This window comes from Babylonia areolata, chromosome 1 (genome assembly GCF_041734735.1).
Source record: "Babylonia areolata isolate BAREFJ2019XMU chromosome 1, ASM4173473v1, whole genome shotgun sequence".
Taxonomy (NCBI): Eukaryota; Metazoa; Mollusca; class Gastropoda; order Neogastropoda; family Buccinidae; genus Babylonia; species Babylonia areolata.
The window spans coordinates 37870057-38009318 of NC_134876.1; the positions used below are offsets into that span (position 1 = coordinate 37870057).

Genomic DNA, 139262 nt, shown 5'->3' on the forward strand with positions numbered 1-139262 from the left:
TATTGCAGCTGGTTGCTACAAGGTATAATCAGGAAAACCACGCCCCCTCATGGAACTGAACCACTGTACATTACTAAACACAGCCAAGGATACATAAACAAAATCAGCTGAGTACAACCATCCATTCACAGTCAACACAGGCGTTGATTTAATTGTCCACAATACCCACTCTCAGAGTCTTTCTGCAATGCCCACTACTAACACAGGTCATTCCCTTCTAACATTCTGAATGATCATCTCAACAACTCCCAAGAATTGCTATCACCACCACTGTTAAATGAAGTTATCACAATCAACGTCCCAGTTAAATCTATTCTAAACAAATGCCAGAATTGCACCAAAGTCTAACTTTGCAGTGCCAGTCATCAACTTACAGTTTGCTCAAATACTTCTGTAACACAACACCATGGTCCCACCATAGCATGGGGCTAGTCACACAGCTGAATCTAAGGAGTACCAATTTTAGCAAAGTATAGAAAATACTTGTACTTACAGCCCTGTATCCCCGCAAATCTGCTCTCCATGTCGTCTCTGGCCTTTCCAAACTTCCCGAATCTCTTCAGAGGGATGAAGGGGAATGGGAGAACTAGGTGTGTACTTCACTTTTTAACCCTTCCTTCCAACATTATCAATGTACAACACTCCCCAATTGGATGAACCAAAGTAACCAATCTTGGCTGGTCTTGGAGTTGAGAGACTGATTGACATATCCGCTATTCCTATGTTGGTTTCCTCTTTCAACGCGGTTTGATCTGATTCGCTACAATTCAACCCACTTGTCTATACACATTCTATGATGACAAGTTTACCCGTTTACGTCACAAAGAGATTGGGGAGACAGGACAATACAGCTCTCGGCCTGTTAGCCGGCTTGATCAAAGTTTGCATTAGCATAAATTCTCCCTAGCTTTCGTTCCGAAGTCCCGCCATCTACGTCAGTTGCGTTCGTGGAGGGGAGGTGGGGAATGACTTGAAAGACGGGCCGCCACACGGGACATTCTGCTCAGCACGGGAATTGCGGCAGACGTCGCACAACCGCACGTATTCCTACAACTGGGACTGGTGACGCGGTGTCGCTGACCAAAGAGGGCCGACTAGGGAGTGGGGTGAGGAGGGGGGTGGAAAGAGGGAGTGTGGCGCGGTGTCGGTGCGACCTCAAAGACTGGACTTTGGATGGAGCGGGTAGGGAGATAAGAAGGAGAAGAGGGTGGCGGGGGTTGGAAGGAGGGAGGATGGCGTGGTGTCAGCGCAACCTCAAAGACTGGACTTTGGATGGAGCGGGAAGGGAGATAAGAAGGAGAAGGGGAGGGGTGGCGAAGGGATGGGGAGGGAAAGGGGGAAGGGGGGGGGGGACAGAGTGCAGGTGGGGGGGGGGGGGGGGTGACACTGCTGGCACACTGTAACATCCACCCCCGGCTTTTGAAGGCAATGTCCTCATTGCAGCCGGACCTCAAGCAATTCCTTCATGCCAATGGGGAGAATAGTTCTCCAGAGAACATTAGCAATGAAACAGTGACTAGCATAGAGAGGGGACCTATTGATAAGAATCTCACCACTCCAAGCATTCCCAATTTGATTGAATGAGGATAGGCCCGGGTGTAGTACCCAAAATTTTACCAGGAACCAAATTGAGAGGGGGGGGGGGGGGAAGATCCAACCATCCTTCCAACAAAAGTGAACCTAACTGTGACCATGGAATATCTGAACTCTGGGCTGTGACCCGTTACTTCCTAACTGCACTGCAAGGTTTGTTCGTGGGGTTTGGGTTCATACCTTTGTTTACTCGCGTGCTCCTACGGACTGGGACTTGGGATGGGGTTGACCGACTTGGCACACCATTGTCAGGAACTCTGTGGCTTGGGGGTGGAGAATCTGTGGGTTGCAAATCAGGAAAGGGTCCCTGGATGGGAATCAGAACCCACCCATCATCATCTTCATTGCTGTCGTCCTTCCTACTCTGTTGGACTTCCGCTTCAGACTTATCTTCCAACAAGGTAGACTGGGGCTGCACCATCACTGGGAGGAGATCCGCACGGTTCAAAGTGAACTCACGCCCACCCTTGGAGGGACGTACCACATACACAGGGGTATCACCAAAAGGACGAGCAGTCACCACATGCAAGTCCGAAAGCCACCTGTCTTGGATCTTCCTCCTCCCAACTCCCCTGTTCTTTATGTACACCAAATCGCCCACAGCCAATGACGTGTCTCTGCAAGGCTGTTGCTTTGCAGCATGTTCCCTTGCCACGTTGTGGAGGCGGGTTTGAACCTTTGAATGGGCCTCCAGAAGCCTGGCCCGATGTTGGCGAACCCAGTCTGCGGCATTTGTGGCAGAGGCTGGTTCCCGCCCCAAGAGAACATCAACTGGCAGTTGGGGATCCTGCCCAAAGAGAAGGTAGTGTGGGGAGAATCCTGTTGTGGAGTGGGGCGTGTTGTTGTAAGCCTGTACCACCTCCTGCAAATAGACTGGCCACCGTTTCTTTTGTTCGACTGACAGTGTTCTGAGAAGATCATGGAGGGTGCGATTGAAACGCTCACACTGCCCATTTCCCTGAGGATGATATGGGGTTGTTCTGGTTTTATGAATTCCATACATGTCACAAAGGGACCGAACGAGGGCCGACTCAAAATCTCTTCCCTGATCGCTATGTATCCTCTCTGGGACCCCATAGCGGCTGAACCACTCTTTCACAAGAACCTGGACAACTGTCTTAGCCTCTTGATTTCTGGTGGGAACGGCTACTGTGAACTTAGTAAAGACATCAGTCATTACAAGTACGTTCTCCCGACCATCACTTGCCATCTCCAGCATTGTGAAATCTATGGCCAGAATCTGAAGGGGATGACTGGCATGAATATGCCCCATGGAAGATTTTGCAGTGGCTCTCCTGTTGACAAGACAGCGAGGACAGCGATCAATGTATTGCTGCACTTCTGCTGTCATCCCTGGCCAATAGACTCGCTGTCGCAACAGACCCAGGGTTCTATCTAACCCTTGGTGGCCCATCTTGTCATGCAGCTCATACAAGACTGTAGGTCGGAGCGTGGTGGGAAGTACCAGTTGTTCAACCTTCCCCCAGTTGGGATCTGTGACATGTCTAACCAACACTCCATCCTTCACCTCAAGTCTGTGGTGCTGCCTCAAAAGAGACCGATTTGCAGCTGTTTCTGCCTTCTCACTGGGCTTGCTCGGCCACACCTTCAACATCGGGTTCAGCTGGGGATCATCCTTCTGTGCCAAGGCCAGATCTTGGTGTGACAAGGTTGGCAGTACTGGTGTCCCCAAATGAAAGGCTGAAGCCTTCTGCCCCTTGTCCTCTGAACCTGTGATCTCTGCACTCTGGCACCAAACCTCTTCTGCAGTGGCAACTTCAGGGGGAACCTGTGTGCCATTTGGAGCAAGGGCCAAGTAAGATGGAAGTCGGGAAAGGGCATCAGCCCTGTTTTCCCTGCCAGGCCTGTACTTGACCTCAAAGTCAAACTGAGCTAACTGAGCAGCCCACCTCTGTTCTAGTGCCCCAAGCTTTGAAGATCTGAAATGGGCCAAAGGATTATTGTTGGTGTACACCTCAAACTTTGAACCTAGGAGATAGCCCCTGAACTTCTCCATCACTGCCCATTTCAGCGCTAGCATCTCTAATTTGAAGCTGCTGTAATTAGCCTCATTTCGCTCTGTGGGACGCAACCTGTGACTTGCATAGGTGATGACCCTGGTAGTCCCATCTGATTGCTTCTGACCAAGAATCGCGCCAAGGCCCTCGAAACTTGCGTCTGTCTCCAGGATAAAAGGCTTTGAAAAATCTGCGAAGGCTAGAACCTCAGACCCTGTCAATGCTTGCTTCAGCTGATCAAAAGCTGCCTGGTGTTCTTCTTGCCATGCCTGATGGATGGAAGCCAGTTTCCCCTTTTTGCCACTGGAATGCTGGTTTACAAGGGTGTGTAGGGGTCCTGCAATCCTAGCATAGTTCTTCACGAACCGCCGATAGTACCCAGCAAACCCCAGAAAGGAACGCAACTCCCTGACGTTGGATGGTACGGGCCAGTTCCGCACTACCTCAGTCTTTTCACTCTGACAACTGATCCCCTGGGCAGAGATAGTATGTCCCAGATAGTCAACTTCATGTCTCAACAACTGGCATTTCTCAAGTTTGATCTTCAGACCAGTCTCTTCAATTCTACTCAAAACCCTCTCGAGATGTTGCAGATGCTCCTCAAATGTTTTGGAAAACACCAGTAAGTCATCCAGATAAACAAGCAGAAAACTGAAAAGAAAATCAGACATGACTGAATTCATGAGGCGCTGAAAGGTGGCTGGCGCGCCAGACAACCCAAACGGCATTCGGGTGTACTCAAACAACCCAAATGGGGTCATAAAGGCTGTCTTTTGCTGGTCTTCCGGGTCCATGGCTATCTGGTGATACCCACTTGCGAGATCCAGAGTGGAAAAGAACTGTGCACCTGTAAGTGCATCAAAACTCTCTTGGATTCTCGGCAAGGGGTATGCGTCCTTTACCATTTTGCCATTTAACCGCCTGTAGTCAACACAGAGACGCATCGACCCATCTTTCTTGTGGACAACTATGATTGGGGCGGCATAAGGACTGTGGCTTTCTTTCACGACCCCTTTCTCTATGAGGTCCCTGATGTGTTCCCGGACCTCTTGAAAGTCCCGCGGGGGAATGGGTCGGTATGCCTGAGCAACAGGGATGTCGTCAGTTGTGGGAATCTTGTGTGGTTCCCTGTCCGTAAAGCCTATGTCAGTTTCTTCAGATGAAATGACATGCTTGTATCTAGCCAAAAGATCCAAAACCCTACGCTTCTGTTCTTCTGTCCCTGCAAAATCATGCAATTGTGAGCAAAACGACTCACCTCTTTCCTCTGCTTCACTGGAGGAACACCTCTCAATGATGATCTCTTCCGAGTTCACCTGCAAATGGGGTACATGCCCCGACTCCACTGACTCAACTGTGTGCAGGACTGCAACGGGTGTCCTGGACTGTAAGACAACATCATCATCAGACAGATTTGCAATCCTTACATATCTGGAAGAGTTGTCGGCAGCAACCAAAGTAGGGACAACAAACAAACCTGGGGGAAGGGGATGGCTAGAGGGTTCAGCTAACAATTTCCTAAAGGGTCTCTCTATGCCACTGATCCTGACACACACCAAACTACAACTAGGAATCTGGGTCCTACAAACCACTCTTGCTACCCCCCGAACAGAAGCATTGTGAGCACGCACTTCATTGATGACTGGCTGCAAACATGGTGGAAACTTTTCACAAGGATTTTGATCCTGACTAAGGGGAGAGAGGATTTGTTGCAACACATTCATGCCTACGATAGCCGGGGTTTGTTGCTTGTGCATATAGGTGGAGGGGTCAGCTGAATCTTTCACAACTAACAGGGATGCCCGACACATTTTCCCAAACACTTCTATCTCACCCTCCAACAGACCAACATATGGTATGTCTAAACCATTGGCCGCCTTGACAGTCAGCCAATTTGTCTGCTGAAGTGATACATTTCCCAATTGCTGATGATACCAGGACTCTGACACAGTGCTAATCTAACTACCTGTATCAACCAGTGCTTTGACTTCCCTCCCCTCTATCATCATCATTGTTTGAGGGCATCGACCAGTTAAATTGCTAAAGTTAGCCTTGTTGCCCGCCTCCACTGCTTGGCTACGCACAGCAGAGGCAGCTAGTTTCCCCCCTGCCCCGGGCGCTTCTGCATCTGCTCATCCCTCTTTCTCTTTTTGCAGTCACACTGGAAGTGACCCAATTTCTGACAGTAAAAGCACCGCTTATCAGTTGGTGGCGGCATGATTGCCCTGGGGTGGATAACATCTGTCGGGGTTGTCTGCTTCATCATGGAAGCCATGGCAGCTTGCATGGCCTGGACTGAATCTGCGAGGGCGGCCACTTGTCTGCTCAGCTCTGTCACCTCTGGGGCCGGTGATGGTACCAGCTGGTGTTGGTAAACTGCTGGTGGGGCATCCTCTGGTTCATCTTCTTCCCGGGTCCATCTGAGGGCTTCCTCTTTTATGCTGTAGAAACTGGTGTTGTCCCGCTCTCGGACTAGACGTCTCAGCTCTCTCTTGAGGGGGGCAGAGGATAGGCCCTCAATGAATCGGTCACGCAGCATCTCCGCCGAGATGCTGTCTGGTTCCCTTTCGTTGATCCGGGCCTCCTTATTCTTGAGACCCTGTGCAAATTCCAAGACAGACTGTCCTGGTAACTGTTGTCGGCCGTGGAAAGCTGACATCAGCCCTGTCAGTGGTCGGCTATCCCCAAACGTTCTCTTCAGGATCTGCAAGACCTTCTGTGTAGTGTCAATCTCATTCCCCTTATATGCAAGAACCTCCCGCCTGGCCTTACCCTGCAGATGACGGATGATAAAGTCTACCCCAATTGGTTCTGCCATCCTGTACGCTCCCAGAACCCTGGTGACCTCTGATATAAAGTCTTCTGCTGGTCCATCCGCAGACTCCCCTGAGAAGTGGGTCAGCTTGGGGGGTGCCCACCACTGTGTCGCAGCCACTTGTTGGTTCCTCTCTGCCATCCTGCTACGGTCTGCTGTGTGGCTGCTCCCAATGAGGACTGTGTGCTGTTCAGTTTAAACACCTCACCTGTTGATCCTGTTGGCGACGCCAAGTTGTACAAAGGTGGTAGGGGGTTGGATAGGTTCACACTCTCATCACACCAAAACAGGACCACATGGAGTGGCTTTTATGAAGTGTTTTACTAAGAACAGCACACCTGGAACACATATGCAATCAAAAATCCAGGTCAAAAACAGTAACCACACATGCTGGACATCACTGCTCTGAAGGCAGATACACCATACAAACACCAATATGCCATCAGCCTAAGCATTTCCACACTTATCTAGGCACCATCGATCAGCAATACACTTTCTCAAGGAGATCTATGTAAAAACAACATCCAAGTTCCAGATAGCTTATCCAGCGCTAACAATTGGTAACGTAAAATACCATGCAAACATACGACTGACCACTTTCAGTCCTATCATCATGAAGCATCTTCATTGTCACAGTTACATAGAAATCATGGCTACCAAGTTCAGTCTGTCTCTGGTGAACAGCAAACCATGTGCCCCAACATAGGACTGATTCTCCGTGCTCACAGGTTTTTCTAACCGTTAACCACATTACCATGTGTCTTCTCGCTTTGTCTGAACAAAGTAACCAGTGGCACATGACGCAAGTCCTACACAAGTAATCACAACTACTAACAAATCAAACATGTGTCCCATAGCATTCGCCGTTACCCCAGTGGGCACACACCAAACAATCCTTAACACACACTGAGAGTTTAAGCCTATAAGTATTCACTTCACATTTATCCATCACCACCTTACAAAACAAGCAAGTAATGCATCAAAACGAGTAGCAAAACCAAATTGCTCCACAGACCTGCTACATGCATAATCATGACCCCTTTGGCTTCTCAAAACTCAATGCTTACATTATTGATTTATTCCAACAGTTGACAAACCACTGCCATACCCCCTGAGCAACATCAGTATGATATACTATCATTGATATGACCAAGACACCAACACCATTTATATTAAGCCAGACATAATATCCACAGTCACACATCGTAACAACAAATGTAAAATACTATGGGGTTGGGGGGGTGGGGGTGGGGGGTGGGGGTGGGGGTACTCAAAGAAAGACACCCACTTATCCCATGAAAAGTGAATTACACAAACTAACACAAACCATGGCTTCAGAATTACACATTTGTCACATTTACTTTTGACCTGTGTTACCGATATTGCAGCTGGTTGCTACAAGGTATAATCAGGAAAACCACGCCCCCTCATGGAACTGAACCACTGTACATTACTAAACACAGCCAAGGATACATAAACAAAATCAGCTGAGTACAACCATCCATTCACAGTCAACACAGGCGTTGATTTAATTGTCCACAATACCCACTCTCAGAGTCTTTCTGCAATGCCCACTACTAACACAGGTCATTCCCTTCTAACATTCTGAATGATCATCTCAACAACTCCCAAGAATTGCTATCACCACCACTGTTAAATGAAGTTATCACAATCAACGTCCCAGTTAAATCTATTCTAAACAAATGCCAGAATTGCACCAAAGTCTAACTTTGCAGTGCCAGTCATCAACTTACAGTTTGCTCAAATACTTCTGTAACACAACACCATGGTCCCACCATAGCATGGGGCTAGTCACACAGCTGAATCTAAGGAGTACCAATTTTAGCAAAGTATAGAAAATACTTGTACTTACAGCCCTGTATCCCCGCAAATCTGCTCTCCATGTCGTCTCTGGCCTTTCCAAACTTCCCGAATCTCTTCAGAGGGATGAAGGGGAATGGGAGAACTAGGTGTGTACTTCACTTTTTAACCCTTCCTTCCAACATTATCAATGTACAACACTCCCCAATTGGATGAACCAAAGTAACCAATCTTGGCTGGTCTTGGAGTTGAGAGACTGATTGACATATCCGCTATTCCTATGTTGGTTTCCTCTTTCAACGCGGTTTGATCTGATTCGCTACAATTCAACCCACTTGTCTATACACATTCTATGATGACAAGTTTACCCGTTTACGTCACAAAGAGATTGGGGAGACAGGACAATACAGCTCTCGGCCTGTTAGCCGGCTTGATCAAAGTTTGCATTAGCATAAATTCTCCCTAGCTTTCGTTCCGAAGTCCCGCCATCTACGTCAGTTGCGTTCGTGGAGGGGAGGTGGGGAATGACTTGAAAGACGGGCCGCCACACGGGACATTCTGCTCAGCACGGGAATTGCGGCAGACGTCGCACAACCGCACGTATTCCTACAACTGGGACTGGTGACGCGGTGTCGCTGACCAAAGAGGGCCGACTAGGGAGTGGGGTGAGGAGGGGGGTGGAAAGAGGGAGTGTGGCGCGGTGTCGGTGCGACCTCAAAGACTGGACTTTGGATGGAGCGGGTAGGGAGATAAGAAGGAGAAGAGGGTGGCGGGGGTTGGAAGGAGGGAGGATGGCGTGGTGTCGGCGCAACCTCAAAGACTGGACTTTGGATGGAGCGGGAAGGGAGATAAGAAGGAGAAGGGGAGGGGTGGCGAAGGGATGGGGAGGGAAAGGGGGAAGGGGGGGGGGGACAGAGTGCAGGTGGGGGGGGGGGGGGGGTGACACTGCTGGCACACTGTAACATCCACCCCCGGCTTTTGAAGGCAATGTCCTCATTGCAGCCGGACCTCAAGCAATTCCTTCATGCCAATGGGGAGAATAGTTCTCCAGAGAACATTAGCAATGAAACAGTGACTAGCATAGAGAGGGGACCTATTGATAAGAATCTCACCACTCCAAGCATTCCCAATTTGATTGAATGAGGATAGGCCCGGGTGTAGTACCCAAAATTTTACCAGGAACCAAATTGAGAGGGGGGGGGGGGAAGATCCAACCATCCTTCCAACAAAAGTGAACCTAACTGTGACCATGGAATATCTGAACTCTGGGCTGTGACCCGTTACTTCCTAACTGCACTGCAAGGTTTGTTCGTGGGGTTTGGGTTCATACCTTTGTTTACTCGCGTGCTCCTACGGACTGGGACTTGGGATGGGGTTGACCGACTTGGCACACCATTGTCAGGAACTCTGTGGCTTGGGGGTGGAGAATCTGTGGGTTGCAAATCAGGAAAGGGTCCCTGGATGGGAATCAGAACCCACCCATCATCATCTTCATTGCTGTCGTCCTTCCTACTCTGTTGGACTTCCGCTTCAGACTTATCTTCCAACAAGGTAGACTGGGGCTTGCACCATCACTGGGAGGAGATCCGCACGGTTCAAAGTGAACTCACGCCCACCCTTGGAGGGACGTACCACATACACAGGGGTATCACCAAAAGGACGAGCAGTCACCACATGCAAGTCCGAAAGCCACCTGTCTTGGATCTTCCTCCTCCCAACTCCCCTGTTCTTTATGTACACCAAATCGCCCACAGCCAATGACGTGTCTCTGCAAGGCTGTTGCTTTGCAGCATGTTCCCTTGCCACGTTGTGGAGGCGGGTTTGAACCTTTGAATGGGCCTCCAGAAGCCTGGCCCGATGTTGGCGAACCCAGTCTGCGGCATTTGTGGCAGAGGCTGGTTCCCGCCCCAAGAGAACATCAACTGGCAGTTGGGGATCCTGCCCAAAGAGAAGGTAGTGTGGGGAGAATCCTGTTGTGGAGTGGGGCGTGTTGTTGTAAGCCTGTACCACCTCCTGCAAATAGACTGGCCACCGTTTCTTTTGTTCGACTGACAGTGTTCTGAGAAGATCATGGAGGGTGCGATTGAAACGCTCACACTGCCCATTTCCCTGAGGATGATATGGGGTTGTTCTGGTTTTATGAATTCCATACATGTCACAAAGGGACCGAACGAGGGCCGACTCAAAATCTCTTCCCTGATCGCTATGTATCCTCTCTGGGACCCCATAGCGGCTGAACCACTCTTTCACAAGAACCTGGACAACTGTCTTAGCCTCTTGATTTCTGGTGGGAACGGCTACTGTGAACTTAGTAAAGACATCAGTCATTACAAGTACGTTCTCCCGACCATCACTTGCCATCTCCAGCATTGTGAAATCTATGGCCAGAATCTGAAGGGGATGACTGGCATGAATATGCCCCATGGAAGATTTTGCAGTGGCTCTCCTGTTGACAAGACAGCGAGGACAGCGATCAATGTATTGCTGCACTTCTGCTGTCATCCCTGGCCAATAGACTCGCTGTCGCAACAGACCCAGGGTTCTATCTAACCCTTGGTGGCCCATCTTGTCATGCAGCTCATACAAGACTGTAGGTCGGAGCGTGGTGGGAAGTACCAGTTGTTCAACCTTCCCCCAGTTGGGATCTGTGACATGTCTAACCAACACTCCATCCTTCACCTCAAGTCTGTGGTGCTGCCTCAAAAGAGACCGATTTGCAGCTGTTTCTGCCTTCTCACTGGGCTTGCTCGGCCACACCTTCAACATCGGGTTCAGCTGGGGATCATCCTTCTGTGCCAAGGCCAGATCTTGGTGTGACAAGGTTGGCAGTACTGGTGTCCCCAAATGAAAGGCTGAAGCCTTCTGCCCCTTGTCCTCTGAACCTGTGATCTCTGCACTCTGGCACCAAACCTCTTCTGCAGTGGCAACTTCAGGGGGAACCTGTGTGCCATTTGGAGCAAGGGCCAAGTAAGATGGAAGTCGGGAAAGGGCATCAGCCCTGTTTTCCCTGCCAGGCCTGTACTTGACCTCAAAGTCAAACTGAGCTAACTGAGCAGCCCACCTCTGTTCTAGTGCCCCAAGCTTTGAAGATCTGAAATGGGCCAAAGGATTATTGTTGGTGTACACCTCAAACTTTGAACCTAGGAGATAGCCCCTGAACTTCTCCATCACTGCCCATTTCAGCGCTAGCATCTCTAATTTGAAGCTGCTGTAATTAGCCTCATTTCGCTCTGTGGGACGCAACCTGTGACTTGCATAGGTGATGACCCTGGTAGTCCCATCTGATTGCTTCTGACCAAGAATCGCGCCAAGGCCCTCGAAACTTGCGTCTGTCTCCAGGATAAAAGGCTTTGAAAAATCTGCGAAGGCTAGAACCTCAGACCCTGTCAATGCTTGCTTCAGCTGATCAAAAGCTGCCTGGTGTTCTTCTTGCCATGCCTGATGGATGGAAGCCAGTTTCCCCTTTTTGCCACTGGAATGCTGGTTTACAAGGGTGTGTAGGGGTCCTGCAATCCTAGCATAGTTCTTCACGAACCGCCGATAGTACCCAGCAAACCCCAGAAAGGAACGCAACTCCCTGACGTTGGATGGTACGGGCCAGTTCCGCACTACCTCAGTCTTTTCACTCTGACAACTGATCCCCTGGGCAGAGATAGTATGTCCCAGATAGTCAACTTCATGTCTCAACAACTGGCATTTCTCAAGTTTGATCTTCAGACCAGTCTCTTCAATTCTACTCAAAACCCTCTCGAGATGTTGCAGATGCTCCTCAAATGTTTTGGAAAACACCAGTAAGTCATCCAGATAAACAAGCAGAAAACTGAAAAGAAAATCAGACATGACTGAATTCATGAGGCGCTGAAAGGTGGCTGGCGCGCCAGACAACCCAAACGGCATTCGGGTGTACTCAAACAACCCAAATGGGGTCATAAAGGCTGTCTTTTGCTGGTCTTCCGGGTCCATGGCTATCTGGTGATACCCACTTGCGAGATCCAGAGTGGAAAAGAACTGTGCACCTGTAAGTGCATCAAAACTCTCTTGGATTCTCGGCAAGGGGTATGCGTCCTTTACCATTTTGCCATTTAACCGCCTGTAGTCAACACAGAGACGCATCGACCCATCTTTCTTGTGGACAACTATGATTGGGGCGGCATAAGGACTGTGGCTTTCTTTCACGACCCCTTTCTCTATGAGGTCCCTGATGTGTTCCCGGACCTCTTGAAAGTCCCGCGGGGGAATGGGTCGGTATGCCTGAGCAACAGGGATGTCGTCAGTTGTGGGAATCTTGTGTGGTTCCCTGTCCGTAAAGCCTATGTCAGTTTCTTCAGATGAAATGACATGCTTGTATCTAGCCAAAAGATCCAAAACCCTACGCTTCTGTTCTTCTGTCCCTGCAAAATCATGCAATTGTGAGCAAAACGACTCACCTCTTTCCTCTGCTTCACTGGAGGAACACCTCTCAATGATGATCTCTTCCGAGTTCACCTGCAAATGGGGTACATGCCCCGACTCCACTGACTCAACTGTGTGCAGGACTGCAACGGGTGTCCTGGACTGTAAGACAACATCATCATCAGACAGATTTGCAATCCTTACATATCTGGAAGAGTTGTCGGCAGCAACCAAAGTAGGGACAACAAACAAACCTGGGGGAAGGGGATGGCTAGAGGGTTCAGCTAACAATTTCCTAAAGGGTCTCTCTATGCCACTGATCCTGACACACACCAAACTACAACTAGGAATCTGGGTCCTACAAACCACTCTTGCTACCCCCCGAACAGAAGCATTGTGAGCACGCACTTCATTGATGACTGGCTGCAAACATGGTGGAAACTTTTCACAAGGATTTTGATCCTGACTAAGGGGAGAGAGGATTTGTTGCAACACATTCATGCCTACGATAGCCGGGGTTTGTTGCTTGTGCATATAGGTGGAGGGGTCAGCTGAATCTTTCACAACTAACAGGGATGCCCGACACATTTTCCCAAACACTTCTATCTCACCCTCCAACAGACCAACATATGGTATGTCTAAACCATTGGCCGCCTTGACAGTCAGCCAATTTGTCTGCTGAAGTGATACATTTCCCAATTGCTGATGATACCAGGACTCTGACACAGTGCTAATCTAACTACCTGTATCAACCAGTGCTTTGACTTCCCTCCCCTCTATCATCATCATTGTTTGAGGGCATCGACCAGTTAAATTGCTAAAGTTAGCCTTGTTGCCCGCCTCCACTGCTTGGCTACGCACAGCAGAGGCAGCTAGTTTCCCCCCTGCCCCGGGCGCTTCTGCATCTGCTCATCCCTCTTTCTCTTTTTGCAGTCACACTGGAAGTGACCCAATTTCTGACAGTAAAAGCACCGCTTATCAGTTGGTGGCGGCATGATTGCCCTGGGGTGGATAACATCTGTCGGGGTTGTCTGCTTCATCATGGAAGCCATGGCAGCTTGCATGGCCTGGACTGAATCTGCGAGGGCGGCCACTTGTCTGCTCAGCTCTGTCACCTCTGGGGCCGGTGATGGTACCAGCTGGTGTTGGTAAACTGCTGGTGGGGCATCCTCTGGTTCATCTTCTTCCCGGGTCCATCTGAGGGCTTCCTCTTTTATGCTGTAGAAACTGGTGTTGTCCCGCTCTCGGACTAGACGTCTCAGCTCTCTCTTGAGGGGGGCAGAGGATAGGCCCTCAATGAATCGGTCACGCAGCATCTCCGCCGAGATGCTGTCTGGTTCCCTTTCGTTGATCCGGGCCTCCTTATTCTTGAGACCCTGTGCAAATTCCAAGACAGACTGTCCTGGTAACTGTTGTCGGCCGTGGAAAGCTGACATCAGCCCTGTCAGTGGTCGGCTATCCCCAAACGTTCTCTTCAGGATCTGCAAGACCTTCTGTGTAGTGTCAATCTCATTCCCCTTATATGCAAGAACCTCCCGCCTGGCCTTACCCTGCAGATGACGGATGATAAAGTCTACCCCAATTGGTTCTGCCATCCTGTACGCTCCCAGAACCCTGGTGACCTCTGATATAAAGTCTTCTGCTGGTCCATCCGCAGACTCCCCTGAGAAGTGGGTCAGCTTGGGGGGTGCCCACCACTGTGTCGCAGCCACTTGTTGGTTCCTCTCTGCCATCCTGCTACGGTCTGCTGTGTGGCTGCTCCCAATGAGGACTGTGTGCTGTTCAGTTTAAACACCTCACCTGTTGATCCTGTTGGCGACGCCAAGTTGTACAAAGGTGGTAGGGGGTTGGATAGGTTCACACTCTCATCACACCAAAACAGGACCACATGGAGTGGCTTTTATGAAGTGTTTTACTAAGAACAGCACACCTGGAACACATATGCAATCAAAAATCCAGGTCAAAAACAGTAACCACACATGCTGGACATCACTGCTCTGAAGGCAGATACACCATACAAACACCAATATGCCATCAGCCTAAGCATTTCCACACTTATCTAGGCACCATCGATCAGCAATACACTTTCTCAAGGAGATCTATGTAAAAACAACATCCAAGTTCCAGATAGCTTATCCAGCGCTAACAATTGGTAACGTAAAATACCATGCAAACATACGACTGACCACTTTCAGTCCTATCATCATGAAGCATCTTCATTGTCACAGTTACATAGAAATCATGGCTACCAAGTTCAGTCTGTCTCTGGTGAACAGCAAACCATGTGCCCCAACATAGGACTGATTCTCCGTGCTCACAGGTTTTTCTAACCGTTAACCACATTACCATGTGTCTTCTCGCTTTGTCTGAACAAAGTAACCAGTGGCACATGACGCAAGTCCTACACAAGTAATCACAACTACTAACAAATCAAACATGTGTCCCATAGCATTCGCCGTTACCCCAGTGGGCACACACCAAACAATCCTTAACACACACTGAGAGTTTAAGCCTATAAGTATTCACTTCACATTTATCCATCACCACCTTACAAAACAAGCAAGTAATGCATCAAAACGAGTAGCAAAACCAAATTGCTCCACAGACCTGCTACATGCATAATCATGACCCCTTTGGCTTCTCAAAACTCAATGCTTACATTATTGATTTATTCCAACAGTTGACAAACCACTGCCATACCCCCTGAGCAACATCAGTATGATATACTATCATTGATATGACCAAGACACCAACACCATTTATATTAAGCCAGACATAATATCCACAGTCACACATCGTAACAACAAATGTAAAATACTATGGGGTTGGGGGGGTGGGGGTGGGGGGTGGGGGTGGGGGTACTCAAAGAAAGACACCCACTTATCCCATGAAAAGTGAATTACACAAACTAACACAAACCATGGCTTCAGAATTACACATTTGTCACATTTACTTTTGACCTGTGTTACCGATATTGCAGCTGGTTGCTACAAGGTATAATCAGGAAAACCACGCCCCCTCATGGAACTGAACCACTGTACATTACTAAACACAGCCAAGGATACATAAACAAAATCAGCTGAGTACAACCATCCATTCACAGTCAACACAGGCGTTGATTTAATTGTCCACAATACCCACTCTCAGAGTCTTTCTGCAATGCCCACTACTAACACAGGTCATTCCCTTCTAACATTCTGAATGATCATCTCAACAACTCCCAAGAATTGCTATCACCACCACTGTTAAATGAAGTTATCACAATCAACGTCCCAGTTAAATCTATTCTAAACAAATGCCAGAATTGCACCAAAGTCTAACTTTGCAGTGCCAGTCATCAACTTACAGTTTGCTCAAATACTTCTGTAACACAACACCATGGTCCCACCATAGCATGGGGCTAGTCACACAGCTGAATCTAAGGAGTACCAATTTTAGCAAAGTATAGAAAATACTTGTACTTACAGCCCTGTATCCCCGCAAATCTGCTCTCCATGTCGTCTCTGGCCTTTCCAAACTTCCCGAATCTCTTCAGAGGGATGAAGGGGAATGGGAGAACTAGGTGTGTACTTCACTTTTTAACCCTTCCTTCCAACATTATCAATGTACAACACTCCCCAATTGGATGAACCAAAGTAACCAATCTTGGCTGGTCTTGGAGTTGAGAGACTGATTGACATATCCGCTATTCCTATGTTGGTTTCCTCTTTCAACGCGGTTTGATCTGATTCGCTACAATTCAACCCACTTGTCTATACACATTCTATGATGACAAGTTTACCCGTTTACGTCACAAAGAGATTGGGGAGACAGGACAATACAGCTCTCGGCCTGTTAGCCGGCTTGATCAAAGTTTGCATTAGCATAAATTCTCCCTAGCTTTCGTTCCGAAGTCCCGCCATCTACGTCAGTTGCGTTCGTGGAGGGGAGGTGGGGAATGACTTGAAAGACGGGCCGCCACACGGGACATTCTGCTCAGCACGGGAATTGCGGCAGACGTCGCACAACCGCACGTATTCCTACAACTGGGACTGGTGACGCGGTGTCGCTGACCAAAGAGGGCCGACTAGGGAGTGGGGTGAGGAGGGGGGTGGAAAGAGGGAGTGTGGCGCGGTGTCGGTGCGACCTCAAAGACTGGACTTTGGATGGAGCGGGAAGGGAGATAAGAAGGAGAAGAGGGTGGCGGGGGTTGGAAGGAGGGAGGATGGCGTGGTGTCGGCGCAACCTCAAAGACTGGACTTTGGATGGAGCGGGAAGGGAGATAAGAAGGAGAAGGGGAGGGGTGGCGAAGGGATGGGGAGGGAAAGGGGGAAGGGGGGGGGGGACAGAGTGCAGGTGGGGGGGGGGGGGGGTGACACTGCTGGCACACTGTAACATCCACCCCCGGCTTTTGAAGGCAATGTCCTCATTGCAGCCGGACCTCAAGCAATTCCTTCATGCCAATGGGGAGAATAGTTCTCCAGAGAACATTAGCAATGAAACAGTGACTAGCATAGAGAGGGGACCTATTGATAAGAATCTCACCACTCCAAGCATTCCCAATTTGATTGAATGAGGATAGGCCCGGGTTGTAGTACCCAAAATTTTACCAGGAACCAAATTGAGAGGGGGGGGGGGGGAAGATCCAACCATCCTTCCAACAAAAGTGAACCTAACTGTGACCATGGAATATCTGAACTCTGGGCTGTGACCCGTTACTTCCTAACTGCACTGCAAGGTTTGTTCGTGGGGTTTGGGTTCATACCTTTGTTTACTCGCGTGCTCCTACGGACTGGGACTTGGGATGGGGTTGACCGACTTGGCACACCATTGTCAGGAACTCTGTGGCTTGGGGGTGGAGAATCTGTGGGTTGCAAATCAGGAAAGGGTCCCTGGATGGGAATCAGAACCCACCCATCATCATCTTCATTGCTGTCGTCCTTCCTACTCTGTTGGACTTCCGCTTCAGACTTATCTTCCAACAAGGTAGACTGGGGCTGCACCATCACTGGGAGGAGATCCGCACGGTTCAAAGTGAACTCACGCCCACCCTTGAAGGGACGTACCACATACACAGGGGTATCACCAAAAGGACAAGCAGTCACCACATGCAAGTCCGAAAGCCACCTGTCTTGGATCTTCCTCCTCCCAACTCCCCTGTTCTTTATGTACACCAAATCGCCCACAGCCAATGACGTGTCTCTGCAAGGCTGTTGCTTTGCAGCATGTTCCCTTGCCACGTTGTGGAGGCGGGTTTGAACCTTTGAATGGGCCTCCAGAAGCCTGGCCCGATGTTGGCGAACCCAGTCTGCGGCATTTGTGGCAGAGGCTGGTTCCCGCCCCAAGAGAACATCAACTGGCAGTTGGGGATCCTGCCCAAAGAGAAGGTAGTGTGGGGAGAATCCTGTTGTGGAGTGGGGCGTGTTGTTGTAAGCCTGTACCACCTCCTGCAAATAGACTGGCCACCGTTTCTTTTGTTCGACTGACAGTGTTCTGAGAAGATCATGGAGGGTGCGATTGAAACGCTCACACTGCCCATTTCCCTGAGGATGATATGGGGTTGTTCTGGTTTTATGAATTCCATACATGTCACAAAGGGACCGAACGAGGGCCGACTCAAAATCTCTTCCCTGATCGCTATGTATCCTCTCTGGGACCCCATAGCGGCTGAACCACTCTTTCACAAGAACCTGGACAACTGTCTTAGCCTCTTGATTTCTGGTGGGAACGGCTACTGTGAACTTAGTAAAGACATCAGTCATTACAAGTACGTTCTCCCGACCATCACTTGCCATCTCCAGCATTGTGAAATCTATGGCCAGAATCTGAAGGGGATGACTGGCATGAATATGCCCCATGGAAGATTTTGCAGTGGCTCTCCTGTTGACAAGACAGCGAGGACAGCGATCAATGTATTGCTGCACTTCTGCTGTCATCCCTGGCCAATAGACTCGCTGTCGCAACAGACCCAGGGTTCTATCTAACCCTTGGTGGCCCATCTTGTCATGCAGCTCATACAAGACTGTAGGTCGGAGCGTGGTGGGAAGTACCAGTTGTTCAACCTTCCCCCAGTTGGGATCTGTGACATGTCTAACCAACACTCCATCCTTCACCTCAAGTCTGTGGTGCTGCCTCAAAAGAGACCGATTTGCAGCTGTTTCTGCCTTCTCACTGGGCTTGCTCGGCCACACCTTCAACATCGGGTTCAGCTGGGGATCATCCTTCTGTGCCAAGGCCAGATCTTGGTGTGACAAGGTTGGCAGTACTGGTGTCCCCAAATGAAAGGCTGAAGCCTTCTGCCCCTTGTCCTCTGAACCTGTGATCTCTGCACTCTGGCACCAAACCTCTTCTGCAGTGGCAACTTCAGGGGGAACCTGTGTGCCATTTGGAGCAAGGGCCAAGTAAGATGGAAGTCGGGAAAGGGCATCAGCCCTGTTTTCCCTGCCAGGCCTGTACTTGACCTCAAAGTCAAACTGAGCTAACTGAGCAGCCCACCTCTGTTCTAGTGCCCCAAGCTTTGAAGATCTGAAATGGGCCAAAGGATTATTGTTGGTGTACACCTCAAACTTTGAACCTAGGAGATAGCCCCTGAACTTCTCCATCACTGCCCATTTCAGCGCTAGCATCTCTAATTTGAAGCTGCTGTAATTAGCCTCATTTCGCTCTGTGGGACGCAACCTGTGACTTGCATAGGTGATGACCCTGGTAGTCCCATCTGATTGCTTCTGACCAAGAATCGCGCCAAGGCCCTCGAAACTTGCGTCTGTCTCCAGGATAAAAGGCTTTGAAAAATCTGCGAAGGCTAGAACCTCAGACCCTGTCAATGCTTGCTTCAGCTGATCAAAAGCTGCCTGGTGTTCTTCTTGCCATGCCTGATGGATGGAAGCCAGTTTCCCCTTTTTGCCACTGGAATGCTGGTTTACAAGGGTGTGTAGGGGTCCTGCAATCCTAGCATAGTTCTTCACGAACCGCCGATAGTACCCAGCAAACCCCAGAAAGGAACGCAACTCCCTGACGTTGGATGGTACGGGCCAGTTCCGCACTACCTCAGTCTTTTCACTCTGACAACTGATCCCCTGGGCAGAGATAGTATGTCCCAGATAGTCAACTTCATGTCTCAACAACTGGCATTTCTCAAGTTTGATCTTCAGACCAGTCTCTTCAATTCTACTCAAAACCCTCTCGAGATGTTGCAGATGCTCCTCAAATGTTTTGGAAAACACCAGTAAGTCATCCAGATAAACAAGCAGAAAACTGAAAAGAAAATCAGACATGACTGAATTCATGAGGCGCTGAAAGGTGGCTGGCGCGCCAGACAACCCAAACGGCATTCGGGTGTACTCAAACAACCCAAATGGGGTCATAAAGGCTGTCTTTTGCTGGTCTTCCGGGTCCATGGCTATCTGGTGATACCCACTTGCGAGATCCAGAGTGGAAAAGAACTGTGCACCTGTAAGTGCATCAAAACTCTCTTGGATTCTCGGCAAGGGGTATGCGTCCTTTACCATTTTGCCATTTAACCGCCTGTAGTCAACACAGAGACGCATCGACCCATCTTTCTTGTGGACAACTATGATTGGGGCGGCATAAGGACTGTGGCTTTCTTTCACGACCCCTTTCTCTATGAGGTCCCTGATGTGTTCCCGGACCTCTTGAAAGTCCCGCGGGGGAATGGGTCGGTATGCCTGAGCAACAGGGATGTCGTCAGTTGTGGGAATCTTGTGTGGTTCCCTGTCCGTAAAGCCTATGTCAGTTTCTTCAGATGAAATGACATGCTTGTATCTAGCCAAAAGATCCAAAACCCTACGCTTCTGTTCTTCTGTCCCTGCAAAATCATGCAATTGTGAGCAAAACGACTCACCTCTTTCCTCTGCTTCACTGGAGGAACACCTCTCAATGATGATCTCTTCCGAGTTCACCTGCAAATGGGGTACATGCCCCGACTCCACTGACTCAACTGTGTGCAGGACTGCAACGGGTGTCCTGGACTGTAAGACAACATCATCATCAGACAGATTTGCAATCCTTACATATCTGGAAGAGTTGTCGGCAGCAACCAAAGTAGGGACAACAAACAAACCTGGGGGAAGGGGATGGCTAGAGGGTTCAGCTAACAATTTCCTAAAGGGTCTCTCTATGCCACTGATCCTGACACACACCAAACTACAACTAGGAATCTGGGTCCTACAAACCACTCTTGCTACCCCCCGAACAGAAGCATTGTGAGCACGCACTTCATTGATGACTGGCTGCAAACATGGTGGAAACTTTTCACAAGGATTTTGATCCTGACTAAGGGGAGAGAGGATTTGTTGCAACACATTCATGCCTACGATAGCCGGGGTTTGTTGCTTGTGCATATAGGTGGAGGGGTCAGCTGAATCTTTCACAACTAACAGGGATGCCCGACACATTTTCCCAAACACTTCTATCTCACCCTCCAACAGACCAACATATGGTATGTCTAAACCATTGGCCGCCTTGACAGTCAGCCAATTTGTCTGCTGAAGTGATACATTTCCCAATTGCTGATGATACCAGGACTCTGACACAGTGCTAATCTAACTACCTGTATCAACCAGTGCTTTGACTTCCCTCCCCTCTATCATCATCATTGTTTGAGGGCATCGACCAGTTAAATTGCTAAAGTTAGCCTTGTTGCCCGCCTCCACTGCTTGGCTACGCACAGCAGAGGCAGCTAGTTTCCCCCCTGCCCCGGGCGCTTCTGCATCTGCTCATCCCTCTTTCTCTTTTTGCAGTCACACTGGAAGTGACCCAATTTCTGACAGTAAAAGCACCGCTTATCAGTTGGTGGCGGCATGATTGCCCTGGGGTGGATAACATCTGTCGGGGTTGTCTGCTTCATCATGGAAGCCATGGCAGCTTGCATGGCCTGGACTGAATCTGCGAGGGCGGCCACTTGTCTGCTCAGCTCTGTCACCTCTGGGGCCGGTGATGGTACCAGCTGGTGTTGGTAAACTGCTGGTGGGGCATCCTCTGGTTCATCTTCTTCCCGGGTCCATCTGAGGGCTTCCTCTTTTATGCTGTAGAAACTGGTGTTGTCCCGCTCTCGGACTAGGCGTCTCAGCTCTCTCTTGAGGGGGGCAGAGGATAGGCCCTCAATGAATCGGTCACGCAGCATCTCCGCCGAGATGCTGTCTGGTTCCCTTTCGTTGATCCGGGCCTCCTTATTCTTGAGACCCTGTGCAAATTCCAAGACAGACTGTCCTGGTAACTGTTGTCGGCCGTGGAAAGCTGACATCAGCCCTGTCAGTGGTCGGCTATCCCCAAACGTTCTCTTCAGGATCTGCAAGACCTTCTGTGTAGTGTCAATCTCATTCCCCTTATATGCAAGAACCTCCCGCCTGGCCTTACCCTGCAGATGACGGATGATAAAGTCTACCCCAATTGGTTCTGCCATCCTGTACGCTCCCAGAACCCTGGTGACCTCTGATATAAAGTCTTCTGCTGGTCCATCCGCAGACTCCCCTGAGAAGTGGGTCAGCTTGGGGGGTGCCCACCACTGTGTCGCAGCCACTTGTTGGTTCCTCTCTGCCATCCTGCTACGGTCTGCTGTGTGGCTGCTCCCAATGAGGACTGTGTGCTGTTCAGTTTAAACACCTCACCTGTTGATCCTGTTGGCGACGCCAAGTTGTACAAAGGTGGTAGGGGGTTGGATAGGTTCACACTCTCATCACACCAAAACAGGACCACATGGAGTGGCTTTTATGAAGTGTTTTACTAAGAACAGCACACCTGGAACACATATGCAATCAAAAATCCAGGTCAAAAACAGTAACCACACATGCTGGACATCACTGCTCTGAAGGCAGATACACCATACAAACACCAATATGCCATCAGCCTAAGCATTTCCACACTTATCTAGGCACCATCGATCAGCAATACACTTTCTCAAGGAGATCTATGTAAAAACAACATCCAAGTTCCAGATAGCTTATCCAGCGCTAACAATTGGTAACGTAAAATACCATGCAAACATACGACTGACCACTTTCAGTCCTATCATCATGAAGCATCTTCATTGTCACAGTTACATAGAAATCATGGCTACCAAGTTCAGTCTGTCTCTGGTGAACAGCAAACCATGTGCCCCAACATAGGACTGATTCTCCGTGCTCACAGGTTTTTCTAACCGTTAACCACATTACCATGTGTCTTCTCGCTTTGTCTGAACAAAGTAACCAGTGGCACATGACGCAAGTCCTACACAAGTAATCACAACTACTAACAAATCAAACATGTGTCCCATAGCATTCGCCGTTACCCCAGTGGGCACACACCAAACAATCCTTAACACACACTGAGAGTTTAAGCCTATAAGTATTCACTTCACATTTATCCATCACCACCTTACAAAACAAGCAAGTAATGCATCAAAACGAGTAGCAAAACCAAATTGCTCCACAGACCTGCTACATGCATAATCATGACCCCTTTGGCTTCTCAAAACTCAATGCTTACATTATTGATTTATTCCAACAGTTGACAAACCACTGCCATACCCCCTGAGCAACATCAGTATGATATACTATCATTGATATGACCAAGACACCAACACCATTTATATTAAGCCAGACATAATATCCACAGTCACACATCGTAACAACAAATGTAAAATACTATGGGGTTGGGGGGGGTGGGGGTGGGGGGTGGGGGTGGGGGTACTCAAAGAAAGACACCCACTTATCCCATGAAAAGTGAATTACACAAACTAACACAAACCATGGCTTCAGAATTACACATTTGTCACATTTACTTTTGACCTGTGTTACCGATATTGCAGCTGGTTGCTACAAGGTATAATCAGGAAAACCACGCCCCCTCATGGAACTGAACCACTGTACATTACTAAACACAGCCAAGGATACATAAACAAAATCAGCTGAGTACAACCATCCATTCACAGTCAACACAGGCGTTGATTTAATTGTCCACAATACCCACTCTCAGAGTCTTTCTGCAATGCCCACTACTAACACAGGTCATTCCCTTCTAACATTCTGAATGATCATCTCAACAACTCCCAAGAATTGCTATCACCACCACTGTTAAATGAAGTTATCACAATCAACGTCCCAGTTAAATCTATTCTAAACAAATGCCAGAATTGCACCAAAGTCTAACTTTGCAGTGCCAGTCATCAACTTACAGTTTGCTCAAATACTTCTGTAACACAACACCATGGTCCCACCATAGCATGGGGCTAGTCACACAGCTGAATCTAAGGAGTACCAATTTTAGCAAAGTATAGAAAATACTTGTACTTACAGCCCTGTATCCCCGCAAATCTGCTCTCCATGTCGTCTCTGGCCTTTCCAAACTTCCCGAATCTCTTCAGAGGGATGAAGGGGAATGGGAGAACTAGGTGTGTACTTCACTTTTTAACCCTTCCTTCCAACATTATCAATGTACAACACTCCCCAATTGGATGAACCAAAGTAACCAATCTTGGCTGGTCTTGGAGTTGAGAGACTGATTGACATATCCGCTATTCCTATGTTGGTTTCCTCTTTCAACGCGGTTTGATCTGATTCGCTACAATTCAACCCACTTGTCTATACACATTCTATGATGACAAGTTTACCCGTTTACGTCACAAAGAGATTGGGGAGACAGGACAATACAGCTCTCGGCCTGTTAGCCGGCTTGATCAAAGTTTGCATTAGCATAAATTCTCCCTAGCTTTCGTTCCGAAGTCCCGCCATCTACGTCAGTTGCGTTCGTGGAGGGGAGGTGGGGAATGACTTGAAAGACGGGCCGCCACACGGGACATTCTGCTCAGCACGGGAATTGCGGCAGACGTCGCACAACCGCACGTATTCCTACAACTGGGACTGGTGACGCGGTGTCGCTGACCAAAGAGGGCCGACTAGGGAGTGGGGTGAGGAGGGGGGTGGAAAGAGGGAGTGTGGCGCGGTGTCGGTGCGACCTCAAAGACTGGACTTTGGATGGAGCGGGAAGGGAGATAAGAAGGAGAAGAGGGTGGCGGGGGTTGGAAGGAGGGAGGATGGCGTGGTGTCGGCGCAACCTCAAAGACTGGACTTTGGATGGAGCGGGAAGGGAGATAAGAAGGAGAAGGGGAGGGGTGGCGAAGGGATGGGGAGGGAAAGGGGGAAGGGGGGGGGGGACAGAGTGCAGGTGGGGGGGGGGGGGGGTGACACTGCTGGCACACTGTAACATCCACCCCCGGCTTTTGAAGGCAATGTCCTCATTGCAGCCGGACCTCAAGCAATTCCTTCATGCCAATGGGGAGAATAGTTCTCCAGAGAACATTAGCAATGAAACAGTGACTAGCATAGAGAGGGGACCTATTGATAAGAATCTCACCACTCCAAGCATTCCCAATTTGATTGAATGAGGATAGGCCCGGGTGTAGTACCCAAAATTTTACCAGGAACCAAATTGAGAGGGGGGGGGGGGGAAGATCCAACCATCCTTCCAACAAAAGTGAACCTAACTGTGACCATGGAATATCTGAACTCTGGGCTGTGACCCGTTACTTCCTAACTGCACTGCAAGGTTTGTTCGTGGGGTTTGGGTTCATACCTTTGTTTACTCGCGTGCTCCTACGGACTGGGACTTGGGATGGGGTTGACCGACTTGGCACACCATTGTCAGGAACTCTGTGGCTTGGGGGTGGAGAATCTGTGGGTTGCAAATCAGGAAAGGGTCCCTGGATGGGAATCAGAACCCACCCATCATCATCTTCATTGCTGTCGTCCTTCCTACTCTGTTGGACTTCCGCTTCAGACTTATCTTCCAACAAGGTAGACTGGGGCTGCACCATCACTGGGAGGAGATCCGCACGGTTCAAAGTGAACTCACGCCCACCCTTGAAGGGACGTACCACATACACAGGGGTATCACCAAAAGGACGAGCAGTCACCACATGCAAGTCCGAAAGCCACCTGTCTTGGATCTTCCTCCTCCCAACTCCCCTGTTCTTTATGTACACCAAATCGCCCACAGCCAATGACGTGTCTCTGCAAGGCTGTTGCTTTGCAGCATGTTCCCTTGCCACGTTGTGGAGGCGGGTTTGAACCTTTGAATGGGCCTCCAGAAGCCTGGCCCGATGTTGGCGAACCCAGTCTGCGGCATTTGTGGCAGAGGCTGGTTCCCGCCCCAAGAGAACATCAACTGGCAGTTGGGGATCCTGCCCAAAGAGAAGGTAGTGTGGGGAGAATCCTGTTGTGGAGTGGGGCGTGTTGTTGTAAGCCTGTACCACCTCCTGCAAATAGACTGGCCACCGTTTCTTTTGTTCGACTGACAGTGTTCTGAGAAGATCATGGAGGGTGCGATTGAAACGCTCACACTGCCCATTTCCCTGAGGATGATATGGGGTTGTTCTGGTTTTATGAATTCCATACATGTCACAAAGGGACCGAACGAGGGCCGACTCAAAATCTCTTCCCTGATCGCTATGTATCCTCTCTGGGACCCCATAGCGGCTGAACCACTCTTTCACAAGAACCTGGACAACTGTCTTAGCCTCTTGATTTCTGGTGGGAACGGCTACTGTGAACTTAGTAAAGACATCAGTCATTACAAGTACGTTCTCCCGACCATCACTTGCCATCTCCAGCATTGTGAAATCTATGGCCAGAATCTGAAGGGGATGACTGGCATGAATATGCCCCATGGAAGATTTTGCAGTGGCTCTCCTGTTGACAAGACAGCGAGGACAGCGATCAATGTATTGCTGCACTTCTGCTGTCATCCCTGGCCAATAGACTCGCTGTCGCAACAGACCCAGGGTTCTATCTAACCCTTGGTGGCCCATCTTGTCATGCAGCTCATACAAGACTGTAGGTCGGAGCGTGGTGGGAAGTACCAGTTGTTCAACCTTCCCCCAGTTGGGATCTGTGACATGTCTAACCAACACTCCATCCTTCACCTCAAGTCTGTGGTGCTGCCTCAAAAGAGACCGATTTGCAGCTGTTTCTGCCTTCTCACTGGGCTTGCTCGGCCACACCTTCAACATCGGGTTCAGCTGGGGATCATCCTTCTGTGCCAAGGCCAGATCTTGGTGTGACAAGGTTGGCAGTACTGGTGTCCCCAAATGAAAGGCTGAAGCCTTCTGCCCCTTGTCCTCTGAACCTGTGATCTCTGCACTCTGGCACCAAACCTCTTCTGCAGTGGCAACTTCAGGGGGAACCTGTGTGCCATTTGGAGCAAGGGCCAAGTAAGATGGAAGTCGGGAAAGGGCATCAGCCCTGTTTTCCCTGCCAGGCCTGTACTTGACCTCAAAGTCAAACTGAGCTAACTGAGCAGCCCACCTCTGTTCTAGTGCCCCAAGCTTTGAAGATCTGAAATGGGCCAAAGGATTATTGTTGGTGTACACCTCAAACTTTGAACCTAGGAGATAGCCCCTGAACTTCTCCATCACTGCCCATTTCAGCGCTAGCATCTCTAATTTGAAGCTGCTGTAATTAGCCTCATTTCGCTCTGTGGGACGCAACCTGTGACTTGCATAGGTGATGACCCTGGTAGTCCCATCTGATTGCTTCTGACCAAGAATCGCGCCAAGGCCCTCGAAACTTGCGTCTGTCTCCAGGATAAAAGGCTTTGAAAAATCTGCGAAGGCTAGAACCTCAGACCCTGTCAATGCTTGCTTCAGCTGATCAAAAGCTGCCTGGTGTTCTTCTTGCCATGCCTGATGGATGGAAGCCAGTTTCCCCTTTTTGCCACTGGAATGCTGGTTTACAAGGGTGTGTAGGGGTCCTGCAATCCTAGCATAGTTCTTCACGAACCGCCGATAGTACCCAGCAAACCCCAGAAAGGAACGCAACTCCCTGACGTTGGATGGTACGGGCCAGTTCCGCACTACCTCAGTCTTTTCACTCTGACAACTGATCCCCTGGGCAGAGATAGTATGTCCCAGATAGTCAACTTCATGTCTCAACAACTGGCATTTCTCAAGTTTGATCTTCAGACCAGTCTCTTCAATTCTACTCAAAACCCTCTCGAGATGTTGCAGATGCTCCTCAAATGTTTTGGAAAACACCAGTAAGTCATCCAGATAAACAAGCAGAAAACTGAAAAGAAAATCAGACATGACTGAATTCATGAGGCGCTGAAAGGTGGCTGGCGCGCCAGACAACCCAAACGGCATTCGGGTGTACTCAAACAACCCAAATGGGGTCATAAAGGCTGTCTTTTGCTGGTCTTCCGGGTCCATGGCTATCTGGTGATACCCACTTGCGAGATCCAGAGTGGAAAAGAACTGTGCACCTGTAAGTGCATCAAAACTCTCTTGGATTCTCGGCAAGGGGTATGCGTCCTTTACCATTTTGCCATTTAACCGCCTGTAGTCAACACAGAGACGCATCGACCCATCTTTCTTGTGGACAACTATGATTGGGGCGGCATAAGGACTGTGGCTTTCTTTCACGACCCCTTTCTCTATGAGGTCCCTGATGTGTTCCCGGACCTCTTGAAAGTCCCGCGGGGGAATGGGTCGGTATGCCTGAGCAACAGGGATGTCGTCAGTTGTGGGAATCTTGTGTGGTTCCCTGTCCGTAAAGCCTATGTCAGTTTCTTCAGATGAAATGACATGCTTGTATCTAGCCAAAAGATCCAAAACCCTACGCTTCTGTTCTTCTGTCCCTGCAAAATCATGCAATTGTGAGCAAAACGACTCACCTCTTTCCTCTGCTTCACTGGAGGAACACCTCTCAATGATGATCTCTTCCGAGTTCACCTGCAAATGGGGTACATGCCCCGACTCCACTGACTCAACTGTGTGCAGGACTGCAACGGGTGTCCTGGACTGTAAGACAACATCATCATCAGACAGATTTGCAATCCTTACATATCTGGAAGAGTTGTCGGCAGCAACCAAAGTAGGGACAACAAACAAACCTGGGGGAAGGGGATGGCTAGAGGGTTCAGCTAACAATTTCCTAAAGGGTCTCTCTATGCCACTGATCCTGACACACACCAAACTACAACTAGGAATCTGGGTCCTACAAACCACTCTTGCTACCCCCCGAACAGAAGCATTGTGAGCACGCACTTCATTGATGACTGGCTGCAAACATGGTGGAAACTTTTCACAAGGATTTTGATCCTGACTAAGGGGAGAGAGGATTTGTTGCAACACATTCATGCCTACGATAGCCGGGGTTTGTTGCTTGTGCATATAGGTGGAGGGGTCAGCTGAATCTTTCACAACTAACAGGGATGCCCGACACATTTTCCCAAACACTTCTATCTCACCCTCCAACAGACCAACATATGGTATGTCTAAACCATTGGCCGCCTTGACAGTCAGCCAATTTGTCTGCTGAAGTGATACATTTCCCAATTGCTGATGATACCAGGACTCTGACACAGTGCTAATCTAACTACCTGTATCAACCAGTGCTTTGACTTCCCTCCCCTCTATCATCATCATTGTTTGAGGGCATCGACCAGTTAAATTGCTAAAGTTAGCCTTGTTGCCCGCCTCCACTGCTTGGCTACGCACAGCAGAGGCAGCTAGTTTCCCCCCTGCCCCGGGCGCTTCTGCATCTGCTCATCCCTCTTTCTCTTTTTGCAGTCACACTGGAAGTGACCCAATTTCTGACAGTAAAAGCACCGCTTATCAGTTGGTGGCGGCATGATTGCCCTGGGGTGGATAACATCTGTCGGGGTTGTCTGCTTCATCATGGAAGCCATGGCAGCTTGCATGGCCTGGACTGAATCTGCGAGGGCGGCCACTTGTCTGCTCAGCTCTGTCACCTCTGGGGCCGGTGATGGTACCAGCTGGTGTTGGTAAACTGCTGGTGGGGCATCCTCTGGTTCATCTTCTTCCCGGGTCCATCTGAGGGCTTCCTCTTTTATGCTGTAGAAACTGGTGTTGTCCCGCTCTCGGACTAGGCGTCTCAGCTCTCTCTTGAGGGGGGCAGAGGATAGGCCCTCAATGAATCGGTCACGCAGCATCTCCGCCGAGATGCTGTCTGGTTCCCTTTCGTTGATCCGGGCCTCCTTATTCTTGAGACCCTGTGCAAATTCCAAGACAGACTGTCCTGGTAACTGTTGTCGGCCGTGGAAAGCTGACATCAGCCCTGTCAGTGGTCGGCTATCCCCAAACGTTCTCTTCAGGATCTGCAAGACCTTCTGTGTAGTGTCAATCTCATTCCCCTTATATGCAAGAACCTCCCGCCTGGCCTTACCCTGCAGATGACGGATGATAAAGTCTACCCCAATTGGTTCTGCCATCCTGTACGCTCCCAGAACCCTGGTGACCTCTGATATAAAGTCTTCTGCTGGTCCATCCGCAGACTCCCCTGAGAAGTGGGTCAGCTTGGGGGGTGCCCACCACTGTGTCGCAGCCACTTGTTGGTTCCTCTCTGCCATCCTGCTACGGTCTGCTGTGTGGCTGCTCCCAATGAGGACTGTGTGCTGTTCAGTTTAAACACCTCACCTGTTGATCCTGTTGGCGACGCCAAGTTGTACAAAGGTGGTAGGGGGTTGGATAGGTTCACACTCTCATCACACCAAAACAGGACCACATGGAGTGGCTTTTATGAAGTGTTTTACTAAGAACAGCACACCTGGAACACATATGCAATCAAAAATCCAGGTCAAAAACAGTAACCACACATGCTGGACATCACTGCTCTGAAGGCAGATACACCATACAAACACCAATATGCCATCAGCCTAAGCATTTCCACACTTATCTAGGCACCATCGATCAGCAATACACTTTCTCAAGGAGATCTATGTAAAAACAACATCCAAGTTCCAGATAGCTTATCCAGCGCTAACAATTGGTAACGTAAAATACCATGCAAACATACGACTGACCACTTTCAGTCCTATCATCATGAAGCATCTTCATTGTCACAGTTACATAGAAATCATGGCTACCAAGTTCAGTCTGTCTCTGGTGAACAGCAAACCATGTGCCCCAACATAGGACTGATTCTCCGTGCTCACAGGTTTTTCTAACCGTTAACCACATTACCATGTGTCTTCTCGCTTTGTCTGAACAAAGTAACCAGTGGCACATGACGCAAGTCCTACACAAGTAATCACAACTACTAACAAATCAAACATGTGTCCCATAGCATTCGCCGTTACCCCAGTGGGCACACACCAAACAATCCTTAACACACACTGAGAGTTTAAGCCTATAAGTATTCACTTCACATTTATCCATCACCACCTTACAAAACAAGCAAGTAATGCATCAAAACGAGTAGCAAAACCAAATTGCTCCACAGACCTGCTACATGCATAATCATGACCCCTTTGGCTTCTCAAAACTCAATGCTTACATTATTGATTTATTCCAACAGTTGACAAACCACTGCCATACCCCCTGAGCAACATCAGTATGATATACTATCATTGATATGACCAAGACACCAACACCATTTATATTAAGCCAGACATAATATCCACAGTCACACATCGTAACAACAAATGTAAAATACTATGGGGTTGGGGGGGTGGGGGTGGGGGGTGGGGGTGGGGGTACTCAAGAAAGACACCCACTTATCCCATGAAAAGTGAATTACACAAACTAACACAAACCATGGCTTCAGAATTACACATTTGTCACATTTACTTTTGACCCTGTGTTACCGATATTGCAGCTGGTTGCTACAAGGTATAATCAGGAAAACCACGCCCCCCTCATGGAAACTGAACCACTGTACATTACTAAACACAGCCAAGGATACATAAACAAAATCAGCTGAGTACAACCATCCATTCACAGTCAACACAGGCGTTGATTTAATTGTCCACAATACCCACTCTCAGAGTCTTTCTGCAATGCCCACTACTAACACAGGTCATTCCCTTCTAACATTCTGAATGATCATCTCAACAACTCCCAAGAATTGCTATCACCACCACTGTTAAATGAAGTTATCACAATCAACGTCCCAGTTAAATCTATTCTAAACAAATGCCAGAATTGCACCAAAGTCTAACTTTGCAGTGCAGTCATCAACTTACAGTTTGCTCAAATACTTCTGTAACACAACACCATGGTCCCACCATAGCATGGGGCTAGTCACACAGCTGAATCTAAGGAGTACCAATTTTAGCAAAGTATAGAAAATACTTGTACTTACAGCCCTGTATCCCCGCAAATCTGCTCTCCATGTCGTCTCTGGCCTTTCCAAACTTCCCGAATCTCTTCAGAGGGATGAAGGGGAATGGGAGAACTAGGTGTGTACTTCACTTTTTAACCCTTCCTTCCAACATTATCAATGTACAACACTCCCCAATTGGATGAACCAAAGTAACCAATCTTGGCTGGTCTTGGAGTTGAGAGACTGATTGACATATCCGCTATTCCTATGTTGGTTTCCTCTTTCAACGCGGTTTGATCTGATTCGCTACAATTCAACCCACTTGTCTATACACATTCTATGATGACAAGTTTACCCGTTTACGTCACAAAGAGATTGGGGAGACAGGACAATACAGCTCTCGGCCTGTTAGCCGGCTTGATCAAAGTTTGCATTAGCATAAATTCTCCCTAGCTTTCGTTCCGAAGTCCCGCCATCTACGTCAGTTGCGTTCGTGGAGGGGAGGTGGGGAATGACTTGAAAGACGGGCCGCCACACGGGACATTCTGCTCAGCACGGGAATTGCGGCAGACGTCGCACAACCGCACGTATTCCTACAACTGGGACTGGTGACGCGGTGTCGCTGACCAAAGAGGGCCGACTAGGGAGTGGGGTGAGGAGGGGGGTGGAAAGAGGGAGTGTGGCGCGGTGTCGGTGCGACCTCAAAGACTGGACTTTGGATGGAGCGGGAAGGGAGATAAGAAGGAGAAGAGGGTGGCGGGGGTTGGAAGGAGGGAGGATGGCGTGGTGTCGGCGCAACCTCAAAGACTGGACTTTGGATGGAGCGGGAAGGGAGATAAGAAGGAGAAGGGGAGGGGTGGCGAAGGGATGGGGAGGGAAAGGGGGAACGGGGGGGGGGGACAGAGTGCAGGTGGGGGGGGGGGGGGGGGTGACACTGCTGGCACACTGTAACATCCACCCCCGGCTTTTGAAGGCAATGTCCTCATTGCAGCCGGACCTCAAGCAATTCCTTCATGCCAATGGGGAGAATAGTTCTCCAGAGAACATTAGCAATGAAACAGTGACTAGCATAGAGAGGGGACCTATTGATAAGAATCTCACCACTCCAAGCATTCCCAATTTGATTGAATGAGGATAGGCCCGGGTGTAGTACCCAAAATTTTACCAGGAACCAAATTGAGAGGGGGGGGGGGGGAAGATCCAACCATCCTTCCAACAAAAGTGAACCTAACTGTGACCATGGAATATCTGAACTCTGGGCTGTGACCCGTTACTTCCTAACTGCACTGCAAGGTTTGTTCGTGGGGTTTGGGTTCATACCTTTGTTTACTCGCGTGCTCCTACGGACTGGGACTTGGGATGGGGTTTGACCGACTTGGCACACCATTGTCAGGAACTCTGTGGCTTGGGGGTGGAGAATCTGTGGGTTGCAAATCAGGAAAGGGTCCCAGGATGGGAATCAGAACCCACCCATCATCATCTTCATTGCTGTCGTCCTTCCTACTCTGTTGGACTTCCGCTTCAGACTTATCTTCCAACAAGGTAGACTGGGGCTTGCACCATCACTGGGAGGAGATCCGCACGGTTCAAAGTGAACTCACGCCCACCCTTGAAGGGACGTACCACATACACAGGGGTATCACCAAAAGGACGAGCAGTCACCACATGCAAGTCCGAAAGCCACCTGTCTTGGATCTTCCTCTCCCAACTCCCCTGTTCTTTATGTACACCAAATCGCCACAGGCCAATGACGTGTCTCTGCAAGGCTGTTGCTTTGCAGCATGTTCCCTTGCCACGTTGTGGAGGCGGGTTTGAACCTTTGAATGGGCCTCCAGAAGCCTGGCCCGATGTTGGCGAACCCAGTCTGCGGCATTTGTGGCAGAGGCTGGTTTCCCGCCCCAAGAGAACATCAACTGGCAGTTGGGGATCCTGCCCAAAGAGACGGTAGTGTTGGGGAGAATCCTGTTGTGGAGTGGGGCAGTGTTGTTGTAAGCCTGTACACCTCTGCAATAGACTGGCCACCGTTTCTTTTGTTCGACCTGACAGTGTTCTGAGAAGATCATGGAGGGTTGCGATTGAAACGCTCACACTGCCCATTTCCCTGAGGATGATATGGGGTTGTTCTGGTTTTATGAATTCCATACATGTCACAAAGGGACGCGAACGAGGGCCCGACTCAAAATCTCTTCCCTGATCGCTATGTATCCTCTCTGGGACCCCATAGCGGCTGAACCACTCTTCACAAGAACCCTGGACAACTGTCTTAGCCTCTTGATTTATGGTGGGAACGGCTACTGTGAACTTAGTAAAGACATTCGATTACAAGTACGTTCTCCCCGACCATCACTTGCCATCTCCAGCATTGTGAAATCTATGGCCAGAATCTGAAGGGGATGACTGGCATGTATATGCCCCTTGGATGATTTTGCAGTGGCTCTCCTGTTGACAAGACAGCGAGGACAGCGATCAATGTATTGCTGCACTTCTGCTGTATCCCTGGCCAATAGACTCGCTGTCGCAACAGGACCCAGGGTTCTATCTAACCCTTGGTGGCCCATCTTGTCATGCAGCTCATACAAGACTGTAGGTCGGAGCGTGGTGGGAAGTACCTGTTGTTCAACCTTCCCCCAGTTGGGATCTGTGACATGTCTAACCAACACTCCATCCTTCACCTCAAGTCTGTGGTGCTGCTGCCTCAAAAGAGACCGATTTGCAGCTGTTTCTAGCCTTCTCACTGGGCTTGCTCGGCCACACCTTCAACATCGGGTTCAGCTGGGGATCATCCTTCTGTGCCAAGGCCAGATCTTGGTTGTGACAAGGTTGGCAGTAACTGGTGTCCCCAAATGAAAGGCTGAAGCCTTCTGCCCCTTGTCCTCTGAACCTGTGATCTCTGCACTTGGCACCTAAACCTCTTCTGCAGTGGCAACTTCAGGGGGAACCTGTGTGCCATTTGGAGCAAGGGCCAAGTAAGATGGAAGTCGGGAAAGGGCATCAGCCCTGTTTTCCCTGCCAGGCCTGTACTTGACCTCAAAGTCAAACTGAGCTAACTGAGCAGCCCACCTCTGTTCTAGTGCCCCAAGCTTTGAAGATCTGAAATGGGCCAAAGGATTATTGTTGGTGTACACCTCAAACTTTGAACCTAGGAGATAGCCCCTGAACTTTCTCCATCACTGCCCATTTCAGCGCTAGCATCTCTAATTTGAAGCTGCTGTAATTAGCCTCATTTCGCTCTGTGGGACGCAACCTGTGACTTGCATAGGTGATGACCCTGGTAGTCCCATCTGATTGCTTCTGACCAAGAAATCGCGCCAAGGGCCCTCGAAACTTGCGTCTGTCTCCAGGATAAAAGGCTTTGAAAAATCTGCGAAGGCTAGAACCTCAGACCCTGTCAATGCTTGCTTCAGCTGATCAAAGCTGCCTGGTGTTCTTCTTGCCATGGCCTGATGGATGGAAGCCAGTTTCCCCTTTTTGCCACTGGAATGCTGGTTTACAAGGGTGTGTAGGGGTCCTGCAATCCTAGCATAGTTCTTCACGAACCGCCGATAGTACCCAGCAAACCCCAGAAAGGAACGCAACTCCCTGACGTTGGATGGTACGGGCCAGTTCCGCACTACCTCAGTCTTTTCACTCTGACAACTGATCCCCTGGGCAGAGATAGTATGTCCCAGATAGTCAACTTCATGTCTCAACAACTGGCATTTCTCAAGTTTTGATCTTCAGACCAGTCTCTTCAATTCTACTCAAACCCTCTCGAATGTTGCAGATGCTCCCGCCTGGATTATTGTAATTCCCTACTTGTTGGTTCACCCAGTTACCTCATCGCTAGGCTTCAGAAAGTCCAGAACTATGCTGCTCGTCTTGTCTTTCGTTCCTGTAAATTTGATCACGTCTGTCCTCTCCTTCATACTTTACAGTACAAGAAAGAATTATTTACAAAGTCGTCTCTCTTTGTTTCAAGTCCATTGAGGCTTCTGGTCCACAGTATCTTTCTCATCTCATTCATCCTTACATACCCTCACGCCAACTCCGCTTTTCTTCTGACACCCGTATGCTTAGGATCCCCCCTGCTCGAACAAAAACGTATGGCCAACGCAGTTTTTCATACCAAGTCCCCATTCTTTGGAATCAACTACCTCAGCCTCTCCGTCACTCATCATCGCTGCAATCTTTCAAATCCAGTCTGAAGACCCACCTTTCCCCCTCCAGATTAATTTTCAACAGCTCATCCGTTTCCAGTATGAACTAAAATGACTATTTGTGAGTGTGAGCTTTGATAGTTTCAGGATTTGTTGGTGTTATTTTTGATTGTGTACTATTTACGATTGTGTGCTGTGACTTGTGTGTGTGTGCGTGCGCGTGTGCTCGTGTGTATTGTGTGGGGTGGGTGTGTGTGTGTGGGGGGGGGGGAGGGGTAGATGAAAAGTTTTCAATGATGCTTGGTATCTTGTGTTCATTTTTTCCTTTCTGATATTTACGTGTGCGTTCTATTTGTAAACGGCTAGGGCTTATTTTCAAGATTAGGCGTAAATGCTAATGCTAATAATAATACTAATAACAATAATTTACAACTGTAACAAGCTTTGATCTAAATCAGGGGCATGATATAGCCAAACAATGTGTTATATCCCTTATTCCTCTTAGGGAACTCAAGAGAGCCCCAATTTGATATTGATTATACGAATGTGACAAAGACTGAAAACATGAATTTATTGTCATCCTATGCTCGAATCCACTTATATGATAAACATCAAAACCACTTGATGGTCTATACAGATGGTTCTGTATTAAACAATAATGCAGGTGCCGCATATATCATACCTGGCCTAAACGCAGAAAAGTTTTATAACGTGGGAAAAAATAAGTCAGTCTTTACCGCAGAACAAGTTGCAGTACTTATGGCATTGAATGTTTTACTCGATTTTCCAAAAGATATATTCCAAATTGCTTTTTGCGTTGACTCCAAGTCAGTTATTAATGCTATCAAATCTATACACTTGAAAGTTAGATATGAAATTACTATTGAAATTAGACATCTAATTCATTTACCCTCAGTGAGGGGCACTAGCATAACGTTTATCTGGATTCCTTCGCATTGTGGCATTTTTATAATGAGAAGGTTGATTTATTAGCAAAAAAAAGGAGCAAATGGATCAGCTGAGTCAACATGTTTATCTCTTCCATTTTCATTGCAAGAATGTTATAGTGTAGTGGAACAGATCCAACGATCAGACTTTCAGATAAAAGAAACGAATATAGGCTGTTCAAATTTACACGAAGCAATAAATAAAATTTATGGAATTGTTGGCAACCATGAACAACACAATAAAAGGCAGATTGCATCATTGATCTGTAGATGGAAACTGAACTGTTTCAAGACAAAGTATATAAAAAGTGTTTCCTGTATATGTGGTAATTCTACAACAAGTGATCATATATTTACATGCGATATGCTAAAATGTCATATACCTGTACTAGCATCTTTCCCAATGAAAGAAATCTTGGACTCTTCACTTTTATTGTTCATTTTTTCAGCTCACTGTCAAAATAGTCCAACTGGATTGTTATATATCCAGGCAGCACGAGATGCCATCAGTTCCATATGCTAGCAAACATTGCAGAATCCCCTTGGTCGCCCAGTAGTGTAGGGGGTAAACGGACCAACCGAACACCTGTCAAAGTTAGTTGACCATTGGTTTCAGCCATATAACTGCCAACTCCCAAGCTACATCAAGGACAGCACCGACATACTCCGCCAAATTCAACGGTGGAACTATGAGTACGGACCATTTACAGAAAGCACTCGTCTTGTAATCATTGATGTGGTAGGTTTGTACAGCAATATCCCACATATTGAAATGCAGGAAGCAGTGGGATACTACTTACGGAACCAGCCAAAAGGAGACATACCACCAACGGAACTGCTTCTGAAGATAATGTCACATTTCTCAGAAAACAACGCCTTCTACTTTGACGGCCAGTACTTTCTTTAAACATTCGGAACAGCCATGGGCACCCCCATCGCCCCCACTGTGGCATGTTTATGGAATGGTGGGAGCGATGTTTGCTTGCAGACAGCCCTGTGCCCGTTTCGGAGATGTGGAGACGGTTTGTGTTGTGGACCGGCACTGAGGAAGATCTGTCTTGGAATGAAAACTCAACTGCATTCATTAAAAAGAGCAACAGTCGCATGTACTGTCTTAGAAAAATGAAATCTTTTAATGTATGCAAGCAGATGCTCCAAATGTTTTACACATCTGTTGTCTGTAGTGTTTTAACATACGGAACCGTGTGCTGGGGGGAAACCTGACCAAACATGACAAAGACAGGTTGGAAAAAGTCATTAGGAAAGCGGGTGGGGTGGTGGGTATAAGACAAGACACCTTTAGCGACATGCACAATAGAAAACTGACTGACAGACTAATAACAATTTTGACCGACGAAAGACACCCACTACATGATGACATTAATAGCAGTAGGTTTAGAGCTCCACGCGCAAGAACATCTCGATACATTAATTCATTTATTCCTACAGCCATTCGCGCACACAATCAAAACATCCAATACACTAAGTGAACCCTCCCACCCCTCAAGCCCCCTCGCCACAGCAACACCTGAACTTCACCAGCAGACGAGTGTATGGGAGCAGACATTATGCGTGCATGTGGGACTGAGCGGGTGAGCACGGGCAAGCAAGCATTTCTCTGTGTGTGTGATCGGAAGTGATTTTTAAATATTTTCTTATTTTACTTGGATTTCATGTATCTTAATGTCAATGTTCTAATCTTATTGGCGTGACATATGTTATGTGCATGCATACGTTGTTTTTGTGTGTGTGAGTGTGTTTGTGAATGAGTGTGTGTGTGTGTGTGTGTGTGTGTGTGTGTGTGTGTGTGTGCATTTTACTTATATATACGATTTATTCCCTTGATGTTTTTATTTATGTATTGTTGTACAATACCTTATGGTCTTAACGTGTGTGTGCGTGTGCGTGTGTGTGTGCATGTGTGTGTGTGCGTGCGTGCGTGCGTGCGCGCATGTAATTTTTAGTAATCTTATACCCTTTTTTTGTTGGATGTTTTCATTTGTTAATATTGTTGTGCAATACCCTATTGTCTTAACATGAGTATGTGTGTGTGTGTGTGGGGGTGGGGGGTGGGGTTAGTATATCGTCAACTATTGGGAATTCTTATTTGACTAGTTTTAATCTCTTCTTATGTTGCGCATGCTTTTATGCCAGTGTTTACAATGAGCCTGCGATTGCACAACTTAATTTCCATGTGGATTAATAAAGTGTTTTTGATCTGCAGAAGTTCACAGATCACTTGAACAGCTACCACAACACCATGAAGTTCACTGTCAACAGCTCCTTGGACAGCACCTCCTTTCTGGATATTATTATCCGTCTTGAGAATGGCTACCTGCAAACAGACCTCTTCACCAAACTAATAGATGCACATGCGTATCTTCATAAGTCATTCTGCCACCCACTCCACATCACCAAGAACATTCCATATGCACAGTTCCTTCGTCTCCGCCGCCTATGTTCCGACAACTCTACCTTCCAAACCAGGTGTGATTAGATGGAGGGTTAGTTCTTACAGAGAGGTTACAAGCCAGACAACATCAATGAAGCAAGAGCTAAGGCCAGCAAGACACCAAGGCAACAGACACTGACCCACCACAACAGACCAAAACACAACAGGACACCCATGGTCGTAACATACAATCCAGCGAACCCACCACTGCGGCATGGTTTCATGAGCTACACACCTCCTGTTCTGGCGGAAAGAGCCTGCCGGTCGATAAGAACGCTATTGATGCTCTCAACACTACCTGGCACTGAACCTGAGGCTGACCCTGGCTGCTTAAGGTGCAACAGAGGCACAGCGCGATGTGCTGCTTGTAGACACCACCTGGTGGAATCCCGCACCTTCAGAAGCTCACAAACAGAAGAGTCATTTAAAATCAGGCAGAGACTCACCTGTGACAGCAGGAACATAATATATGTTCTGTTCTGTGATATCTGTGCACACAAGCAATACGTGGGTCAGACCCAGAATTCTCTCCGGGAAAGAATAGACCAGCACAGGTTTGACATAGGTTTGAACAATTCGGCAAAGCGAACGTGGGTCACCATGCACTTCCACGAGCCTGGCCACACGCAGGACAACATAAAGGTCATGGCCATTGAAGAAGTACATCTGAAGAATAAACAAGCAAGGCTTAAGAGGGGACAGTTCTGGATGGCGAAACTGAGGACAATCCACCCTTTTGGTCTCAACACGCTAAACTGGATATCTTAATTTATTTCGACCTGAAAGCTGTGTTTGACAATGACGATGGATCAGTTCCAGAGACAGAATGGTGTGAATGCTAACTTGTGTGAAAACAACAACTACTACTACAACGACGACGACAATGACTACGACTACCACAACTACTACCACTTCCATGACTATTACAGCAACAACAACCACTACTACTAAAGCTCAGTGAAGACAAAACCGAACTCTTAGCCATTGGAGACCTAACTCGTCTTAAGGCAGCAGAAAAAAGGACCCAGTTACGTGTGGCCCTGCTTCAGTAGCATATTAAACATCAGCCAAATACCTGGGTGTATATATCGATCAAACCTTGACTATGAACGACCAAATTTCATTCTTGTGTCGCTCATGTAATTTTCATCTCCGAAGGCTAGCCTCAGTCAGACCCTACATAACAGAGAAAAATATGGCTCAGTTGGTTTCCTCTTTTGTCCTGTCCAGAATGGATTACTGCAATTCCACTCTCGCAGGTTTACCATCTTCCTCCATCAACAGATTACAGAAAATTCAGAACAATGCTGCACGACTGGTTCTAGCCAAAAAGAAATCTGATCATGTTATACCTCTGCTGAATCAGTTACACTGGCTTCCAACTGAGTCCCGCATTCAGTTAGCAATACTCGCCTTCAAACATTTTCATTGTATCTCTCCTCTGTATTGGAAACATATGAACCGCACAGAACATTAAGATCCAGTTCTGGAAAGCTGCTTAAAGTTCCAAGGACTAATCTGAAATGCGCTGGAAATAGGTCTTTCAGAGCTCAGGTTCCCCAAGTGTGGAACTCTCTACCTTCATCTCTTAGGAATGCCTCTGATCTACCTACATTCCTTTAAGTCAGATTTGAAAACTTACCTTTTCCGAAAGCATTTTTGTTCTGGGAGAAACGGTTAAACCAAGGTATGCCTGTTAACAAGTATCTTTGTACTAGTATCTTTGTAGTCCTGTTTTAATGCAGTGTGCATTTTATGTAGTTTTGGTCTTAGATGTGATGGCAATTTTTCTATGTGATTATTTTTTAGTGTGTGTGTGTGTGCGCGCGCGCGCGTGTGTACGTGCGTGCGTACATGTGTTTGCGAGGGTACAGTGCTCTGGTACGCGTGTGTAAGTGTGTAGGCATGTCAGTATATCCGAACAGAATTCTATGTCAGAAAATAAGAAATATCTTAATGCCTAAGCAATTTTGTTTTTAGTGCAGTTGATATTTAACGTCAGCGTGTGTGTGTCTGTGTGTCTGTAAGGGAGGGACACTGATCTACATATATATATATACATATATATATATATGTGTGTGTGTGTGTGTGTGTGTGTGTGTGTGTGTGTGTGTGTGTGTGTAATCTAAGCCTTATTTACTTCATAGCTTTTATAATCTGATTCATCTCCTTAGTGTGCTTTTTCATTCATATGAACACACTGGATGTTTTCCATTGTCAGATAGCGGTTGATGTGTTTTTTAAGGCATGTTTATAGTCTGCTGGATGATGTAAGGCGCTTTGAGCAGCATTGGTGCTGGATATCGCGCCATAGAAAAAACTATGTATTATAATAATTATTATTATTATTACGACGACGACGATGACGACGACAACTGACGACAACAATGACCGCTACAAATACTTCTGATTGTAGGTGTGGAGGTGACGCTGGTGCTGATTATGGTGATGGATGTCCTACTATTCTATTTCATTCAATTGTTTATTTTCTTTTCTTTTATCTTATTTATTTATGTATTTATTTATTTTTACTTCTTTTTTTTCCATCAATTAATCATAGATGTAAAATTCAACCCTTTCCCTTTCTTTCCCCTCATCAGTACTTTTCTTAGATGCCTCTCTTTTTGTAATACAGCCCATTGTTCTCAACAATTTGATTGTTTATAATTGTAACCCCCCCCCCCCCCCTTTTTGTTTTTAAATGTTATTATTATTTTTTTTAATATTCATTCTTATTTATTTATCTATTTGTTTATTTCTTATTTTATTTATTTATTTATTTATTATTATTATTTTTTTTTTAAATCTATTTATTTTATAAATTCTCTTATTATTATGTGATGGGGTGGTAAGGTGGTATTAGAGAAGGTGAAGACAGGTAGAAGGTGTTTGCAGAAGAGAGCCGCAGCCAGGCAAGGCGGTGCGCCGGTTTTTCTTCTTTTCTTCTTTCATTCTTCCAGACCAGGAGAGTTCTCCCCTTTGTCTGGCACTCGCTCACTCCTTATATTCTGTTCCGCCGAATCGCAAAGCCAGCGCCGCAAAGCGACTCCGCGAGCCTTGATGGGCCATACTTGTGTTTGTTTGACCAAATTTAGCGGCGTCTAACTTTCGGCTCGGGGAACTAACATAGACATATCATATATCACACAAAACTGCAAGAGACGAGCATTTTCTTAAGCTAAACCATTTTCTACAAAAATAATGTAATTAAACTGTAAACAAAAAGAGTCACTGAATGAACGAGCTTTTAACGAGTTCATGTATCATTTCTGTTTATTACAACAATTAATATGTCGCGATATGTAATATAACTATAACAGTTAAGTAACTGAAAATCCTACATTTCCAACTATATAAAAATCATCTATAGAATCTGCTTCTATAGTAAAGATTTTTTATGTCAAAGTTCAAGAGAAAACTCAACGGACAGCTCCGGTGTCGGCACTGCTTGGCGGTGCCGTAGTTTTGGCACTTGTGATCGACAATGAAATACTTCGTTTAGACCAACTACAACACAACTATACATGTATGATACGAATCAGTTTGATAACAGAAATGCAAACATCTGCAAGACACGCTATAAAAATGTCTAGGTATTGTAAAAACATATTTTGCTTAAATCGGCACTGACGAATTCCAATAGCTTGAAGAAGAGATAGTTTTGTGGGGCCGAAATGCTGTCAGACATTTCTTAGGTGTACACGGAAAGCGATACACGAGAAGAAAGCTTAATCATTTACATCTTAATGCACAATCTAAATTCCACAGCAACTATACTGATTTATAGAAAACGAAGGTAGTTTGTATGTTTCAACTGAGTGGATTTCGAAGATCGCGCCAAAATTCATTCACATGAATATTAGTTTAAAAGAGTTATAGGCTATCTGGCCTAATGATATCTTTACAGCTAAGAAGTATGATCTTTCTGAAGTCCAATAACATAAAAACTATAATGTCATCTATTAGGAAGTGTTTATAATTCAACAAATTGATGAAAAATCATACGGTTCCCTGTAAAGGGAGATAACTTGTGACCGATTTACCGACTTCCTTAGTAACCTTTGGCGAGTCACAAAAATCGTCTGCTTAGCTGGCCCAACGTAGATTGTAGCCAATCCGGCTACAATTATTATTATTATTATTATTATTAATCTTCTTTTGCTTATCTCACCCCCTCCATCCCCTTTTATTCTCTTTCTTTCTTTATTTCTTTATTTATTTCAAATATCTATTTATTTTCTTTATTTATCATTCAGTGATTTTTATTTCAATTTTCTTATTATTGTTATTATTTATCTTTTTATTTCTGTACTATTGACTGAGTTATTCAGTAAGTTAAATTTTAAGGAACTTATTTTTTTGACAGCAGAAGAAAATAGACAATTGCAATTCATTAGGCTCTGGGCGAAACCAGGCATAGTGAAATTACGGCATCACAACATGTACGTCATGGCGTGCTTGCGTCATAATAGCTGCGTAAGAGTGACCCTGGTAACATGTAGGCTAACCAACTTATCCCTTGTGGAAGGAACGTGATCGTTCCGAAAATTTGGAATATTTGACAGACTGATGTGTTTGTTTTTCCGCCTTTTATATATATCATATATAATTTATATATATATATATATAATTTTTTTTTTAATAAATATTTTTTTAAGGCCGGGGGCGGGAGGGGCGGGCGTGTCAAGAAAGCTTGGACTCATCACTGTCTGGTTCACTCCCTCTCCCGCTCCAAATGTTTGTAAAATAGTCTAATTGGGTTGTTGTTATATCCTTTGATTTTTTTTCTTCTTCTTCTTATACGCCTATATGTTTTAAAGTTGGAAAGTTATTATCTTAGATTGTTGTTAAGTCAATGTTGTGAACAGTATCGTTTTCATCCCTTTCCCTTCCCCTTCCTTTTTTCCACCCCCTCCTTTTTTTCTTCTTTTTTTCTTTTTCTTTTTTTGTCATGTCTAATATCACTTAATGTGGATAGACATTAAATGAAATTGAACGCACACGCATGCACACATACATACACAAACATGCACACGAACACGCAATCGCGCATGTGTACCTCAGTGTATGCCTACTATATAAAAGTACATATGATATTCATAAGCAGAAACCCAAGGTACAACATGCGACTGGTTGTACACACTGGCTTACTGAATGATATATGCTGGCTTCAAACAAGAAAACAGACACACAGCCTCGGGCAGAGCCCCACACAGAGACATAAACAGACAGACAGACACAGACAAACTCAGAGAGAGGGAGAGAGAGAGAGAGCAAACAGAGCAGACACGCCAAGGCACAGGCAAAGAGAGATATGGCATATGTGTGTCGCCGGCGACAATATGTGCAAACCCTCAATGCATATATTGTCGCTCTCCTGCACATAATATTGTCGCTGCAGTGTCACCTCCTCAGTAAACTGCTGAATTTTTTGTTGCCGGTGTAACGTGCTGAAACTGCCCCCCTTCCCAGTTTAACTCCCGGGAGTCAGTCTGGCACTGTCCCAGATTAACTCCCGGGAGTTAATCTGGGTTTGCACCAAATCATCCCCCCCCCCCCCAACAGGACTAGAAAAGCCCCCCGGGGAGTTAATTTGGCACTGGCCCAAAACAGCACATCCCCTTGGGGAGTTAAACTGGACCTGGCCCAGAACAGGCCCCCTAAGACATCTGGGGAGTTAATCTGGCATCGGACTGGAACAGCCACACACTGGAGAGTTAAATCAAACCTGGCCCAGAACAGCCCCCTCCCCCTCCCGGAGAGTTAAACTGGCCCTGGCCCAAAACAGCCCCCCCTAGAGAGTTAAACTGGACCTGGCCCAAAACAGCCCCCCCCCCTCCTCCTGGGGGGTTAATCTGGCTCCAGCCTGGAACAGCCCCCTGGAGAGTTAAACTGGTCATGTACTACAACAGCCCCCCCCCGCCCCCCCCCCCCCCCCCCCGCCCCCTGGGAAGTTAATGTGGAACCAGCCTAGAACAGCCCCTCTGGAGAGTCAAACTGGACCTGTCCCAGAACAGCCCCTCCCTCCCACCTCCTGGGGAGTTAATCTGGAACCAGCCTAGAACAGCCCCCCCTGGAGAATTAAACTGGACCTGTCCCAGAACAGCCCCCCACCCCCCTCCTCCTGGGGAGTTAATCTGGAACCAGCCTAGAACAGCCCCTCTGGAGTAAACTGGACATGTCCCAGAACAACCCTCCCTCCTCCTGGGAAGTCATTCTGGGACCAGCCTAGAACAGCCCCTCTGGAAAGTTAAACTGGACCTGTCCCAGAACAGTCCCCCCCCCCCCCCAACCCCCCTTCCTCCTGGGGAGTTAATGTGGAACCAGCCTAGAACAGCCCCTCTGGAGAGTTAAACTGGACCTGTCCCAGAACAGCCCCCCCCTCCCCCCTCCTCCTGGGGAGTTAATCTGGAACCAGCCCAGAGCAACCCCTTATCTTTGGGAGTTAATCTGGCACCGGACCAGAACAGCCTCACTGAAGCGTTAAACTGGACCTAACCTAGAACATCCCACCCGCCATCCTGGAAAGTTAATCTGGCACCAGCCCAGATTAACGCCCCTGCTGAGTTAAACTGGACCTAGCCCAGAACAGCTCCCCTACTGGGGAGTTTATCTGGCACCGGGCCCAGGAGAGTAAAACTGGACCTCCCCCAGAACAAACCCCCTCCCGGGGAGTTAAGCACCGGCCCAAAACTGCCCCCCTGGAGAGTTAAACTGGACGTGGCCCAAAACAGAGCCCCTCCGGGTGAGTTCATCTGGCACTGGCCCAGAACAGCCCTCCTAGAGAGTTAAACTGGACATGCCCCAAAACAGCCCCCCTAGAGAGTTAAACTGGACCTGGCTAAAAACAGCCTCCCTTCTGGGGAGTTAATCTAGTACTAGCCCAGAACAGCCCCCCTTGAGAGTGATAGAGAGCCCTTTTTGTACATACAATTAAAGATTGTTTTTTTGTGTCTAAAATCAGGCAGATTTATTCCCCAGAGGGGGGGGGGGGTGCTGTTCTGGACCAGGTCCAGCTTAACTCTCCAGGGGGACTGTTCTGGGCCAGGTCCAGTTTAACTCTTTAGGGGGACTGTTTATGGCTAGTACCAGATAACCTCACCAGGAGGAGGGCTGTTTTGGGCTAGTACCAGATTAACTTCCCAGGAGAGGGTCTGTTCTGGTGCAAGTCCAGTTTCACTCGCCGGGGGAGGAAGGGGAAGGGGGAGAGGGGGGGGGGCTGTTCTGGGCCAGGTCCAGTTTAACTCTTCAACGCGGGTGTGTGTGTGTGGGCGGGGGGGGGGGGGGAGGGGTAGTTCTGGACCAGGTCTAATTTAACTCTCCAAGGGGGGATGGGGGCTGTTCTGGGCCAGGTCCAGTTTAACTCTCCAAGAGGGAGGGGGGGGGCTGTTCTGGACGAGGTCCAGTTTAACTCTCCAAGGGGGCGTGGGGGGGGGGGGGATGAACGGGAAGGGGCTGTTCTAGACCAGGTCCAGTTTAACTCTCCAAGTGTGTGTGCGCCAGTTTAACTCCCAGGGAGTCATTTTGATGTGAAAATTTTGGGCCTAGAAGAACTCCCGGGAGTCAGTTTGGAACAGCACCAGTTTAACTCTCCAAGGGGTTGGGTGACTGATCTGGCACTGCCCCAAATGAACTCCTGGTAATTAGTTTAGAGTAAAAAATTTTAGGTTCAAAACAACTCACCGGGAGTAATTCTGAGACTGGTAGGGGTTCATTTTGGAACAGGCCTTGGACAGTGCCAGACTGACTCCAGGGAGTTAAACTGGGAGGGTGACGGCTTCAGCACGTTACACCGGCTATTCAGCATGTCAGAGAACCGTCAAAATGTCGCCGGTCGATGACAATCAGTGGACTTGCGATATTTCAGTTGATTTGGCGACATTTCAGCGTTTACTTGGTAAACTTTGATTTGTCGTCGTTCCTTCACTGACCGTTCATGACTCTAGTCAACACTTTGTTTTGCTTTGTGGGGCGCATGGGAGGAGGGGAGGTTATTTTATGCATTTGCATGGTAACAAAGCTCGAAAGCATGTCTATGTTCCCCAAGGTCTATATTCCTCCAGTGTCTGGGTTTGTTCCAGTGTACCTTTTAATGACCTGTGTGCTGGCTGAATCGGTAGCGTAAGCATCATTGACTTGAAGTTGCGAACCTTGTAGATGGAGAGAGTTACCACCCTTTACTGTTTGTTAATCATTTTCTCTCTTGGACCAATGTTTGTTAATTTCAAGTCGATAAAAACGCCACCGGAAGCTTTACTAAATCTTACAGCGGCAAAACGCTGTGTGTGTGTGTGTGTGTGTGTGCGCGCGCGCGCGCGTGAAAACAATCTGAATCAGTAGAAGAAGCGAAAACTTGGAAAGTTCCTCAGTCGAATGGATCCTTCAGGAAACTAGTTCCTTGCCGACAGGACACAGAAGGGCATCGTAAACGGCGTAAGATCAGAACAAGTGAGGGTGACGAGCGGCATTCCGGAAGGCAGCGTCTTAGGGCCTATCCTCTTCGTCAGTCATTTACATCAATGACTTGCCTCGCCATGTCCACCTGAGTCATGTTGAGCTTTTTCCGGATGACACTAAGGTCTTCACACGCAGCGGCGACGACAGCTAGTCGAGGGCTACTGTTCAATAGGATCTAGACTGGCTACAGCAGTGGTCCACAGACTGGCAACTACGCTTTCATCCAGCAGAAAAGTGCAGCGTCTCGAGACTGGGCAATCCAAAGGAAGCAGTCCACTCAGTCAGTACTGCATGAAGCCAGGGACGGGACCCCGGGCCAGGGAGTGGAGTGCACTCCGGCATTGGCTGGAGGAGAGTGACGTCGAGAGAGACCTCAGTGGGTGTGTTGGTGAACAAACGGACCTGAGCTTCAACAACCACGTGTCACACGCAACAGTAAAAGCCAATAGAACCGTAGGCATCATAAGACAAGTTAGAACCTTCGACCATCTTACGCCAGAAACCTTCGTTTCACGTACCCTACAAGTCCCTGGTGAGACCAGCCCTGGGGTATGGCCCTCAATTTGGCAGTCAAGACACAAGACACTCTGCACTGACCTAGAAGATGTCCAAAGGCGAGCAACCCGCCTGATAGGTTCCCTGAAGGAGCTCCCCTACCCAGAACGTCTTGCTAGCCTTAAACTACGGCTTCAGTGGAGCATCGTCGTACCTGAGGCCGGTGACATGATCGACGTACACAATACGTCCACACCCAATCTGTGAAACCCGGGGGAACAGCCTTAAGCTGGCCAAGGGACCGTGACTGCTGGCTACTCAAGTTCTCCCAACGTATCGTCACAGTCTGACAGTGTTGTAACCGCCCCATCCGTCAACACGTTCAAAAACAGGCTGGATGCACACTGGAGGAGTGTACCCACTCTCGACCACTAGTCTGTGCCACGCATACCACACACAGTCTAATGTGTAGTGATTTCTTTTTTCTGGAACGGTGAACAGGCCAGTTAGGCCTTCTACACCGCAAGAATCAAGTATCAAGTGTCGAAGAAGTGATGAACAATCCATGCAATCAGTCACGCATAACCCCACCCTCCAAAACCACATACCTTTGATAAATCATACAATAATTAGTTATTATTTCCCATGTTTAAATGTTGATAATCACATCACATCATATTGATTATCAATGGATGCAAATCAGTCTTTGTTGACTGAGTCAGTCAAGTTCGCTTACTGTTAATATTTCGTTGTAAGGATGTTACATTGTAATCTCATTTTGAAAACAAAATTTCACTATTACAATCATCTAACACACACACAAACTCGCATGCGTGAACAGTTACTTTTCCCTCACCAGTAGCCGTCTTTTCTCCAAATCTTTGTCATAACACAAAAGACGCTAAACTGAAGAACCACACACACACACGAACGGGCGAGTATCGACACGGGGAGTATCCGTCCTTCCGTGGTGAACAGTAAGTACATGAATGCAGTGAGGGTAGGAGAACTGGTATAAAAATATAAATAAATAGATAAATAAATAAATGAATAAATAAATGACAAATAAAATAAACAAATAAAGAAAAGCAAAACAAAACGAATGTGGCCGTTTAGAATAATAGGAGGTAACCATTGCAAAATGGAAACCAGATTGAATTTATGCTATTGTCTCCCGTGTCTGTTCAAAATGGCGTCAGTAAGCGGCTTCTCTTGACGACCGAAGATAAAATGCACCAACGTATCTGCGCAAAGAAGAAGTTTGCACTTTTATTTTAACAAGGTTGTTGTATCATCAGTGTACGCAAAATGTAAGTCTGTTTGCTTTGTATTTGACAGTATCTGGTTTAATTGCAGAATGATCTTGTAGTCGTGCCCTAACCTGTTCGTCAGTGTTCCTCACAAACCGATTTGTTCGAAGTTTCCGCGCGAAGAGATAGTTTACCAATAAGCTTAGTATTTAACAACATGGGAAACATTTCGGACACCCGCAATCGCCTTTTTGCATGGCTTTAATTTCTTAATACATATAGGTACATACATAGGTTGTATTCTTTAACCACTAGCCTGTAGAAACAGCCAAGAATAATCAACATGCTGGTTCGCCTCATTGATTTTTTTTTTTTCAGTATGTGTCAGACTCACAGCACACACACACACACACACACACACACACACACATATATATATATATATATATATATATATATATATATATATATATATATATATATATGTAATCAAAAATGTAAGTCTGTCCATAGAGAGGTCAGATGGCCAAAGTATCTGTCTACTCAGAAAAGGTGTTTTGGAATATACAGACATTGGTTTGTGTCGTGTTGTGTGCTGAAGTGCTGTTTGGTTGTTTGTTAGGTTTTAACAGTAAATCTCAAGCACAATAATAAACATACGAGGACGCCATTCCAGCTTCCAAGCTCAAGTGATTATTACCGGAATCTCTCAAATACATCATGAACATGCATTATGCCACATCTCCCTTTCTTTGTAGATGATAGACATTTTCAGAAAGCCTTCCCTTTCTTTGTTGATGATGGACATTTTCAGAAAGCATTACAGCTTAAAACATGAAGAACATGTACTAAAATAAAAATGACTATCTTCAGTTGTTGTTTTTTGGTTTGTTTTTTTTTCTTTACAAAAAAACAAACAAACAAAAAAACAACACTTTCTTTCCAGAAAGAACTTCAATGTTCATTGTTGTCGTTGTTTTTCAACTAATTACAAACTCAAAACGAAAAGTTTTTAACTTCAACCTCCAATTTACTAATTTAAACCAACTTAAATTTAACTTCAGCCTGAAAAGATTAAAAATTTAAACACAAACATTTTAATTTTAACTTTGTTGTTTGGTTGAGTTAGGCAACTGTGCCATTGAATTTAAACTTTGAAATTGTTTAAGTATTTAAATCAAACTTGGCAGCCGTGCCTTTACATTTTGACTTTAACTTTATTTTAGTTCAATTTGGCAACAGTCTTCCTTTTACAAATTCAGTTTTTGTGGGGTCTTGATCGGTCGTCCACTTCGAGACCTCTTCACATCAGGGCTGGCAGGTGCAGACTGTGGCTGACGGAGATACTGGCTGGTTCTGGGTGACCGGGAAGGGACTTCTGGACTGAGGTGATGGGAAAGACTGGGGTCAGGAACAGGGTCAGGGACAGGATCGGCTCCCAGGGATTTGGGGAAGAGTGTGGACAATTTCCTGGGGACAGGTTTGGGGCGTTCAGGGTTGGGATCATGGGGAATCAGATGAATTCTGTTCCTCCTCTGGTGTCCACTCGGCGTGTCCACCTGGTATGACCTATTCGGCAAAGTGTTGATGACTCTTCCTGGTGTCTTTGCTGGCTTGACCCAGACTGGTTGGCCTGATGCCAGCTCACTTGAAGGTCTGGTGCGATGAGCGTGGTCGTAGTCCTTTTTTTGTTTCTTCTTCAGTTCCGCATCTTTTGCTCTGAATTCTTCCCTGCCTTCTCCTTCAGCGAAGCACGAAGGCAGTGTGGGAATTCAGGTCCGCAGTTTTCTACCCATGAGCAGTTCTGCGGGGCTGAGACTGTGTTGCAGTGGTGATGCTCGGTAGGTTAGCAGAGCCAGGTAGGGATCTTCAGTCTTCTTCATTAGATTTTTTTACTGTCTGAACAGCTCTTTCTGCAGCACCATTTGCTTTTGGGTAGTAGGGGCTGCTGGTGACATGACTGAAATCATACTTCATGGTAAATTCCAGAAATTGTTTGCCGGAAAATTGTGGCCCATTGTCTGAGACGACGATCTGAGAAATTCCATGTCGTGAGAAAATGCTTTTTGCATGATTGATGACTGTTTCTGCTGTAGTGGTCTTCAGATGCGCTAATTCTATGTAGCGAGAGTAGTAGTCCACAACCAACAAGTAGTTCTCCTTTTTGAGTTCAAAGATGTCCATGCTGACTTTCTGCCAAGGGTAGGCTGGTGTGTCGGAAGGAATGAGGGGTTCTGGGGGAGTTGGTCATTCTTTGATGCACACAGAACAGTTCCGTACCATTGTCTCGATTTGCACGGACAATTTGGGCCACCAGACACTTTCTCTTGCTAATGCTCGACATTTCACGATCCCCTGGTGGCCCGTGTGAAGCTTCTCCAGAATGTCCTTCCTCAGCGTCTCTGGGATGATCAGCCTGGTTCTAAACAGAAGTAGACCATCTTCAGCAGCAATTTCGGACCGGACTGTCCAATATGCTTTCAGTTCAGGATTTTGTGGACATGAACTCGGCCATCCCTCTTGAACGAAGTGTAGTAGTTTCTGGCAGATCTCATCTTTGGCTTGTTCGTTTCTGATCTGCTCAATGCGATTCTCTGTTCCTGGCAGATTTTGTATGATTTGTCTCACATACAGTGTATCTTCTTCTTCTGCTTTTTTGTATTTGTTCTTGTTCGAGTCCTCTGGTGTATTGGATGTCGAATTGGAAGCGCATCAACCTCATTCGGAATCTCTGGATTCTTTGGGTCAAGTCTTCAAGATGCCTGGTTTTCAGCAGAGACAGCAGAGGTTTGTGGTCCGTTTCAATGGTGAGATCACGTAGACCCACAAGGTAGCCAGCAAACTTCTCACATGCCCAAGTCACTGCCAGAGCCTCCTTTTCAATTTCGGCATATCTTTGTTCAGTTGGAGACATGCTTCTGGAAGTGTAGAACACTGGTTTGAGGTGTCCATCTGACTGTTTCTGCATCAGTACTGCCCCCAGGCCAAATGAAGATGCGTCAGCTGAAACAACAGTCTTTTTGTCTGGGCTGTAGTGGGCAAGTATAGGAGCTTTCATCAGTAGTTTCTTTATTTTCTGAAACGCTTCCTCTTGAATGCTGCTCCAACACCACTTATGTCCTTCTTGAGTAGGTCCCTCAGTGGTTTGCTGTCTTCCGCTAGTGTAGGGCCCGCAAACTTTGAGACATGGTTGAGGATACCTAACAATCTCCTGAGGTCTGAGATATTTTCCGGCCTTGGAAAATCCTTGATTGCCTTCAGTTTCTCTGGGTCGATGGCAATTCCATCTTTTGAGACAATGTGTCCCAGGAAAGTGACTTTGTCTTTGGAGAACTGGCATTTCTCTGCATTCAGCGTGACACCTGCACTGTCCAGTGTTGACAACACTTTCTCCAGATGACGATCATGGTCTTGCTGGTTTTCCCCATAGACAAGCAAGTCATCAATGTCACTGATGACCCCCTCATGGTCTGAGAGGAGCTGACTCATTCTCCTTTGGAAAACTTCCAGTCCCGAACTGATCCCAAAAGGAAGTCTGGTGTAGCAAAACCTCCCAAATGGAGTGATAAACATTGTCAAGTCTTGACTTTGTTCATCCAAGGGCACTTGGTGAAATCCGCTATTACAGTCTAACTTGGTAAAGACTGTGGCTCCCGACAGCTGTGCCAGTAACTGATCCATGGATGGCAGTGGATAGTTTTCTCTGCAGACAGACTCATTCAGTTTGCTCAGATCCACACAGACTCTGATTTTGCCATTCTGCTTTGGTACCACAACAATTGGTGCACACCAATCTGTTGGCTTGGGGATGGTTCGAATCACCCCTTTTTCTTCGAGTTGGTCCAGTTCCGCTTTGACTTTAGTTCGCAATGGCAGTGCTAAGCGGCGAGGTGCTGCCACTGAGTATGGAATACAGTTCTCTTTAAGATGGATCTTGTAAGTGGAATGCATCTTTCCCAGACCGGTAAACAGCTTAGGAAATTTTTCTTGGTACGACTTTTCCAGATAGTTCGAAACAAGACAAAGACTTCTTGTCTTGTGGTTCTATCTTTGTACACAATTTGTGCCGAAAATCTTCCTTCAACAATGATCTCTGTATGTCCTGGACCAAACAGTTTCTTTCCAGCTCTCTGTAGAGGTCTTTTGTTCCTTGGAACCATGCTCTCTGGGATCACTGTAACATCAGCACCGGTGTCAAGCTTGAACTCGTTCTTGATCCCCTCCATTTCCAGCGTGACCCTCCAAGGGTTTGTAGTCACACTCCCCACGATCATGCCTCAATACAGCTCATCTTCTTCTTCCTCTTCTTCCTCCACGATGTGGACAGCAAGGGAACGACAAACGGTGGCGTAGTGGCCAATCTTGGAACACTTTCTGCATCTAGCATTCCTAGCTGGGCAGACTTCTCTTCCATGTGGGCTTCTTCCGCATCGTGTGCAGATTATTCTGTCATGGGGTGCATATTGTTTTTGACCAGACCACCCCTGTTGTCTTAATGGTTTTGGCTTCCTGTACTGCTGTTGGTTCACTTTGTCCACTGTGGCCTCTTCTTGGATTCCACCACCTGATATTGACTGACTCTGATTCCGTGAGGTTTCATGTGCCCTGCAAATTTCTATGGCTGCCTGCAGCGTCAAAGTTTTGTTCTGAAGGAGTTTTTCTCTCATGGCGTCGTCATGGATTCCAATCACAACTCTGTCACGAATCATTCTCTCTGAATCAGGAAAATTGCAGGATTTTGACATCTTGCGGAGAACTGCAACATAGGTATCGATGGACTCATGAGTTTCCTGTTTTCTGGCATGAAATTTATAGCTTTCATACACCTCATGGGTTGTGCCGAGACAAAACTCAGAGAATTTTTCGATCACTGTCTTGATGTCCTTGTCTTCTCCTGGCTGAAACTTCAACCCTTCATAAACTTCCTGTCCTTCGTCACCAATGCAAGTGAGAAAGACTGCACACTGGTAGGCTGGATCTTCTTTATCCAACCTTGTGGCGATCTGGTAGTTTTCCCACTGTCTCTTGAACTTTCTCCAGTTCACCTCTACGTTTGATGAGAGATCCAACTTCGAAGAAACAGGTATGTTTGCTGTGAAGAATTTCTGTGCTTGAGCCATTTCGTATTAACAACCATCCAAATGGTTAAAGATTCTTAGTTACAGCAAAGAAAACTTTCCTAGACTAGAAATATTTTGGATGTCCTCTTCTTCTGTTCACTAAGCTATTTTAGTAACCCAGCCAGCTGGTTCACCCTGTGGTTCCCCAACGTGATGCTGCGCCAGACAGGAACACCTAAAATACACGCATAAAAATGATGTACTCCTTAGAATTCAGACGATACTAAGAGAATGATACCGTTCGTGATGTCATCGAAAAACGTCATTCCATCCTAAGGAAAGTTCACAAGGAAAATTTGCCCTACCTTGTTAGCGCTGAATTTCTCACTGTTTGCCTTGGATGGTAATCACTTCTGACACCATGTCGTGTTGTGTGCTGTAGTGCTGTTTGGTTGTTTGTTAGGTTTTAACAGTAAATCTCAAGCACAATAATAAACATACGAGGACGCCATTCCAGATTCCAAGCTCAAGTGATTATTACCGGAATCTCTCAAATACATCATGAACATGCATTATGCCACAGTTTGTAACTACAACGCCTGTTTGAAAATGAAGGAGTGATTGGCATTTCTTTGATAAGACTGGATACATAGTTTTACACAATTCACCATTATTTGTTTATAGGATCTATACTGTTAAAAAAAAGTGTTGTTTATGAGCTGAGAACAAAGAGATCAGCTGAAAAGCAAATGAGACAGACAAAAATTATTTGACAACTACCATTACAATAATCCAGAGTGATCTGATAAGATACTGCATGCCATCTACAATGTGTTAAACAGTGTCCAGGATGCTTAAAAATACTGTTTATGATAAATGTTCTTATGAACATTTCTACTTGAAGTTACATCCATAATTTTTTCATGTCAAGAAATTTGTGTTTTATTTCAAATTTGATTTATCGAGTACCTAGATACAGAGGTATGAACTGCACACACTGATGTACCAAGACACATTATAATTATATGATGTAATTAGTTTGTGTTTTGTTATGTGTATGTCTGTGTGTGTATGTGGTAAAAATGTATCTTCTTCTTGTTGTAGCATGGAGGACTGTCGGTTATCTTACATGCGTCTCTGCAAAGATCATTACATTGATCCACAGGAATGTATTGTGGAAAAGTTGAAGAGGTAGGTTTTAGGTCCTCTCTGGACCTTTCTTAGTCTTTGCGTGTCTTCTGTTTGATCAGGTGTCTTTGTTCCTCTCTAATTCTCTCTCTCTCTTTCTATCTCTCCCTCTCTCTCAACTTCTGCTGTTCTCCCTCAGTCTGTCTCTTTCTCTTTCTGTCTTTCTCCCCGTTTTCTCCTCTTGGGATGATTTTCAACATCAGTGTGTTCTTGTTTCTTGTGCATAAATAGGTTTTGTACTTGCTTTCATATATATGTTTCTATCTGTATTTTTGTGAGAGGTGTTTTTGTGCTTTGAGGGCTGGATGTAAAAAAATAAAAAAAAAGAAAAAAAAAAAGCTGTTGCACTTACTCCACTGCCCTCATGAAAACAAAAATTTGTTTTGTTTCATTTGTCTTGGACAGTCTCTCTCTCTGAAACAAATAGATACCCAATATTTATTGATTCAGCTGTGCAGTGTATACATTATTGGCTTGAGCTGTTACAAATGGAAGATTACAGAACATCTTATAGTTATACAGTTTACAAAATGTTGTCTGAGTTACTGAGTTAGATATTAGTTAAAAGAGAATCTCCCATCTGTTGTAGCATCATACTACTTTATTTTCATGCACAGTGTCAGGCTCACACAGTGTAGATGGGGGTGGTGGGTTGGAAGGGATTGGAGAAGAGGGAAACTAGTGATAGAGATGAAGTAATCACACCATCCCACCCACATCACTCAGCAGTCACACACACGCCGGAAGGGAAGAAAGGAGAATGGCGTAAACTTTATAGATATTTTTATTTCACTAATCCATGTTCCCTCCTTCTCCCCATACAATTTGAATTTGATTCAACTGTAAATTTAAGACTTGGATGATCCACCATTCCCATAGGATTTCTCTTTCTCTCTCTCTCTCTCTCACGCACACACCCGCGCGCGCACCCATGCATACACATACACACACACCACACAACATAGCAGATCTATTCATAACAGTTGTCTGCAGAGAGTGATTGGAATTGGATCCAGTGTTCTTACTGCAAAACATGACAGTTGCCAGTCACTAAGTCCAGCTGATATACCAGCACCAGCAGCATCCTTACGGATAACAGCAGACGATGAAGACCACCTTCACAAGTCAGAACCTGTTCCAGAGGTGCCTGGGCTTTCTTCCTGGATCAGTGACGCACTGTCAGTGTCATCCCGGCCGGGTTCAGCATGTAGCAGCATCACAGAAACACATGACCAGTAACTGCTGGCATGTCCAGCCTGTCACCAGGTAGAAAGGTTTCCCACAGGAGAGGGATTCCTGCAGCAAAAGGCAGTTAAATTGAGCTTCTCTATGACAAATATCTTGGTTGTTTCTATTGAAGTAAAGGAATATATGAAAAGAAAGCTTGAATGTGATGTTTCTGATGCTGAACTGAAATAGCAAGAAAGAGAAAGGAAGAACTTAAAAAAGCAGTATGCCAGAACTGCCCTAGAAGTGAAAGAAATGGAAAAAGAAAAACTTGTCAGTGTCTGTGTATACTCTTTGAAGCAAACACCACTTCACTGGTTTAGATGGAAAAAAAAAAGAAAAAGAAAAACTGCAGGAAGAGATAAAACAAGCAGCTGAAATCAGAAGTAGGAAAAGAAAAGCTGACACTGAAAACTCAGCTGCTGGGGAGGCTTCAAAGTAGACATGTTTGTGCACACCAACACTATAAATAAGGCGACAACTGCCTGATAGTAGTGAGAATAATGGATATGCACATAAATGCATTGAACACACAGACACAGACACACACACACACACACACCACAAATAGGTTGTCAAATGTCAGCAGTTAGTGAGAATGATGTACATACACAAGTGCATAGTACACACAGACATAAACACACATTCACACACACTGATTCAACCAGTTTACTGCCAGGTACACACACACACACACACACACACACACACACACACACACACACACACAGTGACTACTGACTGACTGACTGACTTACTGAGACCATTTATTGTCAGATTAACCTTTGTTTAACAACACACACACACACTTACACACAGACACAGACACACACACACACACACAGACACACACACACACACACACACACACACACACACACACACACTCACTGACTGACTGGAACTGTCGTCAGATTAACCTAAATTTAGCTGTTCCACACACACACTCTCTCTTTCTCTCGATTTAATGTGTCCGTTGTGCAGAAGTGGAAATGAAGATGAGCTGCATTTTATTTTATGTTGTCCAGCTTTAACCAGTTTGAGAGTACGATATATCCCACCTGCTTTTTATATCTATATATCCCAGTCAATTTCATTTAAGCCTACTTTTAACATCTGAAAAAGAAAGCATCATAAGGAATTTGTCAATATACTTGTACAAGGCATTGCATTTCAGATCTGTTGCAACTTCATGATTTTCTTCAGTGACTGCTTGTTTATGTATTGTACCCCTTCATGAGGGGCAATGGACTTTGTATGAATAAAACATCCGCATCTCTCTCTCTCTCTCTCTCTCTCTCTCTCTCTCTCCCTCCCTCTCTTCAACCTTCTGTTTGTGAGTAAAGTTGGTGATGGTTTATTTGTTAATTCAAAATTAAATGAAAAAGGTGTTGAGTTAATACCTTTCATTTTTTGTTCTTTCAATATTGAATCTTCTACTTTCCCCTTGTGCTGTTTTTTTTTTATTTTTTATTTTTTATTTTATTTTTTTTAAAGTAAATTTGAAGGCTGTCAAGTCACAAATTAGAAACAGAAGAAAAAAGTGTTTATGCCTTTGACTGCTTTATTTCAATATTCAGAATACATAAACACAAATATTTCTTTTGCTTTTTCAACCCTGTGTTGGTTATTAGTGAATTTGGTGATACAAAAGGAAACATGTTATTACACTTGATTTTAATATGTATATATGTATTCAATTTAATTTATTTCAATCATTAATTTCTCACAGATAACTTTGGGGTGTGGCATGTATATAAATAATTGCACAGTACACATACAAAACATACGACACCCAGAGCATAAAAAAGTGCCAGACATATAAAACTACCCCCCACACTCGGTAGTTTCATAAAATCATACAGTAAATTGCACATCATCATTCATAGAATGTTCAATCAAAAATATACATATGACAGACATCACATATATGATATAGTTATCTTCTCGTAAAGTCGGTGTTGTTTGTTAATAAATTTGGTCATGGTTTTGTCACAAATTAAAAGGGAAGTAAGTGTTAATGTTTTGTTTCAATATATGGAGTATATTTTTATCTTCCACTTTCTTGATTTTTTTTTTTTAATGAGTTAGTTTGGTGATGATGTGATGGTTTAGTCATTAATTATAGATAGCCGGAATGAGTATTAATGATGGCAGTTTCTTCGTATCCGAAGATCACTGGGAAGAAGGTCTAGTCCGGGTGAGGCAAGCCTTCTGGTGGCTGTACAGGCCAATCCTGGACTTATTGTCGGGAACAGCTGGCGCACATGAAAGTTGGCTGGTCGCTGGAGGGGTAAACTTGAGATGATGCCTCCTTTCTCCGCTCGCGTTTTTCCCTGGCTGTCTGTGTCCTTTCCTTTTCAAATTTCCTGACAGCTTTCCTGGTGGAAGTTTTCCAGGCAGATCTGTTTGCTGCCAGTGTCTCCCAGCTGTGGTGGTCAATTTCGCTACGTGACATCAGCTGCTTCAGTTGGTCCTTGTAGCGTCTGCGTGGAGCTCCAACGCTGCGTTTACCTTCACGCAGTTCGCCATAGAAGACAGCCTTTGGCATTCTGGAGTTGTCCATACGTGCTACATGACCTGCCCAGCGCAGCTGTCAAAGCATCAGCATTGACTTGATGCTTGGGAGATCAGCTTTCTCCAGGACTTCGATGTTGGTGGTATAGTCCTGCCAATTGATGCCCATGATGAAACGTAGGCATCTCTGGTGGAAACGCTCAAGCAGCTTGATGTGTCTCCTGTAGAGGAATCCAAGCTTCAGATCCATACAGCAGGGTACTGATGATGACTGCCCTGTAGACCTGGATTTTGGTCGAGAGTCTTAGGGAGTGATTTTGCCAAACGCGTTTCTGGAGACGTCCAAATGAGCTGATGGATTTGGACAGACGATGGTCCACATCCTTGGAGATTTTGTGACATCGTTGGAGATGATGCTTCCAAGGTAAGTGAAATGTTCCACAGCATTCAGTTGGTGCCCGTCAATGTACATCTTGGGTGGCGCATAGGTGCCATGAAGGGGTGCCTGGTACATGACTTCAGTCTTCTTCAGACTAATGGTGAGGCCAAAAGCCTGGGCTGCATCAGCAAAGTGGTTGATGACTAACTGCAGAGATTCCTCAGTATGAGCGAGGAGAGCACAGTCGTCTGCAAACAGCAGCTCCAAGATCAGTTCCTCAGTGGTCTTGGTACGCGCAAGGAGATGATGGAGGTTGAAGATGCTGCCATCAGTTCTGAATCTGATGTAGATGCCTTCAATCAGATCTTCCTTGGCTTCCCTCAGCATCAGGCTAAAGAAGATTGCGAAGAGTGTGGGGGCCAGGACACAGCCTTGCTTGACGCCGTTTCCAATGGGGAACGGCTCTGAAAGTTCACCTCCACACTTCACTTGGCCACGCTGATCTTCATGGAGTTGCTTGAGGACTGCAAGAAACTTTGGTGGGCATCCAAGCTTTGTCAGGACCTTCCAGAGCCCATCTCGGCTAACCGTATCGAAGGCCTTGGTCAGGTCGATGAAGGCTGCGTAAAGGCCCATGTTCTGCTCCCTGCACTTCTCCTGCAACTGGCGTAGCACAAAAATCATGTCTGTGGTTCCTCTGTTTGCTCGAAACCCGCACTGGCTCTCGGGGAGATTTTCCTCGGCGATGGTGGGAATCAGCCTGTCCAGTAGAACTCTTGCCAGAATCTTTCCTGCAATTGACAGAAGGGTGTTCCCGACAATGCAAGTCCAGGAAGGCCTCTGTAGTTGGAGCAGTCAGATTTCTCGCCCCTGTTTTTGTAGAGGGAGACGATCACTGCATCTCTGAGGTCACCTGGCACTACTCCTTTGTCCCAGCACAGAGTGAAGAGGGATGTCAGCTGTTCTGCGACAATGTTGTCTCCTGCAACATACACTTCCGCTGGGAGCCCGTCGATGCCAGGGGCTTTGCCACCTTTGAGCTTGTTGATGGCGGACTTCACTTCTTCGAACAGCAGGGGGTTGTCCAGGTCATGCTTGACTGTCAGCTGAGGCATCTTCTCAATTGAAGAGTCCTGAACTGTACGTTGGTCTCCGAAGAGGTCTTGGTAGTGCTCTGTCCAGCGATGCAAAATGGAGTCTCGATCTGTCAAGAGAGTAGAACCATCTGATGAGTGCAGAGGGGCCTGCACTTGCAGTGACGGGCCATATGCTGCTCGCAAGGCTTCGTAAAAGGCTTTTGTGTTGCCCAAGTCAGCATATAACTGAGTCTTCTCAGCCAGTTTAAGCCACCAGTTGTTCTGAATCTCCCTGAGTTTAGTTTATAGAGTGCTGCAAACTGTTCTGTGGGCTGCCTTGGCTGTATTGTCATCTTTACTGGCAAGGAGTCTGGCATGCAAAGCACGCTTTTCTTGTATGAGATTCTGGATTTCCACATCATTCTCGTCAAACCAGTCTGTTTTTCCTGGTGGAGAAGCCAGCAACGTCCGCAGCTGAATTTTGAAGAGCAGTCTTTAAGTGCTGCCACTGCTCCTCTGGATCTGGCTCCTGGCTTGATGAGACCTCTGCTTTTAGCCTGTCTTCGAGCTCTTTCCTGAACTCCTCTTCCTTGACCAGTAGTTGCTGGACATTTAACTTCTTAGTTGGAGGTCCTCTCCTTCTGATTGCTGGTCTGACTGTGAGCCTGACCTTGGCTAAAACAAGGCTGTGATCTGTGTAGCAGTCGGCGCTTGGCATGACTCTGGTGTGCAGAACATCCTTAATATCCCTCTGGCGTACCAGGACGTAGTCCAAAAGATGCCAATGTTTGGAACGTGAATGTTTCCAGGTCGTCTTGTATCTGGCCTTCTGTTGAAACAGTGTGTTGGTGACTGACAGGCTGTGCTTGGTGCAGAACTCTAGAAGCAAGTGGCCGTTGTCATTGCAGTTGCCAGTGCCATGCCGTCCTATCACTCCTGGCCAGATGATATGATCCCTACCAACTCGTGCGTTGAAGTCACCCATGATGAGAATCTTATCCACCTTGTCCACTTTCCTGAGCAGAGTACTAAGTTCGCTGTAGAAAGCTTCTTTGGTGACGGCATCTGCTTGGAGGGTAGGGGCACACACGCTGAACAGAGAGACGAAGCAGTTGCTTGTAAGGGGCAGTCGTAGGGACATGATGCGATCCGAATGTCCCACTGGAAGGCTATGGAGCTTGCTGGCAATAGAGGACTTGATCGTGAAGCCTACTCCGGACAGTCTGCGCCCCTCTTTACTTTTGCCTGACCAGTACAGGGTGTAGCCTGCACCCTCCTCTGTGAGGGATCCTTGTTCTGCGAAGCGGATTTCGCTGAGAGCAGCGATGTCAATGTCCAGCTGTGCTAGTTCCCCTGCCACCAGAGCTGATCGTCTCTGTGGTCGGTCGCTGTCGTCCGAGTCTTGCATGGTGCGGATGTTCCAGCACACCAACTTCAAATTCAAATTGCTTCTTGCTTTTGATTTTGATTTTGATTTCTTTTGCTCAATGTTGTTCTTACCGCTGCAGTGAGATGCCCGTTAGCCACGGTGAACCAACCAGGTGTGAGTGAGGCAAGCTGTGTTTAGGCCACCTTTTCTAGGCCTGTCTCCATGTGGAGCAAGCAGCGCTATCCCTAGAGAGGACTGCTTGGTCGCTTAGAGTGCTGCCGAATGCTGTTGTTGCCTCAAGTCAACAGACAAGCGACCCAATAGTCTGAGCCGCCTACATGCAGAATTGAGACTGCGACTCCCAGTACCATCTAGTACCTGTCGTTTCGCCTCTCCTCCATCGCTGTAGGTCTTTCTTCCCGCCTGCACTGCGAAGATTTAAATTGAAGACCAGTGTGTGCAAACCAATCCCACTCTTTAGGCCATGCATCCTTCCATAGGGCTCAGCGAGGTAAGATGTCTATGGCAACCACAAGGCTGTAGATAGATTGCCTGTGACAGCTAACGGGCTCTGTCTGCCCGGGTTTTAAAATCAGAGATTTTCCTTCTCTTAGGCAGATTTGCAACCAGGGTTGAAGGCTCAGCCCGCCTGCCCAGATATACCGCCAGGAACTTGGTTGCGCCATGACATAGCAAACTTAGTGGAAACAGGGGCACCGCATGAAGGTGTTGCTAAGGGCACAGTAATGTAGGAGAGGCCATTGCAATAACCGTACTGACTAGCAAGCTAGACAGTGGCTACGCGGCAGTCACTACACCTGGGAAGGAGAGGGTTAGTCACTATCACCAGGGTTAGTCCAGCACCAGACCTCACTACCTCCTGAGCATTAATACCTTTGATTAAATATATTATTTCAATATTGATATTATATAATATGAATATCAAATACTCTGTGTGTGTGTGTGTGTGTGTGTGTGTGTGTGTGTGAGAGATAACTCACCTTCATTAAGTCAGATTCAGTTGACAATATCCTTTCGAATAGCTAGTGTTCATTGTGAAATGGTGCCTGAATCCGTATTTGTACTCCATCAACACATCCCAACACATTCAGCAAACTCCGGGGTGCCTGACTTTCATGAACGTATGCTTCTGTTGGGTCGCTCACTCTCGACTTGGCAAAACAAACGTGTTGTTTTGCTCTCATGCACAACACATCCGTCACACGGTGAACTGCTGTTCTTGATTCAGTTGGCATGTCCACTGCCTCCTCTATCAGTAATGTTTTGGAAATTTTCCGTCGCATTAAAACGTAATGCGAGCAAGTAGGTATAGGCTATTTGCATCCCACGTCCGGTGACATGGAGCCCTTTCTGTAGTTGCGGAACGCTGTCACAACCCGTAAGTGTGTTAATGGTGCTGAGGACTTTGAATGGTAAAGCCGATATCTGCAGGATGTGAGAGAACTGTGACAACAAAAATGTCTTTGCCAAAATAACCTTATGGTATAGTGATGGGTTTCTGTGTTCCCATTGCTTAATCACTATAGTTATTTTTTTGATTTTGGATTTCCAGTTTTCTTCCATTTCCGAAATTTCTTTGTCTGCTGAGAAATATATCCCCAGAATTTTCAGCCTGTCAGGTCTCATGGGAATGCTATTTATGTCGCCTGTTTCATGTTTTCTTGACCCCAGCCACATGTCCTCAGATTTACTTTTATTTAATTTCAGACCTGAGTATTCTTCAAACTGTGATACAATGTCTGTAGCTATCCGAATGTCTTGTTCATTTTTTAGAGTTAATGTTGTATCATCTGCAAACTGTTTTATTTTAGAGGTGTTGCTTTCGTTGCACATACCTCCTAATGGTATTCCTTGAGTCATTTTATCATTTCTAATTCTAATCGCCAGTATTTCTACTGCTAGTATGAAAAGGGGACTTAGTGGGCATCCCTGTCTGATTCCTCATTCTGTTGGAAACCAGTCAGATAGCCATCCACCATTGTGAACACAACTTTGTGTGTTTTTCATTACAGTAGAAACAACATTCTTAAATATTGGGCCAAAGTTGAAAATATCTAGTGCTTCGATGATACAATCTTTTGATATTGTGTCAAAGGCTTTAGAGAAATATAGAGCAACTGGAGCACCTGTTTGTTGTATTGAGGTGCTTATTGAGGTAATCAAAGAATCTCAAGTGAACTGCTATATTTCTTCCCTTTATGAAACCTACTTGGTCTTCATTTACAACTGTTCTGATGACATTTTGGAGTCTCGTGGCAATTTGCTTTCGTGACTATTTTATAGTCTGTATCTGTGAGAGTAGTAGGTCTATAATTTATGAGGTTATTTTTGTCCAGGTCCTTGCATTTATGAATTAATGTTACAATTCCTTTTTTCATCGAGAAAAAGGTTATTTTCCTTCCTTGATCAAGTTGATGGCTTACAGAGGAGGAATGGCGTTTTTAGTTTGTCCCTGAATGTTTTATAAAATACTGGTGTGAGGCCATCACTACCAGGCACAGAGTCTTTGTTTAAGTTTGTGAGTGTTAGTGTTAGCTCGTCCAGAGTTATTTCTTTGTCACATAGGTCTTTTTCTTCTTCTGTAAGTACTGGATAATCTTCGTTGCTCAGGAAATGGTCTCTTGTGTTTCTACCTTTATCTATGGATAAGTCTTTCTTGTATAGCTCTGTATAAAATTTCTCAGTCTGGTTCAATATTGTCTGTGGATCATCTGTCGTGCTTTGGTTTATGCGTAGAGATGATATTATGTTCACGGCTCATTGGGCCCTTTCAAGGTGGAGAAAGTATTTTGTGGGTTGTTTTTTTTTCCCTGTCCTCTATCCACTTAACTTTTGAACGAATCTGAGCACCTCTTGCTTCTTTTAGTTCCTGTAGTTCTGTTTCTTTTTTTAGTTGTTGTTATCTAGATGGTTTATTGTTGAGTTGAAATCACCCAGTACCCACAAATGATCGTAGTTTTGCTTTAGCAGTAAGCTGCCTGGTTGGTTTATGAATTCTAGTTATATCTATGGTCAAGTTTGGTGCATAGCAATTAGCGATGATGATTATTTTGTTGTCATGCATGACTCAAATTAGTAATATTCTCTCTGCTGCTTGAAGTAATTCTGCCTGCATCTGCTTAAGCTTGGAAATGAGGATAATGAGTCCATTGCTTCTGTTAGTTCCTGCACTATAGAATATGCTTCCCGACCATTGTCTATCGATTTTGTGCATCACATCATCTGCTATGTATGTCTCCTGCAAACATGCTATGTCTAACTTTTGTTTTCAGAGGAAGTCAAATACAAATTTTCTTTTTAGCTTATATCTCAGACCTCGTACATTTAAAGTACCCATACATATACCGTGGTTCATAACTGATATGGGGATAACATTTCTTCAAATTTCTGTAGCAGATAACCAAAATCATAAATCATAAGTCCATAAAACGAAGCCAAAGGTCGTGAGGGAGAGGTCAGATCGGTGGGGAGAGAACACGTGCTAGGTGTCAGCCCCCTCCTCCATACTGTCTGTTGTCTCTTCCTCTCCTCTCGCATTGTCCTGGGCCACTACAGTCGGCTGTTTGCTGTCCGGCACTGGCATTGTGGGAGATTCATTCCTCTCCCTTTTTTCTTTTCTTCCAGCACTTGTCATTGCGATGTGTGTGTGCGCCGACTTCATGGGACTGGCTGCTTTCTGGCCCTGCGTGTTGCTCGCATCACCGCTGCCGCACACTGGCGCTTGCTCGCTTGGCAGAGTTGGTGCTGGGTTGGCTGCTGCCCTGTGGCTCGCATGCTGCTGGTGTTTCAACTTCTTCACTAACTTCTTCCTCGGAATAGAGGGGCACCGAAGAGGGGCAGTGCATTTTTTATGCCACTACTGCAGGCAACCTTTGCATACCACCTACCCTTCACAGTTAGCTGCCACATGTCCCTCCTGCAGGCATTTATTACACTTTTTTGGTTTTTGTCATTCTTCCTTGTGATAAATGTCAGCACTGAATATACCAATTTTTATAACTGGCATCAGTAGTGTGTTTGGTACCGTTATGTAAACAGAATGGCGGCCAGTTTCAAACTGGGTCAGTTGCCCGTCGGGGTTCCTTGCCAGCTCATTTCAGAGAGATTATCGTAGCTGTACCCCTGTCTTTTTAAGAGCTGTTTCGATGAGTTCATTATTGATGCTTAGCGGGATGTTATTCACACACAGCTTTGTGGTGGGTTTTTCATCCCCATGGTCTTTGTTAACAAAAGGATTGTTATCCAGGAGAGACACTCGTGCTCCCCTGAACAGGAACCCTTCCAGTAACAACTGGTCTCTTGCTTCTTGATTACGTGGATATGTCCGCCACAGACCGTGAATCCGCTGCGCACCCCGAATTGTTCCTCGACCGCACGCAGCCTCCGCGGCAACACAAATGTCATATACTGTAGGCAGCGACTCGTATGTGGGGAGTGCCCTGGCAGTAACATGTACTGGTTCCATGACTGGCAGGGCTGGCGTGGCTGCCGCCATGGTGGCTCCAACACTGGAATCTGCTATCTCCTGGTCTTTTTCTCTCGTTCCGCACACAGGTGTTGTCGAAAGGAGCACAGTACAAACACACAGTATACTGACTCGCTTTTCTCACTTACAAACCAGGAGCTAAATCCTTCGACATATCAAAGCCACTATATTTTTGCAAAAAAAAGCACAGAGTACAGAAGAAGGTGGCCAGTCAACATTGGAGGCCAAACCGGAAGTCCAACTTTTTCTTTAAATAAAGTAATAAAACAAAAGAAAAACCCTTTCGTGACTGGCCATCTATATGTTCCTGGCCTGCGCATGGAACTTTTCTATCCTTGAATACAGATCATTAGTAATTCTTTTGTACTGTCCCCCAATAATATAATACACCACTCAGCTACATGTGTATTGATTTAATTTAATTTATTCAGTGGAGTGATGGCCTAGAGGTAATGCGTCCACCTGGGAAGCGAGAGAATCTGAGCATGCTGGTTCGAATCACGGCTCAGCCACCAATATTTTCTCCCCCTCCACTAGACCTTGAGTGGTGGTCTGGATGCTAGTCATTCGGATGAGACGATAAACCAAGGTCCCGTATGCAGCATGCACTTAGCGCACGTAAAAGAACCCACGGCAACAAAAGGGTAGTTCTTGGCAAAATTCTGTAGAAAAATCCACTGCGATAGGAAAAACAAATAAAACTGCACACAGGAAAAAATACAAAAAAATGGGTGGCGCTGTAGTGTAGTGACGTTGCGATGCGCTCTCCCTGGGCAGAGCAGCCTGAATTTCACACAGAGAAGTCTGTTAAGATAGATACAAATACATAATGTGCAATGTCAAAATCATTGGTTATTATTGTCGAATGACTGATCTGAATTCTAAAAAAAAAAAAAAAAAAAAAAAAATCGCTTAAGATTTCTACCATGATCAAAAAGGCATATTGGTATAAGATAACCTGTTTTTGAGAAAACATTACAAAAGGTACAGATCTATAGATTTTTCTTTTTGTTTATATTTTAAAAAAAAAACTATGACAAGACATTTTCCTTCTGTATGCTTTTTGTGAGATTAAAAAGTGTCAGAAAACAAACTGGTTTATTCCAATGCTAAATGTTGTTGTTTAATGTATGTTTCCTCCACTTTCCACTTGCTGTATTTCTACTTTATGTGTTATATCCCTGTCTGTTTTCTTTGTTCAAAACCTCGTAAGTTCAACATTTTAAACAACCGCCTTTTGTCAAAACGTTGCATTTTCAAAAAAATGACCAGTTAACCAGAGGCCAGAGAGTCCAAGTGTTGGAAACAAATGTTGTCTGCTTTCTCAGCTGATATACCACGTTATGGTACCTTAATGAGACCGTTTTTGTCTTCATAGAATTTCTAAAACAATTTTCATAGTTTTTCTTGAAACTGATAATTTTTACATAAGAAGTTTGAGAACTACAACAGCAATTTATAGATAGATGAATACATACATAGATAGATAGGTAGATCGATATGGATGGATAGATAGTGGTCCAGCTCGCTTGGCTGACACCAGAAATTGACATAAGCTTAAAGTTGGGCAAACAGCAAAGTTAGTGCCATATGATCAATGGTTTCGTCATTGCAATGGGAATTCATTTACAGCTTAGTCTTTTGTGAAGGGCTATGACTCAGAGGCTAATTGACCATTTGGGACCCCCACTCCCCACGCCCCCTCCCCCTTATGCTGTATGTCATAAACCCTCTTGGCTGAGAGAGTGGGAATGTGACATGGGTAAGATACTACACGCTATTCCAGAATCATGCCAAGATATTCAGAACAGCATTCTACTGTCCTGATGGTCATAGTCGGACACAATTGGTGCAATATTTGAAGCACATCAGTGTGCATCTTTGGGGTCTCTGGCCCTCTGATTCGACACTGTAGAGAAAATGACAGAGCATGCAGGATTCATCAATCTGAATCACATTGCCAGTCTAGCGAAGCTAGGCTTTCAGGATCAGCGCTTTGATGTGTGTAAATCTGTATCTCTCCAAAACCTCGAGGTTGGTCATTTTGGCCTGCCACCAGAAGCCCATGATAGATTGCAGTGAGAGCATCTGGAACTTCCCAAATTGTCAGATGTGTTTTATATATAGGATCCATGTTTCACATCTGTAGAGCAACCTGGAGAGTACAACAGTTTCGTACACTTTTAGCTTGGTAGACAGGTTGATGTTGTGGTGGTTCAGCATGTATGCTCAGAGTCATCCTTGTGCTTAATTGCTTTTCGAGATCTCTTTAACCAGGGAGCCATCAGAGGAGATGACACTGTTTAGGTATTTGAAGGAGTCCACTGTAAACAGACCTGTGCTTGAAGGAGTATACAGTGGAGAAACTGTTGCACTGGAGCAACCCCAGTGTGACTAATTGTATTGTTTGCATTCTTTTATTTACTTCTTTTAAAAACTTTCTCTTGAATCTCCATTCTGCATCTGTTTACCTATTCTTGCATGATTACTTCTCCCAAGATTAGTATATAGTTTGTATATTTCCATTTACTTTTCCTGACATTGATATTTAAAAAAAAAAGAAAAAAAGTGGCTGTATAAAATGACAACAACAAAAAGCAAACAAATCTCATGGGTTTGTACCTGACTGTCAGTTTGCAGCACACAGGTGGTAAGGGGCGGAGCATATTGGACCTGTCCACAGAAAGCCTGGCACCCAAGACCTGTGCTGTGCTGGGCAAAGTGCTGGCCACAGACAGAACATTTACTGAACTACGCTTTGCTGACTGCATGTTGTCTGAAGATGGTATGGCTAGATGGAATTCTTCTCTTTGCTGATAGTGAGTACTGTTTGAACTGCAGTAGGAATCTTCGTTCAGGAGTCATGTGTGTCAGCTCCCTTGTTTGCTCATTTCTGTGAGTTGGTTTATTGTGCATAACTGTTTCTATATCATCATTTTGACTTTCATGTTCCATGTTCAGGGGTGCATGTATTGTAGGATCTAATTAATTTTTCGCCCACATTGTGATTTCAAAGATTATAGGATCTTGAACCTTGTAATATTGATATGATTTTCTGCATGTGTATGTTCTCAAAAAGAATAATGGCACAAACAGTCTGCACTTTTCATCTTTTTTCCTGATCTTGGACATAAGAAAACTATTGATCTGCATTGAATTACCGGGCAATATAATATACCAGGCACTGGTGGGATTCAAACCACAGACTGAGGATGGAGCCTCAGATCGAGCTCTTACCTCTGGGCTGTAATGTTTGTCTCAGTTATTATTGAGGTTAGTCTTGCTGAAGACCTTAACCTTTCTGTTTTCAATAATTTCTTTATTGCCATCCCCGCTTGAGTGAAGAAAGTAAACTAAACTAATTTGTTACAGAGTACAATAGGAAGCTTCAGTGTGTTTGCAGTTTGTACAAACAGCAAAGCTGGATATAGGGTTTCATGTTACATTACAGTTTTATCATTGATTTGAAACTAAAAATGGCTGGCATACGGAAGCATGAGATGGGGATGAGATAGGTCTGTAAATTTTGGACTGGTTGTGGATATGATCTTATGAAGACAAGAGACCCTGAAGAAAGATGGGGTTGAGCTTCTCACAAAAAAAAAAAAAAAATGCTTTGACCATGGCCAATTGACCTTGGTTTTTTGCACAGGAGTATTCCAGATGTTTTATTTGCAAATGAATTAAAAAATAATTTATAATGATTTGCTCCTTTTCATATACATTTGTGTTGTTTAGCAGTATTGCTTTATCCAAATGCAACCCAAACATAAGCAGTATAGGAAAATGTTCATGTGTCTTCACAGGGGTATTTTTGTGTAACCACACACCTCATATGTCAGTATATATTTCAAAGATGAGCTAACAACGGAGTCAACAAAATGTCGCTTTTTAACGCATGATGTAAAGTTCACTAGATCTATAAAGTTGTGTAACATTGTTCTCTTGTAAATATCGTTTTTAATGTTTAGAAGATATGTCAACACATTAGTTCTTTGATTTTGTTAGATTTTGTTCAGTTTGTATGATTAGGTTCTATGATATTTGTCTTTTTCCCCACCAGCTGTCAAAAACTTGGCACAAGGCTTGGCATACAATGGATATTGCAAAAAGCTGGATTTGAAGGTGAGACAATAGTTGGCCTTTTTTGGTTGCAACTTATGAGACATGTATCTGAGTAGATGTGGGAAAAATGTAATTTCTGTAAAAGTAACCAGCAGGGTAGAAACTGCAGTGACAAGAAAAGTGATCAGCACTAGTAGTGAAAGTTATGATTGGTGAGATTATATGTTTTTTCTAAGCACAAAAGGAGAGAAAATTAGTACATGTAGTGTGAGTTGATTTGTTTATTTTCCATTCATTTTCAGTCAAGAAAACATACTTTGACATATAATATTTGAAAGTACTTTAATTTCTTCTTCTTTTTTTTCTTTCTTTCCTTAGAGGTTGGTAATTTGTTTGGCAAACATTACAGTAGTAACCAAAAAAAGAACCAAAAAATCTATAACTCGTCACAACCTGAAATCCATCAACATTAACACTTTTTCTTCTCAAGCTGCTGAACACCTTTCCAAAATTTCTTCCCGTACCGACGTATCCACACATTACAACACCGTCCTCTCTCAACTGCTGGATGAACATGCACTCCCCACTACCCTGACAGACCCTCCGCCCCATGGTATACACAAGACATTCGACTTGCAAAACACAAACGTCGCCAACTGAAAAGACGATGGCGATCAACAAAACTGCAAGTCCACAATCAAATATTCCGAAAACAAATAAAGTCAAACATATGATCTCATCAGCAAAAACAAACTTCGTTTCTTCTCAAGTTCTCAGTGCCACATCCACCAAATCTCTTTACTCTGTCATGTCAAATCTTCTTGGAACTGCAAGAAAGACTCCTCTTCCTTCTTGCCTACACTTTATCTGAACTCCCCAATGTCTTCTCTTTTTTTTCGACAAAGTCCAAAATATTTGTACCATCTTAGACCAAATGTCTTTCCAACCTGTTCATCCTGATCCTCAATTCAGCGGCACTCCTCTCCATTCCTTTAATCCATTGACTGAAACAGAAGTTCATGAAATCCTGAAAGAAATCCTGTGAGCTCGATCCTATACCAGCTTCAGTCTTTTCCCAGTGTGTCTCACATCTTCTCCCCACAATCACCAATATTGTCAACTCATCCCTTCTCACTGGAACATTTCCATCCACTTTCAAAACTGCAATTGTCTGGCCTCTTCTGAAGAAACCCAATCTTGACGCAAACATTTTGAAAAACTATCGACCAGTTTCTAATCTTCCATTCATGTCCAAACTCCTTGAAAAAGCTGTCCTCAAGCAGCTCAACAACCACCTTTGTTTCAACAATCTCATCCACCCATTTCAGTCTGCCTATCGTGCTGACCACAGCACCGAAACCACTCTCCTCCACATTCTGAACAATCTACTGATAGCGTCCGACTCGGGAAAAATTTCCCTTCTCACTCTTCTCGACTTGTCAGCTGCCTTTGACATGATAGACCATTCAATCCTTCTTTCCCGTCTTCATTTTACATTTGGTATCAACGGCACTGTTCTAAACTGGTTCAAATCTTATCCCACTGATCGATTCCAGTCTGTCATTGTTGATCATTTCCAATCTGAACCCGTTAAAATCGAACATGGAGTCCCACAGGATTCTGTTTTAGGCCCAGTGCTCTTCATACTGTACACTGCTCCTCTCGCTGAAATTATCAACCGCCATAATATCAGTCATCATTCTTATGCTGATGACACTCAACTCCAGAAGAGTGATACCCCTGAAAGACTGTTGTCGCTCTTGCAAGAAACATCCAACTGCTTCCTGGACATTCAAAACTGGATGACTCAAAATAAGTTACAATTGAACGCGAACAAAACTGAAGCAGTGATCATAGGAACTAAACAAAAACTGTCTTCCATCACAATTGACACAATCAAACTTGGCAGTACATCCATCCCTCTTTCCACGTCAGTCAGGAACCTCGGTGTTGTCCTTGACAATACACTGTCCATGCAAAAATTTATCAGTTAGACATGTCAGTCCTGCTACTGTCAACTGTGGCGCATCAGAGCTGTCCAGAAATATCTGTCCACTGACGCACCATCTAGACTTGTCGTTTCTCTCATTCTCTCACCTTGACTAATGTAACTCTCTATTGTCTGGTTTGCCTGCTTCATCCATTTAGTCCCTTCAGCACATACAAAACTCTGCTGCCCAACTCGTCCTCAGAAAGAAAAGATCTGAGCACATCACTCCTCTTTTGCAACATCTCCACTGGCTCCCTGCCTCACACTGAATAAAGTACAAGATCAGCACTCTATGCTATAGATGTATTAACGATACTGCCCCTTTTTATCTCTGTGGCTGCCTTCACCTCTACACTCCATCTCGCTCACTACGATCGGCTTCGGATCCACTCTGTTTACACATACCCAGATTCAAACACTCGACTGTTGGCCGCCGTTCTTTCTCTGTCTCTGGACCTTGCGATTGAAATGAACTTCCTCTTTCGCTTCGTCAAGTCTCCACACTCAGCTCTTTCAAGTCTGGCCTTAAAACCCACCTCTTCCCAAAATAGCCTCCCTTGCCTGCCCTTCCTTGTCTTTAGTTTCTACAGTTTTAGAGTTATGCATGCGTGTGAATGACTGGTGCGAAAGCGCTTTGATTTGTCTCTGCACAAGGTTCAGCACTATATAGGTACCATTATTATTATTATTATTATAACAGGAAGATGAAGGATTAAGATCATCAGTAGAAGTGCTTGGGGATATTGTGTCATTTTTTGGTAGGTAAGTGGGTGAGTTGATGGTTATTATTAATGATAGACTTTTTTCATGGTATTTTCCTTTGTTTTAGATGCTATAAATTTTATAGTTTGATTTTTGTTTTCTGTCAGCAAATCAGATATTTTCAAGTCAGTGTCATGAATAAACCATTTATCATCTACAAAATAAACTGTATTCTTTAACCATCATCATCATCATCACCATCATCATTATTATTATTAGAACCATATGTTTGTTGTTATTGTGCTTGTTTACAGGGCAACAACATCAGGGGCTCGGGGGTAGAAGCTCTGGGAAAAATGTTGCGATATAACAGAAGTCTCCTCAGGTAAGCAACATTTATGCAAAACATGGAACTGCTGTCAAAATCTCATGGTGTAGACTTTCCCTGCTGTGATAAAAGAGATGTGCAGTCAGCTTTCCTCAATAAAGCTGGTTGTTTGTTCATATCACTCTCTTCACTGAGATTAAAAGATAAGAATCAACTTCATTGTCTGAAAATTCACAGAAATTCATCTTTTGGCTTGAGTACAAGCAATATTACACATATTAAGCACAATCACATTTAGAACATGAGCATCCATTAAAACATGCAACATAGTAACATAAGCAATAAGATTAATGTTGACTAGGCAAGAAAACTACATGTCATTTACACTGAACAAAGGTTAAGCCAACATTCACTTCCCACTACATACAAACTCTTCCACTTACATAGATACACACCCAGTTTCACTCCCTCCTTACACATGTGTATAGGTCAACGCACACTGGCAACAACAGCACACCAGCCATGCTGCATCATTATGAAGGTTGAAGCTTCATAGCAAAGATATATTATTCAATAAATTCCATATACGATGAAAATGAAATACATACATTGTGCAATCACTCAAAAACATTTATGAAGATAATCAGGCACTGAAATAGCCTATAATACATTAATAAATAAAAGAATGATAATGAATAAATCAGTAAATAATTAGATTAATGAATTATTGAAAACCCACCCACTCACATACACACCCAGTCAACACACCAACTCCTAACACTCCCCTCCACATGCATGCACATCAGGACTCACTGGTAACAACAGTGCACCAGCCTGCATCACATAACATATGAAGATGTGAATATAAAAGATTTAAAAAAAAAGATAAACAAAGAGAATAACAAATTTGAATACAGTATGAAAAGCAGTACAGTAATAAAAGCATAAATTCATTAAAAAAATCAACAACAAAAAAACAACAACCCAACCCTTATACACTGAGTTTACACATGGAAAAAAGGACAACGCATACTCCAAACTGTTTACAAATGACCCATTGAAAGCATACTCATATTTAATATCTCTTCATGGTATAGCTATTTGGGGGCAGAGAGTAGGGTAAAGCTATTACATACATTGAGATTGGCTGGAAAGACATTTGTTCTCCGACAGCTGTCTCTCTGTGATCTATACCAACATGCTGTGAGGGGCAAAACCTTGCAGATTTTAAATGATTCAGAACAAAAACTCAGCTCTGAAATTGAGACTTTGCCTTCTGGCAGACAGTACAAAGTGCCTACTGCATGGAAAAGTGTGTCAAAAAAGTCTTTTGTTCCAAGTGCCATTATTCAGTATGCTTCCAAAAGGAAAACAGATTTAATTTCAAAGATCCAGTTGATTTTAAGTTTTGTAAGACAATATCCTTCTGGAAAAATGGTTGTTAAAAAAAGACTGTTTTCTAGACATATATGATGCAGCACACGAAAACCCGGGTAAAGTTGCAATTTATCATTTTTTACTTTTGTATACCTTCTAAAAGTTTAAAAATCAAAGATTAAGATAGAAAAAAACAGAATTGATCTATCTGTCATATATTTTTTTTCTATAATTTTTATAAGTTCGTGTGCCCGAGGAGTAGAAATGGAGAAATTGGCTCTTGAAAAAAACCACGTATTTGTGTGCCTGTGACTTAAAATACAAGAATTATCCTGAATGTTTATGTGGTGTCAAAAGATTCAGAACTGAATAAACTTTTAATTTCCATATGAAAAAGGCACAGGAAAATTTGTATTTTCTCTCTTTGTTACTCAAACAAAGACAAGTATTGCAAGTGGAGGAGTGAGGTCATGCAATACAGATTGTGTAGCCACAATAAGCTCATGGGAAAACCCACATATTTGTCTGCCTGTAGCTTCAAAACAAGAATTTTCCATAACATACATGTGGTGTCAGATGATTCAGAATTAAGTGAATTTTACATTTCCATATATCAGAGGCACAGGAAAATTAGTATTTTCTCTCTACTCAATAAAAACAAGAATGGCAAGTGGAGGAGTGACGTCATGCAATACAGATTGTACAGCCATAAGAGAGCCCACGGCACAGTGAATATTCAAATATTTCATGCCCACAAGCTGATGCATGAATCTTTGGAACTTCGGCTTAGATCCAGATCAAACTAACGTTTATTAACTGCAGTATTGCCACATAATCAGCTGATGTAAAATCAGCCTGGAACATAGATTCAGTGATTGGTCTCTATGGCCTGGAGGGAAGCCCAAATCCACTGAATGTTACAACTAAAGTGACGACCATGTCGTTTGTATGCAGCATTACCAACAGCTCCAGCGTCTTGACAAGGATGGAAATCCTGTGTGAAAGTGGTTGAGGGAGTGAGAGTGTGTGTGTGTGCGTACACATGCTCAAGTATGTATGTGTGCGCGTTTGTGTTTTGTGCATGCTCGCATGTTTACGTGTGTGTATGTGTGTGTGTGTCCCCATGTATATGTGTGTGTGCCCACGTGTACGTGTGCAGTTTATGAATGTTTGTGTGTATAATATGTTTGTGTATGTGAGTGATGGTAAAGTGTGTGTGTGTTCTAGCATGCACTTGTTTTTCCTGTAAGTGTAAAAAAAACATGGTGACTGTGTGTGCATGAACGCATGCGCGTGTGCGCGTGTACACACACACATACACACACACACACACACACACACATAGGGCTGCGGGCAAATCTGCATGCTCCCGAATGCAAGAAAATCTTGTATTGTTCGGAGTGGAAATGCGCGTTTGATCCACCAATTACAGATTGTCAAAAGAAATGGGCTTGCTGAAAATATTTCACCAGAATTTGCTTTTGGGCATTTTTGTTACAAGTTAGTAAAGCCGGAAAGTTGGAACAAACATAGAGGAAGTTTGAAACTTTGACAGATCTGAATAATGATTTTAAAACAATGAAATAAAGATGGATGTGGGTTGTTAAAGATAGGATCGTTTCGTTAGCAGCACACAACATGGTTTCGAAAAACACTAGTATCAGATGGTGATAAAATATATGATATGTATCAGATTCATATCAGTACTGTTAACTGCCCCCCTCCCTTCCCTTTGTCACTTTTGATTTTGTTGTTCAGCAGGAATTGCGCATAAATAATGGCTTTGCTTGTTGGCAGAAGCAAAAGAAAAGCATGGAACACATGAACTGTGTAAGCAAACTACTAATGCTTTCTTGATGATGATGGATAACCAGTCTAATTCCCCGAGTACATCGTTGAGCAGTTTGTTGCACTGTTGTTTGATTGTCTGAGCAATCTGCATGTCGTCAGCATGGTCAGACAGCCTCTCCTCACTAAAGAAAACATTGGAAAATACTACACCCACATCAGGAGCTCTTGAACGGCACACACAGAGAGTAGTTTATCTGAGATTACATCTGGAGGTAGAACAGCGGGGATTGCAAAAAGGAGAGGGAAAGACCTTTGTGGACCATTCTACAAAAACTCAAGAAACTTGATGTGAACTGATTCACTGCTCCTGCACAGTGGTGTGGAGAGAAAGGTGCAAATGCTGCAAGACCAACTTAAAGTGCACATCCTAGTGTACATATGGCAGGGATTGTCACAAAGACTAAACATTTCCCAGTTGGAAAGAGACAACCCAACCAATCGAGAAGGGTTTTTCAGTAACTTTGTGATACCAGCCTGATGTTTTAGTTTTTCAGTCAAGCTGAAACTATCAAAATTGTTTATTTGGCTTTATAGAGTGCACATTATATACTTTGTGACTCTTGTAACCACACATCCAGTGACATGCATGTGGGATTCTCATCTCAAGAAACTGTCCCCCACCCCTACTCCCAAACTCTCATTATCCCTCCTTTTCCATTCTTTGATGTCTTGTGAGAGTGATGACTGAATTAACGCCCAACAACCCCACCTTAACATTTGTTCAGAACCATCAGTCTCTGCTACAGATCTCCTTTACAATTTTTGTTATATGGCCTGGTGTCTTAAAGGTAGATGCAAGCATGCAGCAACCGGTTTGGTGATAGAACAGTCCACAATAAGGCAAAAAGAAGTGTTGAAAAGTGCATTAAGAAGGCAAAGTTTTTATACTGGAAAAAAAAAATAGAAGAAAACCTGTCTGCAAACAACTCTAGGAATGTATGGACCGGACTGCAGAACATCACTGATTATAAAATGACCCACCAGACAGTCGACAGCACTGTCAGAACTCTCCAGACAAACTCAACACATTCTACTTCAGATTCGACCATTGTCTACTTCTGACGTGGCTGCACCCAAAATCACTCCCTATCCCCCTTTCATAGTCCAAGAGAATGAAGTCAGATGCCACTTCAGTCGTCTGAATATGAGAAAAGCTGCTGGCCCTGACATCTCACCAGGCCTTTTGAGGAAGTGTGCAGCCCAACTATCTAGTGTCTTCACTGACATATTTAACATGTCCCTTCAGTCTTACGTGGTGCCACACTGCTTTAAGAAATCTACAATCATTCCTGTTCCAAAAAAAAGCACAGCCTAGTTGTCTTAATGATTACCGTCCCATAGCCTTAACATCAGTCGTAATGAAAACATTTGAACACTTGATTCTACAATTCCTAAAAACCTGCATTCCTCCATCTTTTGATCCCTTTCAGTTCGCCTGTAGAGCTAACAGATCAGTTGAAGGTGCCATTAGCATAGGTCTCTACCATGGCCTCAGACAATTCGAAAATCGTAACAGCTATGCCAGGATCCTTTTCATTGACTAAAGCTCTGCGTTCAACACAATGGTGCCATCAAAACTATATTTTAAACTGAAAGACCTCTTGCTGCCTGAATCAATTTGCATGGATCCTAAATTTTCTAAGATGCAGACTGCAGGTTGTTAAAGTTGGTGACCTCACCTCCTCCACATGCATTCTCATCATAGGCATCCCACAGGGATGTTTTCTATCTCCACTGTTGTACTCACTATTCACACATGACTGTGCAACTCAAAATGAATATAACACCATGGTCAAGTTTGCCGATGACACTACTCTAGAAGGGCTGATTACGAACAGTGATGAGTCAAAATATAGGGAAGAAGTACTGGAACTTGTCAGCTGGTGTGATCAAAACAACTTAGAACTCAACGTATCAAAAACCAAAGAATTAATTTTAGATTTCAGGAAGACCAGATCTGACCCCTTACCACTTGTCTAAAGACAAGCACAACAGCGCCTATACTTTCTTCAGTGACTCAAAAAGTTTGGAATTAAAAAACAAATCATGGTTGATTTCTACTGAGCAGTCACTGAAAGTGTGCTAACCTTCGCTATTAATGTTTGGTATGGAAGCATTTCAAAGGCAGAAGTTGCAGCCCTTAAGAGAATTGTAAAAACTGCCACCAAGATTACTGGGGCTGATCTACCTTCTCTAGAAGACATATATTATAAGCAGCTTCTCAAAAAAGCAAAATCAATCAACCAGGATGAATCACATCCAGCTTTTGGGATTTTCGAGATGCTCCCCTCTGCTCGACAGTACAGAAGTATAAGGATGAAAGCCAATTGCTTCGCCAATAGCTTTTTCCCCAAATCAGTCAATGCCCTGTCTCTCTAACAAATCCAATATGATAAATAGAATTGTGCCATCATTTCATTATTATTTATACTGGGTTCATTTGTTTTCAGTATTTGCCTGGAGTGGAATGGGCTGGGCATGCTTGAGAACTCCTTCGCTGTGTTCTGTGAAGGGCTTGCAGCCAACAGCACCCTGCGTGCTCTGGACATACGCAACAATCAGATCAACCACGAGGGTGCTGAGGAGATCTGTGCCGCTCTTAAACGCAACATCAGTCTGCGAGCATTAGGTACATATTCTTAGTTTTGTTGTCTAGTATAAGGTGACAAACACAATTATTTAAAAAGAAACTCAATGTTTACATAGTTTTAAAAATTCTGCATAGATCATGCAGTCATGAAGAGAGGAAGCTAACAATAACAATATGTCTTTATTGTCTTGTTTAAAAAAACAACAGAAAATTGTCTTGGATCATCTCGGCTGTAATTATGACCAAATAAAATAAAGTAAAAACAAGTAAATTTTTTAATTTTTCATACCAAAAAAAAAAGAGAAGAAAATCAAAGCAAAATATTGAATTTGTTATATATATATAAACGAAAAGGGATTGTAATAATAATAATAATAATGGATACTTATGTAGCACACTATCCAGATATCTGCTCTAGGTGCTTTACAAAAATGCTTTTGTTAACATAAAACATTACATCGATGTTACATACACACACCAAAATGTGACTACACACACACACACACACACACACACACACACTGCATACATACATTTTAACATTCATGTGTATCTAACAGCTACCCTAACACATACGCACACACAGGCAGGCACAAACTTACATAAACAAACGCACACACAATACACATTTAATTACACATACTTAACCGTGACCCAACTAGTGCAGACTCCGGCAGGGGTCTGACATTCCTGCCTGTGCAAACTACTATCCGCCTATGTGGAGAAAATGAAACTACGGCCGATAACCTCCCGGAAGTAGGTAACCTCCCCTTTGTCCCGCTGGCTAGCGCCCTCTTTTTCCGGCAGCCATTATGACTCCTGTCCTGTGCTCCCCATACGGCTAATTTTTTTCGTATTTTCTGTCTGTCTGTTGATTCTCTGGCATTCTTGTTTTTTGTCACATTTTGTCTTGAACCAGGTCACATAATGATATGGTTCGATATCGGGCTAAAATTAAGGCGCGATCGAAATCGATTCGCGGACACTCTGGGCCCTCTATTTCTGGCCCTCTCAACAACGCCAACTCGACGCCTCCCCCACTTCCTTCGCTTCCTCCGGTCGACTCCAGACCTCCGCCACCTCCTGCACCCTCTCCAGCGACTTCTAGGGGTACGTTACCCCATACTCAGGTCAGTGGTGCCATTGATGTTTTCCTTTTCAATTCGCGAACGAAGTCGACGCGATCCGCGTTTCTCGGCCCTGCCAGTCGGTAGGACACCCGAGTCGATCTCCTCTATCACTTTTCCCATGTCAACAATGGAATGTGCCATAACCCCTTTAATTACACATACTGGGAATGTGCCATAACCCCTTTGGAAAACACTATACACTGGCTTTGGATCCGCATGCTATACTGGGCCCTATGTGCGATGCGTCCGTGGCGGCGGCCGTGACATTGGCTCACGCGCCCCCCACGCGGCATGCCTCTTCCGTCTCGGATCCTATGGCGACCGAGGCGCTTAGGGATGCCCTCCCCAGGGGTAGGGAGGAAGGTGGACCACTAGGGGACACGCTTGCCTATGCGTGTGCACCCTCCCCTTGTATGATTTTCCGATCCAAGGGAGACAACTCCTGCTTCGGCACCCTTGCCGGTGACCGCCGCAGTTACTTCCCTTTACCGGCACGGCTCCTCACCAACAGTGCAGGTGCGTGCTCGGTCCCTTCAAGCTTTGCGGTGATGACCCCATTTGCCACACCGCCGGTTGCTGCTGTTTCCCATCCACTAATGGCATCTCAGCAAGCTGCTCAACCAAACAACCAGCAACCCATTGGGAACTTGCTGCGGCAATTATGCACTGGTGCCACACCTAGCGCCTGCTCCACCCCTTGCGCACAGAGCAGATGCGTGCACAGCCCATTGAACTTCGGCAGTGGCAGTTTTTTCTGCCCCACTGCATATCTCCACTGTTACCCAGACTAATATCGGCAATTCCATGTCGGAGTGCCTCTTGATAACTCAATTCTGCCAATCGGCAGTGCTCGGGCCGATCTTGTCTGGTTACAGCGCCATCATGCCACATGTCCCCACTGTCTCGCGTCCGATGGCGACCGATTCGGGTCGGGACGCCCACGGCACTAAAGGACATTATTATTATCGGTTAAGGTGGCATAGAACAACGGACTCTCGCACGCAGCATGACGCTCCTCCCTCTACAGCGAGGAAACGTCACACCGGGGGATATGTTCTCTAAAGACACCATCCTTTTCGCCGAATATCGGCGCCAAGGGAGGCAACTCCGCATTTGTAACCGACACAGCACGTCACTCCTGCCCCCCGTGCTGTCCACCAACGATGTTTCTTCGAATTCTCATTGGGTCCAGATGCCCATTCATGGACTTTACACATCTTTGCACAGCAACTACACCTTTCTTGCTGTTTCTCAGGCTATTGGCGACTGAACTTTGGGGTTCCTCATCCCCCACACAGGCACACAGCCCTCTGCAGGCAACCAGTCCTATTACCATTCTCTTCTTGTGATACACAATAACAGGAAATAAATCACAATATTTTCCCTTCTGTCCTTTTGATTTTTATCACAATCAACAATCACAAAATATATATATATATATATATATATATATATATATGTATATGTATGTATGTATGTATATATATATATATATATATCTCGGCTTATATCACAGATTGACATAAGTTTACATTTGGGCCTACAGCAAAGTGAGAGCTGTATTATCAATGGTTTCTCCAGTCAATGGGAAACCATTTACAGCTTAGTCTTTTGTGAAGGACTATGACTCTCAAACTGGGAGGCAAAATTGCACTGGCTCTTAGTGCTGCAGCCTTGTGGGCTAGTTGGCCTTTGGGAACCATCCCAACGCCAACTGTCCTAAAACCCTCTTGGCCGAGAGAGTGGGGATGTACTTGGGCAAGACACTCTCCACTATAATCAAATTCTAGCCCAGATAGTCGGGACAGCAGTTGCCTCCTCTGCCGTTCTGATGGTCATAGTCAGACACGACTGACTATCATATATATATATATATATATATATATATATATATATATATATACATAAAAAAAAAACACACACAAAACAAACAAAAAAAAACAAACACACACACACACAAGCCCATATATATGTATGTATATATATGTGTGTGTGTATGTATATGTGTGTGTGTGTGTGTATAGGTATATATATACACACACATATGCATATATATCTATGAGATATCTTGCTACATTTATTCACTTATAGATGTATACTTATCCCTCAGAATACACATGCGTGTGCGCTTATGGGATAGGTTCAGACAACTTTCTTATTAACATGTACAATTATATTTCTATCTCTTTTCATTGACATCTATTCATTGGGATTCCCTACATAGCAATATAGGCACACTTGCATTTGCGGCCTTCTGTCCACAATGCTCTGAACTCTCTGCGCCTACGTACTTGCACTTTATTCATATGTGTATGTACATCTCATATTTAGGTGCATACACAGATTCCTTTCCATTACTGATTATGCACACTTACCCATTTGCTTGGCTATATCTGTGCACGCTACACGTATGCTTATACAGCCGCTTATTTCTTGTGTTTCGACATCAATACTTGAGTTGATGGAAGCTTGTATTCCCTTTGCACATGTATGTATTCATTTTCATAAATTCATCCCTACCTTGCTTTCGGAGGACGACTGCACTCACAGACAAAACTGCCTCATTCACGCCTGAATGTACGCTCCTTCACATTTTAGTAGTGGCTGGTCCTTAGGGACCCACACACCCCCTTCCCACCCACAGGGCTAAGAATGCTTGGCACAAGGAGGGACAAGGCAACCCAACTCATTTGCCTACAACATTCAACCATAGGGCTGGAGATGCCCTAACTTGGCACAAGGAGGGATGAGGCAGTCCAACTTAGAAATGCCACTCCGGACACACATGCCCTTCATTCCTCCCCAGTTTGTAAGGCATCCCTTCTTCCCCCCCTTGCCTACAACAACCTTTGGTTTGCACCACTGTGGTTGCGACAACAGCTCCACATGGGCCCTACATCCTAGCCAGCCTTCCCATGAAGGGGTGTCAATCTTTGATTCCCAAAATTTTTGCGGACCCAAAATCTGCCCACTGGGCAGAAGACAATCACCCTAAGCCCATCTCTTCCACTCCTCTCTAGTAGCAGAAGGCCTGGGTCATAATTGTTTTCCTCTACATTTGAGAGAAAGGCTTATTGACGAGGACGGATGCGTCTCACAGAGCACAACGAACCGTCCATTAGCCACAGGGGTGTACCTTACTGCCCACTCATACCAGCACGGCAGATGCCGCATTCAAGCACATCAGTTCGCCCCATCACCTTGCTTGAACAGAGATCCAACATCACCGTCTCAAACAATTGGCGTTTGAAAGCACTTTCTGCACTTGGGTCTTCCCTGCCCGATCCTTCAGCCTCAACACACAACCACTGCTGTGGTAACAGATGGCCACTCCTTCTCAAGCACTGTCTTTCCAATGAGACACTTCCAGGGGTTTCTAGCCTAGGCAGGCTATCCCATCATGGAGCCCCAGTCTTCAGTCAAGGGCCTGTCAGAGGATGACTTTGTTGTCACTTCGGACACATGGTTGCACCACAAGACCCCGTCAACTCTTTCCGGCTCCCTTACATTGCAACATAACCTGCATGGTGGACACCTTCATCCCTCAAGCACACAGCAGCTGTTTCCTGATTTACCCATGCTGATTGGTGTCCGCCTAGGAACAATATATGATAATCAGTCGTGTACGACAGTCACTGTCAGAACAGCAGAGGAGGCAACTGCTGTCCCAACTATTTGGGCTGGAATTCGATTATACAATTTCCAGTAGAGAGTGTTTTGCCTAAGTTGCATCCCCGATCAAGAGGGCCTTAGGACGGATCCCAATGGCTAGTTAGGCCCAAGGCTACAGCACTGTCCCAGTGCAATTTGACTTCCAGTCTGAGAGACACAGTCATTCATGAAAGGCTAAGCTGCAAATGATTTCCCTTTGCAATTAAGAAACCACTTTGCAGTTGGCCATATTGGAAACGTATGTCAGATCAGTACTTTGATGTAAATAGCCAGTACAACACATCTTGAGCCACTTACCTCCCTGCCCCCGCCCCGCTCCATCCCAGACTCAGTGTGCACCATACACAGCCAGAGGCCTGTCATGGATCTGGTCCCCTTTCTCACTACAGAACCTTCAGCAAAAAATTTTCCCCATGGAAACCCTCTTCCATTTGGTATTCCACCACAGAATGAGACTGAGTGACCTGTGGGTGCATGAAATGCACTTCCACAGCCTGATCCAACCCAGCCATTGACCACCGACAGCTATCTGCAGGTGGCTCCAACATGCCACACTCAGGTAGAGAAGCCACCAAGCCTTCTGTAAGCCCCTTCGTGATGATACCTACGTGGGCAATTACACAACCCTGTCCCAGAGGCACCAGGGACATCAAGTCTTTTGTTGCCAAATGTCTGCCATTCTATGCATAGGCAACATACCAGTGCTGTCATTTTTTGGCAATGACAAAAAAGTGGTGGGGGGAGTGCCCATTGCCTGTCAGCTCGCATGGAGGAGCTCTACAGTTCTGGCTGTCATGCCTAAGGCAAGCCCAACATGGCGACCTACCTCTGTCTCGTGCCACAGTTTCCTTCAAAACCAAAAATCACTTCCACTATCGGCCCACATCGATGTGGAATCATCAGACCAAACCACATGTGCACCTCCTTGCATTGACGCTCAACCGCGCTCAAATGAGACAACCCTATAAGGGTACGTGTTTCCTTCCCTTCCTTTGATTCGAAGGGCTCTCAGTAAAGTGTGGATTCAACCCACTGACCCGATTTTCTTTGCCCTACGTTTATCAGCACAGCTGTGGTCCACAGACCTCCCCCACAATACGGCTGCGGACTTCTGTCTTCTTTGCCCGCACCAATATCCTTAGGTGACACAGTACACTCTACTTTCGTCGCATTCTACTTGAGGGACATCTGTCGCTTTAGGGATGATGGCTCATCGACTTCTACGAGAGAGATGTCGCACGCCTATGGGATGATGGCTTCAGAGGCATCGCTTCTGTGGTAGTTGCACAACAGGCCATCACAGCACACAGACAGTAGAACAGGCGAGCCCTCCACCTTGTCGTGCTATTCTGCACTAGTTGGGTCACGGTTAAGTATGTGTAATTAAAAGGAAATTTTCTATCTAAAATTACATTTAAATAACATACCGTGACCCAAATTTAAGACCCTCCCGTCCTCCCCGCTTCCTGTTCTCCCTGCTCGCTGTGCTGGTGATGGCATATTGCCGTCAAAAGAGGGCGCTAGCCAGCGGGACAAAGGGGAGGTTACCTACTTCCAGGAGGTTATCGGCCGTAGTTTCATTTTCTCCGCATTGGCGGATAGTAGTTTGCACAGGCAGGAATGTCAGACCCCTGCCGGAGTCTGCACTAGTTGGGTCACAGTAAGTATGTTATTTAAACGTAATTTTAGATAGAAAATTTCCTTTCATATACATGCATGTAGTTATGTACATATACATATGTATACACACATAGTCAAGCACAGCTAAAGCAAAGGAAGTGGACCTGCCACAATTGAACTTATTGCTGAGGGAAAAGGTGAGTTTTGAGACAAGATTTAAAAGATACGAGGGAATCAGAATGACGGAGGTTATCAGGGAGCTTGTTCCATGTCTTTGGCAATTGAAAAGAAAAAGATCTGTCTCCATAGGTCTTACTTCTTACTTCATGATCGTGGATTGTAGCAATAATATTTTTTTAAAAATTCTAATGTAAGAGTTCATCCCACCATCACTCACCCCAACACACAAACACACTCAATTTTAGTAAAATTCACAATAAAGGTGCATGCAGTGTTTAAGCCACAATGAATTGTAATGGTAAGTTGAAACGAACAATGAACGAACATTTGAAAACCACAGCGCCTGACAGTGTCACACTCATGTGCAAACTGTACAGTACACCCAGCACCAGCGCCAAGCCATTGATTCATTAATTCCAAGTTCTTGAGGAGCTGTGCGATTTCCCTTCTATGAAGCGAGATTGATCGCTTTCAGCTTGAAGTCGATGTCATTGGTACAGCATCATGTCTTAGGCATGGTGATTTCGCAAGTGTCTTGATCAAATTTTGATTTAAAAAAACTGGACATGAAGCAGGAAGTGCATGAGCCAAATGAAATTCATTAGTCAGGTTGTGTGTTCACTGAGTAAACTTGGAAACCTGAGAACAGCTTATATTTCACTGAGACTGGTGTTGTGAAATGTAATGGTATGGTTTGACCGCCAGCCAAAAATAGAATCAGGAAAATTCACATACTAGCCACAGTTGATGATTCAGCCACAAATTAAAGTAGTAGCTTATATGAAAACTCACACACACGTACACACATGCAAGCGCACATTCATGCCCTCCCCCCCCCCTCCCCCCCAGCGGTCTCCTCATACAGCAGATATTTATTCACCTCAGTGTTTGTGCATGAGAGAGACAAGGAGAGAGATAGAGAACACAGTGATCACCATTTTCAAGGCCTTAGCTTTGCTGTATGTTCAGATCTTCGGTGGAACAACATAGGTCTGCTGGGAGGCAGGTCATTCATAGAGATGCTGAAAGCCAATAAAGTTCTTTCTCGTCTGGAGCTGGCAGGGAACAACATACCCACAGACATCAGCAAAGCAATCGGTGGGTTGGATGCTTTATCATGTTGTTTAGTTATCAGTCTGAATGCATTTCTCACCCTGGTGTTATATGTTTTGATATATCTGATATGGTTTAAAAAATTAATATGTTTTTGTTTTGTTTTTCAAATTGAGTAGTCCACTACCATTCTAAAAAAACATACTTCTTTGGATGGAGAAAATTTGTCTCTGGACCAAAAGGAAATATAAATAAACATCTTGAGATTATGTGACGCAGCACACGAAAACCTGGCAAAAGTCGCAGCCAACTATTCTTAGCTATGCACTTACATGACATTAGGGTCAAAATAACGAAAATCAAGATTTTTACAAATATCACATCTTTAAAGTCTTTTCTTTGTTGTTGGCAAGTATATTAGCATAAAACTGCCAGGAATTGTTGTATTTTTAATGTTTTCAGGTGCATGCCTGTTAAAATCATGTAAAAACAAGACTACAAGACACACTTGTGATACACACTTAAAAAAAGTTAAATAAAACAAATATAAAATCAAATGTCTGTATGAAAAAAACCCATTGGAATATTCATTTTTTCTCTCTGCACTCAAACGAAGTCAAGAATGGTGAGTGGAGGAGTGATGTCATTTCCACGAAAGAGCAATCAATGGCAACAGTGAATGTTCAAATGAAAGACAAAGGTTGCATTTGTGTTTGAACAAAAATCATTTCCGATAATGCTGATTATTCTTTTGAACTTTGGCTTTCAATCCCAGATTAAAATAATGTTTAATTACACATACTTAACCGTGACCCAACTAGTGCAGACTCCGGCAGGGGTCTGACATTCCTGTCCTGTGCAAACTACTATCCGCCTATGCGGAGAAAACGAAAGTAACTACGGCCGATAACCTCCCGGAAGTCAGTAACCTCCCCTTTGTCCTGCTGGCTAGTGCCCTCTTTTTCTGGCAGCCATTATGACTCCTGTTCCTGTGCTCTTTATACGGCTAAGATTTTTTGCATTTTCTGTCTGTCTGTCGATTCTCTGGTGTTCTTGTTTTTTGTCAAATTTTGTCTTCAACCAGGTCACATAATTATTTGGTTCAATTGGGAGATCGGGCTAAAATTAAGGCGTTCGCAATCGATTCGCGGACACTCTGGGCCCTCAATTTCTGGCCCTCTCAACAACGCCAACCTGCCTCCGGTCGACTCCAGACCTCCACCACCTCCTGCACCTTCTCCGGCAACTTCTAGGGGTTCGTTACCCCATACTCAGGTCAGTGGTGCCATTGATGCTATTCATTTCAATTCGCGAACGAACTCGACGCGATCCGTATTTCTCGGCCCTGCCAGTCGGCAGGATGCCCGAGTTGATCTCCTCTATCACTTTTCCCATGCCAACAATGGAATGTGCCATAATCCCTTTGGGAAAACAACACCATACACTGGCCTTGGATCCGCACACTAGATTGGGCCATATGTGCGATGCGTCCGTGGCGGCAGTCGTGACATTGGCTCATGCGCCCCCCATGCAGCATGCCTCTTCTGTCTCAGATCCTGTGGCGACTGAGGCGCTAAGGGATGCCCTCCCCAGGTGTAGGGAGGAAGGTGGACCACTAGGGGACACGCTCGCCCATGCGCGTGCATCCTCCCCTTTTCCCACGAGTCTGATCCAAGGGAGACAGCTCCTGCTTCAGTACCCTTGCCAGTGACGGTCACAGTTACTTCCCTTCACTGGCACAGCCCCTCGCCAACAGTGCGGGTGCATGCACAGTCCCTTCAAGCTTTGCGATGATGACCCAATCTGCCACTAATGGCGTCTCAGCAGGCTGCTCAACCAAACAACCAGCAACCCATTGTTAACTTGCTGCAGCAATTATGCACTGGTGCCACACCCAGTGCCTGCTCTGCCCCTTGCCCACAGAGCAGATGCGTGCACAGCCCATTAAACTTTGGCAGTGCTGGTTTTTTCTGCCCCACTGCATAACTCCACTGTTACCCAGACTAATATCTGCAATCCCACGTTGGAGTGCCTCTTCATAACTTGATCCTGCTACTCGGCAGTGCTCGGACCGATCTTGTCTATCCCTTTATCCGTCAACACACAACAGTTGACCGTCAGTCCTCTCGCAGGAACTGTTCGTGAGATTGGACCGCCATTCACCTACAGGGGGATGGACATCCCACGGCAAGCCGACGGACTTGCCACCCCCTCGTCCATGACGCCCATAACACTGGCTTACGGCGCCATCATGCCACATGTCCCGACCGTCTCGCGTCCGATCGCGACCGATTCAGGTAGGGATGCCCACGGCACTAAGGGACATTATAATTATTCCCCTTGTGGCCGTATTCACCTGTATCGGTTACGGTGGCATCGAACCACGGACTCTCACACGCAGCATGACACTCCTCCCTCTACAGTGAAGAAACATCAAACCAGGGGATATGTGCTCTAAAGACACCATCCTTTTCGCCAATTATCGGCGCCAAGGGAGGCAACTCCGCATTTGTAACCAACACAGCACGTCACTCCTGCACCCCCCGTGCTGTCCACCAACGATGTTTCTTCGGTTTCTCATTAGGTCCTGATGCCCATTCATGGACTTTACACATCTTTGCACAGCAACTACACCTTTCTTGCTGTTTCTCAGGCTATTGGCGACTGAACTTTGGGGTTCCTCATCCCCCACACAGTCCTTTTCACTTCATACGACGTTTAGAAGTACTTGTACTTGGCTCTACATGTTATTAGATTAACAAAATACTCAATTTTCATATCAACTTTAACTCACTCAGTACGGCCAGTCCTCTCTTCTCCACTACACAGACCCCTCGGATGTCCAGTGGGTGTCTGTCTGAATGACCCAACCTTTAGCTTCCGTCGTCAGAATTGTGGTATTCTTTGTCAACATTCACGTCTTCAGTATTAGAGCCTTCGGCTTGCAATATTTTGATGATGGTAATAAGGGTGAAACGCTGTTAACGTCGTCTCTTTCGCCGTTCGTATGGAGAGAGTTAAAACTATAGAACGAGAATGAACATAAAAGAGAAATTGAATCGACCGTGTCAACCGGGTGTAACTAAACTTGGACATCTATCTAGATCCAGAGAAAACGGCTAAATGTTGCAGTGTGATTGCTGCGATAGCCACGTCTCCTTTACCACAGACTTAAAAAGAATTTTTAATTGCCCTTAAAGATTTTTGAATGCCCAAGATACACAAGAATAATATTTAAACAGTGTTCTTACTGCGAATGCCGCAATCGATTTATCGCCCCTTAAAAAAGCATGTTTAAGTATTATATTTTTGAACGTCAGTTAAGGAGCTACGATAGTGTAATGGGTAAGACAGTTTCTTCTCATCCGAACACGCGGGGTTCGAATCTGCCGTTAGGACTTTTTTTTTCTTTTAACCCAAAGTTTTATAATAACAAATACAGAACACATTTTAATGATTAGATTTTTTTTAAAGTGTATCACAAGTGAGTCTTGAAGGCCTTGCCTCTCTTGTTCCTATTTTTATGCCAAATTTGGTGCCAACTGACAAAGTATTTGCAGAAAAAATGGCAATGTTAAAGTTTACCACAGACACACACACACACACACACACACAACTGAACACCGGGTTAAAACATAGACTCACTTTGTTTACACAAGTGAGTCAAAAATTATGTGAAATTTGTTTACTACATATTTATGGTTTACTCATTGCTAACCAGTGTATTAGATAAACAATAAACTATCAGAAGTTGACAGTCTGTTCATATTCCTATGAGTTTTGTATACTTTCTTGCAATAGTTTGCATGCTAGAATTTTTTTCATTAACTGTTACGCTCTGTGACCAAAACTCACTTTGCAAATAGGCAACGAAAACCAGAATAATGGCTGGAACTGAAGAGGTTGAGATACTAAGCTTGCTAAGCCTCACCCATTTTTATTTCATCTTTAAAAGCTGTCATTGTTAAAGAGAGGCAGTGGGGTCTGTTACAGAGAGACAGTGGAATTTGCTCAACACAAGTTTCAGGAGGCAGGAGACACATCTGCTCTTGTTAACCAATCCTAGTGTTAAGATAATCGTGTCTTAGATTGCTTGCCAAGTTGATGCAAACGGTATGTAAAGTTGACAAGACAGCATTCATTCACATGACCAAGTTTCCTGCAGTGATTACCACACAGAGACAAATTTTATTGTTGTTTTTTACACACTCATCACAGCTGTTGAACTCAACAGACTGTCCGCGCAAGTAATGTCACTCCATTGATGACTGCTGTCAAGTTTAGCTGTGATTTTCTTTTTCTGTTGATCATGACTTTTTCTTATTGCCTCAATTTTCCTTGCTTCTTTCTCCCCTCACGATGCATATCCAGAACAATTTCTGCACAGTCACAGAAGAATAATAATATCAGAACAGCTGTGGAATTTAAAGCATGATCTGTTTGCAGAGATGTCAGTAGATAACAATGCAGATCGCCAGACATTGACGGACCAACATTCCAAACAAACCAGTGCTTTCTCCCAACACATCAAGAGTGTAGAGAAAGAGAAAAGTTTGCAGGTGTGGTTGAGCTCTCCCTCTCCCATGTCTGACCTCCTTCACCGGCTCTCTCTGTCCATCTGTCTCTCTCTCTCTCTCTTTATATCTCTCTCTCTTTGTCTTTCTTGTGTGCATGTTTGTTTGCTGCTGTACTTTTTTTCTCTGTCAACCATTTTCTCCCTCAATGTTTCAAGTGTCATACATATTTGTTTTTTTTTGTTTTTGTTTTTTCATAATTCTCTCCCAGGGAATGTTTTAATTGCTGACACACACACACACACACAACACAACACAACACAACACAACACAACACACACACACTATAATAATTTCCCTGTAACCTCTCAGGGAGGGAAAGGGGAAACAACTACAAAGTGTTCTCTGTCTGTCTGTCTGTCTTTTCCTCTGTATCTCTATATCTCCCATCCATGTCTGTAAGTTTGTCTGTCTCTTTTTCTGTTTGCCTCTGTTTCTCTCTCATGACCAAATGTTTATGCAAATGAAATTATAAAAAAACAAAAAAACTGTATAAGAATGCTAGTGTTAGTAATGATTTGAATTTGGATACCAACAGTTGTCAACATTACTGAAACGGAAGTAAAAAGTGTTTTGATGGTATTTTTTGCAGTTATCTGACTTCTGGAGATTTCTAGGGGTGGATGTGGGAAGACATGTTGTTCATCTGGATTTTTGAATGGATATGTTCTTGAATATTTATTTGCAGATTGATTTATTCTTTTGTGTATTTATTTATTTATTTATTTTCAGATTACAGATTTAATGGATCAACTGGATCTTAAAGAGGAACAGCTTAGAAAATCCAAAAGGTATTAATGATAATAAGGATCATGTTACCCAACTCTTATGTCAACTTTATTGGTTACCCATCCAGTACAGAATTCCGTACAAAATTGCCAGATTGGCATATAACCACATTGAGGGATCTCTCCCATCTTAATCCTCTGTCCTTCAACTTTTACCTCTTCCTTTTCTCTCAGGTCCTCTTTTGCAAAGTCCCAAAGGGTTAGGGGGATGGGGGGGGGGGGGGGTTGTGTGTGTGTGTGTGCATGCAAGTGTGTATATGTGCACATGTGTGTGCATGTGTGTGTGTGTGCAATTGGAGGGCATGTTTTGCGCCTTTTATGTGTGCAAGCATGTGTGTGTGTATGTGTGTGTTTCTGTCTGTGTTTTCGTGTCTGTGATTGTTCATATCTACAATTTGAAGTATGGTCTTGGTGTCAAAATGTGTTGTTTTTACATGTGCAGAGGTATTTTATTACGCACTATTGTAAATGTAGTGTTTCATGTGAGGCACTTAGAGCACATTATATGGGGAGTTTGTGCCATATAAGTGCTATATATTATGATTATTATTGTTATTAATGATATTGATACTGATAGTGATAATAATGAATCATTCGCTCATGTATATAAACTATAAACAAAAATTCATTCTCTCTGGAAATACTTTTTCTATAAACACCAAAGTTGGCTTAAAAATATGAAAAGGTCAGTTCTTTCCACAAATTTTAATAATGAATATAATGCACTTCTGAGAAGGTACAAAAGTTACACTTTGAAGAAGCCAAAATGTTTCAACTGTCATGATACTGTTTTTCTTAGCCTTATTCATAAAACGTAGCACTTTTATCTGACATATTGCCACACTTATAAATAGCAGTCATTTTTTCAGTTTCAGTTCAGTTAGTTACTTTTGCTTAATATGGAACTTGCATTAATGCATACATCTGCCCAGAGTAGCAAATTTCTGCTAAGTAATGGAACATCAGTCTGAAACTATGGGAAATCATGTTTTTTTAAAAATGCATCTCACTCATCTAAAACAATAGATTTAAATCATGACTCAAGGTATAGAAAGGTTGTTCTATTTTACACTCAGTGTGAAGGTCGTACGCTATCTTCATTTACCCAAGTAGTGGTTTGTCAGTAATGTTGTATGGTAACAAAGATATTGGCTCCCTTTTACACATATGCATTATCAGCACATGGACCACATCAATAGTTTGCGATAACACATTTTTGAAAGAAGTTGAAGGAGGCTGCTAAATTTTGTTGAGAGAATGATTTGCGCATAGGTCTCAGCAATTATTGTATAATTAGTAACTTTAATATGTTCAATTTTTCCCTCACAGACAGTATGTTTTCAAACTTCTTTGGTCCTCATTAACCTGCTGGTGATGTGGGATATTACATGTGTCTCAAATTCTAACCAAACCTTAAGAGAAGTGAAAGTTATGTCAAAGAAGAGTCAAGGCTTGCAGTCAGAGATGTATAGCCAAGACTCTCATGATGGGGAAGTAATTAACCCTTTCCCAGCCAGCTGTTCTATATTGCATTTCCTTAGTGCCCATTGATGATTCATTCAGTCTTGTTAAATGTTTGTGATTGTATAGTAGCAGTCTTTAACCTAATTATTTCTGAAGCTATTGTCTTTCCTTTTTTATTTTTTAGGTAAATAAAAGAAAATTGTTTTGATTTATCCTTAGTTCTAAAAACTAATTGATTTTCTCTTCTTTCCATAGTGACAATTTTTCAGCCTTGACTTATGTCATTTGGGTTGGTTATACTGGTACTCAGTTATATTGCAACATAAAAATGCTACATTGGTACAAAAGGTTTGATAAAGAAACAGTTATAATCACCATTGTGTTTCTGTGCGGTTACAACATTTATTCACATGAAAGAAAAAAAGCTCCCACAAAGGTTGGAGGTTAGTTGTTTAGTTATTTCCTTGTGTACAGCAGACTCAGGAAACATGACTCCATTTTTTGCTCGTGTGTGTAAACAAAATTTTTAATTGAGTCTATGTTGTCACCCTGTATATGTTTGTATGTGTGTGTCTGTCGTAAACTTTAGTATTGAAATTTCTTGGCAACCATAAGTGATCTGGGAACCAAACATGGTAGGATTTTAGGTATGCATAACGCTTTTCCAGTCTTCATGATGATGATGGAGTAAGCAGGATGAGAGATCAAAGTTTAGTAGAACTAACAATCAATCTTCATTTACTCACTGAGGAGAATGTGCTCTGATCGAAACCCTACTGTTTAAAACTGTTTCAGATGAAGGAGCCCGAGCTGGGCTTTTTGAATTTTTGGAGTGGCATCTAATTTGCATAATGGTATAATAAGCTAAGAATACCTTAATTGACCTTTCCACTCTCCAATGCGACCAATAAATGTGGAGTGTGTTGCTATGCTCACAAGCAGGAGAATTATTTTCTAGATGATTGGTTCATGTGAACAAGGGCGTCTGACCTATTTTCTTCTCAGTCACAAGGTAGAAATAGACTAAGGGGTCCTATTGGGGCTATATAACGTTCTGAATTTAATCTGTTTCAAACTCATATGAGCTTTCCTGGATTCGTTTACAAGTCATCAGAATGTGCAAATTTCAAACAAAAAATATGGATATTTTCCTCATCTAACTGGATGATGGGATAAGAAGGGAAGAGGTTTTATATTTTGTCCCCAACTAACTCATTATGTTACTGGTCAGTCTGGAAGTTTTCAGTTCATAAAATCTAACATTTGATTTTTGGCAATTTCATTTCTTACCAATACTCTCAGTGGGAAAAGTCAGGGGAGCTAACTGGCAGTATCAAGTAAATTAAACTTGGTTTAGCGACTGGCCACAGTGATAGCATAATCCATATTGAAATTCAGGGTCAGATATCAAAGGTCAAGGTCACAACATGAATAGTTTAATGAAAGGAAAAGCTTGTAAGTACAAAAGAGATGAACACTAGTTTTTCTATTCCATAATTCCTGTGATTGATTAACTCTCACCAGATAATCACATGCTGTTGCGTTTCAGTAGTAAGGAACAGTTATAGATTGAATGGAAATGTTTTGCATGGTGCTCACATGGAGATAGGGGCCAACTGTAATATTGTCAGCAAGTCCAAGATTAAATGGAAAGTTTGGTTGGTGATCTGCTGTGTAGTATGTAGATTAGTGCTGCTTTGCTGCATTCTTGGCTACAATGGCATTTAGACACCAGCTGTTCTCAGAATTTTGCAACAAAAAGCAGACTATGACATGAACATTTTACCATTACTGAAGCCCTTGTATTGACACAGACAGAAGTTTTGGATATTGAAAAGGTATTATATTCCACTGAAGTAAGAGTTTCAATATTTTATATGTGTTAACGAACATTGTTAATAATTAGTTTTGAAAGGCTGATTTTCTTATATTGTATTTTATACTTTTTGTAATTTTTCCATAACTCTAAAAGATGGGTCGTCTGTGGGGAAAAGAAACGGCAAAAAAATCAGTGTCCTGAGTGAGTCAAGTGTGTATTACACATGAATCTTAAAGGCCTTGCCTCTCTTGTTCCTTTCTGTTACATTTATTTGTTCATATATTAGGAGATGCTATTGTCCTGTTGCTTCCTTCTCTGTTGGTGTCCCTGCAGAAGGATAGTGTGCTGTTTAGACATGTGAACATCTCTGGGTTGCAGGACTTCCACTCTTCACGTCAGTCATTTGCAGGAGACTTTGGAAGAGAGGAAAGAGGCTTTCAATTCTTTAGCTGCCAAGTAAGCTGGGGCATTTTTTATGCCAAAGTTTTGTGCTGAGTGTCACTGACAAACACGGTTTTTTTTGAGTGAGTGAGTTTTGATAGTTTCAGAATTTGTTGGTAGTATTTTTTATTGTGTACTATTTACGATTGTGTGCTATGACTTGTGTGTGTGTGTGCACGTGTGTTTTGGGGTGTGGGGGTGGGGGGGTGGAGGATAATTTTTGATGATGTTTGGTATCTTGTGTTCAATTTTTCCTTTTTAATATTTACATATGTGTTGTATTTGTAAACACCTAGGGCTTATTTTCAAGATTAGGCGTAAATACTCATAATAATAATAATAATAATAATAATAACAATATATGATTATACTAATGTCTGCAGCACACACACACACACACACACACACACACACACACACACACACACACACCACACACACACACACACACACACAAACACACTCTTAAAAAGACTAAGGTTTGTGGCAGTTGTGATATTCAATTGACCAAACCCATGTAAATGTTCATGCCTCTCAGTTAGCCTCTTCAGTATATAGAGTAGGTATGCCTAATTGCGAATAGCTTGTAATTGTGAATAGTCCATGTGCCGTGCCAGTTCAAAGCGTTCTTACCACACACATTAATTTAACATCTGCTTTGACCTTGTTCTGATACCTTAATGAATATCCATTTCCAAGAACCAGTCAAACATCAGCTGTATCCAACTATTTCTGTGCTCTTTCTTCTTCTCGTGTACCACTGTCGACCAAGTTCACAATTGTGTTATCAAAATCTTAGAATTGAGGAAAGCAAGTATTAGGAGGACAGGCTCAATTGTCTACTGCATAGTTTTCCATGCTGTTGTTTTTTTATATTTGTTATAAAGATGACTTTTTTGATAAAATTTGGCTTAATGATACATGAAAATAACCATTCCAAGCATCTGCCACGAAAAATAAGCGTTTTGATAACTGTACGATCAAAGGAATTTTTGCCTCTGACCTCAAGCTAATTTGCACCCACTTCGCCATTTTGTTGTCATCTGCTGTAAACCACGAGATCTTTTTTCACTTGATTATTTCGCCGCCGTGAGTTCATCTTAGTCTCAAAGTGAAGAGTTTTACTCTGAAGATGAATCGCTGACTGCATCTGATGCAGAATCCAGTAATTCAGGTGAATTCCAGCCTGCACGGCCAGTGAAAGCTTCATGTCGAGCCAACATTTTGCCTGACACTGACAGGTGAGCTATATTTGGCAACAGTCACCTCCTTTGTTTACATTGCTGACTGGCTTTTCAGGCAGACCTGCACAATTCTCGAAGATAATAACTGTAAGGTGGGAAGTTATTGTTTTGTGCATGTGTTGTTTGTTGTATTTGACGGTATTTGTGTGTCTGCGTACACAATGACAGTGGCTGCTGCGAGTGAGCTGCTTTGTTTACAGATGGTGTCAGTTGAGTGAAGAGCTTGAGAACATTGCATGATGTAATGTATGCTTTGTTGAACTTTTCACGCAGATTTTAGACATATGATGTAATATGCTATTTGTATATAATTGCTTGCTTGCTCTCTCGATTTCTCTCTTGATTTTTTCCTCTCTCTTGTGTCTTGTGTGTGTATGTGTGTGTGCTCTGTTTACTGTGTGCTTTCTCCTCTTTTTACTTGTGGTTGTGCCCTGGGCACATTGATTTTGGATATCAGGTGTGTTTTATATATTTTACACAACATGACATTCCTTTTTACCTTGTTTGTTCTGATGAGGACCTGGGCCCCCCTGAGGATCTACCTGACTTCATGCCCAAGGTTCAGCCAAGTGTCCAGCAACCTGACATGAGAACATGGGAGGATCGACGCAAGTACCTCACACCGTTATCTTTTTTCCTGCTGTTTTTCACTCAAGACCTTGTTCAGCGTTTGTGTAATTATACAAATGAATATGCCAGACTTCATGGACATGAAAGACGTTCTCTGTACAGTGGTTGGACTGATGTAACACCTGAAGATGTGTATTCATTTTTGGCCCTCCTTATGTACATGGCAGATGTTCAGGTACCCAATGTTGAATGCTATTGGTTTGCCGCTCCCTTGTTGCATGGTCTGCGGGCGAGGCGGTTTGTGTCAAAATAAAAAATCAAGGCAGTGCAGGGTTTTCTGAAAATTTGTAACGCTGCCACTGAAAACATTGTCGTTGACAAACTGTGTAAGGCTCAGTTTTTACATGACTGTATTAGACCAAAATGCATGAAGCTGAACCAACCATACATGAACATAGCAGTGGATGAAAGAATGGTTAGAAACAGAGATAGATTTTCTTTTCGGCAGTTTATAAAGGACAAACCTACGAGATGGGGCATGAAATTATGGGTATTGGCTGATTAAAAAAAATGACTATACGTATGATTATGAAGTTTATACAGGAAAAAGCACAAAGAAATCTGCATATGGTTTGCCTGTGATGTTGTAATGCATCTGTGTAAGTTTGGTGAATTAGGAGTACAGAATTTATTATGATAATTTCTATACTAGGGTGCAGCTGTTGCATGATTTATTTACATGCGGTATTGTGCTTTGATGTATTATGCGGGATCAGACAAGGTTGCCCATTCTCACCTCTTGCGTTTGTCTTGGCTGTAGAATTACTAGCTATTAAGATTAGAAATAGCGAAATAAAAGGGATAAAACCACCTTCTTCAGAGAGAGATGCAAAGTAAAACAAATGGCAGATGACACAACCCTGTTCTTACAAGAAGATATGATTAAGTCATTAAAAATATTGGTTCGAAATTGTAGAGATTTGTTTTGAATCAGGTAAAATGGCAAAAAACATTGAAGAAAACTGGATCAATAGAATAAATCACATGAAACATTTAATAAAACAATGGAGTACAAGACCTCAGCATTCAAGGGAAATTTGTAGTAATAAAAACATTTCTTATTAGTCAGCTTATTTATATATTGCAGTGTATCGGCCTTCCACTCAAAATCCTACACACAGTGAATACATACGTATTTAGATTTCTCTGGCAGAAAAAATGCAGCAGTAGAAAAGCATTCGAAAAAGTAAAAAGAAAGATAATAGAGGCAGGTTATGACAAGGGAGGACTTAACATGACCAACTTACAAAAATATTTTTATTTACAATTGGCGGTAAAGTTAATTGAAACCACTGATAAGCAAACTTGGAGTTTAATACCAAACTGGCACCTTGGGAAACTTGCAAAGTATGAAAATATTTTTCACATTAACTGTAAACCAGATAAAATAAATGGTCTAGACAGAATCGATAATGATTTCTGGAAAGATGTTTTAACAAGTTACTTGGACAACAAGATTCTTGACAAACTAGATGAAGTAGACAGAACTAACTTCCATGATCAGCTGCTATTTAACAATTCATTAATAACATACAAAAACAAAACACTATTCTTCCTGGCAGAGGAAAGGGGTTGAACAAATCAAACACATTGTGCATCACACAGAGAACAGACTTCTAAACATAGATGAAATAGACAGTATAATTAGTCTTAACAGAGCTAATACAATACTAGAATATAATGCTCTTGTCAATGTTATCCCACATCCCTGGATTCAGGGGATACACGGAGGAGAGAGATACTTGGATAGACAGGCTAGCGATTTGAGCAGATTCAACACCAAACCAAAAAAACATTAAGAAAATATCATCAGATGATAAGGAACCAGAAACTCCTTGTGCTACTTCTGGCGTAGCAAATTTGTGTTTGATCTAAATAAATCTGTATGGTTAAGAGCAATAGAAGTCACAAAAGAAACCAGATTAAGGATCCTACCCTGGAAAATATTGCACAACATCTACCCAACAAACATAATTTTAAACAAAATGAAAATAAAAGAAAATAACAAATGCTCTTAATGTCCCGACACAGTTGACTATATTGAGCATTTCTTCTATGACTGTCCAGTAGTACATGATTTTTGGGAATACATTGAAAATATACTCTGTCAAAAAATAGACATCAGATTGAAATTATCAGCCATAGATATACTGTTTGGTGTCCAAAATTCTCTACAGCTGAATGGCTTTTATCAACAGATCAATTTCTTTATATTAATTGGGAAAATGTGTTTTAAGTATTAGAAAAAAACCTAAATCTGCTCTACAGTTTATTTTCAAGAGGGAAAATCCAGAAGTTGGGGTGGAAGAGGGCTTGATAAACTTAACTTTATAACAACGTACCACACATATATTTGTATTGGTATTTGTTTTTATCACAACAGATTTCTCTGTGTGAAATTTGGTCTGCTCTCCCCAGGGAGAGTGCTTCGCTACACTACAGCGCCACCCATTTTTTTGTATTTTTTCCTGCGTGCAGTTTTATTTGTTTTTCCTATTGCAGTGGATTTTTCTACAGAATTTTGCCAGGAACAAGCCTTTTGTTGCCGTGGGTTCTTCTACATGTGCTAAGTGCATGCTGCACACGGGACCTCGGTTTATTGTCTCATCTGAATGACTAGCGTCCAGACCACCACTCAAGGTCTAGTGGAGGGGGAGAAATTATCGGCAGCTGAGCCGTGATTCGAACCAGCACTCTCAGATTCTCTCACTTCTAGGCGGACGTGTTCTCTAGGCCATCACTCCACAATCGGCTTCAGATCCACTCTGTTTTCGCATACCCAGATTAAAACACTCAACTGTAGGCCGCCGTTCTTTCTCTGTCTCTGGACCTTGCAATTGGAATGAACTTCCTCTTTCGCTGCGTTCAAATCTCCACTCAGCTCTTTCAAGTCTGGCCTTAAAACCCACCTCTTCCCAAAATAGCCTCCATTCCCTACCTCTTCCTTGTCTTTAGTTTCTCCAGTTTTAGAGTTATGCATGCATTTGAATGACTGGTGCGAAAGTGCTTTGATTTTTCTCTGCACAAGATTCAGCGCTATATAAATACCATTATTATTATTATTATATATATGCGGAGGCTGAAGCTGCGCTGAGCATGTCTCATTTATATCTGCGTGGTAGCGCCAGTTGTAGTTAAATACGTGGAGCGTGCATTTGCGTGCCGATTTTTGTTTAGAAACAAAGACTGCCTGTCAACGGTCTGAGGAAAGAAAACACATGGAATTCCACATTTCAATCATCAGTCTATTTTTAGACCAGTTTCTGCTGACCTAGTCAGCGTTATCCAGTCAAATCCCCAACTTGAAACAAAGGACTCGAGACCAGTCATTTTGCTATCAAGGATGGCGTTGCAATGGACAAGGCGGACGGTTGTGTCACTTGAAGAAGTGCTTCAAGAAGTTCAGAATGGCTCTGGTGATAAAGGTAGCTGTTCAGAAAGTGAAGATGAAGACAGAGAAAATGAAGACAATATAGTTGAAGATGTTTTCGTTGCGGATGACAATGAAAATGACAAAGAAATTGATGATACCTAGGAGACACGTGTAGGTGATGGCGATCCTGATTTTCAACTCGAAAATGGAGAAAGCGACAGTGACAGTGATGATTCCATGGTTGTTGATGATCGAAGAAATGATGAACCAGTCAACAGCAACAACAATGTGCAACCTGCTGTTGGTGGAAATCAGAGGCAGCAAATGTGGATGTGCGACATCAAGAACTTTCCATGTGTTCCTGCTTTCACAGTTCAGTTTACATTTTTATCTGTCTGTACTTTTTGAGATGCTGAATTTAGATCATGCACCATACCGTGTGTGTGTGTGTGTGTGTGTGTGTACCTGGCTACATGTGTATTCAGTCAATCTCTGTGTGTCAGTCTCAGTGTATGTGCTGTGAACAGTCTTTGAATCAGTCTATAACACTCTGTCTTTGTGATGTGGTTAGCCAGTAAACACAAACTCACACACACACACACACACATACACACACACACACACACACACACACACATTCAGTTTATAATTCTGACTTTGTGGGCTATTTTCGGATGGACAGAAACTGAACAGAACAGCAAAACAAACTTTGTGAATCAATTCTGCACCGAAAGTGACAGTGTGTGCTTCCCATCATCTTCTTTTGTTTTGTGTTTGTGTGCGAAGCTGAATTTTACATTATTTTTCAAGATTGCCTCTCTGGATGCTTGAGTGAGTGAAAGATTTTATTATTACATTATCATCTGATGTATTGACACATTCTTTGGTATGTTTAGTGTAGATTATAAGTTTTGCTTTTTTCCACTTTGGGTGTCTTTGTTTCCTTGCATGGCTGATACAAAAGAGGAAGAAAACAGTAACAAAAACACAACAGTGTGATAGATGAAAATTTTTTCCCCCAATGATACCAAACACTTATGCTGAATCTGTAATGAAAGGTAACAAATTAGCTATTAGAAAATACTAAAAGTAACCCGTTTCCAGGCTACACACGGCTACTGAACACCTTGTGTGAGGCGAAAATCCACCCAGTTGAGGTACACGGTGATAGAGTTGACACATAATACATTATGAATATGTTCACTTAAGTAAGATTCAATGCTGCACTAACTTCAGTCACAACTTGGTGTGCTTGTGCACGTACTTACTTGCATGCTCGCTCAGGCAAGCACACATAAATCAACTGCATACACAAAAAAGATCATCATGGGGAATGAGAGAAAGAGACAAAAGCTACATTATGCAACTTACACCAGGACAGGAAAAAGCCCAGACATTTCAAACATACGTGCGGGGAAGGGACAAGAGTGAGCATTTGTGAGTTGGGCATGTATCTCGTGTATTTGTTTTTTCTTAGTGTGTGTGTGGAGGTGGGGGGAGTGGGGTTGCATATGTGTGAGTGTGTGTGTGTGTATTTGTAGATGTGTGTGTGTGTGTGTGCATGTGTATGTGCTTTTCTTTTTTTGTGTGTGTGCATGCTTTTTTGATTTTGTCTTTTCCACTTTGGTTTTTTTTCAGCCAGTGAAGAAAGCCTCGTGTTGAGCACTTAAAAAAAAAAGAAGAAAGAAACAGAAAAAAAGAGAAAACATGAGCTTCATGGACTTACATGTAAGTGAGGCTAACAACAACAAAAAAAAACCACCCCAAAAAACCCCGTTTCAGTACATTAAATCTTATATTTTCCTGTACCCATATGTGATTTCCAGACATAGATTATTGTCTTGTCTAAAAAACAAAAAAAACACAAACAAAAAAACTTGTGGTATTGTGTGTTGTGGGACAGTAATTGCAAATAGAAAATGCGTACCAAAGGAATTTAAAGACACAAAGGTGTTTTGTAAAGGACCAAGGGGCCAGTTTAGATAGAAAAGGGAAGGCAATTTATTGTATTTACAGTGGCAAGATAGTAAGCCTGTGACTTTTATATCAACAATGCACAAACAAGCGAAAGGAAAACAGTTTGTAAGAAGGCGGACAAAATCCAAAGGACAATATAGACCTATTAACATCAGACAGCCTCTTGTTGTACATGACTATGATCAGAATATGTCTGCTATGGACAAAAGTGACCATTTGATTGGTAAATATGATACTTAGAAAATGTAACATAGCATAGCAAGAGTAAATAGTTATATACTCTTTTGTGACTGGCGAAAAAATCAAGACATGAAAGAACTGAAAAGGCTTGCCGGTTATGGCCAACTGGATTTTACTTTAGAACTGTTTAAAGAAATGGGTGGCATTGGAGCGGATGAGAAAGTACCACTTTAAAAAAAGTCAACTCCTGTGCTTCCTCCACTTCCAGCAGAGAAAAAAAAAATTGTAAGCTGTGTTGCCGCAACAATGGGGTTCAAAGGAAAATAAATACAAAGTTTCAAACCTGTGATAAGCATTTTTGTTTCGAACCAGACATAAATTGTCTCCTTCAAGCCCATCACCCTGCTGGAACCATGTAATATAATCAGCCATACTTGTATGCTTCTTGGTAGCTGCTGGTGTAAAAAACAACAACAAAAAACAAAAAAACAAAGCCATATCTTTAGATAGGATGAGTAGCCCCACCCCCCCACTCCCCCCCCCCCTTTTTTTTTTTTTTTTTTAAGATATGATGATTAGCCCTTTTTTTTCTTTTTTTTTTAATTTTTTTTTTTTTTACAGAATGTTCGATTACATCTGGAGAATTCATTATGTGTACTTTTAGGGTGAAAATATATTCTTTTCTGCTTATTGTGGGGTCTGTTTAAGTAAAGGTAGAATATGGATACTATTTATAGAACAGCCAGTCTATTTTTAGAATAGCCTGCTAAGACCAAATATTTGGTGAGATATGCAAGGTTTTTTGTTGTTGTTTTTTTTAATTATTTTTTATTTTATTATTATATACTTTAGAATTGAATATACTGTCATACCAGTTACTTTTTCTTAGTTTATGGCTGAAAACATTTTTTTCCTCCTTGGTGACTTTCAGTGTGTTGAAAAAAAAGACAAAAAAAAAGAAGAAAACAGATATCATTGTCCACCAGGAAATATTGTTTCGAGTTTGCATGATTATTTTTATTACCATAATGTGCTATTTTTATTTCTCTTTATTATGATGTATAATATACTTACTTTACACAGCTTTTTCATTTTTTTATGATTTTATTTGTAACCACACCTCTTTCACCACCAACAAGTCTGAAAATAGTGCGAACTGGTGAGAGTTATGTTGCAGAAGCTTTATAACTCATTGATGATGGGTAATTTAGTATAACTGTGGCAAAATCTTGTCAGATGGTTCTCTTGATGAGAATGAAAGTGAGAGTGATGATCTGCAGGGATAGGAAAGTGAGAGTGATGACTTGAAGAGAGAGGGAGGGTGGGGATAGTTGTAGAGCTGGATGTTGCAGAGGAGACACATTATTAAGCTTTTATTTTTCATCTGTTTTCTAGGTTTATTTCCGCTACTTTTACAAACAATCTATTACATGTATTCAGAAATAATTTGTGGTTCACTCATTGTTGATCAGTGTTTAACCTTCAAACTATCAGAAATAGATAGTCTGTTGACCTTACTTTCAGAAAAGTATGGGTTATGTACACTTTCTTGCAGTTGTTTGTATGCCAGATTTATATATATATATGACCTTACTTTCAGAAAAGTATGGGTTATGTACACTGTCTTGCAGTTGTTTGTATGCCAGATTTATATATATATATATATATATATATATATATATATATATATATATATATATATATATATACCAGTTATTATCCAGCTTGGAACATAGTCATTCAGATGAGGCAATAAAGTGGGGGCTTATGTGTAGCATTAACACACATAAAAAAATAACTTATGGCTAGAAAAGGGTTGTCCATGGCAAAATTTTGTTGAAAAATCCACTTTGATAGGAAAACAAAATGAATATGCTTGCAGGCAGAAAAAGGGTGGTGCTGCATTATAGCTACATGTTCTGTCTGGGGAGAGCAGCCCAAATTTCACACAGAGAAATCTGTTCTAACAAAGAGTAATACAATACAGTACAATGCAATACAATACAATGCAATACAGTGCAGTACAATACAGTACAACAAAAGCCAGACTGATGCATGACACTGGAGGGGTTAAAAATATGACAAAGAAATTAGCTGTATAAACATTCTGAGATATGTCATATTTATGATAGATATGCATGCATAGTTTGCAAATGCATGTAAAGTAAAACACACTGAAGCATTGCTAGGTATTCAAAAGTCAAAAGTAGCCCAGGTGTGGCTGTGTAACTCTTCGGCGTTCACCTACAGATTTGCCATCTTGGCCTGTGTGTCCAATATCCCCACTTTGCCATCCCAGTACCCAGAGTCTGTAGTCGAAGGGCTATCTACTTTTTGACGAGTCTGGGGCAATCTGGGGCCAGTGGTCTTGAACCTGAATAGCATGATTGTCTAAACAGTGATGGAGCAATAAGAGTTCGGACACCCACTTCAACACTCACTTCAACACGGTGGGAAGGGTTGCTGGGTCATAAAATATAGCCCCTTCAACTTTGAGTGACGGCTGCCTGGGTGAACCATGTTTGGATGGCTGGGTCATAAAATACAGAGCTTATGCTGGATAGAAACTTAATGAGACTTGGGAGGTAGACTAAAAGAATCGTGGTAAAAGTCGACTTTCATGGGATAATAGAGGCAACGTATCGAGCCACAGGCTCTTCTTCAGGCAGATGAACTGAGCGAGTGACAGACAGAAAGATACAGACAGAGAGGGAGAGAGTAAAGTTCAAGAAAGGAACGTGATGAGAAGTCACAGGAAAGGACACATGAGGTACAAATGCGAGTCAGTCTCCTTATAGAAGACACTTCTGGTCAGAAAGTTGCAGGTGGGTTGGATGGTGACAAGGATGTCCAAGAATGGGACGGAGGAGTTGGAGATGGTGTGGGTAAATTTTAAGGCAGAGTGGAAACTGGACATGAAGTCGATGAAGGCCTGAAGGGAATCTACGGGGCCGGTGGCTATGCCAAGGCAGTCATCGATGAAGTGCTTGTAGAGGGCTGGTCTGACACCTGTGTACTGGCTGAAGGCAAAGCTAGGACCCATTTTTGTGCCCATGGAAATGCCGTTCTGCTGTTGGAAGTGGTCCTGGTCAAACGAGGAGGAGTTGAGGGTCAGGACAAGTTCAGTCAAGTGCAGGATGGTGGGAAAATGGAGGTTGAGAGAGCTCTTGGGTAGAAAGTGTTTGACAGCCAGCAAGCCTTTCTGATGGGGGATGTTAGTGTACAAAGACACAATGTCCATGGTGAACACATGCCTCTCAGTGCAGTCAGTAGGGAAGGAGAAGTCGTTCAGGGCCCGGTTGTACAACACACCGTTAGCAGTTACCTGTCCGGTAAACCCCTAACCTACTGCTAAAATTGGTCGTTTTGCGGCAAGCTAGCTTTACATGCGTTGCACAAGCTCAATTTTCACTACCATTCAGTCAGTTTAGTGGTGAAATTTTAGAGGTTTGCGGAGCAGCTCTAAATATTGTAGTGGACAGCGAAAGCAAGACAATGGTGGCGGTGTCATTTCACCACTTGAAGTTTTCTGACAGCAAAGTCTTCAGAGAGAGCGTTTGAACAGAGAACGTTTCGATCCTTTCTTGTCATTGTGACATTTCTGTATTCAACGAGCAGTGTGAACTTTGTAAGAAACTATTTGGCATTCCGCTACTACAGAAAGGGCTCCATGTTGCCGGACGTGGGATGCAAGTATACCTACTTGCTTGCATTACATTTTTATGTGACGGAAAATTTCCAAAACGTCACTGACAGAGGACACAGTAGACATGCCAACTGAATCGAGAACAGCAGTTCACCATGTGACAGATGTGTTGTGCATGAGAGCAAGACAACACGTTTGTTTTCCAAGTCGAGAGTAAGCAACCCAACAGAAGCGTGCGTTCATGAATATCAGTCAACCCTGGGTTTGTTGAATGTGTTGGTCATGTGTTTCTGTGATGCTGCTACATGCTGAACCCGGCCGGAATGACACTGACAGTGCGTCACTGATCCAGGAAGAAAGCCCAGGCACCTCTGGAACAGGTTCTGACTTGTGAAGGTGGTCTTCATCGTCTGCTGTTATCCGTAAGGATGCTGCTGGTGCTGGTGTATCAGCTGGACTTGGTGACTGACAGCTGTCATGTTTTGCGTTTTTTGTTGTTGTTTTTTTTGTTTTTTTTCTCAAGGCCTGACTAAGCGCGTTGGGTTACGCTGCTGGTCAGGCATTTGCTTGGCAGATGTGGTGTAGCGTATATGGATTTGTCCGAACGCAGTGATGCCTCCTTGAGCTACTGAAACTGAAACTGAAACTGTCATGTTTTGCAATAAGAACACTGAATCCACTTCCAGTCACTCTCTGAAGACAATTGTTATGAATAGATCTGCTATGTTGTGTGGTGTGTGTGTGTATGTGTATGCATGGGTGCATGTGTGTGTGTGTGTGTGTGTGTGTGTGTGTGTGTGTCAGAGAGAGAGTGAGAGAGAGAGAGAGAGAGAGAGAGATATATCCTATGGGAATGGTGGATCATCCAAGTCTTAAATTTACACTTACTTGAATCAAGTTCAAATTGTAGGGGTAGGAGGGGGGAACATGTATCAGTGAAATAAAAATATCTGTAAAATTCTCGCCATTCTCTCTTCCCTTGCGGTGTGTGTGTGATTGTGTTGAGTGATGAGGGTGGGATGGTGTGATTACTTCATCTCTATCACTAGTTTCCCTCTTCTCCCATCCCTTCCAACCCACCCCCAACCCCACTGTTGAGCCTGGCACTGTATGAAAATAAAGTAGTATGATCACTGCCCTCCACCCACCACCCCCATTCAGCTCTCTCACCAGTTTAAGGTGGCCTTGAATTCTCCATAAACAACTGTCCGGTCTAATGCCACAACACACTGAAACTGACAGGCGCGGGATAACTGTCAGGCTCAAGAGCCAGACAGAAAAGAAAGACAGAGTTAAAGAAATAAACGTAGATCCCTCTAGAGACTAAAATCTCAAAAACAATATGACATTCATGTATTTTCCAGAGCCTGTTGGTGGGGGTTGGCTTGCTCGTAGCTGTGCTCTGGCAGCGTTTGATGCGCATCTGGACCATTTTTCTTTTACAATTGTGACTGAACGTTCAACAGGGCCTGCAGCATTCACAGCTTCTGTCACCTCTGACCACGTCGTCTGCTTTTCCTTGTTTGTCAGCATGGTTTTGAATGTACATTGTAAAATTTCTTTCCACAATAAACCTTAAATATCTGCTGATGTAACATGTCTCTTCCGAACATGCTTGGAATCACATGTTGAGGCCATGTTCATGTTGTGCAAATGAGCAGAACAGAATCAGAAACTGTCATGCATGTCTGTTCCAATGAATTAGGTGGGGAGTAAAAGGGAATGCCTGAATCTATTTATAACCAATGGCTTTGCTGCCTGTGAACAGCACTACCTTGTAGGTAACTAGCTGTCAGTTTATTTCGAGATGTGCAACGCAGTTAGTGGCGTGCTTCAGCTAACAGCTAACTACCTGTTAGTTAACGGTTTTGCTGGTAGTTAGGCTGCGCTACCTGACTGCCTGTCATGTGACCGGCCCCAGGAGGTTCAGGGTGTTGGTTCAGGAATGTTGACCTTGTGTATTTTGGGGAGGAGGTATAGGAGGGACTCACAAGGCTCTTTCATGATGGCATGAAGGGCTTCAAACAGAAGATGACTTATCAACTGCCGTCTTGATGGTCCTTCTTATGAGCGCATTGTCAGCCTTGGTGGTGTCTTTGATGATAGGGCCATAAAAGGTGGTGTTGGACAGCTGAGACCTGGCTTTTTGGAGGTAGAGGTCTCTGCACCACACAACCACTGCACCACCCTTGTCAGCAGATTTGATGACGATGTCTCTTCTGTCCTTCAACTCCTGCAGAGCTTTCTCCTCACCAGGGGTCAAGTTGGATCGTCGCATAGGCTTAGGCTGCAGCTGATTGATCTGCCTCATGCATGTGTTAATATAAAAATCCAAGGCAGGAAAAACACCTCGTTTGGGGGTCTATGAGCTAGGGGGTCTAGAAAAGAGACTGGCGATATCTGTATCCTCTGTTGATGGAGGAGCTGGCAGAGAAGCCTGGGCAAAATGGGCAGCCAGGCACAGCCACCTGAAGAAGCGCTGGCACAGGAACAGGGTGCAGGCCCGGTTGGTAGTGGGCTTGAGTGGCACAAACTTAAGGCCCCAGGCCAACACTTTACGCTGGTCTTAGGTAACTCTAGATCAACTGGGATGGTCACTTCCATGTGGGGATCAAAAGAGGGAGTGGCACTGTTGGAGGTGAACATTGGGTTGGGGAGCAGGGCCTCAATTTCTTCTTTTCGGTGGCTGACAGGGTGGTGTACAGCTGTTGGTTGGCGATACAAGTGGTGCTGATTATAAATTTAGAGGTGGAAGGTTCTAGAAGGTTGTTAAGTTGATGCCGTAAATGCTGGATCCTTCGGGTGGTAAGTGTAGAATGACAAGTATGCGTTAAAATCGTCTGTTCCATAAGTCGAAGGCCAGTGGAGTGAATGAGACGGCGGTTGGCAGCAAAAAGGCCAGGGTGGCCAGATGGGGGACTGAACTTCAACTGAAAACCTTTGGGCAGGATGTGTCTTCTGTGACACTACTGCATGAAATGGTTGTGATTAGTCAGTCTAGTCTTATCAAGGGTGCTGCGCAGGTAGAGGACACCAAGGGACTGGGGGATGGAGGGCAGGGTCCGAAGCTGGGCCAAAGCAGTGCCAAAGCAGGCAGAATCCACAGGCATGTTGGGCAATAGGAAAAGCTGAGATAAAAGCACAGTAAAATAAAATGAAATAAAATAAAATGAGGTAGAGTCAAACAGGGTCGCAGTCTGATGATAAAATGCCTTGTAGGCAATAAAAGGGTTGTGACTGCACGATGTCGACGTAAAAGAGTAAGAGGTAGACTAAAAGAATCTTGGTAAAAGTTGACTTACATGGGATAATAGAGGCGACGTATCAAGCCACAGGCTCTTCAGGCAAATGAAATGAGTGAGTAACATACAGAAAGATAAGAGAGGGAGAGAGTAAAGTTCAGGAAAAGAAAGTGATGAGAAGTCACACGGAAGGACACAAAAAACAAAGAAGGGTGAGTAGAACTGTGAGTGTGAGAGTGTGAGTGTGTGAAGGAAAGAAAGGGCTCTGAAGGGGGAGGGGAAAGGGGAAAAAGGTGGGCAGGGGGTGAGAGGGCAGGAGTGAGGGAAGGGGGTGGGAGAGGCTGTTAGGGACATGAACAAGAAAGTAAAATAAAAAAATAAGTGGAATATTTTTTTTATTTTTTTTTAAGACAAAAAAACTTGTGTTTTGGTGTGTCTTAGTGTTATTGTTAGAATTATCGTGTATGTTTGTGTGTGAGTGTGTGTGTGTATGTTTGTGTGCTTGCTCATCATTATTGCAAGTTGCAGAAAGCACATCCTCCCATGCAAAGATGAATGCATACATGAATACACTCACGCGCCGTACGCACGCACACACACTCAGTTACTCACTTACTCATTCACACACAGGGAAATAAACCTTGACAAGATTAAGCAAACAATAACTGCAAATACAGATATGAAAATGTATTGACAGATATGCATATAGCAGTTAAAGTGAAACATGCACTTTACAAAGGAAACATGATAACATAGATGCATGCAGTCATGAATATGCAGGACCGAATCGACTGACTTTAAATAATGTTGGCCAACAGCCTATGTAATGGCCTTTCAGTTGTATACTGTGTGAGTGATAAAATCACGTGGATAGAAAGCATCCTTTGTGGCCCAGTGACATGACTGAACTTGCTTCCACATCAGCAAAATTGTGTGTGTGGAGTAGGTATGTGGGTACATCAAACAGATTTTAGTGGACGTTTTTATCGGACTTGAAATGATCTGTTGGTTTGAAAACATATGTCATGGCGCAATTAGAGGCTTGAACACCCTGCTGTCTCAGCGTTAAGGCATGTAAGTGGTGGATAAGCAGGTAGATAGAGCTATGGGCTCCGTCTTATCTGGCTCGATCCTATCTGTCAACTTGACAACAGATTTCACGGCACACTAAGAGGGTTGAATGCGCAACAACTCAGCAAGATTGTGTGAATGGGATGTACAAATTATAGCTAGATCCTGGATCTTACTGGTCATGGCCTATCAGTACCTTCGCGTTTGTGACCTTCTATGGTTTATGACTCGTCTAATGCTTTGGAGATTTATGACATCATTGGACAGTGGTCACCCACTTATCGCGGTTTAGTAGCAGCAGGAAAGTGCGTTGGCAGTTAACCTTAGTGTGTTTTGCGATAAAAGTGATTTCAACATTAATTTATGTATTAATTTATTGGTTTGTTTATTTCTTTGTTTGTTTTCTTTCTTTCTTTCTTTATCTATTTATCTACTTGTTTATTTGTTTGTTTATTTATTTGTTTGGTTGTTCATTTGTTCGTTTATTTGTTCTTATTTATTTATTTATCTGCTTAAGTATCTATGTATTTATCATTCATTTCATCCAATCAATCATTTAACATTTGTTATTTTCTTTTTCACCTCTGCTCACATAAATTTACTACCTTACTTTCAGTGAACAGCAACAGCTTCCATCATATTTTTGTTTTGTTTTGTTTTTGTTTTTGTCAAGCCCACATATCTAATTAGCATTGGTAATCATCATCTGGCCATATTCAATCATCATTCAGGAAATGTGCAGGCAACTATATATGCATATGTGTGCTTGCATGTTAGGTTTCGTGTGTGCGTGAATGTGCATTGTGTGTGTGTGTGTGTGTGTGTGTGAAATGTTACCAAACTGCTGATTTAAACCACTGTTCTTATTCAATGATTCTTTTTCCAAAAAATAATAACTGAACAGTCATCATTCAATTTTTGTGATTTATTAGCAGCCAGAATATGCATGCCAAGAAATTTGTACTAAGTGTGCGTTGCTGTAGGATTGTATACACACATGTATGTATGCGGGTTTGCACATGTTTGTATTTTATTTATATATTTGATTAATTCATTCATCTTTTTATTTACTGGTATTCATTATTTTTTAATTTATTGATATATTCTCCTTTTTTTTCCAATTTATTTGTTAATTTATTCATTTAGCTTATGAGCTATTTTTTATTTAGCTATTTATTTGTATCAAATCTATTTAGCTACTGCTAGTTATCTGTGTCGCTTCATCCGCACAGTCAAAGTCGCACACGTTGATTATGTTTTAATGGCTTTTTTGTGTGGCAGTTTATGCGTATATTAGTGTGTGCGTTAAAGTGAGCAGTGCATGTCATGTGATTGTGCAGATGTGTGCATGCTGTACTGCGCTCTGCACACGCAAGTGTGTGTATGCGTACTGCACACTGCATATTGAAAGCAATTGTTAGGTCTGCCGCTTATTTGTAACGATTTTCTTCTCGTATTTTATATTGCTGTATGTTTTGTACAGTCGTTGTTTTAAGTTTTCAGTTGCATGCTCACTTTGGACTTACTTTACTTGGCAGTTGGACTAATCCCCGACCAAAGAAACAGTGCAAGAGCTTAATGTAGTGCTTCTGTGTTGTTGTGAGCTTTTTAGTTGGTGTGATGTGTGTAGTGTATGATGTTGATCGTATGTAGAAACTGGAACATATGTGATAATGACTGTAATGTTTCGCATATGGTTGTACTTTTATTCAGTCTCTGTTTGTATGTGACTGATGGGTTTGTGTTTTGTTATAATATAAATAACGAACATGCTTTCAATAGTAATAATATGTGATGGAAAATGCTCAAAGCCAAAACTAAAGTGTTTCGCCAACGCCACAATCTGGTGCAGACAAAGAGTGCGCTCTAGTTTCGACTTGTGTTCCAATCAAGGTGATATGTGCATGTAGGAGGTAGAGAGAGGGCAAGAAGAAGATAGAGAGGAGAGAGAACACTGAAACTGAACACTGAACACTTTAATGTCAATAGCTTTACAGCCCTAATGACATGGTGGGTTGGCATGATCTCCATAAATACACAATATTCTCATCCTTCGTAAAAATATTGATGAAAAACCAAAAACCAAACACGAACTCAATTCAAACATTGCAACCAAAGATCATTCTACCTGCGCCACATACATACGTGACATTGCAACATCATGTATAGTAACAATGAAGAAACAACGCATACAAAACACTTCCACACATATTGTCACCACAACAAAATAAATCAGTCTATAGCAAACACTCCATCAAACCCAAAACACCATTATCGACACTAGATCAACAAATGTGTGATGAGCTATGAATTAATAAAAACTACTCCTTATAATCTCAACATCCATAACAAAATCAATATCCATACTATACCTAAACCATCAAAATAACATCCACTCCCCAAAAAAAACAATCAACCCATTTCAGTCAAAATTAAAACAAAACCACCACCAAAAATCACTATATCTACCAACCTCATACCACCACTAAACACACACCAAAATAAACCAACCACCCTTTACATTCCTCTCACCATACTTCTAATTTTGTCTTATAGAACATATATAAAAAACATCATCTCTCATAAACATACACCCCTATACAACCATCAATATATCTCTATCTTATATATCTATATTAACATTCTACTCCACCATTCTTTTCTCAATCCATTTTAATTTCTTATCAATATTATATCCAAAAAAAAATTTTTTTAATATTATATACAAAAAAAAAAACAATTTACAAACTACTCACCAAACTCCCAACTAATCTCACCCCAACTTATTTTATCCCATTACACACCCCACCCAATTACCAACCCATAATATGCACAAAATCAAATCCCCTACCTACCATTCCATCCTAACCATAAATAACAAATAATAACTAAAAAATTCAATTCATCCCTATACAATCCCAAATTTACTAACACATATAATTTACTTGTGATTAAAGACTAAATCCGAAAAAAGAAATTGACTACCCCCTGTCCAATATAATATAACCACAATACCAAAATGATTGAAGTCACTCAAACAACTGCCTATCCCCACACACTGCTCTCCCACCCCCCATTCATCTAACATCCCATCCTCCAGTGACCCACCCATCTCTTCCCCCCTCACGCCTCCCACTAACCCAGAACAATCACTCTAAATACATAAGTTATAATCAACAAATATCATCTAACATATCATAAAATACATTCCCATGAAATAAAAACAACCCCCTAGTAATCCCAATATCCCTCTTAGTACATACTCCCTCTCTCTGTCTCTCCCCCCCCTCCCGTAGTCCGCTTCTGAATGAATCCTCCTCCCGCCTCCAATCCCCACATATCCTATGCACACCTTTATCCCATTCCCTCTCTCCTCTCTTCTTTCTCCCTCCCTTTTTTCCCTGTGTGTCACATCTTGCCTTCCTTCCTTATTCCCCATCCCCCACACTCGATCCCAACCTCACCCCAACCGCCTGTTCCACCCTATCCACCTCTGTTGTACCACGTCAACTGTTTTCTCGATACAATCCTATCACAGCCCAATTATGTCCTCGTCCCCGCATCTACTAGTCTCCTGTCTCTACCCACCAATTATTCCCCAACCACTTTTCTTCATCTTTGTGAAAAGTTCATTTTATAAATGTGTCCTTTGTGTCCTCTCCCCTCTTGCCTCCTCCCTAACCTTCCCCTCCACCTGTACATGTACTTTTTTTCCTCCCCCTTTTCAGTCCCATTTTATGTGTAAGTGTGCCCCCTCCCTAGTTCATATTGTCATCCTAATACTGCCATGTTCTGTGTGACGTGAAATCGTCTTTATATATCCCACTACTGACTCACCACCCTCCCCATTCCCACTGTCCACCTCCCTCCCCTGACTCCTACCCTGCTACCACCTTCCTACACTGTACCATCGCCTAATACATTCACAATACATGTGTGTCTGTATCTATGCCCCATCCTCCCACCACTCGTATTATCGCCATTACCTCCCTACTATTTACCATCAACCACCACCTGTATAGTCACTGCCCCGCCATACTCCGTCTCCATCCCTGTCGTATTCGTCAATTACCACCGCTATATACCCCACTACTCCCTGTGCCTGCCTCCATCCTGTCTTATCGTTATCACCCACATACAAAATGTTCGTGTGTATTGTAGAAACTGTGACATCTATCATACACACTGCTAAATGTATTCGAAAACAAGTCCTAAACAATGTGCACAATTAATCTGTTGTAATGAAGAATCATGCTCGCTAAAAACAAACCCCATATTAATGCCATTCTTTAATAAAATTACATCATCATGAAATTATAGTGTTAGTAAACATTGAACTATATATAATGTGTGATCATAGTACCATAAGCATTCCATAACTTTATGTGCAAGTTTAGTGTACCACAGAATCAATGATTACCAAGATATGCATTTATGCCGACCTCTAAACACCAACCTAAATCAGGCCAAACTACACTATTATAGAGTTTGAAAAGAATCCCCGTAACATAGAAGTCGCTTCATATAGAGGTGCCCCTATAGAAGTACACGTAGAAATGATGTGTCACGTATATTGTTACTCTAACATATACGTAAAGTAAAGCCGGTCGACTGAAAACTGTTGTGGTGCAGTAGCAGAGCAGAAATGAGCAGTCAGGAGAAAATATATCGCAGCCATCAAGATGCAGCCGAGCATTTTTAACAGACGTTTCTCATAGTCTCGTGGGTTTGTCATGGGTGGTAAGTAAGCCTCGACGCAAGTGGGGCATTATGTCAGATTAGTTGTCAAAGTTGAACCGGTGCCCAAGATGGATGATGAGGACTTAATAATAAACTACCTGAATGGAATTGTGAACTGAGTCTGCAGAGAAAGGATCTGAGAGAGATAGAACAAGAATCAAGGTCTTGTCTGGCGGGTACCAATAGTATGTATGAATGACCGACCCTGTGATGTTTGACATATGATGGAGAATAGCGGGGGTTGGAGATTGTCAGTTTTGAGGGCGGCAAGAGGATTGCGGGCAGGTGATAGTTCCTGGAATTATATTGTCCCATGAAAATAATCCCCTCTCTCCCTTACTCTCCCTATCTCTCTCTTTCTCTCTTTCTCAATGGATAAATGAGAGAAAAAAAATGTGAGAGGGGTTAGTTTGATGAGAAATGCAGATGTTATAGGATAAAAGTTTGCAGATTACTTAGAATGAGTAAAAGAACATCAGATAGAATAGAATAGAATATTCCAAGTGTACCGGGGTCACAAGGAATATTGGGGGTGGGGTGGGGGGGTAATACATAACCAGATACAAACATAAATCGAAAATCATACACAAACACAGATACAGTAGAAATTAGGATACATACAAGTGCATATCAATATAAAAACTTGTGCATACTCACACATGCACGCACTGCACATACACACACACACACACACACACACACATTTGAACAGAAGCTGCATATTACATGTGGATGGGGCTGATGACTAGATCTTCAGGTAGATGGTTGTTGGTTGCACAATTCTATTTATCATACTGGATTTGTTGGAGAGACAGGGCATTGACTGATTTGGGGAAAAAGCTATTGACGAAGCAATTGGTTTTCGTCCTTATACTTCTGTACTGTCAAGCAGAGGGGATTGGTTTTCGTCCTTATACTTCTGTACTGTCAACCAGAGGGGAGCATTTTGAAAATCCCAAAAGCTGGATGTGATTCGTCCTGGCTGATTGATTTTGCTTTTTTGAGTAGCCGCTTATAAGAGAAGGTAGATCAGCTCCGGTAATCTTGGTGGCAGTTTTTACGATTCTGTTAAGGGCTGCAACTTCTGCCTTCAAAATGTTTCCGTACCAAACAGTAATAGCGAAGGTTAGCACACTTTCAATGGCTGCTTGGTAGAAATCAACCATGATTTCTTTTTTAATTCCAAACTTTTTGAGGCGCCGAAGAAAGTACAGGTGCTGTTGTGCTTTCTAAACAATTTTTTCCTTATCTTTCTCCCATTTCAAATCGTTGGAAATGATCAGTCCGAGAAATTTAAAGTCGCTGATGATCTCTACTTGCTTGTCTTTAACCAGTTCAGTGCCAGAGAATTTTGTAAAAGAAAAAAAAAAGGGCTCTCCCCTTGCCAGGGAATTTTGAGGATTCGGGGGTAATAAATCACAAAAAAATCTGGGACAAACATTGTGGGCGATACAGAAAGAAAGTAAACGTTTTTGTGAAGGAAAATTAGTGTAGATTCTGTTTCTGGGCTTTTTTTTTCCCCCAATTAGGTTGATTGTAGGTAACTGTTCAGGCATGTAAAGTCAAGATAATAATTTTTGTGCAACAAAAAAGTCTGTTTCCATCTCTACATAATGACATCCATAAAAAAAAGAAACAAAATACAGCTAGAAATAGCCAGCCTATTTTCAGATTATACCTGTAGAAGAAATTAAAACAGGCTATAAGTTTATGAAAACAAATCACAGCTCTTGCAGACATGTAAGTAAATCACTGTCCCAATAATGACAAAAGTGAGTAAAGTCAACGTAAAAGGTCAATCACAGTCCCAGAAACTGAACTGACAAGCTTTTTGACAGCAAAGAGCGTTTGCAAGTGAGAGGGTGAAGTTCTTTGATGACGTTCACTCCTTTCAAGTTGCACGTGGGCCGATTAATTTGTCTGCTGTGCATCTGGCTTGCCACCTCTTCAAACAGTCATCCCTCTGATTCAGCAGGAAAAAAAAAAGCTTTAAAAACAAAAAGCACGTGTTTCACAGCCAGTACAGGTTCAGCACTGCATTTCGTAAAAATCGTGGGGCATTGGCAGTTGTCCATTGCCTTCTGTCTGCTTTGAAATGTGAGTTCACTCTTCCCAAAAGCCACGCCCCCTTGATGACCTCTGGCTGGCATTCGACCTATCGACTTACATCACTCCTCTCCCTCTCATTCCCTTCTACCAACACTGGCTGCACAGATTTTGTCAGTCATAGCCAGTTGTTCAAAAATGCTGTCTGATTGGATGCACAGACTGAATTACCATCAAATGGGCTGTTAGTTTCATAACTGTCATTGTCAATCACCTTCGTTTTCAAATCAATCATCAGACAAGAGAGATCCTTCTCCATCGCGAAAGCTGTCCATAATCACAAGCGGAGCTTTCAGGATTGTGTAAATCTGCTGACTGTGACTATTTACTTTACTGGACACAGTTTTCAATGCATTTGTTTGCACATGATGCAACCCCTTTTCCATGCGCGTATCACGTGGTCAGTTAGCAAATTGTTATTGGGTAGAAAGAGGTCTTCTACCTGATGTAAGTTATTTTAATAGTATTTTTATAATCCAGACACATCAAACTAACTATTCAGAGTCTGTTTATGTGAATTGAATCAAACTCCAATGAAAGAAAAATCGGAATATATGCAGGACATCAGTGGACTTCTTATAGGCACTATGGCAATAGATCTTGTTCATTAGAAAAAAAATTAGAGTAATTTGCCCTTGATTAAGCTGGAAAGAGAATTCATGGGGTGTCTCTAAAAGCAAAAGTTGCGAGTTTGTCGATTGTACTTGTGTAAATGCTTCATAATGGGTCTGGGGAAAACGGGAAGAAAGAAGTACTGTGTGTGCTGTTCAAACTTCAAAGGAAAAAAGGTGACATCGCAACGAATACCAGCCACAAACCGATTGCATAGAGCGTGGCGAGCTCAGAATCACTTCGTGAACTGAAAAGGACCGCACCCTCAGTGGCGATGATATTCCTTCACTTTTTACGATCAAGGTCTTCAAAACAAGCACGGTATGTGACATTTTGAATCAAATATTCATTTTTTATGTTTCAAAATATATTTGTTTCAGTTCAACAGCCAAGCCAAAGAATGTTTTGGGTCTGATTTCTCAAAGAGGGATAATTATACTGTCTTCATTTCTCACACACTTATCTGCCTAATGTTTGAATCCAAAAGCACAATTTAACCTTTAAAACGGAGAATTACAGTACACCAGCTGGCCGGTCTTTTTCAACTTCCAGTCACCAATGTTGTATCATTCAACTGGATTTGCGTGTGTGTGTTTGTTTTTTTGTCTCATTCTTAGCTGTGGTTTGTTTTGTTTTTTTGTCACATTCTTAGCTGTGATATTTATCCAGCACAGATATATGCATCTCTGACACATAGTACAAAATTTCCACTGTAAAACATTTGTCAGCACATACTTCTTTTAAGTGGAAATGCTTGCACATTTTCAGAAAGTGCTGAAACAATGATACTGAGAGAGTGAGATCCTTGCTACTTCCACAGGCAATGTGAATGTTTACACACACACACACACACACACACACACACACACACACACACACACACACACACACACACACACACACACACACAGATAGATAGATAGATAGATAGATAAAGCATAGTTATTGTTGCAAATTTAAAACAACTCACTGGTTTGAGATTCTGCACATGCATAATGCAGTGAATAGATCTGACACATTTTGGAGGTTGTATGGAGTTTGACTGAAAATATGTAACTAAAACAAATGTCATAACATTCAAGCTATAATTATATATTCTTTTCTTTTTTTGTCACAGCTGTCAGATGTGCAGGTCCAAGAAGACATAACTGCTACTTCTGCATCAGCAGTGGAAACCAATGCTGCTGACAGTAAATTGAGTATTTTTACAAAATTTAACAAATTTGGATGTGAAAATATGTAATGATCTGACAGCTTTGCTTCCCCCTTTACACCAGTCTGACACTGATGACACAGTGAAAGATGACTTATTAGGGCCTTGAAGACTGTTTTGTCATAAAATTTAGACTGAAGGGGGATTACTGTAGTGGGTGTCAATTTGTAGTGTGTGTGTGTGTGTGTTAGTTGAGAGCGGATTGATTCAGGAGGATCATTGGTATTGACAAATCATGTAAGACAGTCAGATTATCATCTGTGTATGTAGATTTTTTTTTTAAAGCTTTCTTCTTGGGAATTGTGGAGTTTGAGTGCTCCTGATATTTTTATTTCATACTAATGTGAACAAATATTGCAACTGTTTATATACTGTTTATATTTATCTGATATAATGTTGATTTATATGCAATATATACATCACTTGTATACAAGAGATAATTTAATTTCAACGGCCAGATCTTATACCCACTGCTTGCTAGTGATATTAATCATATGGTGCATTTAAATAAGACTTCAGAAACTGTAGCTGTGATTTTTCTTCTTTTTTTTCTTCTTCTTCTCTTTGAGGGAAAAAGGTGGGGGCTGGGGAGTGGTGCAGTGTGGTTCAAACCAGTTAAGATTCACTGCAGAGTTTTGTTTTTCATGGGGAAAAAAATCAAAATTTTGTGAATGTAGACATTGCACTTCAACACAGATGTATATCACACACACACACACACACACACACACATGCACAACATCCAAAACTAAATGGTGCTTACATCATCATAAACAGCTCAAATTGTTTAGACAAATGTTCATTGTTTAGCATTTAGGTATGAATGATTGATAAAAAAAAAAATTAAAAAAAAAAGAAAGAAAAAAAAAAAGAAAAGAAAAGAAAATATCTAATCAAAGTGATTTTCTTCAAGTCTGTTTGTGTTTGACTCAGACCTTTTGTGTTTGACTCAGACCTGCAAATATTTACACTAAGAATTTACAGCACTACCAGTTTCTAAAAAATGGCGTCAAAGAGAAAACTGGTATGTATGTGTTAATCCTTTGGCCAGTTGTTAGATATAATGAACTTACAGGTTTCCATAAAAGAAATACATATTCTAACCTGGTGAAAGTACAGACATATCCATTTTGGGTAAACAGGCCAGCTGATTGTACCAGACTGGTGTGTCTGAATGTCTGGGAGTCTTGAGAAGACTTATCAATGCATGTCACTTGTAATGATGAATGAGTGAGTACTGTTTGCACACATGCATGCATGCTACACCATGAAATGAAATCATTCTTTACTTGCAGTTAATCATCAATGCAACTGTGATGAAACACACATGAATCAGTTTTGATGATTATTATCTTTAATCAAATTCCATGCACAGCTCCACCACTCTTCTCCCAACAATTTCCATGCTAAACTGCACCACTCATTTCCCCACAGATTTCCATGCTCAACTCCAACACTGTCCTCCCCACAATATGTATTAAAGCTACTCCAATAAAAAAGAAAAAAAAGTCATGTGATAGAAAAGCCAGAAAATGATCAAATTCATTGGAACAGCAGTGGCCATTTCTCAAGTCTGAAATCTGTTTTTAGAAGGCACACACACACATGCACACACACACCCACACACCCACACACACACTCATACTATGTAGCAACAATATCAAATGCTAGAATGTATATAGATTCTGAATGAATGGGTCACACACAGGAGCGATACTTTTTTCTTCAATTGTTAAAAGTCTGTGACAGCAGAAATGTCTCTGTGACAGCAGAAACTGACTTCGCCTTCTTGTTTCTGGTTCTGCAACAATTGAAAATCTTTGCACGATGAACAAGTTCAACTTTCGTGCTACTTATCAGTTGTCCATTCTGTTTGTAAATACTCTTCCGGTTCTTTAACTTTCATGGATTCAAGTGCACTTTCAGTTTCAGCGGACAGAGTCGCCATGTTGCCTTATCCAGACGTCCCAAGGTGAAGGGGCTGAACTTTTCACTGACTTCCGGTTTTCTAACGAACATGGTCTATACTTTTTGTAGGACGTCAGCTGATGTCTTATAGGCACTCTGCTGGTTAATGACAAGTCGTCTTACTGAAATCTAGAATTAATTCTTTGGTTTTTGATATGCTGAGTTCTAAGTTGTTTTGATCACACCAGCTGACAAGTTCCAGTACTTCTTACCTATATTTTGACTCATCACTGTTCGTAATCAGCCCTTCTAGAGTAGTATCGTCGGCAAACTTGACCATGGTGTTACATTCATTTTGAGTTGCACAGTCATGTGTAAATAGTGAGTACAATAGTGGGGATAGAACACATCCCTGTGGGGTGCCTATGTTGAGAATGCATGTGGAGGAAGTGTGGTCACCAACTTTAACAACTTGCGGTCTGCATCTGAGAAAATTTAGGATCCATGCACAAACTGATTCAGGCAGCGAGAGGTCTTTTAGTTTAAAATATAGTCTTGATGGCACTGTTGTGTTGAATGCAGAAAGGATCTTGGCATAGCTGTTAGGATTTTTGAGATGTCTGAGGATGTGGTAGAGAGACCTATGCAAATGGCATCTTCAGCTGATCTGTTAGCTCTATATAGGCTACCTAAATTAACGAAAAATATGCTTAAAGTGGAAATTGCTGCAATATAAATTTTTTTTGCTGAATATTACTCTGTCAAATCATATTCATAGCATAAACCACAACAATAAGATCCGCTTAACTGAGTATTCCTCGGTCAGCTCCTCCAAAGATATCACAGGAGAGTTTGCTGTAATATGTTTTCTTTTGCTGAATATTACTCTGCATGGTTTGTAGAATCTGAAAATCAACCCTAGGACCCACAGGTCACTGTCCTACTAGCTGAAAATTAGGTCACATTACACAATACCTTGTACAAATGACCTACTTTACAAATTCTCGCAGGAACATGCAGAAGTTGCACCCCATTGGAAAAGTCGTGAAAAATTACGTCAAATCTGTCATCAAATCATATTCATAACATAAATCACAACAATAAAAGGCTTATTTGTGTGTCAGTCACCAGTGAGCATAAGATCAGTTTGCCCTGGTATTCTTCGGTCACTTCCTCCAAAGATAATCACAGGAGAATTTGCATAAGTAACACTGCAGCAGTTACCACATGTAATAGAGCAGGCCAGTCCATGTTTCCTGTAGCTCCACCACCTTGAATCATAGTCTGACTGGCAGCTGTATCCAATTACGTAAAGAAGTGTGTCTGAACAGGTGGCGGGTCAGCCATGAAAGGCTCAAGATGGTCGTCATTTTCACCCCATCCCTTTGCCCTCTGGATTCAGGTTGCAGTCACAGTGCACCCATTGTGGTACTTGAAGATATGACCAGATATTGTGATACTTGCTGGCATCACTGGTTGGTGGCAGAAAGTGGACCTGTACAAAGCTGAGTGATTAGACCCACTTTCCATTGTACAAGGTGATGACAATCTCACCTGCAGACACCACCCATTCCACTGTTTGGAATACACTTCAGCAGTGTCCTGAAAGATGTTTTCTGCCTTCAGCTCCCTTAGAGTGGGTATGCTTTTTCCCATCCCAAACAGCCTTGAGCTTGTGCATAATTATCGTGTGATGGCATGCACAAACAGTAATGCCTGGCATATATCCTCTCTAAGTGCCTGCTGTAGCCTTTGGATGACCCACACTCATTGTTTCTTTATCTTTGACTTTGAACCTGATCTGAAAATTTGGGCTGACATGGTATCAGAGCAAAATCAGCAGGTAGATGTCTTCATCATTGACCACAACAGGATGATCAGCTGTATGTCTTATGGAAGTTTCAACATTTTCAAAGATCAGGGTGTCTGCATCAATTTGGCTGTGAAGTGTTGGGTGTCCATTTGCCACAAATATATCACAAAGCACGGTTATAAGTCTCAGCTTGTTCACAAGGTTTGCCAGAAATACTTCATTTTTTGATGATAAAATGATGTTGGTATTTAAGCTGACTGTGGTTCAAACAAAACGCCCTGGCCGACAAAGATGGGCCATGTCTTTTGTGGACGGATCAGTTCCATAACCACAAGAAACAATGACGGAGGGCTAAATTCATGTTCCCTGGAATAGACTTCATGTTTTATGATCCTGGATACACTTAATTGATGGCAAAACCTCTATTCTATGTCACTTCTGTTAAGTTTTGCTGCTGTTTCGATTCTGAAAATATTTGCCTTTGAATCTTCTGTCTGCGGGGTGTCAAACTACAGGTTGAGGATCTTTCAAGAAGCTGTTCTGAGGGTTACTACATTGGTATTTTTGCCTCATCTTAATATCAAAATATCTGCCTCAACATGTTCAGGAAGTTTGTTCTTTTATACGTGCTTTGTAGTGTATGCATCAACTCTATCTCCGCAAAACTCCTGTGTTTTTGGATACAAGATCAGACAATGTGGCTTGTTCATCATTACTCCAAATGTTGACATAGTTTGAAGATAGTGTGCAACCTGGCCTCTTAGGGATCTTCAAAGGACGGGGACGGTTTGGGATTTTTGCGTTGGTAAATCAAGCAGGAATGTTCCTGTGTTTTAAGGCTGGCACTGTGGGCATCATGGTACACAGCATCCCTTGCAAAAAGGTCCTCCCTACTTGTTTACCAAATTCTGTCAGATACTGTTTTTGCCCTGTTGTCATCTCGATCTTTGGAGACAACTAGCTACTTGAAATCCTTCTTGTGGTTTGGTTTTTACTGTGATGGCTTTATGTATTTTTCTTCGATTATGGACATTAGCAAGGATACCACAAAGCAGACGGTGGATCCTTGGGTCATAGGCAGGCCGATCGTCTGGATGGCCATCTGTACAGGTGTTTTGTTTCGTCTCTGGCTATGTCATAACTGTTTTCGCATTTGTAAAGACAAGCCAGCCTTTTGTACGTAATTTCTGTTCTGCACACTTTAAAATGCCACTATACAGCGCACTGTACTCGATTGACAGTCTTAGATGCAGTCTCACCTAATTTGGCAGACTGTTATCATGGAATTCATAGCACATGATGTACTTTGCTGCTCTTTCACCTGTAACACATCTTATTGCCCTTTTATTTGTTCAGTGATATTAACCTTATGTGTTCTCATATTTATCATTAACACACACACACGCACACACACACACACACACACACACACACGCACACCACACACATCTTATTGCCCTTTTATTTGTTCAGTGATATTAACCTTATGTGTTCTCATATTTATCATTAACACACACACACACACACACACACACACACACACACACACACACACACGCACACCACACACACACATATTCATACATGCATCCATTAGCCAGAATAATAATCACAGTTTTAAAAGTTTGTAAGTGAAAATAATCAGCTTTTATCACATTTCCATATCCAAACTGATAAAGAAAATAAACCCAGAACTCCAACAATGAAAGTTATAAATGAAACATGGTTAAAGCATTCCTACTAACTTTATAACAATTTCGACATAATTACCTTATTGAGATATCAAAATATAATTTCATAAAATTAATGTGTCACATGGTGAGCTGTGTTATATTTCGTTTGTTTAAAAGAATGAAAACATTCAAGAAAGCACGTTACTCTTACCAGTTGCTTTCTTCGGGCAGATCTGCTGATTCCGCGGGATTTTGAATTTCTTGGTCGGCCATAGTTTTTCAGGGTCGGCTACCAGCAAGTGTGCGCCTGTCTGTATATCGCGGCAAGCGCAATGTCAAGATAAGAGCTATGCTTTTCTGGGTAACGGACACCGCCGTTCACACACCGTGTCAACACCTCATTAACTCGACTATGGCTGGTGCGCTTGCCGCGAGTTGTATGGCGTACCATAGCGTTCAGTATTTTAGCAAATCACAGCGTTCAAAAACTTAATTTATTAATTATGACCACATGCCAAACTTTTGTGCATCCTAGGGTATTTTTCTTGTTATAGGTGACTTTATTCTAACTTTTGAGAAGAAAAAAATGATATTGCAGCGATTTCCATTGAAAAATTAGTTTTGGTAGACTATATAGGCGAACTGAAAGGGATCAAAAGATGGAGGAACGCAGGTTTTTAGGAATTGTAGAATGAAGCGTTCGAACGTTTTCATTACGGCTTATGTTAAGGCTACAGGATATAATCAACGAGGCTGTGCTTTTTTTGGAACAGGAATGATTGTTGATTTCTTAAAGCAGTGTGGCACCACACAAGCCTGAAGGGACATGTTAAATATGTCAGTGAAGACACTAGATAGTTGGACTGCACACTTCCTCAAAAGACCTGGTGAGATGTTGTCAGGGCCAGCGGCTTTTCTCATTTTCAGATGACTGAAGTGGCGTCTGACTTCAATCTCTTGGACTATGAAAGGGGGAGTGGGGGTGATTTTGGGTGCAGCCACGTCAGAAGTAGACAATGGTTTGTTGAATCTGGAGTAGAATGTGTTGACTTTGTCTGGAAGAGTTCTGTCAGTGCCGTTGACTGTCTGGTGGGTCATTTTATAATGAGTGATGTTCTGCAGTCCGGTCCATACATTCCTAGAGTTGTTTGCAGACAGGTTTTCTTCTATTTTTTTCCGATATAAAAACTTTGCCTTCTTAATGCATTTTTCAACACTTCTTTTTGCCTTATTGTGGACTGTTTCCTTCCAGAGTTTCTGGCTAAGAACCAAGACCCCGAGGTCTCTTCACCCTCTCTGAGGGTCAGACCTTTGTCTGATATTCTTGCCCAAGATGATGAGGATAGGCATCTCTGCCCTGTTCAGTGTCTCAAATACTATTGGGATAGGTCTCGCCATAGGCGTTATCAGAGGCATCTTCTCATCTCCCTCAATGAGAATTACAAGAAACATCGCTGCAGGCACCATTTCCGGCTGGGTTTCCCAAGTCATTCGTAGAGCCTACTCTCATGCTTACAGGGATATCAGCTGTCTTAATCCCAGAGCACACGAAATGCAGGCCATAGCTAACTCGGCTGCTTTCCAGCACTGAGTGCCACTGCAGCATGTCTTGGAAGCAGCCTTCTGGCGGTCTGAGAATCCCTTCATCAACTTCTACCTCAGGGATTTCCGTATGACCAGGGCTGATGGTTCCAAGAGGATTTCCTTTGTCGCGGCTAACACTGCCGTCTCGGTTACAAGGGCTCCCCATACGAACCAGTATGCGTTGCCCTCCTTCATTTGCTTTAAATTCTGCATCAGTTTGACATGGTACAGTATATGACACCAAAAGGAGGAGTTTGTATTATACTCCATGTTTGGTGATACATATACTTACCATGTCAAACTCGAATGCCCGCCCGTCCATCCCCGCGTCTCCGCCGTGGTTCTCATGGGGCAATTTTTTCGATGGCCACAGAATGATTCAGTGCTTATAGCTTTTAGAGGCGTTTGATTGGCTAAGAGCGGACCAGGCAAGACGGCTCGTTCACTGTTAGCCGCGCGAAATTTGGCCAAGCAGAGCAAACCGATAGGCCTAGTTTGCATCAGTTTGACATGGTAAGTATATGTATCACCAAACATGGAGTATAATACAAACTCCTCCTTTTGGTGCTGAGCCTGATGCCTTTGTTGTTCCACAGCCTGTTGTTGAGTCTGCCAAAGGTGGAGCTGGCCTTGGCGATGTACAGCGTTACTTCTGCATCAAGGGTTCTGTTGCTGCATAGTGTGCTGCCCAGGTTGCTAGCAAAACTTGTCGACTGACTTGATCTCTGTGTCATTGATCTTGATTGCAGGTGGGGGGGAGGCACTGGCGTTCTGTGAGCTAGCTGGTTGGTACATGGACTCAGTCTTGCTGAGAGTCTTGCTGAGGCTGATGGTGAGTTCAAAGTGCCTGCAGGAGGTTGAGAATCTGTCCATAATGAACTGCATGTCCTCATGGGTGTGTGCAGCAAGCCCGCAGTCATCAGCGAAGAGGAACTCTCTCGACAGTGCCTCAAACACCCTGGACCTGGCATGGAGTCACCGCAAGCTGAAGAGTTTGCCATCTGTGTGAAACTGAATGTAGATGCCCCAGTCAGTCTTGGAAGGCGTCAATCAGCATGGCAGAGAAGAGAATGGAGAACAGTGTGGGTGCCAGGACTCAGCCCTGCTTCACTCCATTTACCACAGGGAATGGATCCGACATGTCAGTATTTTCCTGTACTTTCGCCTGCATGCCATCATGGAATGATGCAATCAGCTGGATTAGGCTTTCTGGGCAGCCAAACTTTAGGAGGATCTTCCACAGACCATGGCGGTTTACCGTGTAGAAGGCCTTAGTCAGGTCTACAAAGACCATGTGGAGCTCCTTGTTCTGCTCATGGCACTTCTCTTGCATCTGGCATATGGCAAACATGATGTCTACATATTCCCCTGCCTGAGCGGAAGCCATACTGTGCTTCAGGGATGACTGAGTTGGAGACATGGTCAACCAGTCTGTTCAGTATGATGCGGGCGAAGATCTTGCCGGTGATGCAGAGGAGAGAGATTCCACGGTGGTTATCACAAGATGTTTTATCTCTCTTCCGTTTGTTAATGTGGACAATGAAAGTATCCTTGAAATCCTGGGGGACCTCCCCTCTCTCCCAGATTGACTGGATCAGGGCGGTCAGCTTGTCTGTCAACACCTCGCCTCCATACTTGTAGATGTCAGCCTGGATTCCATCCGCTCCTTGTGCTTTTCCTGACATTGTTAGCTTCAGGGCCTTCTGGGTCTCGGCCTTGGTGGGAGGGGCAGCTAGCGAGTCATTGACTGGTAGCTCTGGGAGGGCTGCAATTAACTCGTCAGATACGGACGAGTCCCTGTTGAGGAGGGTTTTGAAGCGCTCTGCCCAGCGGGCAAGGATGTCTTTCTTGTCTGTCAGGAGGGTGGTCTGGTCCAAGGCTCGGACAAGGGTTGATCCTGTGACTCTCGGCCCACACACAGCTTGGAGACCATCATGGAAGGTCTTCATGTCGTGAGCATCAGCAGTGGACTGAAGCTCTTCGGACTTTCTCTCCCACCAGATGTTCTTCATCTCACGCAGCCTCTTCTGTACGAGTTGCTTGGTTTGCAAGAACTGGTCCATTTTCCTCTGGCAGTCTTTATCGGAAATGTGATCCTGATGCCGTGTATGCAGTGTGTTCAGGAGATTGGAGATTCCAGAGTCGTTCTCGTCAAACCAGTCTTTGTGGTTCCTCTGTACAAAGCCGGGTGTGTCAGCTGCTGCTGTGTACACAGCAAAAGTGCTCCATACCTCTTCTACATCAGTTGATGTGGGAATTTCTTGGAGAGCTGCTTGGATTTGCAGTATGTCCTTGGTGATAGGGAAGTGGTGGATGTTCAGCTTCCTAGGGGGTTTCTGCCTGGCTGGTTGGAGCTTGCGTGCAAGTCTGATGTTCATCTTGTTGCATACCAGGCGATGGTCCAACCAACAGACTGCTCCTCTCATGCAGCGTGTACTGGAAACAGCACCTCTGTCCCTCTGTCAGACAATCACATAGTCCAGCATTTGCCACTGCTTGGAGCGGGGGTACATCCATGTGTTCTTGTACTTGTCCGCTTGTTGGAAGAGGGTGTTGGTGATGGTCAGTCCATGCTGCATGCAGAACGAGAGCAAAAGCAGTCCATTGGAGTTGCACTTGCCAGGGCTGTGCTGTCCTAGGAATTTTGGCCACAAGGAGAAGTCCATGCTGACGTGGGCATTGAAATTCCCAAGGATGACCAGCCTGTCCTTTCTGCCTACTGCTGAAATGGTGCAGCTGAGCTCCTCGTAGAAAGCTTCTTTGATGTCATCAGGGTTGGTCATCGTCGGGGCATAACAGCTGATGACTGTGAAGAAGTGATCCTCGGACATCTTCAGATGCAGGGTCATCAGCCTATCATTTATCCCATGTGGAAGGCTTTCAAGCTGTTGTGCAAGTTTGGTTCGTTTGGCAAAGCCTACACCTGAGGCTCTTGGGGTGCCATCTGGCTTCCCAATGCAGTAGAAGGTGTAGCCCCTTCCAACTTCCTCCAGCTGGGTTTCACCGGCAAACCTGGTTTCGCTCAGGGCTGCTATGTCCACCTGGTAGAGATCAAGCATTCTAGAAATGAGCGCTGTGCGCCTTTCTGGTCTGTCGTCTCTGTGTAAAAGGGTGCAAACATTCTGGGCACCCAGAGTCAGGGCATGACTCCTGGTTCTTTGCTTCTGTTGTTTTCGACCGCTAGTGTTGGATGTCCAAGTAGGTGCGGTTTCCTACAACATACTAGGCGAGGCAGGCTTTGTTTAGGGATCCTTTTTATCTCCCCTTCCCCATGTGGGGAGAGCAGTGCTGTCCCTAAAGAGGGCTGCTCTGACACTGTGGGAGGATACGGGCCCACTATCTGCCCCAGTCTACAGCAGACGACCATCACCCCACAGCCGCCTGCGTGCAGAGTCGTGACTAGGAACTGCCAGCAGCATCCTCTGCCTGTCCCTGTTACCTCTTCTCCATCACCACAGGGCTTGGGAAAGTTGGGTGTTGAAGGGCTAGCTTGTCATTCCGACATTAGCCTGGTTGCCTGACCAGCACAGGTGACTTTTTTTTTTAGTGAAGAGTTGTGCAGTCCCTTCCTCACACTGTCACATGTAGGACGGCCTCAGCAGGTGCAGGTTTTTTCTTCAGAGTTCCATCTCCTAGGAGGACTTCCAGCCAAGGATAAGAGCTCCCCCTGCCCTTTGGTCATCCTCTTCCGCCTTCACAGCCGTTGGGAAAGGTTTCCTCCTCCGCCTGGTCCGTCGTTGGGAAACTTTACATGCGGCATGTAGTACCGGGTTACATGGTACCAGTAGCAAGGGCTATGCCCCTGACCTGACACGTAAAATTCTTTAGTACCTTTTTTGATAAGGGCGTTTTTCCTGATAGTTGGTGTGAGTCAATTATTGTCACACTATATAAGAAAAGTAACAAATAATTATATAGGCATATCATTGTCAAATATCAATAGCAAAGTTTTTATTACAGTCATTAATTCTTGGCTTCAGGAATATATAGAATATAATAATATTATAGGTGAATATCAAGCTGGTTTTAAATGAAGATATTCAACAACTGATCATATGTTTACTCTCTTGGCTCTTATTTAGAAACAGTTATCTCTAAATCTAAACTTTATGTAATGCTCATTGATTTTGAAAAGGCGTTTGTTTCTATTAACAGAAATGTATTATGGACCCATTAAAACACGGCATAACAGGAAAAATCTGGAAAGATCTTTAAGTGAATGAAATGTATGAACATGATAGTTAAAACAAGAATTAGATGCATTAACAAACTTACAGATTACATAAATTGTATGTAATGGTATTTTCTTTTCTTTATATATAAATGAATCACAGACAGTTATTGATCTACAGAATTAACAAAATACCATAACAAATTCAGCTAGGAAATTGCAGTTTAAAGTAATATTGTTGTTTTTAGAAAAGAGGGTCATTTGGCAGCAAGGGATAGGTGGACTTGTGATGGTATTGTTATGTCAATTGTTAATGCTTACAAATATCTTGAAATTGTTTTCTCTACTTGTCTTAGCTTTGCAGCTGCCTGTTGAGATCTTTCTAGCAGAGCAAAGAATACATTGCTACATGTTATAAAGAAACACTTTTTGTTGAATGATAAATCTCTAGATATTTTCAGTAAGATTTTTTATACTCAGATACAACCAATTTTACGGTATGGTTCAGAGCTGTGGGGTTTAGAAAAGACTGCTATTGTACATTGTGAGTCTGTTCACCTATTTGGACTGAAAAGGTTTTGGAGGGTCAAGAAGAAAACGCCAAATGATTTGGTGTAATTTAATGGGGAAACATAAACAGATTTCCCATACAAAAATTATACTGTAAGCTGTGTTTAATACTGGTTGAAATTGCTAAAAATGAACAATGATAGACTACCACATAAATGTTATGATATTTTCTATTATTTAGACCATAGGGCAAAAAGAAACATCAAATCAAACATGTCTTCATGAATTTGGATTTGGGTATGTATGAATGTTTCAAGAGATAGGGGAAGAGACTGTGTTTTTGAAATCGTTTTTGTCAGCAGTTAATAGATTATAGATGGCAAAACTGAGAAGAGCCTGTCCAATCGAGTGATAATATGATTTGTACAGAGTTTATACTTCAGTGTGTGGTTCGTCCGTCGGGATTGACGAGGACCATCTAGTCATCCTGGGGGTGGGTGGATTGGGCTCTGTGGGTGCGCAGATGACTGGTCAGGCCAATCCGCGCCCGGAAGGTTCTGACACAGTGTGGACAGGGGATGGTTGCGGCTGTCGGGGACTTGCTGGCACTGCTTTTCCTGGCCCGTCTGCTTTGCTCTGCTGCAGCGATTCTGTTGGCCTCACAGGATTTGGCGCCTTTGTGGACAGCTGAACGCCACTTTGGTCTGTCCATTGCATTCAGTTCCCATGTGTCGTGGCTGATGTTGAAGGCCTTCAGAGAAGCTTTCAGAGTGTCTTTGAAGCGCTTCTTTTGGCCTCCATGGGAGCGCTTGCCATGTTGGAGTTCACCGTACAGCAGTTTCTTGGGGAGCCGGTGGTCTGGCATGCGAACTACATGGCCTGCCCAGCGCAGCTGGGCCTGCATCAAGATGGTGTAGATGCTGGGCAAGTTTGCATGAGTGAGCACCTCTGTGTCAGGGATCTTCTCTTGCCACTTTATGCTGAGAAGTTTTCTGAGGCTGGTGGTGTGGAAGTGGTTCAGCTTTTTGGCGTGGCGTTTGTAGACCATCCATGATTCACATCCATAGAGCAGTGTGGTGAGAACTATGGCCTTGTATACTTTGAGCTTCGTCTCCAGGGTGATGCCTCTCCTGTTCCAAATGTTCTTACGGAGTCTGCCGAAGGCAGCGCTGGCTTTGGCAAGTCTGGCATTCACCTCGTCATCGATGACAACTGTGCGAGAGAGTGTACTGCCCAGGTATGTGAACTTGTCCACCGTGTTCAGTCGTTGCCCGTTGATGAAGATGTTTGGTTCAACGTAAGGCTTTCCTGGAGCTGGCTGGTGCATCACCTCAGTCTTCTTTGTGCTGATTATGAGGCCAAAGTTGTCACAGGCGGCAGAGAACTTGTCGACTGTGTTGCATGTCAGCTTCGGAGGCAGCGTTGAGAGCGCAGTCATCAGCAAACAGGAAGTCGTTGACGGTTTCTGTCCTCACCTTGGTTTTTGCTTGAAGCCTCCTGAGGTTAAAGAGTGAGCCATCTGTGCGGTACCTGATGCCAATGCCTACGTCAGCGTCTCTGAAGGCATCTGTCAGCATGGCTGAAAACATGAGACTGAACAGGGTGGGGGCAAGAACACACCCTTGCTTGACTCCGTTGGAGACAGGGACTGGTTCTGAAGTCTCTCCGTTGTCTTGGACTTGGGCCAGCATCCCATCGTGTAGTTGCCGTATGATGGTGATGAACTTTCTGGGACATCCATACTTCGCCATGATTCTCCAAAGGCCATCTCTGCTAACAGTATCGAAGGCCTTGGTCAGATCGACATAGATAGAGTAAAGGTTGGCGTTCTGTTCCTGACACTTCTCCTGGAGCTGCCTGGCAGCAAACACCATGTCGATAGTCCCGCGTTCTTTCCGGAAGCCACACTGGCTCTCTGGTAGGAGACCTTGCTCAAGGTGCGCTATGAGACGGTTGAGTAGCACTCTGGCCAGAGTCTTGCCCGTGACGGACAGCAGGGATATTCCACGATGGTTGTCACAGGCCTGACGATTTCCTTTGCACTTGTACAGGTGTATGATGGAAGCGTCTTTGAAGTCCTGTGGAACTGCCTCATGCTGCCAGATGAGCTGGAACAGCTGATGAAGCTTCTCAGTCAGCGCCATACCACCTTCTTTGTAGACCTCAGCTGGAATGGAGTCTGAGCCAGGGGCTTTGCCATTGGATAGCAGACGGATAGCTTTCTGGGTCTCTTCCAAAGTTGGAATGGCATCCAACGACTCACTGACTGGCACCTGGGGGAGTCGGTCGATGGCTTCATCATTGATGGTGGAGGGGCGGTTCAGTACACTGTCAAAGTGTTCAGTCCATCTCTCAAGGATCCCGTCCTTGTCAGTGATCAGGGTAGAACCATCAGCACTGAGGAGTGGAGCAGATCCAGAGGTGGTGGGACCGTAGACTTCTTTCAGGCCGTTATAGAAGTTCTTCATGTCGTTCCTGTCTGCAAAGCCCTGGATCTCATCAGCTTTGTTGCTCAGCCAGGAATCCTGCATCTGCCGCAGCTTCAGCTGGATGGTGCTGTGTGCGCTCTTCAGTATGTCTTTCTTTGACTGTGACTTGGGATCTTCAGTGTGGGCTCTGTAGGCTTGGCATTTGTCTTCTAGCAGCTGCTTGATCTCAGTGCAGTTCTCATCAAACCAGTCTTTGTGCTTCCTGACAGAAGGCCCCAGGCACTCCATGGCAGTGTTGTACACTGTCTCATGCAGTGCGCCCCATGCTGCCTCCACATTCTGGTTGTCCAGCATGGTGGACTCAAGGCGTTCCTCCAGGGTGTCAGCAAAGCTCTGCTTGATGTTGCCTAGCTCCAGCTTGTTGACATTCAGGCGTTTGAGTGCTTTCATGCCCTGAGGCCGTCTCTTGGGCTGGATGCGGAAGTTGAATTTGGAGACGATAAGGCGGTGGTCTGTCCAGCACTTGGCGCCGCACTTGGCCCTCGTGACTTGTACGTCCTGCCTGTCCCTCTTCCTGACGATGACAAAGTCGATGAGATGCCAATGCCCAGAGCGAGGATGCATCCATGACGTCCTGTTATGGGTAGGGAGGCAGAAGATGGTGTATGTGATAAGAAGGTCATGCTCAGCACATGTCTGGAGAAGTAGTTGGCCATTGCTATTACAGTTACCAACCCCATGCTTCCCAATCACTCCTTCCCAGGAGGTGCTGTCACAACCAACTCTCGCGTTAAAGTCACCAAGAATGATGAGCTTGTCTGCGTTGGGAACAGTGGTGATGACAGCGTTCAGGTCCTCGTAGAACTTGTCCTTGATCTCATCTGGGTTGGTCATGGTGAGCGCATAGGCGCTGACAATGGTGGTAAACTTCTTCCCGTTGCATATAGGGAGCCAGCTTGCCAACGAGGGTTGTCTTCACTGCAAAGCCAACTCCAGCCTCACGTCTCTCTTCAGGTCCGCGACCACTCCAAAAGAAGGTGTAGCCTGCACCTCGCTCACAGAGTTCACCTTCTTCTGCCAGTCTGGTCTCACTTAATGCAGCGATGTCGATGTTGTACCTGGCTAATTCACTCGCAGTGAGAGCTGTGCATCTCTTATACTTCTACTCACTTATTGAAGGACTTCTTTTATGTAATATGGACTGACATATTCAATTTATTTAAACAAGATCTAGATTTTGTATTTCTGGAATAAATATGCACAGGTACCGCTATAAAATGCGCGTAATTCAGGAATGTGTCCTTTGTGCAACTGAATATGAATTTCATTTTGTGTTGAAGTGTCAGTCAAAGGATATAGTCCAGTCGATAGAAAGAATGGGGTAAAACTAAAAGGTACATAATCAAAATTATAAGGATACAATAGAATACATATTGGTAAATACTTCTACCAAAAGTGAATGATGAAGGTTTCTGCATTGTCGCGTAATTTGGTTTTGAAAATTAGCTACTTTTATCAGTTTGCAAATATGATGCAGTGCGATTACCATACCGGTTTTGCATCATCTGCTTTGATTTAGTCACGTGAGAGCATACATCAGTATCAGGCAAAGCTTTCTAGGAGTCGCGCTTTCTTAATTAAGAACAGTTTTCATTAAAATACTTCTTGAGCACATTATATCTCATATTTATTAGCTCTAGTTTTCTATTAATCATGATAATAATCATTCAGTAGTCAATAATAGTGCATTGCTTTTGAGTATTGAGATCGACAAGCAAAAACCCATCTACAGCTACCAACCAAGTATGGCACGGTATGAAACTCATTTCACATGTTCTTTCTGTCTTCTCATTGTCATTTTCGTATGGACATCTTGATAATCATAATTTTTGTCGTTGATATTGTTTTCTTCGACAAATACCACTAATTGTCTTATAATTTCAAGAAAAAAAAAATCTGAAATTAGATGTTTTTAAATCTGGGAGTAAAATATGCCGTTTAAATCAAATCAAAACATTCTTGTCCCAGCTAGTTCGCTTTGATAAAAACATCTTTTGCTCCTAGATCTAAATGACATGTATGTACCGAAATGCCTAAAAAAGGAAAAACAACAACAACAAAACTGAATCATTCCTGTGTTCCTTCAGTAAAAAGCCTTAGATCACTGCATACATTCACTTTAAGCAACAGAAAAGAAGCCAGTGTAAACAATATATAAAAATCTATCAACAGATCATAAAATGTATTGCCAATTTCTTTTTTAGAATCAAATGGAAAGAATCACACCATGAGCATTCCCAAACAGGAAAAAATAATATGTTACTTAGATCTTGGAGTGATATATGTTATAACTGAAAGTCAGCAGTATGAAGTACTTAAAATATGTACATTACAATTATTTACAATTTTATTAGCAGTATAGGAAGGGTAGCAAAGGTGTTGTGTTGTTGTGTTTGATTGTGTGTGTGTGTGTGTGAGGATAGGATGGGTTGGATGTGTGGTGTGAGTGGTAGGGTGTGTGTCCCAACAAATGTGACATAGTGTCACTTGAAGCAAACTTGAACAATGTATCAAATTTACTGCAGCTTTCTTTAGGGGCTCTTTCAATGGGAATGTTACAGACTCGAAACTAACATCACCAGACCCAGCAATGCAAACTGCTCATCAACTGTTCTTATATGCCCATTACAATTTGTAATAGCAGTCCTAATGCAGCACTGTTTTAATTTCAAATTCTTGGTGGACACTTTTGTACTCACTTGGTTCCATGTGTCAGTGTGAAATCAATGGAATATTATTTTGTTGTTCTTGAACACAGGCAGAACGTTCAAATAATCTGTGGACATGCTATCAGCTGCACCTGGTAATTTTTAGGAGCTGACAGGTGTATTACATGTATTGACAAGTGATATAATGGGTTGAAGTATGGAATGCCACAGGGTTCAGTCTCAGGCCCAGTTTTATCTACAAAGTATACACAGCCTGTTAGCACCATCATTCGTGAATGAGGTCATTCTTACCATTTCTGTGCAGATGATTTTCAGCTCCACATCTGTTTTCCCTTACACCTTCCAACTATTGCCTGCAGTTTGAAAGATTGTCGAGGATGTGGCAGAATGGATATTTAAGAACAAGTTGCAGATGAACAAGGATAAAACAGAACTTATTGCCATTGCATCAAATCAGAGGTCACCCAGGTCACCTCTACACCTATGTCCATCTCTGGCTGTGACATTCCATTCTCCCATTCTGTTAGAAACCTTGGCATCTACTTCAATGAAACATTTTCCACAAATGCGCATTCACAATCACGCACTCCGACTCGTGCTCCATAAACCCAAACACGAGAGAGCAACATCACTGCTCAGAGCACTTCACTGTCTTCCCATGATAAATAGAATCTACTACAAATGGCCACTCTCTGATTTTAGTGTCTCTGTCACAACAATATTCCACCATATCTTTCAGAACATTTAAGTCTGTACCAAGGACACCACACTCAAGTGTCTGGAACTCCCAACGTCTGTGCCCCATAAAAAACTCAATGTTTCTCAGCAGAACCTAAAGATGTGTCCTTTTTAAACTTTATCTCTTCTGATCTGTGCAGGTGAGTGCTCTCTCTCTCTTTCCCTTTTTCTCTCTCTGTGCATGTGTGCGTGTGCATGCGTTTAACTTTATCCAATTCATTTTCTCTGGAAATATACTTACTCTGTCTGTCAACACCAAATTAGGCTAGGAAAACATCTGTTCTTTCCACATATCATGATTTTAGTGACATTTCACTTTTGGGAAGGGCACAAACATGGTAAAGAAGCCAACAGTATTTAAATAGTCACTGTCACATTACTGTTACATTTTTCTTTTCCATAAAATTTAGCACAATTTTCTGACATTGATTAATAATAAAGCAGTCATATTTACCATTTATGTTTAAATTATAAGCATCTGTTTGGTTTGGAAGTTACACTAGTGCATTCATCTGCCAGGAGCAGCAAAATTGTGTCATGTAACACTAAGTGAAATGATTAGTTTTAAGTTACACTAGTGCATTCATCTGCCAGGAGAAGCAAAATTGTGAAATGTAACACAAAGTGAAATAATTAGTTTCAAACGGTTCTCACTTATTTATAACATTAACTTATAGTGTCACCAACGGCCCCATTCGGAGCCCATCCATCATTTACAGTTCACTTGAAAACAAACCTGTGATTTAGGCTGTGCGTGCGCGTCAACAGCTGGGATGAGTTGCTTGAATACTAGTGAAATGTTTTCATGACCCCCACAAGGTTTCCTGAAATGAACTTGTCATGGATCCAACTACTTGAAATTGGTTTCTGCGTGGAGTGTTTGTTACTCGAAGCCAGAAACCAAAGATGAAGACATGGGAAGTTTGAAACTTTGATCTAGATACATATTATGATTGGGAATAAGGAAATGCCAATCGATGTGTCAGATGATAAAAAAAGAAAATGAAAAAGGATCAATAGAACTAAGACATAAGAACTAGTACGCCACCCAATTCCCTAACCCCACTCCCTCCCCACCCCTCCGCTCCCACAATGCTCCTACCACCTGAATTTCCAGCTTTGTTTATACTGTTTTGTTGTTTTTTTAATCAGCAAGAATCACATGTGAACTGTGAAGGCTTCGCCCCTTGTTTTTTTAATATTTTGAACCCGCCTACTGAGATTTTTTTAAAATGAGACACAACATGACAAGGGTTTCAGCAAAAAGTATGTAGCTTATATTGTTTATATTTA

The 139262-nt window shown here is 43.7% G+C and overlaps 2 protein-coding genes across 4 annotated transcripts; both read left to right on the forward strand.

Moving 5' to 3' along the window:
- The first annotated feature begins 49345 nt into the window (after positions 1-49345).
- Positions 49346-96454, forward strand: LOC143282618 (leucine-rich repeat-containing protein 45-like). 3 transcript variants are annotated; one of them, XM_076588270.1, is made up of 10 exons: positions 49346-49473; positions 55578-55664; positions 69370-69521; positions 70800-70861; positions 73808-73878; positions 79500-79678; positions 87211-87339; positions 91741-91853; positions 92601-92659; positions 96318-96454. In XM_076588270.1, the coding sequence occupies exons 2-10, from the start codon at positions 55579-55581 to the stop codon at positions 96397-96399; spliced, it is 933 nt and encodes a 310-aa protein (XP_076444385.1). In that variant the 5' UTR covers positions 49346-49473; position 55578; the 3' UTR covers positions 96400-96454. The 3 variants fall into 3 exon arrangements, with proteins under 3 accessions (XP_076444385.1, XP_076444390.1, XP_076444398.1); XM_076588275.1 differs by lacking the exon at positions 87211-87339; XM_076588283.1 differs by lacking the exon at positions 55578-55664 and having other exon boundaries at positions 49357-49473.
- Positions 96455-97697: 1243 nt separating this feature from the next.
- On the forward strand, positions 97698-106166 carry LOC143290437 (uncharacterized). Its single transcript, XM_076599873.1, has 3 exons — positions 97698-98491; positions 103859-104006; positions 106035-106166. The coding sequence occupies exons 1-3, from the start codon at positions 98175-98177 to the stop codon at positions 106164-106166; spliced, it is 597 nt and encodes a 198-aa protein (XP_076455988.1). The 5' UTR covers positions 97698-98174.
- The last annotated feature ends 33096 nt before the right edge of the window (positions 106167-139262 follow it).

Bases quoted from the DNA above. Each gene is read 5' to 3' on its own strand.
- LOC143282618 (XM_076588270.1), top strand. From the start codon at position 55,579: ATGGAGGACTGTCGGTTATCTTACATGCGTCTCTGCAAAGATCATTAC. The intron at 55,665-69,369 runs GTAGGTTTTAGG...CCTGACTGTCAG, and splicing joins ATTGTGGAAAAGTTGAAGAG to TTTGCAGCACACAGGTGGTA. The intron at 79,679-87,210 runs GTACATATTCTT...CTGTATGTTCAG, and splicing joins CATCAGTCTGCGAGCATTAG to ATCTTCGGTGGAACAACATA.
- LOC143290437 (XM_076599873.1), top strand. From the start codon at position 98,175: ATGCCCAAGGTTCAGCCAAGTGTCCAGCAACCTGACATGAGAACATGG. The intron at 98,492-103,858 runs GTTTGTGTCAAA...AATGTAACATAG, and splicing joins CATGGTCTGCGGGCGAGGCG to CATAGCAAGAGTAAATAGTT. The intron at 104,007-106,034 runs GTACCACTTTAA...GTTCACCTACAG, and splicing joins GCATTGGAGCGGATGAGAAA to ATTTGCCATCTTGGCCTGTG.